Source organism: Pseudophryne corroboree, chromosome 3, assembly GCF_028390025.1.
Source record: "Pseudophryne corroboree isolate aPseCor3 chromosome 3, aPseCor3.hap2, whole genome shotgun sequence".
NCBI classification, from domain to species: Eukaryota; Metazoa; Chordata; class Amphibia; order Anura; family Myobatrachidae; genus Pseudophryne; species Pseudophryne corroboree.
The window spans coordinates 410,388,036-410,532,214 of record NC_086446.1 but is presented as its reverse complement, the minus strand read 5'-3'; positions in this window follow the sequence as shown (position 1 = coordinate 410,532,214).

The following is a 144,179-nucleotide window of genomic DNA, read 5'->3' as shown; positions in this document are numbered from 1 at the left end:
CCGCAAGAGCACGTCTGCGATGGAGCCACACTCGATGAGTGCGACTCCATCTGTACAACCCACTGTCACACTAAAAACTAGAAATGTACGGATTTGTAGTTCAGAAAACTGAAACCACCCGAATTTGCAGTCTCCGAGTAGTTATGAGCCCGGGCTCAAATTTCAGAACAAGGCAAAATGTCATCTTCCCAGTGTCGGATCTCACGTTTTTTGGATTCTATAAAAGTCCTTCCCTGTGAGTCGCTGTGTGTAAACAAAACATCTGTGTTGTTCAGGTTCAGGCATTGCGTTGTAAAATAATAACGTTCAGCAGGTGACAATGTGCCACCATTACTGGAACCGCTGTGAGTTGTAGTGTGTAATAATATATAATAATTGAAAGAATGGGTGGAATTTTATTTTGCAGTTTACAGTTGGATAATCCCTTTTCTGCAAACCGGTGAACAGAAAACTTCTATTTAGTCCAGTACACCAATTCTGGTAATCTTTCTTGTATTTTGAATCACACTATAAGTAATTTAATTTGAATGTTCTTAAAAACCAGCTTGAGGTTACAGCAACATATTTTGTGTATACATGTTACTAGTATTTAAAACCCCCCATAAATATGTATTTCTGTTACCTTACATCATGTAAACCGGTTATGAAATGACGGATTTGTTTTTGACGTTCAATTAGTAAAAATATATTAGTTTGTCGTTTTCCTTTTGATTAGCAGTAGAATGTGTTTAAACATATAGAACGCAGAAACCTAAATTGACAGAGGGTTCCACATGGGAGAGAGCTATTCCCCTCTCCTGTGATGTCAGACTGAAGAAATGAAAACTAGACACTGTTTTCCAGATGAAGAGAAAAAGTGGGCAGAAGTTGTGACTCATTTCTGCTCAGATGACAATGTCCATACCCCAGTAGCTATTTAGTGAGAATAGAAAAAATATTTCCCATCAAGAACAGTAAACTATTTTTCTAGCTTTATAATCCAGGTGTGAACCGCATTGACCAATTTGAAGTCACATATTTGCATGCAAAATAGGCTGATAGTTTCCTTTCCATGTCCTATGAGGTAATAAAACCGCAGGCAGCTAACATTCAGCGTTGGAAGACATGTTAACGTGCTATGAAAGGACAAGCATAATCCGGCAAAAATTTCCGTTTCCGATTTCCTGTTGTTAGGTATGAAAAATAGCTTCAATATGTATTTATATCTAATAAATTCTGTCTTGGTCAATTTCATGTAAATAGTTTTACATTTATTTCCTCTGGGAATGTCCCTAAGTATGGACACAAATACTTATATGTGGCATCTGTTGTAGACTGAATAAGCCTATTCTCTTAATAAAATCTCTCTCTCTCTCTCTCTCTCTCTCTCTCTCTCTCTATAGGTCCAGACTGTTCTGTACTCATCTGCAATATAAAACCAATAATGCCCTTTTGTCGTCCAAAGGGGTTGCAGATACATGTAAAGTATGACAGAGGCAGCACTCAAGTGACTTTTACCATCTTCAAAGAAATATAGTGTCTTACATTTTGGTTTATTAAACCTTTCTCAAGGACAAAGATGCAATACATACTATACTGTAAAGAAGGAAACACTCAGAGTGCAGAATGAGCATGGCCGTCTGCTTCTGGAGATCACATGTGCCAATGTCGTCATACGATCATGACTCCATCATGACGCAGCTCTCCTGGTCAGCGTGGCCATGGAAACTAAGTATAAACAAGAAGAAGAACCATACACCAGAATATAAACAGCAATGAATACACTAATATAAACAAATTGCACTAGGAGACAGCACATTAAATAGATGCATGTATAAAGGTAAAGAAGAGTAGCAGCACTAGCGCACGCAGGGGGGGTTTCTGAGTACCTAGAAACCCCCCCTGCCGCCGATTCATTTCCGAAGTTGACCGTTTTTTTTGGGGGGGTGGGAGACGGAGGAGTTATGTAAGTGAGTGCCGCTGCAACTGCCTCCTCATATACACACAGATGGCTGGGATGACAACCTGTTAACTCTAGGGGGAGCTGCAGCGGCAGCGCATAGATCCTCAAAGACAGTAACTTTTCAGAGCTGCCTGGCTGATACTCTTTCTCCGTCACGATAGCCTTCGGTAATGCACCCAGCATCAAGATGCGGGGGTAAGGGGAGCTGTACTATGTTGTGCGGGGTGGGGGAGAGGGGGGAGGGCTGTACTGTGTGTATGCGCATGTAGGGGATCTGGACTGTGTGTATGTATGCAGGGGAGCAGTGGCGGATCTAGACTTAACTTTTAGGGGGGGGGGCGGTTTAAGAATTATGACCTCCCCCTAATCATAGCCCCTCCCACTTAGTAATGCCCTTCCCGTTCGCTTCTAAAATTTCCTATTGTTGCCATTACTAATAAAATGTTGCCAGTTAGTGGAGAGAACCCTGCTAAATGGTGATACAGACTGGCGAATCGCCATTCCTTCCATTAGGGGTGGTAGAGGCTAAGACAGTAGGGCAATTTAAACATGCATGGGATAGACATAAGGATATTCTTACAAAGAAATAAGGATCAGATAAGGTTAGAGATAAAAATAATGTAAAAAAAAAAAAGGGGCAGACTAGATGGGCCAAGTGGTTCTTATCTGCCGACAAATTCTGTTTCTACAGCACACAGAATGAGCCGAAATTCACATTATAGCACACTGTATGAGCTGAAATTCACATTGTAGCACACAGTATGATCCGAAATTCACATTATAGCACACTGAATGAGCCGAAATTCACATTGTAGCACACTGATGAGCCGAAATTCACATTATAGCACACTGTATGAGCTGAAATTCACATTATAGCACACTGAATGAGCTGAAATTCACATTATAGCACACTGAATGAGCCGAAATTCACATTATAGCACGCAGAATGAGCCGAAATTCACATTATAGCACGCAGAATGAGCCAAAATTCACATTATAGCACGCAGAATGAGCCAAAATTCACGTTATAGCACGCAGAATGAGCTGAAATTCACATCATAGCACACTGAATGAGACGAAATTCACATTATAGCACACTGAATGAGCCGAAATGCACATTATAGCACGCAGAATGAGACGAAATTCACATTATAGGACGCAGAATTAGCCGAAATTCACATTATAGCACGCAGAATGAGCCAAAATTCACGTTATAGCACGCAGAATGAGCCAAAATTCACATCATAGCACACTGAATGAGCCGAAATTCACATTATAGCACGCAGAATGAGCCGAAATTCACATTATAGCACGCAGAATGAGCCGAAATTCACATTATAGCACGCAGAATGAGCCGAAATTCACATCATAGCACACTGAATGAGCCGAAATTCACATCATTGCACAATGTATGAGCCGAAATTCACATTACAGCACACAGACTGAGCCGAAATTCACATTACAGTACACTGAATGAGCCAAAATAATGCAGGGACATATACACTTTAGTTAGGAGAAGAGGGGGGAGAAATGGCACACAGGCACTTTAGCTAGGAGTGGAGGGGGGAGACATGGAACACAGAGGGCAAACACACACACACACACACACACACACTTACTTTAGCTTGGAGGGGAGGAGACATGGCATACACTGACAGTGACACCTACTCATACTTTGTCCGCAGCAGGGTGTGATGCGCTATTATGCAAATTTCTACACTGGCTCCCCATGTCCTTTAGAATACAATTAACATACAAGGCCCTCAATAACAACTGCTCTTCATACCGTTATACCCTTATCTCAAAATAAGATCGATCTCTGACATGTGTTGTGCCTTGATGTCTATAACCACCTCAGCAGCATAAGGAGTCGGATGGAAGCCGGGTCCCGCCGCGGTATTGGGAACGGGGTGGAGAGCGGTGCAGCGCGGCGGGGGATGGGGAGAAAGAGAGAGCGTCCTGACACGCGTACAGGGAGGAAGGGGCATGGTCAGAACAGAGGCCGCTGTATGCGCGTCAGGACGCTCTCTCTCTCTCCCCTTCCCCTGCCGCGCTGCACCGCTCTCCACCCCGTTCCCAACACCACGGCGGGACCCGGCCTCCATCCCGGTGCCGGTATGTGTAGGGGGGGCGTTCGCCCTAATCGCCCCCCGCTAAATCCGCCACTGCAGGGGAGAGCTGGACTGTGTGTTTGTATGCAGGGGAGAGCTGGACTGTGTGTATGCTCGGGGGAAGGGGAGTTGGACTGTGTGTATGCTCGGGGGAAGGGGAGTTGGACTGTGTGTATGCTCGGGGGAAGGGGAGTTGTACTGTGTGTATGCTCAGGGGAAGGGGAGTTTGACTGTGTGTTTGCAATTGGGGGAGCTGTACCATGTGTATGCACATGGGAGAGAGTTGTATTATGCGCAGGTGCGGAAGGAAGCTGTATTGTGTAAATTTTTTGATACCTTGGCTGTTTGAGATTTAAAGAGGCTACTTGTAGTTCTTAGGCAGGATTAAGGTGCTGGGACTATATATATGTGAGACCTCAGTCTCTGCTGGGATGCCAACCGTTAATATACCGACAGCGGCATCCTGGCCGCCAGTATGCCGGCAGGGCCGCGATCACAAAGAGTACCCTTGCAGGCTCGGTGGCTAGGTGCGCTCACCACAGGTTCTATTACCACTCTATGAGTGTCGTGGACACCCACGAATGGGAAAAGTCCTGTAGTGCCGGTATTCCGGCTTGCAGCATTGCCAGCTGTCGGGATTCAGGTGTCGCTATTCTGACCGTCAGGATCCCGACAGCCGGAAAAGTAACAATACACCTCCGCTGCACCTACCTTCCCCATCTATGCTTGTCTCCACTCCACATAGGCAAGCTCAGGGAGGACAGAAACCCCCCTTCACAAGTCCTGCGTTTGCCCCTGAGCAGGATAGAATGAGCTCAATGTAGGGCACTAAAGATAAAGAGAAATATAAAATAATTATATAGTATTCATTAATTAAAGAAAACAGCTGTAAGACAGATACTTGTTTAAACCAAATTATTGTATAGTATTTAACCTGTAAATCTATTTGTCTTCCAATTGGAGCAGCATCCTGTCTCTTTCTTCACCACAGAAAGAGACAGGCACATGGGAGATCATGAAGGGGTCTATTAATGAAGCAGTGGAAACAGTGGAGAAACAAACCAGTTAAGAAGTTGCCCATGGCAACCAATCAGCATCTCCCTTACATTTTATAGAAGGTACTTGATAAAGGCTTCCTTCAAAGCTGATTGGTTGCCATGGCCAATTTCTCCACTAGTCCTTTTCTCCACTCTTTTCACGGCTTCATGAATAGACCCCTTAGCATCTAATGGCTGACAGAATATGCTTAAGGATTCTGAAGTGACGTGCAACTGGTTGGTCATTCTCTTTGCCATCTAAAGGTTGCATGATGGCAGAGTGATGGAGTGCCATTTTTCCTTTAAATTGTATTGTGGTCTACCATACATAGTGAAGACCACTAGGACATCTAATGATCTACACCCCCAGTGGTGGCTGCTGCCCTTGGCTGCAACACAGACCGCAAATAGCATGAGGAAAGGGGAAGGGGGGGGATTTAAAACATAAGCATACCTTTAATGTTACATCTAATATGTGTGACATCTGCCTGACCCTGGAGATCGGCAGCGATGTGTGTTTTACAGTCATCGCTGCACTCGGGACACAGCAATCAACATCAGGTTCTCCTTCCTGTATAACCCCTCCCCCAAACTTCCATTGGCCAGTTACATAGGAATCTGGAGATTAGTTTAAACAGGAAGGAGAAGCTCAGTGGAGCGTGGCACGGAATAATCGTTGATGGCATGGAATAATCGTGGTGTCTTTCAACTGCTTTAAATCTGGGTATCCACTCACAGTAGACCAGTATTGTTTGTTCTTTGTAAAATGCTTCCTTGTTACATACATTTTACTCTATAAGCATTAACATGACAATGAATATGTTTAAATCTATGTAAATCCAAAAACATGTACACAATCTAGTTAAGCTTGTTTATCATATACTATATACTCAGCATAATCATCATTTATATCTCTTTGAACATTCAATAGAAACATTTCTCAGTTTAATAGGTGAATGCTGACCGCTCATTCTAAAAATCTTTACATATAGATTGAGGGGGTGTTGGCAGTGTGCGGGTGACAGCAGTGTCCTCTGTCCACGGATACTGTATATATACTGTGTGTGTGTGTGTGTGTATGTGTATATATATATATATATATATATATATATATATAATAATGAGGGGGATTCCTTTATGCGCTAAAGTTGTATACTGTGTTGAGGTCCAACCACAATAATTCATTTTCAATTATATACCAAATGCTGGTGTCTTAGGCAGCTTTCCCAAAAAGAAGGCCCCTTGCATATGGGCCTGCAGAGTTAATATAGAGATAGTTTTTTTGGGAAGCGCTCTGATTCAATAACTGTTTTTATCAATGATATGAACAGAGAATAGATTATTGTGATCCTATATACAAATTAATTTTTTATTAAAATAAGAACAAAATATACAAAAATTAATTTGCATTATCTTAATACTCCAAACAGATGAAGGTCAGTTTGGTGCCGCACAGGACTCTAGAAATTTCTTTATAATGGGCTCTTGTAAAAATTTGTCCCTTGTGAACCAACAGTGCATATGCATAAGAAATGCCTGTATCGGTATTCAAGGAGTTGCTGTTGTTGGTGGTGCACCCAGAGTCAATAGTTTATGTCAAAGTTTCAAAAGAAAAGAGAGACTCTGTGTTGGGGCCCCAACACAGAGTCTCTCTTTTCTTTTGAAACTTACTCCAAACAGATGTCAACAATTCGAGGGCTTGCAAAGCCCTATTTAACTCTCTGTTAATATATAAAATAGTGTTTCAACCAACGCGTTTCATCTATGGCAACTTCTTTTGAAAAAATTGCACCACATACAAGGGCAGGCTATTGAACTTGATATATAGAGATTGTTTCTCACATGAATTCCCAAAATCTCATCTGAGAAAATTATTCTTATCATCGAAAGATGAAAATTCAATTATCTGAGAACTAACACCCCTGAAGAAGTCACCATAGACGAAACGCGTTGGGTGAAATACTATTTTATATATTAACAGAGCGTTAAATAGGGCTTGCAAGCCCTCAAATTGTTGACATCTGTTTGAGGTATTAAGATAATGCAAGTTAATTTTTGAATTTTTTAATATTTTATTCTAATTTTAATAGAAACAGTTTTTATACATTGGGTGTATTTGTTTATAGGGTCACAATAATCTATCCTCTGTTCAAATCCTTGATAAAAACATTTATTGAATGAGAGCGCTTCCCAAAAAACTATCTCTCTCAAGAGAAGATTGTGCAATTTTACATACAGGTGTATTAAAACATGGCGGAGGCAACTAAAACAATTTGAAATCCCTAGCACCCATAGGGGGTCAGACAGCAGCACAGAGTATATCAGGAGACAGCATAACTCCAGAATTCCTGGAGCAATGTACTCGAAAATTGGTACAAATATGCCTTACAATCTGGCAACAAACACCATGGGAGGAAGATACCCCTAGCAACCTTAGGGGTGAGGCAGCAGCACTGAGTATTTCAGCAGACAGCATAACTCTGGAATGCCTGCAGCAATTTACAACCAACTTGGTACATATATGACTTACACTTTGCACTTTGGAAACAAACACTGTGGGGGTCAGATACCCCTAGCACCCCTACGGGTGGGACAGCAGCACAGAGTATGTCAGCAGGCAGCAAAACTGTGGAAGGCCTGGAGCAATTTACACCAAACTTGGAACACATCTGACTTACGATCTGGGAACTAACTCTGTGGGGGTTAGACACCCCTAGCGGTGGGACAGCAGCACAGAGTATTTCAGCAGACAGCATAACTCCCGAATGGCTAGACCAATTTACAACAAACTTGGTAAACATATGACTTACACTTGGGAAACAAACACTGTGAGGTTCAGACACCCCTAGCCCCCCTAGGGGTGGGACAGCAGCACAGAGTATTTCAGGAGACAGCATAACTGTGGAAGGCCTGGAGCAATTTACACCAAACTTGGTACACACCTGCCTTACAATCTGAGAACAAACTCTGTGGGGTCTAGACACCCCTAGCACCCCTAGGGGTAGGACAGCAGCACAGAGTATTTCAGAAGACAGCATAACTCCCGAATGGCTAGACCAATTTACAACAAACTTGGTAAACATATGACTTACACTTGGGAAACAAACACTGTGAGGTTCAGACACCCCTAGCCCCCCTAGGGGTGGGACAGCAGCACAGAGTATTTCAGGAGACAGCATAACTGTGGAAGGCCTGGAGCAATTTACACCAAACTTGGTACACACCTGACTTACAATCTGAGAACAAACTCTGTGGGGTCTAGACACCCCTAGCACCCCTAGGGGTGGGACAGCAGCACAGAGTATTTCAGAAGACAGCATAACTCCCGAATGGCTAGACCAATTTACAAATAACTTGGTACACATATGACTTACACTCGGGAAACAAACACTGTGGGGGTCAGATACCCCTAGCACCCCTAGGGGTGGACAGCAGCACAGAGTATGTCAACAGGCAGCAAAACTGTGGAAGGCCTGGAGCAATTTACACCAAACTTGGAACACATCTGACTTACGATCTGGGAACTAACTCTGTGGGGGTTAGACACCCCTAGCGGTGGGACAGCAGCACAGAGTATTTCAGCAGACAGCATAACTCCCGAATGGCTAGACCAATTTACAACAAACTTGGTAAACATATGACTTACACTTGGGAAACAAACACTGTGAGGTTCAGACACCCCTAGCCCCCCTAGGGGTGGGACAGCAGCACAGAGTATTTCAGGAGACAGCATAACTGTGGAAGGCCTGGAGCAATTTACACCAAACTTGGTACACACCTGCCTTACAATCTGAGAACAAACTCTGTGGGGTCTAGACACCCCTAGCACCCCTAGGGGTGGGACAGCAGCACAGAGTATTTCAGAAGACAGCATAACTCCCGAATGGCTAGACCAATTTACAACAAACTTGGTAAACATATGACTTACACTTGGGAAACAAACACTGTGAGGTTCAGACACCCCTAGCCCCCCTAGGGGTGGGACAGCAGCACAGAGTATTTCAGGAGACAGCATAACTGTGGAAGGCCTGGAGCAATTTACACCAAACTTGGTACACACCTGACTTACAATCTGAGAACAAACTCTGTGGGGTCTAGACACCCCTAGCACCCCTAGGGGTGGGACAGCAGCACAGAGTATTTCAGAAGACAGCATAACTCCCGAATGGCTAGACCAATTTACAAATAACTTGGTACACATATGACTTACACTCGGGAAACAAACACTGTGGGGGTCAGATACCCCTAGCACCCCTAGGGGTGGACAGCAGCACAGAGTATGTCAACAGGCAGCAAAACTGTGGAAGGCCTGGAGCAATTTACACCAAACTTGGAACATATCTGACTTACAATCTGGGAACTAACTCTGTGGGGGTTAGACACCCCTAGCGGTGGGACAGCAGCACAGAGTATTTCAGCAGACAGCATAACTCCTGAATGGCTAGACCAATTTACAACAAACTTGGTAAACATATGACTTACACTTGGGAAACAAACACTGTGAGGTTCAGACACCCCTAGCCCCCCTAGGGGTGGGACAGCAGCACAGAGTATTTCAGGAGACAGCATAACTGTGGATGGCCTGGAGCAATTTACACCAAACTTGGTACACACCTGACTTACAATCTGAGAACAAACTCTGTGGGGTCTAGACACCCCTAGCACCCCTAGGGGTGGGACAGCAGCACAGAGTATTTCAGAAGACAGCATAACTCCCGAATGGCTAGACCAATTTACAAATAACTTGGTACGCATATGACTTACACTTGGGAAACAAACACTGTGGGGGTCAGATACCCCTAGCACCCCTAGGAGTGGACAGCAGCACAGAGTATGTCAGCAGGCAGCAAAACTGTGGAAGGCCTGGAGCAATGTACACCAAACTTGGAACACATCTGACTTACAATCTGGGAACTAACTCTGTGGGGGTTAGACACCCCTAGCAGTGGGACAGCAGCACAGAGTATTACAGCAGACAGGATAACTCCCGAATGGCTAGACCAATTTACAACAAACTTGGTAAACATATGACTTACACTTGGGAAACAAACACTGTGAGGGTCAGACACCCCTAGCCCCCCTAGGGGTGGGACAGCAGCACAGAGTATTTCAGGAGACAGCATAACTGTGGAAGGCCTGGAGCAATTTACACCAAACTTGGTACACACCTGACTTACAATCTGAGAACAAACTCTGTGGGGTTAGACACCCCTAGCACCCCTAGGGGTGGGACAGCAGCACAGAGTATTTCAGAAGACAGCATAACTCCCGAATGGCTAGACCAATTTACAAATAACTTGGTACACATATGACTTACACTCGGGAAACAAACACTGTGAGGGCAGACACCCCTCACACCCCTAGGGGTGGGACAGCAGCACAGAGTATGTCAGCAGACAGCATAACTGTGGAAGGCCTGGAGCAATTTATAGCAAACTTGGTACACATCTGACTTACAATCTGGGAACAAACTCTGTGGGGGTTAGACACCCCTAGCACCCCTAGGGGGTGGGACAGCAGCACAGATTATTTCAGGAGACAGCATAACTTCAGAATGCCTAGACCAATTTACAACAAACTTGGTACACATATGACTTACAAACTGGGAACAAACACTGTGGGGGTAAGACAACCCTAGCACCCCTAGGGTTGAGGCAGCACAGAGTTTTTCAGCAGACAGCATAACTCTGGAATGCCTGGAGCAATTTACACCACCCTTGCTACACATATTACTTACACTCTGGGAACAAACACTGTGGGGGTAACACACCACTAGCACCCCTAGGAGTGGGCCAGCAGCACAGACTATGTCAGGACATGTATGATATGTCAGTGATGACAGGGCTGCGTGTGACAGGGGCAGTGACATGATGTGAGGAGGGGAATGGAGGTAGCATGAACCCACACACTGAAAGTTATATAGTGGAAGTAGCATGGACCCCCAGCAGCACAGAGTATATCAGGAGATACATAATGTGCTGTGCTATTTTTAAATTGGGTTTTCATTTTATTGATGTGTATAACATTATACATGCTTTTTTATACTATGATATTTATACTGTGTGTTTAATATTTTAATACATTTTTGTTAACAAACATTCTTAAAATCCCGGGCAATGCAGGGTACTCCAGCTAGTATATATATATATATATATATATATATTAGGGATGAGCAGGTTCAGATCTCCAAGATCTAAACAACCCCGGACTTCAGGATCTGTTCCCAGATCTCAGTCCGGCTCTGGACTTCCCACCAGACTGGGATCCCAGAATGAGGCAAAACATCATCATCCCACTGTCGGATTCTCGTGGGCTTTGGATTCCATATAAGAAGCTGCGTGTCACCGCCATTTTCACTCCGGACTTGGAGAGTGAGGGAGACAGACCTCTGTCTCTCTGTGGGTGGTGGCTTCAGGTGGGGTCAGTGTGTGCTATTTAGGGGCACTGTCCTGTGTGCATTAGGGGTGCTGTACAGGGTTGCTGTCCTGGGGTGTCCTGTGCTGTTTGGGGTGCTGTACAGCAGTGCTGTCCTGTGCTGTTAGGGGTGCTGTCCTGTGTTCTGTAAAAAAAAAGGGCACTGTACTGTGTGCTGTAAAAATAAAGGAACACTGTGTCCTGTTGGGTGCTGTAAAAATAAAGGAACACTGTGACCCTGTCCTGTATGCTGTAAAAATATAGGGGTGCTGTAAAAATAAAGGAATGCTGTGGCCCTGTCCTGTATGCTGTAAACATATAGGGGTGCTCTAAAAATAAAGGAACGCTGTAGCTCTGTCGGATGCTGGATAAAAAGGGACTCTGTCCCAGTCGAGTGCTGTAAAAATAAAGGAACGCTGTGGCCTTGTCCTGTATGCAGTAAAAATATAGGGGTACTGTAAAAATAAAGAAATGCTGTGGCCCAGTCGGGTGCTGTAAAAATAAAGGAACACTGTGGCCTTGTCCTGTATGCTATAAAAATTTAGGGGTGCTGTAAAAATAACGGAACACTGTGGCCCTGTTGGGAGCTGTAAAAAGAAAGGAATGCTGTGGCCCTGTCCTGTATGCTGTAAAAATGTAGGGGTGCTGTAAAAATAAAGGAACACTGTGGCCTTGTCCTGTATGCTGTAAAAATATAGGGGTGCTGTAAAAATGCTGTAGCATTGTCCTGTATGCTGAGAAAATATACGGGTGCTGTAAAAATAAAGGAATGCTTTGGCCCTGTCCTGTATGCTATAAAAATCTAAGAGTGCTGTAAAAATAAAGGAACACTGTGGCCCTGAAAGGTGATGTAAAAATAAAGGAACGCTGAGGCCCTGTTGGGTGCTGTAAAAATAAAGGAACGTTGTGGCCCTATCCTGTATGCTGTAACAATATAAGGGTGCTGTAAAAATAAAGAAACACTGTGGCCCTGTCCTGTATGCTGTAAAAATATAGGGGTGCTGTAAAATAAAGGAATGCTGTGGCTCTTTTGAGTGCTGTAAAAATATAGGGGTACTGTAAAAATAAAGGAACGCTGTGGCCCTGTCCTGTATGCTGTAAAATATAGGGGTGCTGTAAAATTAAAGGAATGCTGTGGCCCTGTCCTGTATGCTGTAAAAATATAGGGGTGCTGTAAAAAGAAAGGAACGCCATGGCCCTGTCTTGTATGCTGTAAAAATATATGGGTGCTGTAAAAGTAAAGGAATACTGTGGCCCTGTCCTGTATGCTGTAACAATATAGGGGTGCTGTAAAAATAAAGGAACGCTGTGTCCCTATCAGGTGCTGTAAAAATAAAGTAACACTGTGGCCCTGTCCTGTATGCTATAAATATATAGGGGTGCTGTCAAAATAAAGGAAAACTGTGGCCCTGTCCTATATGCTGTTTAAATATAGGGGTGCTTTAAAAATAGAGGAACGCTGTGGCCCTGTTAGGTGCTGTAAAAGTATAGGGGTGCTGTAGAAATAAAGGAATGCTGTGTCCCTGTCGGGTGCTATAAAAATAAAGTAACACTGTGGCCCTGTCCTGTATGCTGTAAAATATAGGGGTGCTGTAAAAATAAAGGAACGCCATGGCCCTGTCTTGTATGCTGTAAAAATATACGGGTGCTGTAAAAATAAAGGAATACTGTGGCCCTGTCCTGTATGCTGTAACAATATAGGGGTGCTGTAAAAATAAAGTAACGCTGTGGCCCTGTCCTGTATGTTGTAAATATATGGGGGTGCTGTAAAAATAAAGGAAAAATGAGGCCCTGTCCTATATGCTGTAAAAATATAGGGATGCTTTAAAAATAGAGGAACGCTGTGGCCCTGTTAGGTGCTGTAAAAATATAGGGGTGCTGTAAAAATAAAGGAATGCTGTGTACCTGTCGGGTGCTATAAAAATAAAGTAACACTGTGGCCCTGTCCTGTATGCTGTAAAAATATAGGGGTGCTGTAAAACTAAATGAATGCTGTGGCCCTGTATGTTACTGTAAACATTAAGTAATGCTGTGTCCCTGTCGGGTGCTGTAAAAATAAAGTAATGCTGTAACCCTGTCCTGTATGCTGTAAAAATATAGGGGTGCTGTAAAAATAAAGTAATGCTGTGGCCCTGTTGGTTGCTGTAAAAATAAAGGAATGCTGTGGTCTAGTCCTGTATGCTCTAAAAATATAGGGGTGCTGTAAAAATAAAGGAATGCTGTGTCCCTGTCCTGTATGCTGTAAAAATATAGGAGTGCTGTAAAAATAAATGAATACTGTGGCCCTGTTGGATGCTGTAAAAATATAGGGGTGCTGTAAAAATAAAGGAACGCTGTGGCCCTGTTGGGTGCTGTAAAAATAAAAGAATGCTGTAGCCCTGTCCTGTGTGCTGTAAAAATATAGTAGTGCTGTAAAAATAAATGAATACTGTGGCCCTGTCCTGTATGCTGTAAAAATATAGGGGTGCTGTAAAAATAAAGGAATACTGTGGCCCTGTCCTGTGTGCTGTAAAAATATATGGGTGTTGTAAAAATAAAGGAATACTGTGGCCCTGTCCTGTATGCTGTACAAATGTATGGGTGCTGTAAAAATATAGGAATGCTGTGGCCCTGTTCTGTATGCTGTAAAAATATAGAGGTGCTGTAAAAATAAAGGAACGCTGTCTCCCTGTCGGGTGCGGTAAAAATAAAGGAATGCTGTTGCCCTGTCCTGTATGCTGTAAAAATAAAAGGGTGCTGTAAAAATAAAGGAGTACTGTGGCCCTGTTGGGTGCTGAAAAAATATAGGGGTACTGTAAAAATAAAGGAATGATGTTAGAGATGAGCGGGTTCGGTTTCTCTGAATCCGAACCCGCCAGAACTTCATGTTTTTTTTCACGGGTCCGAGCGACTCGGATCTTCCCGCCTTGCTCGGTTAACCCGAGCGCGCCCGAACGTCATCATGACGCTGTCGGATTCTCGCGAGGCTCGGATTCTATCGCGAGACTCGGATTCTATATAAGGAGCCGCGCGTCGCCGCCATTTTCACACGTGCATTGAGATTGATAGGGAGAGGACGTGGCTGGCGTCCTCTCCGTTTAGAATTAGAATAGATTAGAGAGACACTTGATTTACTAATTTTGGGGAGCATTAGGAGTACTCAGTAGTGTACAGTGCAGAGTTTTGCTGATAGTGACCAGTGACACTGACCACCACTTTTATTTATAATCCGTTCTCTGCCTGAAAAAAGCGATACACAGCACACAGTGACTCAGTCACATACCATATCTGTGTGCACTGCTCAGGCTCAGGCCAGTGTGCTGCATCATCTATATATATTATATATCTGTCTGACTGCTCAGCTCACACAGCTTATAATTGTGGGGGAGACTGGGGAGCACTACTGCAGTGCCAGTTATAGGTTATAGCAGGAGCCAGGAGTACATAATATTATATTAAAATTAAACAGTGCACACTTTTGCTGCAGGAGTGCCACTGCCAGTGTGACTAGTGACCAGTGACCTGACCACCAGTATATAATATTAGTAGTATACTATCTCTTTATCAACCAGTCTATATTAGCAGCAGACACAGTACAGTGCGGTAGTTCACGGCTGTGGCTACCTCTGTGTCGGCACTCGGCAGCCCGTCCATAATTGTATATACCAGTGACCTAACCGTGGTTTTTTTTTCTTTCTTTATACATACATACTAGTTACGAGTATACTATCTCTTTATCAACCAGTCTATATATTAGCAGCAGACACAGTACAGTGCGGTAGTTCACGGCTGTGGCTACCTCTGTGTCGGCACTCGGCAGCCCGTCCATAATTGTATATACCACCTAACCGTGGTTTTTTTTTCTTTCTTTATACATACATACTAGTTACGAGTATACTATCTCTTTATCAACCAGTCTATATATTAGCAGCAGACACAGTACAGTGCGGTAGTTCACGGCTGTGGCTACCTCTGTGTCGGCACTCGGCAGCCCGTCCATAATTGTATATACCACCTAACCGTGGTTTTTTTTTCTTTCTTTATACATACATACTAGTTACGAGTATACTATCTCTTTATCAACCAGTCTATATATTAGCAGCAGACACAGTACAGTGCGGTAGTTCACGGCTGTGGCTACCTCTGTGTCGGCACTCGGCAGCCCGTCCATAATTGTATATACCACCTAACCGTGGTTTTTTTTTCTTTCTTTATACATACATACTAGTTACGAGTATACTATCTCTTTATCAACCAGTCTATATATTAGCAGCAGACACAGTACAGTGCGGTAGTTCACGGCTGTGGCTACCTCTGTGTCGGCACTCGGCAGCCCGTCCATAATTGTATATACCACCTAACCGTGGTTTTTTTTTCTTTCTTTATACATACATACTAGTTACGAGTATACTATCTCTTTATCAACCAGTCTATATATTAGCAGCAGACACAGTACAGTGCGGTAGTTCACGGCTGTGGCTACCTCTGTGTCGGCACTCGGCAGCCCGTCCATAATTGTATATACCACCTAACCGTGGTTTTTTTTTCTTTCTTTATACATACATACTAGTTACGAGTATACTATCTCTTTATCAACCAGTCTATATATTAGCAGCAGACACAGTACAGTGCGGTAGTTCACGGCTGTGGCTACCTCTGTGTCGGCACTCGGCAGCCCGTCCATAATTGTATATACCACCTAACCGTGGTTTTTTTTTCTTTCTTTATACATACATACTAGTTACGAGTATACTATCTCTTTATCAACCAGTCTATATATTAGCAGCAGACACAGTACAGTGCGGTAGTTCACGGCTGTGGCTACCTCTGTGTCAGCACTCGGCAGCCCGTCCATAATTGTATATACCACCTAACCGTGGTTTTTTTTTCTTTCTTTATACATACATACTAGTTACGAGTATACTATCTCTTTATCAACCAGTCTATATATTAGCAGCAGACACAGTACAGTGCGGTAGTTCACGGCTGTGGCTACCTCTGTGTCGGCACTCGGCAGCCCGTCCATAATTGTATATACCACCTAACCGTGGTTTTTTTTTCTTTCTTTATACATACATACTAGTTACGAGTATACTATCTCTTTATCAACCAGTCTATATATTAGCAGCAGACACAGTACAGTGCGGTAGTTCACGGCTGTGGCTACCTCTGTGTCGGCACTCGGCAGCCCGTCCATAATTGTATATACCACCTAACCGTGGTTTTTTTTTCTTTCTTTATACATACATACTAGTTACGAGTATACTATCTCTTTATCAACCAGTCTATATATTAGCAGCAGACACAGTACAGTGCGGTAGTTCATGGCTGTGGCTACCTCTGTGTCGGCACTCGGCAGCCCGTCCATAATTGTATATACCACCTAACCGTGGTTTTTTTTTCTTTCTTTATACATACATACTAGTTACGAGTATACTATCTCTTTATCAACCAGTCTATATATTAGCAGCAGACACAGTACAGTGCGGTAGTTCACGGCTGTGGCTACCTCTGTGTCGGCACTCGGCAGCCCGTCCATAATTGTATACTAGTATCCAATCCATCCATCTCCATTGTTTACCTGAGGTGCCTTTTAGTTGTGCCTATTAAAATATGGAGAACAAAAATGTTGAGGTTCCAAAATTAGGGAAAGATCAAGATCCACTTCCACCTCGTGCTGAAGCTGCTGCCACTAGTCATGGCCGAGACGATGAAATGCCAGCAACGTCGTCTGCCAAGGCCGATGCCCAATGGCATAGTACAGAGCATGTCAAAACCAAAACACCAAATATCAGTAAAAAAAGGACTCCAAAACCTAAAATAAAATTGTCGGAGGAGAAGCGTAAACTTGCCAATATGCCATTTACCACACGGAGTGGCAAGGAACGGCTGAGGCCCTGGCCTATGTTCATGGCTAGTGGTTCAGCTTCACATGAGGATGGAAGCACTCAGCCTCTCGCTAGAAAACTGAAAAGACTCAAGCTGGCAAAAGCACCGCAAAGAACTGTGCGTTCTTTGAAATCCCAAATCCACAAGGAGAGTCCAATTGTGTCGGTTGCGATGCCTGACCTTCCCAACACTGGACGTGAAGAGCATGCGCCTTCCACCATTTGCACGCCCCCTGCAAGTGCTGGAAGGAGCACCCGCAGTCCAGTTCCTGATAGTCAGATTAAAGATGTCAGTGTTGAAGTACACCAGGATGAGGAGGATATGGGTGTTGCTGGCGCTGGGGAGGAAATTGACCAGGAGGATTCTGATGGTGAGGTGGTTTGTTTAAGTCAGGCACCCGGGGAGACACCTGTTGTCCGTGGGAGGAATATGGCCGTTGACATGCCAGGTGAAAATACCAAAAAAATCAGCTCTTCGGTGTGGAGGTATTTCACCAGAAATGCGGACAACAGGTGTCAAGCCGTGTGTTCCCTTTGTCAAGCTGTAATAAGTAGGGGTAAGGACGTTAACCACCTCGGAACATCCTCCCTTATACGTCACCTGCAGCGCATTCATAATAAGTCAGTGACAAGTTCAAAAACTTTGGGTGACAGCGGAAGCAGTCCACTGACCAGTAAATCCCTTCCTCTTGTAACCAAGCTCACGCAAACCACCCCACCAACTCCCTCAGTGTCAATTTCCTCCTTCCCCAGGAATGCCAATAGTCCTGCAGGCCATGTCACTGGCAAGTCTGACGAGTCCTCTCCTGCCTGGGATTCCTCCGATGCATCCTTGCGTGTAACGCCTACTGCTGCTGGCGCTGCTGTTGTTGCCGCTGGGAGTCGATGGTCATCCCAGAGGGGAAGTCGTAAGCCCACTTGTACTACTTCCAGTAAGCAATTGACTGTTCAACAGTCCTTTGCGAGGAAGATGAAATATCACAGCAGTCATCCTACTGCAAAGCGGATAACTGAGTCCTTGACAACTATGTTGGTGTTAGACGTGCGTCCGGTATCCGCCGTTAGTTCACAGGGAACTAGACAATTTATTGAGGCAGTGTGCCCCCGTTACCAAATACCATCTAGGTTCCACTTCTCTAGGCAGGCGATACCGAGAATGTACACGGACGTCAGAAAAAGACTCACCAGTCTCCTAAAAAATGCAGTTGTACCCAATGTCCACTTAACCACGGACATGTGGACAAGTGGAGCAGGGCAGGGTCAGGACTATATGACTGTGACAGCCCACTGGGTAGATGTATGGACTCCCGCCGCAAGAACAGCAGCGGCGGCACCAGTAGCAGCATCTCGCAAACGCCAACTCTTTCCTAGGCAGGCTACGCTTTGTATCACCGCTTTCCAGAATACGCACACAGCTGAAAACCTCTTACGGCAACTGAGGAAGATCATCGCGGAATGGCTTACCCCAATTGGACTCTCCTGTGGATTTGTGGCATCGGACAACGCCAGCAATATTGTGTGTGCATTAAATATGGGCAAATTCCAGCACGTCCCATGTTTTGCACATACCTTGAATTTGGTGGTGCAGAATTTTTTTAAAAACGACAGGGGCGTGCAAGAGATGCTGTCGGTGGCCAGAAAAATTGCGGGACACTTTCGGCGTACAGGCACCACGTACAGAAGACTGGAGCACCACCAAAAACTACTGAACCTGCCCTGCCATCATCTGAAGCAAGAAGTGGTAACGAGGTGGAATTCAACCCTCTATATGCTTCAGAGGTTGGAGGAGCAGCAAAAGGCCATTCAAGCCTATACAATTGAGCACGATATAGGAGATGGAATGCACCTGTCTCAAGTGCAGTGGAGAATGATTTCAACGTTGTGCAAGGTTCTGATGCCCTTTGAACTTGCCACACGTGAAGTCAGTTCAGACACTGCCAGCCTGAGTCAGGTCATTCCCCTCATCAGGCTTTTGCAGAAGAAGCTGGAGGCATTGAAGAAGGAGCTAAAAGGGAGCGATTCCGCTAGGCATGTGGGACTTGTGGATGCAGCCCTTAATTCGCTTAACAAGGATTCACGGGTGGTCAATCTGTTGAAATCAGAGCACTACATTTTGGCCACCGTGCTCGATCCTAGATTTAAAGCCTACCTTGGATCTCTCTTTCCGGCAGACACAGGTCTGCTGGGGTTGAAAGACCTGCTGGTGACAAAATTGTCAAGTCAAGCGGAACGCGACCTGTCAACATCTCCTCCTTCACATTCTCCCGCAACTGGGGGTGCGAGGAAAAGGCTCAGAATTCCGAGCCCACCCGCTGGCGGTGATGCAGGGCAGTCTGGAGCGACTGCTGATGCTGACATCTGGTCCGGACTGAAGGACCTGACAACGATTACGGACATGTCGTCTACTGTCACTGCATATGATTCTCTCAACATTGATAGAATGGTGGAGGATTATATGAGTGACCGCATCCAAGTAGGCACGTCACACAGTCCGTACTTATACTGGCAGGAAAAAGAGGCAATTTGGAGGCCCTTGCACAAACTGGCTTTATTCTACCTAAGTTGCCCTCCCACAAGTGTGTACTCCGAAAGAGTGTTTAGTGCCGCCGCTCACCTTGTCAGCAATCGGCGTACGAGGTTACATCCAGAAAATGTGGAGAAGATGATGTTCATTAAAATGAATTATAATCAATTCCTCCGCGGAGACATTGACCAGCAGCAATTGCCTCCACAAAGTACACAGGGAGCTGAGATGGTGGATTCCAGTGGGGACGAATTGATAATCTGTGAGGAGGGGGATGTACACGGTGATATATCGGAGGGTGAAGATGAGGTGGACATCTTGCCTCTGTAGAGCCAGTTTGTGCAAGGAGAGATTAATTGCTTCTTTTTTGGGGGGGGGTCCAAACCAACCCGTCATATCAGTCACAGTCGTGTGGCAGACCCTGTCACTGAAATGATGGGTTGGTTAAAGTGTGCATGTCCTGTTTTGTTTATACAACATAAGGGTGGGTGGGAGGGCCCAAGGACAATTCCATCTTGCACCTCTTTTTTCTTTTCTTTTTCTTTGCATCATGTGCTGTTTGGGGAGGGTTTTTTGGAAGGGCCATCTTGCGTGACACTGCAGTGCCACTCCTAGATGGGCCCGGTGTTTGTGTCGGCCACTAGGGTCGCTAATCTTACTCACACATCTACCTCATTGCGCCTCTTTTTTTCTTTGCGTCATGTGCTGTTTGGGGAGGGTTTTTTGGAAGGGACATCCTGCGTGACACTGCAGTGCCACTCCTAGATGGGCCCGGTGTTTGTGTCGGCCACTAGGGTCGCTTATCTTACTCACACAGCGACCTCGGTGCAAATTTTAGGACTAAAAATAATATTGTGAGGTGTGAGGTATTCAGAATAGACTGAAAATGAGTGTAAATTATGGTTTTTGAGGTTAATAATACTTTGGGATCAAAATGACCCCCAAATTCTATGATTTAAGCTGTTTTTTAGTGTTTTTGGAAAAAAACACCCGAATCCAAAACACACCCGAATCCGACAAAAAAAATTCGGTGAGGTTTTGCCAAAACGCGTTCGAACCCAAAACACGGCCGCGGAACCGAACCCAAAACCAAAACACAAAACCCGAAAAATTTCAGGCGCTCATCTCTAAATGATGTGTCTCTGCCAGGTGCTGTAAAAATAAAGTAACGCTGTGGCCATGTCCTGTATGCTGTAAAAATGTAGGGGTGCTGTAAAAATAAATGAATGCTGTGGCCCTGTTGGTACTGTAAACATAGAGGAATGCTGTGGCCCTGTCGTGTGCTTTAAAAATAAAGGATGCTGTGACCCTGTCCTGTACGCTGTAAATATATAAAGGTGCTGTAAAAATAAAGGAATGCTGTTGCCCTGTTGGGTGCTGTAAAAATAAAGGAATGCTTTGGTCCTGTCCTATATGCTGTAAAAATATAGAGGTGCTGTAAAAAAAGGAATGCTGTGGCTCTGTCCTGTATGCTGTAAAAATATAGGGGTACTGTAAAAATAAATGAATGCTGTGGCCCTGTTGGGTGATGTAAAAATAAAAGAACGCTGTTGCTCTGTCCTGTATGCTGTAAAAATATAGGGGTGCTATAAAATAAAGGAATACTGTGATCCTGTCCTGTATGCTGTAAAAATATAAGGGTGCTGTAAAAATAATGGAACGCTGTGGCCCTGTCCTGTATGCTGTAAAACTATACGGGTGCTGTAAAAATAAAGTAACGCTGTGGCCCTGTCCTGTATGCTGTAAAAATATAGGGGTGCTGTAAAAATAAAGGAACGCTGTGGCCCTGTCCTGTATGCTATGATAAAGCTGAATATTTATCTTACTTAAAACCCTCTAAAAGGTGAAAGAACACAGTAGGCTATTGGCGTATGGTATACCGTAAGGGTACGCACGTTGCGTAACAATCGCTTAGCCGTAGTCGAGACGCTCGAGCGTCACGTTCGCTTACGGCCAAGAGATCACAGGCAGGCACGCTATAGGCTGCCGACTAACGTAATGATATGCTATTAGCGTAGCGGACGCTCGGGACCACGTGGAGATCACCAGCGGCGCAGACGCTCACAATGTTAAACCTTTATAACTATACCATAAACAATGTACTTATACTGTAAACCCTTGTGCAGTGATAAGGTGAAAATGCAACACAGTGTAAGCTTGTTTACACTAAAGCTGTTTGAGCGATAGAGACGCTCCTACTACCCACTGCAATATAATGAACACACACACAATACCGGTCTAAGGGTCTAACGCCTTTTAAGGAAATGAATGAAAGTTCAAAAAGAATAATACAATACAAGTCATACACTACCAATATAACATAGACTACCTAACCAGATAACTACACATGAAATACAATAGCAGTACAATAACACTTAAGAGAAAGAGAGAGAAAGAGGAGAAGAGAGAGAGAGAGATATATGGCTCACAATAACAAGAAAGACAATATGATTGCGGAGAAAACTTACGCTCAAGGGAAACAATCGCATGCGCCTCTGGATATCCAGCTCCCGATTATCAGCAATGAGAACCGTTGAAGAGAATAGAGAGCTGGCTCAGAGTGGCTTGTCCTTTTATACCCTACACATAATACAGTACAATGGTCCCTATATTCTTATTGTTCATTGGACACAGGAATTCGTCTTCGCATTATAACAAAAGGTCATAGGTTGATTCATACAGGTGGGCTGTGACTATTTCCAACTGCTCAGGTGGGTGGGAAACTAGGTTTCCCGCCGCATGGATAATAAAGTGCAAATAATAGTAAATGTCCATAAACTTCTTATGTCCATAACTATTCGCACGAGCGATTAATCCGCTTCAAACCAACACCGGAATATTGCTAATTAAATACTCTTCCGATGGATACTAAACACCACTGTATAACCCTTGTCTGACCCTTCGTATCAAACAAAGAGGGATCTCTTTGTCTATGAACATGCTACATTAACTAAACTTTCAGATTCTATCAAAGGGACCATAATCTACAAAATACATTATATGGTAAAAATATGTAACGATCGAGTCGCACGCTAGGCGCACAAAAACTCTACCGTAAATGCGCATACCATGCGCCTGTGGGTGCACGCAACAGCGAGTATGCGCACGCACGGGAGAGCGTACGCATGCGCAGCGGGGACACATATGAGGTGCAAATATGGCAGTGTGCATCATGATATTTTTCTGACTTTGACAGTTATAAAAATATAGGGGTGCTGTAAAAAAAAGTAACACTGTGGCCCTGTCGGGTGATGAAAAAATAAAGTAATGCTGTGGCCCTGTTGGGTGATGTAGAAAAATAAGGAATGCTGTGGCCCTGTTGGGTGATGTAAAAATAAAGGGGCACTGTTCTGTGTGCTGTAATAATAAAAGGGCGCTGTCCTGGGAAATTGAGAACAAATACTTGGAGGAAAAAACTGTGAAAGATCAGGAACCACTTCCTAGTACTAGTGCTGAAGCTGCTGCTACCAGTCATTATATTGACGATGCAATTACATCAACGTCGTCTGATAAGGCCAATACCCAATGTCATAGAGGGCATGTAAAATCCAAGAAGCAAAAATAAATGACCAAAAAAAAAAGAAACTATCTGATAAGAAATGTAAAATTGGCATTATGCCATTCATGACACGAAGTGGCAAGGAAAGGCTAAGGCCTTGGCCTATGTTCATGACTGATGGTTCAGCTTCTCATCAAGATTAAAGCCCTCCTCCCTCTCGAAAAATTAAAGAAATAAAGCTTGTTAATGCACAGGAAAAAACAACTGTGCATTCCGACTCAGAGATATCACAAATCCCCAAGGAGAGTCCAAGTGTGTCTGCGGTTGCGATGTCTAGGACTGACTTTCCCAAGACTGTATGGGAAGAGGAGGCTCCTACAACCATTTGTACACCCTCTGCAAGTGCTGGGAAGAGCAACGCCAGTCCAGTTGCTGATATTGAGATTGAGGATTTCACTGTAGAAGTACACCAAGATGAGGGAGGTACAGTATTTGTGTAGCTGGCGCTGAGGGGGAAGTTGACGATGAGGATTCTGATGGTGATGTGGTTTGTTTGAATAAGGCACCAGTGGAGACCATTGTTGTCCATGGGATGAAAAAGCCCATTGTTATGCCTGGGCAAAATACCAAAAAATCCAACCTCTTCAGTGTGGAATTATTTCTCCACAAATCCGGACAACAGGTGTCAAATCATCTGTTGCCTTTGTCAATCCATAATAAGTAGGGGTACCACCTAGGAACATCCTCCCTTATACGTCACCTGCAACACATTCATCATAAGTCATTGTCAAGTTCAGAAACTTTGGGTAAGAGCAAAAGCACTCCACTGACACCTAAATCCCTTTTTCCTGTTGTATCCAAGCTCCTGCAATCCACACCACCAACTCCCTCAACATCAATTTCCTCCTCAGTCAGGATCGGAAGTAGTCCTGCAGGCCATGTCACTGGCATGACTGACGAGTCTTCTCCTATCCAGGATTACTCCGGACGATCCTTGAGTGCTATTCCTACTGCTGCAGCTGCTGTTGTTGCTGCTGGGAGTCAATCGTCATCCCAGAGAGGAAGTGGGAAGACCACTTGTATTAATTTAACTAAGCAATTGACTATCCAACAGTTCTTTGCGAGGAAGATTAAATATTTCAGCAGTCACCCTGTTGCAAAGCGGATTACTGAGGCCACAACAACTATGCTGGTGTTAGACGTCTGTCCGGTATCTGCCATTATTGCAGTGGGATTTAGACAGTTGATAGACGTACTGTATCTCCGCTACCAAATCACATCTAGATTCCACTTCACTAGGCAATCATTTCCCGGACTGTACAGGAACATTAAGAAAAGTGTCCTCAAAAATGCTGTTGTACCCACTGTCCACTTAACCACGTACATGTGGACAACTGGACAGGTGAAGTAGGGCAAACTAAGGACTACGGCCCTCATTCCGAGTTGTTCGCTCGCTAGCTGCTTTTAGCAGCATTGCACATGCTAAGCCGCCGCCCTCTGGGAGTGTATCTTAGCATAGCAGAATTGCCAACGAAAGATTAGCAGAATTGCGAACAGAAATTTCTTAGCAGTTTCTGAGTAGCTCGAGACTTACTCCTACATTGCGATCAGTTCAGTCAGTTTCGTTCCTGGTTTGACGTCACAAACACACCCAGCGTTCGCCCAGACACTCCCCCGTTTCTTCAGACACTCCCGCGTTTTTCCCAGAAACGCCAGCGTTTTTTCGCACACTTCCAGAAAACAGCCAGTTTCCGCCCAGAAACACCCACTTCCTGTCAATCACACTACGATCACCAGAACGATGAAAAATCCTTGTTATGCCGTGAGTAAAATACCTAACTTTTGTGTAAAATAACTAAGCGCATGCGCTCTGCGTACCTTGCGCATGCGCAGTAAGCGACTAATCGCAGTATAGCGAAAATCGGCAACGAGCGAACAACTCGGAATGACCCCCTACATGACTGTGACAGCCCACTGGGTAGATGAACGACAGCAGTGGCACCAGCAGCAGCATCTCACAAATGCCAACTCGTTCCTAGGCAGGCTATGCTGTGTATCACCGGTTTCCATAAGAGGCTCACCTCTGAGAACCTCTTACAGAAACTGAGGGACATCATTGCACAATGCATTGCACTTAGACTTTCCTGGGGATTTGTGATATCTGACAACACCACCAATATTGTGCGAGCATTACATCTGGGCAAATTCCAGCACATCCCATGTTTTTCTCACACAATTAATTTGGTGGTGCAATTTTTTTTTTTTAAATGACAGGGGCATGCAGGAGATGCTGTAGGTAGCCCAAAAAATTGTGGGCCACTTTTGACATTCAGTGACTGTGTGTTGTAGACTGGAGCCTAAAAACAATATTGTGAGGTGTTCAGTGTTCAGAATAGACTGGAAATGAATGTTATTGAGGTTAATAATACTGTAGGAACAGCTGTTTTTATGATTTTGAAAAACAATGTATGTATATATAGATATAGATATATATAGATATATCTATATATCTCTAGATAGATGGATAGATAGATAGATAGATAGATAGATAGATAGATAGATAGATAGATAGATAGATAGATAGATAGATAGATAGATAGACACACACACACAGGGGTATATTTACTAAAATTCGTAATTTCCCGACTGAGGTTAAAGTTCAATCACGAATGACATCGAAAGTGTAAAGTTGCAACTTTTTGAATTTATTACGACTAATTTACTAAGCTGTCGTATTCTGCATTTTCGTATTTACCGATGTCGATGTAATTCGTTTTTTTTTGCAGTGTTTTACGTGAGTGACTTGTAAAACACTGCCGACTTTAATACAATGAATCTCGGCCGGATCTGAGAGATCTGTGCTGGGCTTCATTGTGCACCTTAATTAAAATAGAAATCATTGTTAAAATCTTTAAAAAAATTGCGTGGGGTCCCCCCTCCTAAGCCATACCAGCCTCTGGCTTTTTGAGCCGGTCCTGGTTGAAAAAATATGGGGGGGAAAATGACAGGGGTTCCCCCATATTTAAGCAACCAGCACCGGGCTCTGCGCCTGTTCCTGGTTCCAAAAATACGGGGGACAAAAAGCGTAGGGGTCCCCCGTATTTCTGAAACCAGCACCGGGCTCCACTAGCCAGATACATAATGCCACAGCCGGGGGACACTTTTATCTAGGTCCCTGCGGCCCTGGCATTACATAACCAACTAGTCACCCCTGGCGGGGTACCCTGGAGGAGTGGGGACCCCTTCAATCAAGGGGTCCCCCCCCTCCAGCCACCCAAGGGCCAGGGGTGAAGCCCGAGGCTGTCCCCCCCATCCAAGGGCTGCGGATAGGAGGCTGATAGCCTTTTTGTCAAAAATGTAATATTGTTTTTAGTAGCAGTACTACAAGTCCCAGCAAGCCTCCCCCGCAAGCTGGTACTTGGAGAACCACAAGTACCAGCATGCTGAGGAAAACTGGGCCCGCTGGTACCTGTAGTACTACTACTAAAAAAATACCCCAATAAAAACAGAAGACACACACCTTGAAAGTAAAAGTTTAATACATACATCCACACCTCCATATACACATACTTACCTATGTTCACACGAGGGTCGGTCCTCTTCTCCATGTAGAATCCATGGTGTACCTGTTGAAAAAATTATACTCACATAATCCAGTGTAGATGGCTCCTCTTCTTTCCGATTTGTAATCCTGGTACTTTGCAAAATAACAAAACGAACACCCGACCTCGCACTGAAAGGGGACCCATGTTTTCACATGGGACCCCTTTCCCCGAATGCCAGGAACCCCCCCTGACTTTTGTCTAAGAGGGTTCCATCAGCCAATCAGGGAACGCCACGTTGTGGCACCCTCCTGATTGGCTGTGTGCTCCTGTAGTGTATGACAGGCAGCACCCGGCAGTGTTACAATGTAGCGCCTATGCGCTCCATTGTAACCAATGGTGGGAACTTTGTGGTTAGCGGTGAGGTTACTTTCGGTCAACCGCTGACCACAAAGTTCCCACCATTGGTTACAATGGAGCGCATAGGCGCTACATTGTAACACTGCCGGGTGCTGCCTGTCATACACTACAGGAGCACACAGCCAATCAGGAGGGTGCCACAACGTGGCGTTCCCTGACTGGCTGATGGAACCCTCTTAGACAGAAGTCAGGGCGGGTTCCTGGCATTCGGGGAAAGGGGTCCCATGTGAAAACATGGGTCCCCTTTCAGTGCGAGGTCGGGTGTTCGTTTTGTTATTTTGCAAAGTACCTGGATTACAAATCGGAAAGAAGAGGAGCCATCTACACTGGATTATGTGAGTATAACTTTTTCAACAGGTGCCCCATGGATTCTACATGGAGAAGAGGACCGACCCTCGTGTGAACATAGGTAAGTATGTGTATATGGAGGTGTGAATGTATGTCTTAAACTTTTACTTTCAAGGTGTGTGTCCTGTTTTTATTGGGGTATTTTTTTAGTAGTAGTACTACAGGTACCAGCGGGCCCGGTTTTCCTCCGCATGCTGGTACTTGTGGTTCTCCAAGTACCAGCTTGCGGGGGAGGCTTGCTGGGACTTGTAGTACTGCTACTAAAAACAATATTACATTTTTGACAAAAAGGCTATCAGCCTCCCATCCGCAGCCCTTGGATGGGGGGGACAGCCTCGGGCTTCACTCCTGGCCCTTGGGTGGATGGAGGGGGGGACCCCTTGATTGAAGGGGTCCCCACTCCTCCAGGGTACCCCGGCCAGGGGTGACTAGTTGGTTATGTAATGCCCGGGCCACAGGGACCTAGATAAAAGTGTCCCCCGGCTGTGGCATTATGTATCTGGCTAGTGTAGCCCGGTGCTGGTTTCAGAAATACGGGGGACCCCTACACTTTTTGTCCCCCGTATTTTTGGAACCAGGACCAGGCGCAGAGCCCGGTGCTGGTTGTTTAAATATAGGGGAACCCCTGACATTTTTCCCCCCATATTTTTTCAACCAGGGCCGGCTCAAAGAGCCCGAGGCTGGTTTGGCTTAGGAGGGGGAACCCCACGCATTTTTTTTAACAAAATAAACAATCTCCCACCCCTTCCCACTGAAAAACATGCATGGATCTCATGGATCCGTGCATGCCTATCCGAACACGGTAAAAAAAAAGCAGGTCTGTTTTTTTTTTAGCACTTTTTCACGATTAGTATTTCAGCCTGGCAGTGTTTGGCTATTGTCGGCAGTGTTTGTGATTTGCACTTTTTAGTAAATGACCGATTTCTACCAAATTGCAGGCGTATTTGACCGATGGTGTATTGATTCGTAATTTTTTCCTAGGACTTCCAAAATAATACGAATGCCCTCATCACTGCCGTGATTTGAGTTTAGTAAATTCCCGAGATGACACTTTGAAGAAAAAACATCATCTCGGTCAAAATCGGGACCTTAGTAAATATACCCCACAGAGTACCATTTTTCTGGAAAATAGGTTCCGGAACTGTGGGTATGGTGGTAGTAGAGCTATTAAAATAAAATTATAGATAGATAGTAGTGATGAGCGGGTTCGGTTCCTCGAAATCCGAACCCCCCCGAACTTCACCCATTTTACACGGGTCCGAGGCAGACTCGGATCTTCCCGCCTTGCTCGGTTAACCCGAACGCGCCCGAACATCATCATCCCGTTGTCGGATTCTCGCGAGATTCGTAATCTATATAAGGAGCCGCGCGTCGCCGCCATTTTTGCATTGGAGATGATAGGGAGAGGACATGCAGCGTTCTCTCAGTTTCTGTATTCAGTGTGCTGCAAATATCTGTGCTCAGTGTGCTGCAAATATCTGTGCTCAGTGTGCTTGCAAATATCTGTGCTCAGTGTGCTGAAAATATCTACGTTCTCTGCCTGAAAAACGCTCCATATCTGTGCTGCATTGTAGTATATAGTAGGAGGACAGTGCAGAATTTTGCTGACCACCAGTATTATATAGCAGTACGGTACAGTAGTCCACTGCTCTACCTACCTCTGTGTCATCAAGTATACTATCCATCCATACCTGTGCTGCATTTTAGTTGTGCGCAGTATATATAGTTGGAGGACAGTGTCGAATTTTGCTGACCGCCAGTATATATATATAGCAGTACGGTGCAGTAGTCCACTGCTCTACCTCTGTGTCGTCAAGTCTACTATGCAGCCATACCTGTGCTGCATTTTAGTTGTGCGCAGTATACTATATAGTAGGAGGACCAGTATATATATAGCAGTATGGTACAGTAGTCCACTGCTCTACCTACCTCTGTGTCGTCAAGTATACTATCCATCCATACCTGTGCTGCATTTTAGTTGTGCGCAGTATTATATAGTAGGTGGACAGTGCAGAATTTTGCTGACCACCAGTATATATAGCAGTACGGTACAGTAGTCCACTGCTCTACCTACCTCTGTGTCGTCAAGTATACTATTCATCCATACCTGTGCTGCATTTTAGTTGTGCGCAGTATTATATAGTAGGAGGACAGTGCAGAATTTTGCTGACCACCAGTATATATATAGCAGTATGGTACAGTAGTCCACTGTTCTACCTCTGTGTCGTCAAGTCTACTATGCATCCATACCTGTGCTGCATTTTAGTTGTGCGCAGTATTATATAGTAGGAGGACAGTGCAGAATTTTGCTGACCACCAGTATATATATAGCAGTACGGTACAGTAGTCCACTGCTCTACCTACCTCTGTGTCGTCAAGTATACTATTCATCCATACCTGTGCTGCATTTTAGTTGTGCGCAGTATTATATAGTAGGAGGACAGTGCAGAATGTTGCTGACCACCAGTATATATAGCAGTACGGTACAGTAGTCCACTGCTCTACCTACCTCTGTGTCGTCAAGTATACTATCCATCCATACCTGTGCTGCATTTTAGTTGTGCGCAGTATTATATAGTAGGAGGACAGTGCAGAATTTTGCTGACCACCAGTATATATATAGCAGTACGGTACAGTAGTCCACTGCTCTACCTACCTCTGTGTCGTCAAGTATACTATTCATCCATACCTGTGCTGCATTTTAGTTGTGCGCAGTATTATATAGTAGGAGGACAGTGCAGAATTTTGCTGACCACCAGTATATATATAGCAGTATGGTACAGTAGTCCACTGTTCTACCTCTGTGTCGTCAAGTCTACTATGCATCCATACCTGTGCTGCATTTTAGTTGTGCGCAGTATACTGTATAGTAGGAGGACAGTGCAGAATTTTGCTGACTACCAGTATATATATAGCAGTATGGTACAGTAGTCCACTGCTCTACCTACCTCTGTGTCGTCAAGTATAATATCCATCCATACCTGTGCTGCATTTCAGTTGTGCGTAGTATTATATAGTAGGAGGACAGTGCAGAATTTTGCTGACCACCAGTATATATATAGCAGTACGGTACAGTAGTCCACTGCTCTACCTACCTCTGTGTCGTCAAGTATACTATCCATCCATACCTGTGCTGCATTTTAGTTGTGCGCAGTATTATATAGTAGGAGGACAGTGCAGAATTTTGCTGACCACCAGTATATATATAGCAGTACGGTACAGTAGTCCACTGCTCTACCTCTGTGTCAATAAGTGTACTATGCATCCATACCTGTGCTGCATTTTAGTTGTGCGCAGTATACTATATAGTAGGAGGACAGTGCAGAATTTTGCTGACCACCAGTATATATATAGCAGTACGGTACAGTAGTCCACTGCTCTACCTCTGTATCGTCAAGTCTACTATGCATTCATACCTGTGCTGCATTTTAGTTGTGCGCAGTATACTATATAGTAGGAGGACAGTGCAGAATTTTGCTGACCACCAGTATATATATAGCAGTACGGTACAGTAGTCCATTGCTCTACCTTTGTGTCGTCAAGTATACTACAAAAGTTCAGTAAAATGACCCAAAAATCAAAATTAAAAGCATCTGATGAGAAGCGTAAACTTGCCAATATGCCATTTACGACACGGAGTGGCAAGGAACGGCTGAGGCCCTGGCCTATGTTCATGGCTAGTGGTTCAGATTCACATGAGGATGGAAGCACTCATCCTCTCGCTAGAAAACTGCAGTGCCACTCCTAGGTGGGACAGGTGTTTGTGTCGGCCACTTGGGTCGCTTAGCTTAGCCATCCAGCGACCTTGGTGCACCTCTTTATTTCTTTGCATCATGTGCTGTTTGGTGACTATTTTTTAAATCGGCCATCCTGTCTGACACTGCAGTGCCACTCCTAGATGGGCCAGGTGTTTGTGTCAGCCACTTGGGTCGCTTAGCTTAGTCATCCAGCGACCTCGGTGCAAATTTTAGGACTAAAAATAATATTGTGAGGTGTGAGGTGTTCAGAATAGACTGGAAATGAGTGGAAATTATGGTTATTGAGGTTAATAATACTATGGGATCAAAATGACCCCCAAATTCTATGATTTATGCTGTTTTTGAGGGGATTTTGTAAAAAAAAAATGAATCCAAAACACACCCGAATCCGACAAAAAAATTTCAGGGAGGTTTTGCCAAAACGCGTCCGAATCCAAAACATGGCCGCAGAACCGAATCCAAAACCAAAACACGAAACACAAATAATTTCCGGTGCACATCACTAAGATAGACAGAGAGATACATTTGGCCAAAGACAGGTTCAGGAATTGAGTTCCTGCTCGTAACTGCTGCAAACTAACACTGGACTGTATATACCAGTGGCAAAAGCAGGATTTGAATGGGAAGGGGGTGGGGGGCTGTTTCCAAATGCAATCCATAATATCCCACTCTGCAGAACATTGGTACAAGTGCAAGAGTCTGGGGGAGCAGCAGAAGAACCAGTAGCGGATATTGCCACGGGCAAGCAGGACTTTTGCCCGGGGCGCAGCCTTCCGGAGGGCGCCGGCACCATCCGGAGGGCGCCGCACTACGGCAAGATCCGCTGCTGCTGTGCCCCCTGCTGCCGCTGCCCGCTGTCCCCGCTGTCCCGCTGTGAAGGGAAACTAGACACGTAGCGTTGTTTCCCTTCATGGAGAGGACCTTTTCTGTAATGATGTGCGGTGCACGTTGACGTCATCGCGCACCGCACAGCAAAGGTCATCTCCACTAAGGGAACTAGACGCATAGGTATTGATGCTAGGGACGAGAGTATTATACTCCCGTTATATAAATCACTAGTGAGGCCACACCTTGAATACTGTGTACAATTCTGGGCACCGTACTACAAAAAGGATATCCTGGAGCTTGAAAAGGTACAGAGGAGGGCGACCAAACTAATTAAGGGCATGGAGACGATGGAATACAAGGAAAGGCTTGAAAGACTAGGCATGTTTACATTGGAAAAGCGGAGACTAAGAGGGGATATGATCAACATCTACAAATATATAAGGGGACAATACACAGAGCTTGCGCGGGACCTGTTTTTGGTTAGATCAACACAGAGGACTCGTGGACACTCGCTCAGGTTAGAGGAGAGGAGATTCCGCACAATATGGCGTAAAGGCTTTTTCACGGTAAGAACAATACGTGTTTGGAATTCCCTGCCCGAGGGAGTTGTAATGGCGGAATCTGTCAACACCTTTAAGAATGGGTTAGATAAATTCCTAATGGATAAGGATATCCAGGGGTATGGTGCATAGTCATGCATTATAGTTACTATAAATAGGGATAAATGCAACGGCTGACAGCAGCATCAGTCAGAAATTTTTGTCAAATCATCATGCATAGGAGACCACAAATAGGTTGAACTTGATGGACAATTGTCTTTTTTCAACCTCAGATACTATGTTACTATGTTACTATGTTACTATGAACCCGACCAAGTAGCAGCTCGGCAAAGTTTCAATGCCGAGACCCCTCGGGCAGCCGCCCAAGAAGAGCCCACCTTTCTAGTAGAATGGGCCTTCACCGATTCCGGTAATGGTAATCCAGCCGTGGAATGAGCTTGCTGAATCGTGTTACAGATCCAGCGTGCAATGGTCTGTTTGGAAGCAGGACACCCAATCTTGTTGGGAGCATACAAGACAAACAAAGCTTCGGTTTTCCTAACCCGAGCCGTTCTGGCGACATAGATTTTCAGAGCTCTGACCACATCCAAAGATTTTGACTCAACGAAAGAGGCAGTAGCCACTGGCTCTACAATTAGTTGGTTCATGTGGAAAGATGAAACCACCTTCGGCAGAAATTGTTGCCGAGTCCTCAACTCTGCTCTATCTTCATGAAAGATTAAATAAGGGCTCTTGTGAAACAAGGCTGCTAACTTAGACACCCGCCTTGCGGACGCCAAAGCCAACAGGATGACCACTTTCCAAGTTAGAAACTTCAACTCCACCATCTGTAAAGGCTCAAACCAATGCAATTGAAGGGACTGCAATGCCATGTTAAGATCCCATGGCACCACAGGGGGCACAAATGGAGGTTGGATGTGCAACACACCCTTCACGAAAGTTTGAACTTCTGGAAGGGAGGCCATTTGCTTTTGAAAGAAAACCGATAAGGCTGAAATTTGAACCTTAATTGAGCCCAACTTTAGACCCGCGTCTACACCTGCTTGTAGAAAATGGAGAAAACGTCCTAGCTGAAACTCTTCCGCAGGAGCCTTCTTGGATCCACACCAAGACACATACTTCCTCCAAATGCGGTGGTAATGTTTAGACGTTACTCCCTTCCTGGCCTGAAGAAGTGTGGGAATGACTTCACTGGGAATACCCTTCCGTGCTAGGATCTGGCGTTCAATCGCCATGCCGTCAAACGTAGCCGCGGTAAGTCTTGGTATACGCACGGCCCCTGCTGTAACGTAGAGGAAGAGGCCAGGGATCTCCTATGAGTAATTCCTGAAGATCTGGATACCAAGCCCTTCTTGGCCAGTCTGGGACAATGAGGATTGCTTGAACCTTTGTTCTTCTGATGATCTTTAGAACTTTTGGAATGAGAAAAAGTTGAGGGAACACATACACCGATGGAAACACCAATGGTGTCACCAGTGCAGCCATTGCTATTGCTTGGGGGTCCCTGGACCTGGAACAATATCTCTGAAGCTTTTTGTTGAGGCGCGACGCCATTATGTCTATGTGAGGAATTCCCCAACGACTTCTCACTTCTGTGAAGACCTCTTGATGGAGGCTCCATTCTCCTGGATGGAGATCGGGTCTGCTGAGGAAGTCTGCTTCCCAGTTGTCCACTCCTGGAATGAAGATCGCTGTCAGTGCTCTTGTATGCTTCTCTGCCCAGCGGAGAACCTTTGTGACTTCTGCCATTGCCGCTTTGCTTTTTGTTCCGCACTGGCGGTTTATGTACACTACTGCTGTCACATTGTCCGATTGGATCAGCACGGGCAGATTGTGAAGAAGATGTTCCGCCTGTACAAGGCCGTTGTAAATGGCCCTTAACTCCACAATGTTTATGTGGAGACAAGTTTCCTGGCTTGACCATCTTCCTTGTAAGTTTACCCCTTGCGTGACTGCCCCCCATCTTCGGAGACTTGTATCTGTGGTTATTAGGATCCCGAACCTGTGCCCTCCAGGAGGTGAGAGCTGTGCAGCCACCACAAGAGTGATATTCTGGTCTTTGAAGAATGGGCTATCTTCCGGTGCATGTGCAGGTGGGATCCGGACCACTTGTCCAACAGGTCCCACTAAAATACTCTGGCATGGAATCTGCCAAACTGAATGGCCTCGTAGGTTGCCACCATCTTCCCCAGCAACCGAGTGCACTGATGGATTGACACTCTTGGTGGTTTCAGAATTTGTTTGACCAGGCTCTGAAGTTCCTGAGCCTTTTCCACTGGAAGAAAAATTCTCTGTAGTTCTGTGTCCAGTATCATCCCTAAAAATGACAACCTCGTTGCCGGAGTCAACTGTGATTTTGGCAAGTTCAGGAGCCAACCGTGTTGTTGAAGAACTGTCAGGGACAGGGCAACGTTTTTCACCAACTGGTCCCTGGATCTCGCCTTTATCAGGAGATAGTCCAAGTATGGGATAATTGTGACTCCTTGCTTGCGAAGGAGAACCATAATTTCCGCCATTACTTTGGTGAAAATCCTCGGAGACGTGGACAGCCCAAACGGCAACGTCTGAAATTGGTAATGACAATCCTGAATTGCAAACCGCAGGTAAGCCTGATGTGGAGGATAAATGGGAACATGTAAGTAGGCATCTTTTATGTCCACCGACACCATAAAATCCCCTTCCTCCAGACTGGAGATCACTGCTCGGAGAGACTCCATTTTGAATTTGTATCTTTTCAGGTAGAAATTGAGGGATTTCAGGTTCAGGATTGGCCTGACTGAGCCATCCGGCTTCGGAACCACAAATAGACTTGAATAAAAGCCTTCTCCCTGTTGAGACTGGGGAACCCTGATGATAACCTGATTTTGACACAACTTTTGTATGGCGTTGCAAGTTACCTCCCTGTCTGGAAGAGAAACTGGCAAGGCCGATTTGAAAAATCAGTGCAGGGGGACGTCTTGAAACTCCAGTCTGTACCCTTGGGATATTATTTGTAAAACCCATGGGTCCAGGTCCGAACGAACCCAGAACTGACTGAAGAGTTTGAGACGTGCCCCCACCAGTGCGGACTCCCGCAGAGGAGCCCAAGCATCATGCACTGGATTTGGCAGAAGTCGGGGAGGACTTCTGCTCCTGGGAACCTGCCACGGCTGGTGATCTCTTACCCTTTCCCCTTCCTCTAGCAGCAAGGAAGGAAGAACCTCGCCCTTTCTTGTATTTATTGGGCCAAAAGGACTACATTTGATAGTGGTGTGTCTTCTTTTGCTGCAAAGGCACATAAGGCAAAAATTATGACTTACCCACAGTAGCCGTAGATACCAAATCAGCGAGGCCGTCACCAAACAAGACACCACCATTGTACGGTAGGGATTCCATATTTTTCTTAGAGTCAGTATCAGCATTCCACTGATGAATCCACAAAGCTCGTCTAGCTGAGACTGCCATGGCATTGGCCTTTGATCCCAAAAGGCCAATATCCCTTGCAGCTTCCTTTAGGTAAACTGCCGCGTCCTTGATATAACCCAGCGTCAAGAGGATGTTATCCCTATCTAGGGTATCTATGTCAGATGACAAGTTATCTGCCCACTTTTCAATAGCACTACTCACCCACGCAGAGGCAGTGACTGGTCTGAGTAGTGTACCTGTAGTCGTATAAATGGATTTTAACGTAGCTTCCTGCCTACGATCTGCAGGGTCTTTAAGGGCTGCCGTGTCAGGTGACGGAAGAGCCACCTTTTTAGACAACCGTGAAAGAGCCTTGTCCACAATGGGGGGTGACTCCCACTTCTCCCTATCCCCAGTGGGAAACGGATAATTTACCGGAATCCTTTTGGGAATCTGAAATTTTCTGTCAGGACTTTCCCAGACTTTATCAAATAAAGTATTCAGTTCATGAGAGGGAGGAAACGTTATTTCAGGTTTCTTTTCCTTATACATACAGACCCTTTTATCCGGAACAGCAGGGTCCTCAATCATGTACTGAATGCTCTTTGCCAATTTTGGATCTAATCTGAAATCACTATTGATGACACTGGAATCAGTGTCTGTGTCGGTATCAGTGTCTGCCAACTGGGTCAACGTACGTTTCTGTGACCCCGAGGGGACCTGAACTTGCAATAACATATCTTCCACAGATTTTTTCCATGCTTTGGTCTGAGACTCAGACTTTTCCAACCTTTTACTAATACGAGCTACATTAGTATTCAAAGCATTCAATACATTTACCCAATCAGGGGTCGGCGGTGCCGACATGGTCACCCCTACCGCCTTTTGCGTCTCTAATACAGTCTCCTCCTGTGAAGAGCACTCAGCCTCAGACATGCCGACACACGTGTAATACACACACACAGACACACTGGGCTTATAGGGAACAGAACCACAGAGAAGCCTGTCAGAGAGACACAGAGGGAATTTGCCAGCTCACACCCCAGCGCCAAATCAATGGGTCAGAAGCGTTAACTAAAATGCCCCAGACCTGTAGCGCTTTTTAACATATATAATATTGCACCAAATAACCTGCCCCCCCCCCCCCCCCCGCCCCGTTTTGCACCCTGATACTTGTTCAGCAGTGGGAGTAGGGACCAGCGTCTCTGCATCCAGCATAGAGGAAATGGTACAGAGTGAACTGTGGGGATGAAGCTCCGCCCCCTTAATGGCGTGCTTCCGTCCCGCTCTTTTATACTGAATATACTGGCGGGGGTTAGGACAGTGTCTTACACTAATGTCCCCTTTTGCCAGACTTTTGCTGAGGTAATTTAAGCTGTCCAGGGCACCTCCCCCCTCCCCCTGTGCCCTGCACCCAGTCGTGCTGTGTGTGTGAGCGGGAACTTGGCACGCAGCGTCTGTCCGCTGCGCGGTACCTCAGAGAAATGCCGTCACTGAAGTCTTCTTTCTTCTTCTACTCACCTGTTGTCATGTCTAGCAAAGTTTGAGGATCCGGCAGCTGAGACTTGACCGAGGAGGTAGATGGCTGTGGGTGAACAAGGCGAGGGGGTTGGATATAGTTCCTTCGCATGGGACACGGAGCAATGAAGAACGTAGGAGGGGTTGAAAGTCAATAAATAGTATTTATTATGTACAGGGCTGAGGTAGAGAACTGTGGCTGGAGCACGATGGTTAAAGAATGTAGTTGCGGATAAATAACTGCCGGTTGTGGATTGAAAGACGAGGTTGTGAATAATGAACTGCGGAACTGTGGATGGTGGTTAAAAGACGTGACTGGAGGTAAAGAACTGTGGACTGTGATATGAAAGACGAGACTGTAGATGAGGAACTGTGGAACTGTGGATGGTAGCTGAAGACGTGGCTGGAGACAAGGGCCAATATTTACTAAGAATTCGAGTTTGTCCGATTTGTGTTTTTTTTTTTCTAAGTCCCAATCCGGGAATTCACTAAGCACCAATCTCGGCAGTGTTTGGACTATTCGTAATGGTTTGATTTGCAAAGTTCCGAAATACGAATGAATAGACCATCGGTCAAACATGGCTGTTATTTCATACAATACGGGCATTCACTATTCATTCGTATTTGGGTGTTAGTTTCTGAGTGCTCAAATGCGGGTCTGTTTTTTTTCGATTCATTAAAAAAAGCAGCAAAAAAAATAAACCTGCTTTTTCCAGTCGAGTTTGGATAACCATGCACGGATCAGTGAGATCCGTGCATGGTTATCTAAGGGAAAGGGTCTGTTTAGTGTAAAAACGGAGAAAAAAATTGCGTGGGGTCCCCCCTCCTAAGCATAACCAGCCTCGGGCTCTTTGAGCCGGTCCTGGTTGAAAAAATATGGGGGGGGAAATGACAGGGGTTCCCCCATATTTAATCAACCAGCACCGTGCTCTGCGCCTGGTCCTGGTTCAAAAATATGGGGGTCAAAAAGCGTAGGGGTCCCCCGTATTTTTGAAACCAGCACCGGGCTCCACTAGCCAGGTACATAATGCCACAGCCGGGGGACACTTTTATACTGGTCCCTGCGGCCCTGGCATTACATACCCAACTAGTCACCCCTGGCCGGGGTACCCTGGAGGGGTCCAGCCACCCAAGGGCCAGGGGTGAAGCCCGAGGCTGTCCCCCCCATCCAAGGGCGGCGGATGGGGGGCTTATAGCCTTGTGAAAAAATGTGAATATTGTTTTTAGTAGCAGTACTACAAGTCCCAGCAAGCCTCCCCTGCAAGCTGGTACTTGGAGAACCACAAGTACCAGCATGCGGTGGAAAACCGGGCCCGCTGGTACCTGTAGTACTACTACTAAAAAAAATACCCCCCAAAAAACAGGACACACACACCGTGAAAGTATAAGTTTATTACATACATGCACACCTCCATACATACATACTTACCTATGTTCCCACGAGGCTCGGTCCTCTTCCCCATGTAGAATCCTTGGGGTACCTGTGAAAAAAATTATACTCACAGAATCCAGTGTAGAATCAGACCTTTGTATAATCCACGTACTTGACAAAATAATAAAACGGAAACCCGACCACGCGCTGAAAGGGGTCCCATGTTTACACATGGGACCCCTTTCCCCGACTGCCAGAACACCCCCTGACTCCTGTCAAAGAGGGTCCCTTCAGCCAATCAGGGAGCGCCACGTCGTGGCACTCTCCTGATTGGCTGTGTGCTCCTGTAGTGTCTGTCAGGCAGCACACGGCACAGATACAAAGTAGCGCCTATGCGCTCCATTGTAGCCAATGGTGGGAACTTTGCGGTCAGCGGTTGACCGAAAGTAACCTCACCGCTGACCGCAAAATTCTGTGAGTATAATTTTTTTCACAGATACCCCAAGGATTCTACATGGAGAAGAGGACCGAGCCTCGTGGGAACATAGGTAAGTATGTATGTATGTATGGAGGTGTGCATGTATGTAATAAACGTAAACTTTCACGGTGTGTGTGTCCTGTTTTTTGGGGGGTATTTTTTTAGTAGTAGTACTACAGGTACCAGCGGGCCCGGTTTTCCACCGCATGCTGGTACTTGTGGTTCTCCAAGTACCAGCTTGAAGGGAGGCTTGCTGGGACTTGTAGTACTGCTACTAAAAACAATATTCACATTTTTTCACAAGGCTATCAGCCCCCCATCCGCCGCCCTTGGATGGGGGGGGACAGCCTCGGGCTTCACCCCTGGCCCTTAGGTGGCTGGAGGGGGGGCCCCCTTGATTTAAGGGGTACCCACTCCTCCAGGGTACCCCGGTCAGGGGTGATTAGTTGGGTATGTAATGCCAGGGCCGCAGGGACCAGTATAAAAGTGTCCCCCGGCTGTGGCATTATGTACCTGGCTAGTGGAGCCCGGTGCTGGTTTCAAAAATACGGGGGACCCCTACGCTTTTTGACCCCCGTATTTTTGGAACCAGGACCAGGCACAGAGCCTGGTGCTGGTTGATTAAATAAGGGGGAACCCCTGTCATTTTTCCCCCCATATTTTTTCAACCAGGACCGGCTCAAAGAGCCCGAGGCTGGTTATGCTTAGGAGGGGGGACCCCACACAATTTTTTTCTGAATTTTTAAGACTTTAATCAACTTTTTAACAATGAAGCCCTGCATGGATCTCACAGATCCGGCCGGGATTCCTTGTGTTTTGTCAGGCAGTGTTTTACTCATCACTCCCGTAAAACACTGCCTGATATTACGAATCACATTGACATCGGAAAAAACGATTGAGCAAAACTCGGCAGCTTAGTAAATGATCGTATCAGGATTCAAAAAGTTGCAGTAAAATGCAACCAATACCATTCGAACACCATTCAAAACGGCCAAAACACGAATCTTTGTAAATATACCCCAAGGACTGTGGTTTGGAGAATGAGGCTGAAGATAACAATCTGCAGGTTGTGGTCGGTGGTACAAAGACGTGGCTGGTGAAGTAGATCTGTGGAGTGTGGCTTGAAAGATGAGTCAGAAGACCCGGGGCCGACTGTGCCCAGAGAGTCTTACTGAACCGGGTTTTCCAGGAGCGCTTCCACAGGCAGTAGCAGGTTAGGAACGGCAGGACTGCAGCAGCAATAGGGAACCGACCAAGCAGGAGCAGGAGTAACCAGAATATGACAAGGATCCTGGGAGCACAGGCTAAAGCACCTACAACAGGGTTATAACTTGAAGCACTGGCTTCCCTGTCCTAAACCAGCCCCCTTTTATAGGGCGAGCTTCCCCTGGATTGGCTGGAAGAAACAGGAAACAGGAACTATGCTTAAAACTTGGTCTCCAACATGGCGGCGCCCAGTAATGCAGACCTTTCTGCAAAGCCACATTGCTCACTGCTTCTGGTCTCCTAGCAACGGCTCAGCAAGAGCGACCCGCTGTAGCTGCGTCCCGCCGCTACGAGCGGACCCCCTCTCCGCCGCCACTGCTGCCCACGGACCCGGCGCAGCAGCCCACCTCCGCCGCTGCCCGCACACCGCCAGAGAAGCCTGCCCCGCGGCCCCAACGTACCGGTAAGACTCCGGACGCTGACAGTACCCCCCTCTTTGCGGGTGGACTCCGGACACCTATATGGTTTAGTTGGGAACTTGGCATGAAATGTCCGAAGAAGTCTTGGAGCATGGACATCTTCTGCTTCTACCCAAGATCTCTCCTCTGGTCCATATCCCTTCCAATCAACAAGGTACTGGAGGCGACCATAACGTCTGCGAGAAGCGAGGATCTTGTGAATCTCAAATTCGTCTCCTTGTGCTGATTGGATCTTGGGTGATTTAGGCAAAGCAGCTCTGAATCAATTAAGTACCAAAGGTTTTAAGAGAGAAATATGAAATGCATTAGGGATTCTTAACTGCAGAGGTAATTTCACTTTATAAGCCACAGGATTAAAAACTTTTTTGATTGGGTAGGGCCCAATAAATCTGGGAGCAAACTTTTTTGTAGGAACCTTTAACCTTAGGTTACATGTGGAAACCCAAATCTGATCTCCTACCTTAAGGCTTGGTACAGCTTTTCGCTTCAGATCTGCATAAGTCTTATACCTCTTGGATGTCTTGAGCAAGGCCTTGTGAATTTGTTTCCAGGTTTCAGTAAATTGTCGAAGTGTTGACTCTGTTGCAGGAACCTCGAGCGTAGGCAGAAGTTGGAAGTCAGGAACTCTTGGATGGTAACCATAATTAATGAAGAATGGAGAAGATTTTGTGGCAGAGTGATAGAGATTGTTATGGGCAAACTCTGCGAACGGGAGGAAGTCCAGCCAGTCGTCCTGTGAGGAGGACATAAATAAATGCAGAAAAGTCTCCAGATCCTGGTTCACTCTCTCTGTTTGACCATCCATTTGGGGATGATAGCCTGAGAAGTTCAATTTCACACCAAGAGCAGAACATAGGGATCTACAAAACTTGGCCACAAACTGAGGACCTCTATTAGACACGATTTCCTGCGGTAGACCATGAAGTCAAAAGATCTCTGCTATAATTAATTTTGCCAACTGGGATTCTGATGGAAGATTAGCCAGAGGAACGAAGTGTGCCATTTTAGAGAATCGGTCAACTATGACCCATACAGTGTTCCGTCCACCAGATGTAGGCAAATCAGTAATAAAGTCCATAGAAATATGTGTCCATGGTCTTAGTGGCACAGGTAATGGATGGAGTAACCCGGCTGGAGGACCTTTGGGACTCTTATGCTGGGCACATTTTGGACAGGAAGCCACAAATTCCTGAACATCAGTCCTGAGATGAGGTCACCAGTAGGAGCGCTGAATGAATTTGAGTATTTTATGACTGCCTGCATGGCTCTTGAGGGAGGAGGAGTGAGCCCATGTAAGAAGTTTTTTGCGAAGATTTGGTGCAACGAAGATCTTTCCTGGAGGAAGAAGTGGAGAGGTATTAGGTGCTGAAAAAGAGGTGGATTCCAGGATGATTGCTCTTTTGAATGGTCAGAGGGTTCTTCAGAACTTAGGGAGCGAGATAATGCATCTGCCTTTTTGTTGAGGGAACCTGGTCGGTAGCTAAGTTTAAAGTTAAAACGGGTAAAGAAGAGTGCCCATCTTGCTTGGCGTGGGTTCAGACATCGGGCTGACTGTAGATACAGGAGGTTCTTGTGATCCGTGGTTACCGAGATTGGATGCTGAGCTCCCTCCAACAAATACCTCCACTCCTCAAAGGCCAACTTAATCGCCAGTAATTCCTGTTCCCCATTAGCGTAATTCTGTTCAGTGGGGGAAAATCTTCACGAGAAGAACGCACAAGGATGGACCTTCTTGTCCTCGAAGAGCTGGGATAATACTGCTCCTACTCCTACAGTAGAGGCATCAACCTCCACCAAGAACGGACGGCTGAGATCAGGTTGTCGAAGAACTGGAGCGGTCATGAAGGCCTCCTTTAAAGACGAAAAGGCTTCCAAAGCCTCCGGAGACCACTTGGCAGGATCGGCTCTTTTCCTAGTTAATGCGGTTATGGGAGCTATGACAGAAGAATAATTTTGAATGAATCTTCGGTAGAAGTTAGCGAAACCCAGGAAACGTTGAACTCCTTTAAGGGTAGCTGGAAGTGCCCAATCCTGAATCGCCTGGACTTTAGCAGGATCCATCTGTAACCTCTGCCCTGAAAGAATGTAACCGAGGAATGGAATTGTGGGTACTTCGAAGGTGCACTTCTCTAATTTACAGAATAATTGATTCCTTCGTAAACGAGTTAGCACTTCTCTGACTTGTTCCCGATGGGTCTTCAGATCCCTAGAAAAAATGAGGATGTCATCCAGATACACTACCAAGCAGTCATAGAGGAGGTCTCTGAAGATTTCATTAACGAACTCTTGAAAGACCGCTGGGGCGTTACATAGGCCAAAAGGCATTACCAGGTATTCGTAATGGCCGTCGCGGGTATTAAATGCCGTCTTCCATTCGTCACCTGGGCGAATACGTATAAGATTGTATGTAGGCCCCCCGTAAGTCCAGCTTAGTAAATACAGTAGCTCCTTTAACACGGTCGAACAGTTCTGGAATCAGGGGTAACGGATATCTGTTCTTAATTGTTATGGCATTGAGACATATATAGTCAATACAGGGCCGCAAACCCCCATCCTTCTTTTTGACGAAGAAAAACCGCGGCCGGAGATGTGGAAGACCTGATGAACCCTTTATCCAAGTTCTCCCGGATATATTCTGACATGGCCTGTGTCTCGGGAAGTGAGAGAGGGTAGATTCGACCTCGGGGAGGAGTCTTACCAGGTACTAGCTCAATGGGACAATCCCAAGTACGATGCGGGGGCAAAGTGTCCGCCCCATGCTTACTGAAAACATCTTGAAAGGCTTGGTATTCCACAGGAAGGCTGGAAGGACTGGAAGAACAGAGAGGTCTTACTGAAGGTAAACAGTTCTGGAAGCAGTCTTGTCCCCAAGAGAGAACATCCATAGTTTGCCAGTCTATGTGAGGATTGTGCCTGATTAACCATGAAAACCCTAGGATCAGTTCATGAGAGGCTTTAGGAATTACAAGGAAAGAGATTTTTTCTGAATGAAGAACTCCGACCTTCATCTTGAGAGGGATAGTACGAAAGGATATAATACCCTCAGGGATATAATTTCCATCCACCGCAGATACAGAATGGTATGATCCAAAGGAACCTTTTGTATTCCAGATCGTTTGACCAGAGCTGATGTAATGAAGCTTTCGGCGGCTCAGGAGTCTACTAGTGCAGGGATGAGAAGAGAAGAAGGGAGCTCCAATTGGGTTAACAACACAGACTCTTTCTTGGTATGTAATTCTGAGAATTCTCCTAGCTTGACCTCTCCAGCACAAGCTAGGAGCGGGCGTTTCCCAGACATAGATTGCAAGCTTTGACAAAGTGATCAGATGCACCAGAATACAAGCAGAGGTTCCCTTGTCGCCGTCTCTGATGTTCTTCGTTGGAGAGGCGGGAGCGATTGATCTGCAGGGGTTCTTCTGCAGTTGGTGATGATGGTGTTGGTGGAAGAACAACTCTAGGCTTAGGGCAATCTGACCACGACCTCTCCATACAGCGTTCTCTGTACCTCAGGTCTAATTTACTTCATAAAGGAATTAATTTATCCAACTTATCAGCCACTGCCGCTGCCCGCACACCACCAGAGAAGCCAGCTCCGCGACCCCAGCATACCGGTAAGACTCCGGATGCAGACACCTGTTTTCTGACTTCTGGCTCTGTGAGGGGGGTGACGGACAGCTGTGAGAGCGAGCATCTGAGCGTACCCAGCGATCAAACCCTCAGGAGCTAATGGTGTCCTGTAGCCAGAAGCAGAGCCCTTGAACTCACTAGAAGTGGGTCATACTTCTCTCCCCTCAGTCCCACGAAGCAGGGAGGTTGTTGCCAGCAGCCTCCCTGAACATAAGAAACCTAACAAAAAAGTATTTTCAGAGAAACTCAGTAGAGCTCCCCTGTAGTGCATCCAGTCTCACTGGGCACAATTATAAAACTGGAGTCTGGAGGAGGGGCATAGAGGGAGGAGCCAGTGCACACCCCTTTCAAAGTCTTAAAGTGCCCATGTCTCCAGTGGATTCCGTCTATACCCCATGGTTCTTTTGGTGTCCCCAGCATGCTCTAGGACGTATGAGAAAAAAGTTTCAGGAACTATGGGTCTGGGGGAGGAGCATTTACAAAAGGTTATAGATAGATACAGTGGTGTTTGAAAGTTTGTGGAACCTTCAGAATTTTATATTTTTCTGCTGAAATTTGCCCTAAAACTACCTCAGATTTTCACTAGGGATAAGCAGTTCGAATTCTATGGAATCTGAACTCTCCGGACACCAGCAGCTTGGGTGTTCCCACCAGACTAGGATCCCAGTACAAGGCTGAACATCATCGTCCTGGCATCGAATTCTTGTGAGACTTAGATTCTATAAAAGGTACCTGTGCCATTTACATTGTATGCTACTGTAGACTGCGCTAAACTCTGCTGATCTGTGTGTGTAATTGATAAATAATAGAATATGTACTGTATAGGGGATACACTGCATGCTGTGCTGACTCTACTAACATAACTGCTGTGTCCAGATTCTCCCAAGGGGCTGTTTTGTTATAGCCAGTGTGGAAGCACGCTGCTGTATGCTGTGCTAAACTCTGCTCATCTGTGTATATAAATAATAATAGTGTGTGCAGCTGTATAGGGAGTGCACTGCATGCTCAGGTTAGAGAACACCAACCTGTTGACACCGGTCTTGATGATGACAATAGTGCAGCATCTACTAAAGCTGGTGCTTAAGGTCTAAGTCAGGGCATCTAAAACCAAAACCAAATATACAGTGGTAAGAAAAAAAACACCACTTATGAAGGGAAGGTTTGGAGCTGAAAAACATAAAACTACCAACATGCCACTAACCACATTCAGTGGCAAGGAAAGGCTTAGGCCTTGGCATTTATTTCTGAATGGTGGTTTTGCATCTGTCAGTGAGGCATCTTCTTCTGTCTCTCATGATGCCTCAGACTCAGAATCTAGAAAAGGTGTAAAAAACTAAAAACCGCTAAGGCAGCAGAACAAACTGCAATCAGAAACAAATGTCACAAATACCTGAGAAAAGTCTAAGTGTGTCCTCGAGTGCTATGTGTGGGTCTGACCTTTCTGATACTGTACTTGCAGAGAAGCAACCTTCCAATGTATCTGCTCCCTCTGTATATTTGGGGAAGAGCAGCATACGTATTGCAGATGCACACAAAAAATTGTGGATGTCACCGAGGAATTCCAAGAGGATGAGGGGGAGTTTTGTGTAGCTTATGATGGCACTAATGAGGATGTGGATGTTGTTTGTGTTAGCCAGGCACCAGTGGAAGCATCTCTTGGCCATGATAAAAAGAAGGCCATTGTCATGCCTGGGCATATAACCAATAAATCCACCTTATGCGTAGAATTATTTTTACCCAAATCCTGACATTTGTCAAGCCATCTGTACCCTTTGTGGAACCACAGTAATGAGAGGTAGGGATGTTAAGCATCTAGGAACCTCCACCCTATTATGTCATCTGCAGCGATCTTATGACAAGTATTTGATATCATCCACAACTGGTGCTAAAAAAAATAACAGCAAGCAGTCCAGCATCAGCTAGCTCCCTTCTCTCTACTAGATCCCAGCACCTCTATTCTCTACTACCAACACCTACAGATGGAGCCATCTTTATCTTGGCCTTTACTAGGATTAATTGAGCCAGGGCAGTCAGACTTAATCCTCTGGTGTAAGGACTTAATCCCCTGATGTATTATTCTCTCTGTATTGTATTGCAACTGAGAACAATAGATTAAGGGTTTATGCTAATAAACCATGGTGTGCCTAGGTGCAGCAGAGAAGCCAAGATAAACGTGGCTCAATCTGTATATCCTCATTAATGATCAGAGATAGTCTTGCACCAATTTGTTAATGCTTGGTGACTCCTCTTCTTTCCAATATTCCTCAGAAGAATCCTTGAGTGCTAGGCCTGCTGCTGCTGGGGGTGGATCTTCAACCCAGAGGTGGACCAAGAAGACTACTAGTAATAGTAGTAGTTCCACAAAACAATTGACTGTTAAACAATGTTTTGCACGTGGAAGCAAGTATGACAGTTCTCACCCAGTCACACTGCAGATCACTGACTCCATGACTGCTATGTTAGTATTAGATCTGCGTCCAATATTTGTCATTAATGCAGTGGGTATTACAGTTAATTGAGGTCCTGTGTCCTCAGTATTAAATTCCATCTTGGTTCTATTTTACCCAAAAAGCCATTCCTCATCTGTAGAGGACATTAAAAAAAACTAATTATTGCCCTACCAAATGCCATTGTACCCACTGTCCACTTAACTACAGATACGTGGACAAGCAATAGTGGGGAGGAACAGCAAAAAGCCATCCATATCTATACAACAAGCCTTGTCTTTGGGAGAGGAGGGGAAATGTACCTTAACCCAGTGCAGTGGAGAGTACTTTCTGTCTAGTGAAAGGTGCTCAAACCCTTTGTAGTAGCCACCTCTGAAGTGAGTTCTGACACTGCTAGCCAGGTGATTCCCCTAAGTAGGCTTTTGAAAAATCAGCTGGAGAAATTGAAGGAGGAGAATAAACAAAGTGAATCTACAAGGTATGCTGGACTTTAGATCAAGTTCTTAATAAACTTCGCCAGGGTTGCCAATATCTTGAAATCAGATCGTTACATTTTGGCGAACATGCTTGATCCTAGGTTTAAGTTGTATGCTGTGTCTTTCTTTCCAACTTACCCAGATCTTAAGAGATGCAAGAAGCTCCTGGTGAGCAAGTTGGCAGCTCAAGTGACACGTGGCACTACAACATCTCCTTCAGTTTCTTTGGCAGCAGCCAGGAAAAAAAACTCACGTTTCCCAAAAGACCTTATGCAGATAAGTCAACACAACATTTTAACATCTGATCTGGTCTAAATGAATTGCCCAGCATATGTGTTACCTCTACTGTAACTCACATCTAATACGGTCAACATCCAAAGATTGGTGGATTATTTTCATGACATAAAAATAGGCATGTCACAACGTACCTTTGTGTACTGGAATGAAACAAAAGGCAACTTTGAGGCCCATGTACAAACTGGCTTTGCATTACTTAAGCTGCATGTAAGCTGGATGTAAAGAATTTAGAAATCCCATTGGGTAATGAATGGCTTCTTCACTTTCCATTACTGTGTTTACTGAGTATTAAATATGTGTTTGCCCATTGAATTTGGAGAGCACCAATTTGTTAACTTTCCTAAAGGCCAGTACTCACTGGCCGATGTCAGAGAGATGTGTGCTGAGCGAACCGCTCAGCACACATCTCTCCCGGCGCTCAGCACAGCGCGATCTGTGCTGAGCGTGCGGGGGGAGACGGGGGGGCCGCTCACTTCACCCAGCGGGTGAAGTGAGTGACCCGCTAGATTGGCCTGCATGCAGGCCAATCTAGCAGCAGCGATAGCGATGCGCGGGGCTGCGCATCGCTATCGCTGAGGGGGCTACACACGGAGCGATCGTGCTTAAAATCTAAGCAATCTAGTCAGATTGCTTAGATTTTAAGCAGCGATCGCTCCGTGAGTACCCCCCTTAACTTGTTTATTTGTAGGTGATAATATTGCTCTTTCTTTAAACCATGAAAGCAACTTGTTTAAAAGGTCATGGATTTCAGGATAAACATTACCAATCAATTCTTGAATGATGCTCACTAAAACACATAAATCATGATTGAGGTTAATTTTTCATTTATTCATCGATAATTCTCCATTCCCAACTTTAATTAACATATCAGTAGGATGAATCATAATTCATAGCAGAATTCTCTTTATCAGGCCACAAACCAGGAACGTTTGTTCTTTCACTTCAAGTAACAAGCCTCCTCTCTCTCAGATTAACATGTCTGGCCCTGTCAGCAGACAGCCTATTGTTTCGCTTAACAGAGGACTCTCTTTCTATCTGCAAATTATGGGGGTAATTCTGAGTTGATCGCAGCAGCAAGTTTTTTAGCAGTTGGGCAAAACCATGTGCACTGCAGGGGGGGCAGATATAACATGTGCAGAGAGAGTTAGATTTGGGTGTGGTGTGTTCAATCTGCAATCTAAATTGCAGTGTAAAAATAAAGCAGCCAGTATTTACCCTGCACAGAAACAAAATAACCCATCCAAATCTAACTCTCTCTGCACATGTTATATCTGCCTCCCCTGCAGTGCACATGGTTTTGCCCAACTGCTAAAAAATTTCCTGCTGCGATCAACTTGGAATTACCCCCTATATCTGTTTCGATCTGCAGATAACAATTATTTCGCTCAGCAGATGATTGTCCTTGTCTTTGTAAAGCCATTCTTTTTCGGAAATTTGACAATAGAGATTCTCTTTCTTGGTGAGTTTCATTATTATGGGATAAACAAATTCTTTTAGCACCCAATATACTATGAACCATATTTGCTCTCCATCTCGGCTTGATGGTAATACAATATTAAAATTTTAAAGAGCTCCTTAAACAGAGATGTGTTATGCGATAACAGACACATTTACTAAACATGAGTGCTGTGTATACTGTCACACCGGCCATCCATGCATGCGCACTGGGATGACCATTTATTCCTTCGCATGCTTCCTAATTACACTATAAGGAGAGATGTACTGCAAGTCACCTACAGGAATGTTAGATAGGTTCTGGTGCAATTATGCCCTCTGAGTACTTCATTACGCTTGTATCAATTTTTGTAAGACTGATATAGATCTGATAAGTTGCAGACACGCTACTAAGCACTGAATGAAGAGTAATAGTAAGCCTGGCATTATGTCCCATAGTGATAGGACATAACTATCACATGATTTCTACAGCAAATGGAAAGTTCTATTCATTCCAGTCCACAGTTTCAGATGATCACATGATTTTATGGAAATACAATCTGGTAAAAATTATAGGTAACAGATGAGTTCTAACTTCAGCTCTCTTTTGCCATAAATAAATGTTTCCTACAGCGAAACCTTCCTCAACAAATGCTCTATAGAATAGTGAATGCCGCATCAAAGTCCATCCAGTGGTTCTCGAGATTAGCCCGAACAAACAGACAGACACTACCGGCAATACCAGACTAAACTCTGTGGAGGCCCCTGGGCAGTCAAAATCTCAGGAGCCCCTCGCAAATTATCTCCTAATACGTTTTTAATGTTACCAACCAACAGTTTTCGATCTGGAAACTGTAATGTAAATCTGATGTCTATGGTTTATGTACTTTTGATTGTTAATGGGTACATTACATTAATACAGTATTTTCTCTGTAGAGGTTTTAATATAAAGTTTTCATTTCTTTGAGTCTATAAATTTTTTCTATCTTTTGGACACAATTTAAGAAAGCTTGATTGTAATTTTCTTTCAAGATCAAATCAATATTGGTAATCCGGCACTGTCTACCGGGGATTTTATACTACAGTATGTAGAGATCAGGAGAGTGAGGTGACATCAGACTGTCTTTTTTACGGGAGTCACTTGATTTTTTTGTTGCATTGATGGGAGTGTGAATCTAAACATAATTTCCCTCATAAGGTATGCATAAATTGGGTAAAAAGTATCCCATTAAAAGTATTTGCTGATGACTATGGAGCATCCTTGTACATGTAAAAATTGTCCTTTTGCAGTGAAACAAGATTCTGCTGTGCATTCTCCTTATTTAAATATCTTAGCTGCAATGATATTTTCATAACCCACACTTGAACCACACTTGAATTTGTCCCGTGTCAGCTAGTTCCTCCTATCAGAAGTTGAAAACTACATATATCTCCACTCTCTTTACTGGCTCATAACCCTCCCCTACAAAGACACACACATTGGGGGGTATCCAATTGAATCGCCAGGGGCTAACCTATCAACCTTGATGCAGCGCGCTCCTCCCCTTGATGCCGGCACTTATCGTGGATTATGCTTCTAGTGCCTCAGGAACCCAAAGCATAATCCTCGATAAGTGGGCTGCCAGAGCTGCTATAACACATGGGATGGGGGACTTATTCCCCATCCCATGTGTTAGCGCGCGATCTCAGGTCCGTTTTCGGCAGATGAAAATGACCTCTAATGGGATACTGCGATAATGACCATCAGTCGTTAATTGCGATATCTGCTTATATCGGGCAGAAAAGGGATCGGGGATAATTGGATACCTCCCATTGTGTTGTCATGACATCACAGAAGAGAGCGGCTGGGAGTACACACTTTTGGTCCTTACCTTAACATGCTTCCAGTATTAATGTTGCATAAGTACAAAAATGGACATATGTAATCATAAAGAACATTTTTGGCTACAGGAGCACATTTGTTTCATCTTTGGGAATTATGCTTAGTACTTAGAGATCTGTTATGTTTATGGACAATTTGGCAACTATACTATACAATTCTCTACAATAAAATAAATGGATGTATTATTCTTTTAGAAGTCCAAATAAATGTCATATTGCGCAAAGCAGATAGGAATTCACTGAAAGCACTAATGAAATGACAATTTCCTCAACTGAAAGAAATTGTAATCTAATTACACAGTCTTGACCCTAGGTGAATGCTTGCTTTGCTTTTAATTGCAGCAAAGTTGTATGTTAGACAGTAAAATGCCGCCCTGTATTATACATTCAACAGCCAAGTGTAATGATTTTATTTATCAAAAGTGTTGAAAATCAAGGTTAATGTAACTTGAACTTGCGAGTTGCTAGGGCAAAACAGAAGTATTCCTACTAAATAAATTGAAACCAATATGTTGCTTGTTCAATGCAGTAAAATTAGGTAAAAGATAATTATTTCAATAATAATTGAAAAGTCCAGGGGGCTATTTATCAAAGCTTGAAGAGAGATAACATTGTGAGAGATAAAGTACTAACCAATCAGCTCCTAACTTACATGTTACAGGCTGTGCTTGAAAAATGACATGAGCTGATTGGTTGGTACTTTATCTCTCATAATTTTATCTCTTACTAAGCTTTGATAAATACCCCACTAAAAGTACACAACTCATGTACTCAAACTATCCTTCATGTGTTCTTCTTTCCTTTATGTATCTTGTCGTACTGTATGTCATATTGTGTCTGGGAGCTGTGGTTATCGGAAACAAATTCCTTGTGTATTATGTTCTGACATAGGCAGAGCCAGGGGGGGCACTTGGGCCTGTGCCCCCCATGTCGTTTCTGACTTCTTCTTTTTTCAAAAGGAGAACAGCAGCAGCACTACTGCTATTTCCGTAAGTTAGATTTGATAAAAGAGCCGGCAGGCACTAGGATCTGCTGCTGCTCTAACAGCAAGTCCGTGTGCAGCTCCAGCCTCCCCCTGCTCACACTGCAACCTACCTCCCCCATTGCCAGCCAGCCAGAGTCCAGCCCAGGCGGGGAGTTCAAATGCCAGCATCGAGTAAGACTGTTACTTATGACGGCGCAGAAGGCTTCATCAGCCCTCACTGCACCGCACAGTTTCCCAGCGCTTACTCCTCCACTTCCTTTACCACCATGCTAGGTGCAGTCACACTCAGCTCAGCTTTGAGAAGGCGGCCCGTGTGATTGTGACAGGGCTGTCCTGCAGATGTCTTATGCTGCTTAAAGGAGATCTAGCTGGCTGCTTCTGCTAATCAAAGATGGGCAGTTCGTGTCCTGCAGTCTGAGTCTCACTGCAGTGCCCAAAACAAGGTATGCTGCACCTGCCACCACCAACTAAAAACTATAATAATTATAGCCTTCCAGGATCCCATAACTAATGGAACAGGTGACCAACATTTCAAGGCCCAATCAGCCTTTTCATCAGGGTGAAACATTGGCAATAAACCAGGATGCGCTCCTACAGCCAATCATTACCTGATGGCGTATTCTGTGAGGCCACACCCCCTGTGTTACCACTCCTCTTATCTGGGAGCACGCGTGCCTTAGGTGTATGTAAATATAACTATTACCGTTCCCCTATTATGGTGCCCCCCTTTCATTTTCTTCTGGATCTGCCCCTGTGTACTGATATACTTGGCAATAAACTGATTCTGATTCTGAAGACAAATCATACTTGCCTACCTGACCCTCTCCATGAGGGAGAAAATGCTTTGTTCCTGGACCTTCCTGGTAATGTATGATTGCCATCACCTGTGGTGAAACACCTTTCTTATCAATTAACTAGCTCACCACAGGTGATGGAAATCTTACATTACCAGGAAAGTCCAGGAACAGAGCATTTTCTCCCTCATGGAGAGAGTCAGGTAGCCAAGTATGAGACAAATACATAAATAGGGCAAAATTCTAACAAAATGCATAAAATTTCTCAAAACTTAGAAAATTGTGGCGGGATGTAATGGAGTCTGAGATCGCCGGAGGTGTGGGATGCTGGCTGATGTTTTTTTTAAAGTGACAAAACCATGTGATTGCCCCTTTTAAAAAAAACATCTGAGATCGTCCGGCATCCAGCACCTCTGGCGATCTTGGACTCCATTATATCTTACTGTTGGTGTCCAATCCATACTTGCCTACCTGACCCTCTCCATGAGGGAGAAAATGCTCTGTTCCTGGACTTTCCTGGTAATGTATGATTGCCATCACCTGTGGTGAGCTAGTTAATTGATAAGAAAGGTGTTTCACCACAGGTGATGGCAATCATACATTACCAGGAATGTCCGGGAACAGAGCATTTTCTCCCTCATGGAGAGGGTCAGGTAGGCAAGTATGGTCCAATCTCAGACTGGTACCAATGAAATTAATATACAATTAGTGGCATAACAAGTACACTGAGATTTTCTGTTTAGCCTTTATCAATGATACATATTAATAAAGTTTCTTTTAAGCAGTAAAAATTGAGACATCAGTCCCTCTAGTCGCCTAGAAAGCTATGACATTACAGTTTGCAAACATAGCTTGTAGAAAAATAAATAGAGAAATTTTTTTTCAAATACAATACAAATGATGCAATTACATGTCCTAACTTGCATGTAGTCATTATGCTGACATTCAGAATGTTGACACGCACCAGAATGGTGACATGGTAATGTTTCTATTCCCGCATTCACATCGCAATGCTGGGTCCCACCCGGGATTTGGAAACGGGTCCTTCCTGCGTGAGACCCGGCATACAACCCTACACACGGCCATTCTGACCCGGCTCTGTCCATCCGGGGGCAGGGACAGAGCCAGTATCAGGGGCGGGTGCGTAGGCAGTGCTAGGAGATGAAATCATCTCCGCACTGCCTCTCCCTATGCAGTGAACGCGTTCCAGGTCGCATCGACCCGGCAACCTGTTCACACTGCACCTGACCCGTTATTTAACTCGGGTATAAATCTTCTTTATTCCCGGGTTGAATTACCGGGTAAGGCGACCCGGGAATTTGTCCATGGCCCCTTTCACACCGCACAGCAACCTGCGTCGACCCGGTATATTGCCGGGTCGACGCAGGTTATTTTTGCGGTGTGAAAGGGGTATATGTCTCTACAGATAGAGCCATGCTAATCGTGGCTCTGTCTTTGCCTGGGCGTGCCTGGTCAGGCGAACCACTGTGAACAATCGGGGAGCGCGTGTATGTTCTGAATGATTCCATGGTAATGTTTCTATGTCTCTATTAGAGATGAGTGGGTTCAGTTCCCTGAGAACCGAACCCCCCCCGAACTTTGTGATCCCGGCTCAGGTTTTTCCGCCCACCTCTATGACGTCATCGAGGCAAAATGTCATCATCCCGTTGTCAGATTCTCGCTGTTTTCGGATTCTATATAAGTCCCCGGTGATCGGCGCCATCTTTACTCTGGCATTGGAGAGTGTACTGGACGGACATGTCCGTCTCAGCACTGTGTCTGCCTGGTGGGCATGGGGCGGGTGTTCTGGTGTGGCGTGGGGTGGGGGTGTTCTGTCTGCTTTATATAAAAGGGTTGCTCTCTCTGCTGTATTTGAAAGGGGTGCTCTGTCTGCCATATCAGTCCAGCGGTGCCTTGTCTGCCATCAGTCCAGGGGTGCCTTGTCTGCCATCAGTCCAGGGGTGCCCTGTCTGCCATATCAGTCCAGGGGTGCCCTGTCTGCCATATCAGTCCAGGGGTGCTGCTAAGTCTGCTGTATCAATCCGGGGGTATCCTGTCTGCTGTATAAGTCCTGGGGTGCCCTGTCTGCCATATCAGTCCACGGGTGCCCTGTTTGCCATATCAGTCCAGGGGTACCCTGTCTGCTGTATAAATCCAGGGGTGCCCTGTCTGCCATATCAGTCCAGGGGTCCCCTGTCTGTCATATCAGTCCAGGGGTGCTGCTAAGTCTGCTGTATCAGTCCAGGGGTACCCTGTCTGCTGTATCTGAAAAGGGTGATCTGTCCATCCATCCAGGGGCTCTGCCCCAGTGTAAAATTAAAATAATAAAAGCTAAAAACAAAAAGCCTAAAATGATAATTATATATTTTTGTTTGTTTGTTTGTGCTGTACCCCAGTGTACTATACAATTTTTATTTTCATATGTACTGTGACACTGCCGGTCAGACCGCAGTACAGTATTTCCTACTCATACGCTTATTGTGCGACGCTGTTGGTGAAGTCAACCGCAGTATGTAATTGTTATTATATACATTTCTGACTCATTTCTGCTACGCTGTCGGTTAAGTCAATTGCAGTGTGTGTAATTATTTATTATATATATTTCTGACTAATTTGTGCAACGCTGTCAGTGAAGGTCAACCCCACTTTGTGTTGATAATGGAGGCTACAACTAGTGCTGAAGCTCCTGCTACTAGTCATGACGATGACAATGCAAGTCCATCAATGTTATCTGCTAAGGCAGATGCCTAGGGGCATAGAGGGTTTAGGCCAGGGTATGTAAAATCATTTAATTACAGAGTGGTAAAGAAAAAAAAAAAAACGAAAGGAAAGTTAGCTGCAGAGGCAGTAAGACAAACTGCGCATTCAGAATCAGAACCATCAGACATTCTTGAGGAACATTTAGGGGTGTCCACGTCAGCTGACATCAAAGCAGGGAGACAGGGCCAAGAAGCTACTTTAATTGGAATGACAGTGGATTTACACTCTTAATACTGTTGCCCTTAGGTGGCTGAATGAACATCTTAATTGGAACGGTTTCATTTGATACATGGCTCCACATTGCACTCCTTTAATTTAGCATCTTGGCATTGTGTAATTTCAATTGCAGGCTTGTGGACAGTGTAGCCACTTGTAGAGATATTGATGCTCTGTTTAGTGATGTTTTTGACATCATCTCCTATATGCCTGTTAATGTTAGAGTTTCCTGCATAAATTCAAATTTGTTAATTTTCATTCACTCAGTCCTTTATCTGGACTTTGTTTTGAGATATTAGTTATCCCGGTTTATACTTATGCAGACTGTTGTATCATGCATCTGACCGTGTACCTATTTCCCCTGCTTGTTCTCATGGTGACGGCACTGTCTTGTTTCTGTTATGTATGTTGCTAGGAGACGGCAGGAAAGGAAGTACTGCTGGCGAGCGCACCTCGCAATCACGTGATATCACCGGCCCTGCGCCCAGCATGGAGTCTGCATCTGCACGTTCACAGGGTGTCTACTATATAGGTAAGATCATTTTTCTAGGTACTTCATTCTGACGGAAGTTTATAATTAAACTGAAACATTAACCCGTTGCATGTTGCGAGTCACCTGAATTTATTTAGCGTGTGCAAGGGATGCAGTCAATTCACCTACAATCAAAATCCCGACGGTCAAAATCCCGACAATAATTGACCACTGGTCAAAATACAGACAGGGTCAAAATACTGACATGGTCAAAATACCGACATTTAAAATGTTGACAGGTCAAAAAGTCGACATGAGTTTGTCATGATTTTTTAATTGAAACTGACTTGTTCCTACTTTACCATCCCAGTTGACATGGAGGGGGAACATAATAGTGTGCCGAGCGCAGCCAGGCCCCATGCCCGAAGCCGCGAGCCATGCAAGGAGACGCGGTACACTTATATGGTGTCCATGTTGACCTATGTTGACATATACACCAAAAAAATTATGAAAAACTCATGTCGACTTTTTGATCTGTCGACATTATATATGTTGGTATTTTGACCATGGCGGTATTTTAAATGTCGGTATTTTGACCTTGTTGGTATTTTGACCATCGGTCAATTGTTGTCGGGATTTTGATTGTAGGAATTTCATACTAAACCAGTGTGCAAGACCCCAGAGTGCCACTACACCTATGGACTGTATGGTATCTACTGCAAGGTAGATCGTTGATGGCACTGGGGCACATATTATGGAAAATCATTGAGTGCCAGTTTTCTGCAATATATAACTGATGTTTTAAGGAAAAGTTGTATCTTTTAACACAATGCCAGTGGTGGTCAGATCATAGTAACATAGTAACATAGTTACATAGTTATTGAGGTTGAAAAAAGACAAACTGTCCATTCAATCGTTTCAATAATTCAGTTCAACCGTTTTCTGTCTGGGAGGGGTGTAGCAATGTAGGTAGTTCTATTTGAAGCCTTTGTGCTATAATAGCTGTCAGTAATTTAAGATCTTGGTTTAATAGGTATATAGGGTGATATGATGTAACTAATGTGGGGTCCTTACCAGGTTTTGGTAAGATTATGATCCTGGCCTGATTGAAATCAGAAGAGGGTTTTTTTCCTGAAAGAATGGAATTAAATAAATTCAGAAGGTGGGGTATCAGGTGTGGGGATAACATTTTGTAATATTCAGCGCTCAACCCATCAGGGCCTGGGGCTTTTCCATTAGCCAATCTGCGGATAGCGGAGCTAAGTTCTTGGTCAGAGATAGGGTCTACTAAAGCTTCACCTTCGGTTTTAGTCAAAGTCTGAACTTCAGCTTTCCTAATAAAATCCATGCCTAGGGAAGAACTATCAGAGGGAGCAGTATAGAGGTGTTTGTAATAATCTAAAAAGGAACTTGCTATGTCAGAAGTTGACGTTAGCTGCCCCGTGTCAGAGATGATTTTTGGTATATGTAGCCGCGGCCGTTGGTCGCGAACTACAGATGCCAATAATTTGCCAGCTTTATTACCCCACCTAAAACAACGGTTCCTTTGATGGTCTAGAGAATACTGCGCCTTCTCAGTACATAAGGAATCATACATTGATTTCGTATCGACATATAGCTGATGATTCTCTGGGGTGTCATTGTGCAAAACATTGGAGTAAGAATTAGAAACCGCTAAACTAAGCTCTTGCAACCTTTTATTTAGAGCCTTATGTTTAGCCGCAACATATGCAATAACGTGGCCCTTAAGTACCGGTTTGGATGCCGCCCAAAACAAGTTAATATCATCTGAATGTTGGATATTATCGTTCCACATAGTTTAAGAAATGTTGTTCCAGGGACAATTTGAAGTCCAGGGAGTCTACTAGATATGAAGGGAACCTTCTCCAATTGAAAGAATGTAGTTTGGGAGAGGGAAGCTGTAATGTGAACCACGTTGGGGTGTGGCCTGAGATAGCAATATTCTAAATTTTTGAACAATGTATTCGGTTTAACAGGGAAGTAGGAATGAGCCAATAATCAATTCTAGTGAAAGTGTGATGCGGATGTGAATAAAAGGTGTATTCTCTCCCTACTGGGTGTTGAAACTGCCAGGGGTCGGAGAGATTCAATGAATTCATTAATAAGGCAAGAGCTGCCGGTGGCGTGTTACGAATGGCTTTATGTGACTTGTCTAACGACTGATTTAAGGTGATGTTGAAATCCCCTCTGATAACTACATACCCCGCAGCTAAATCTTGTAATCTAGCATAAACATCCATGAAAAAGGCACTATTCGGGCCAGTTGGGGCATACAGCGTGACAGTTGTATATACTTCCCCCTCCGTTTGTAGTTTTACAAAAATGAAGCGCCCTTTTGGATTACACAACTTATCCAGTACTGTATATCTTAAAGATTTGTTGATAATAAGGAGCACCCCGCGCCGTTTGGCGGTATAAGAGGCGGAAACATAATCAAAGAATCAAACATCTCGAAGGGTATTGGGGTCCGGTTTAAACTGTTTTAAATGTTGCAGTACTTTCTTCCGTTTTAGCAGGGTATTAAGGCCTTCTATATTCTATGTGAGAAATGTTATGTGTTCCCATTGGGTGAGCATCGCAGTTTGTGTGAGTGCCATCTTAACCGATGCCCAATCTTGGAAACACAAAATCGGGGTCATACAGAAATAAGACAATTCCCCATGTCCCAGCTTGCAGGGGAACCATCCAAAAAGAAAACACACATACCTTGAGTATAAATGGAGAAACTAAATAACAAATACATGATGCAGACCTAATATTTTTTCAATTTTAAGAAGCCAAATGGACAGCCGGAAAGGCTGAACCTGTACACCAATAGATGCACTGAATAGAAATATGGAAGGGGGAAGAAAAAGGAAAAATGAGGAAATAGTAAAGCCTTCGACAGAAGGGCAGTAGGGGGGGAAAAAGAAAACCAGTTGAACTGCAGTAAGCTAAACATGTAACAATATGGAAATAGCAAAAAACTATGATCTGTAAGGAAACAGTCATCTTTATCAATCCTATATGCATTGCAGTTCACAAAATGGAGGTTATACTTGCAAACTTTGAACTTTGTCAGTCCATATCATCGGAAGGAGTAGCCGGACTGTTTGAGAGTGAAGCAAGGAATGACTTGGTGTGTGATACAGATTCAAAGAAATAATGCTTGCCATCATGTTGAACTCTCAATTTGGCCATAGAGCGGAACGCAAAGCGAACGCCCGCTTCAAATAAGGATTTACAAACGGGGGAGAACTCTTTCCTTTTCATCGCCACCTGGTAAGAGAAGTCCTGGAACAAGAGGAGCCTATCACCTTCATAATTCAAATCACGGGATTTTCTGTAGGCTTCCAGCATGCAGACTTTATTGGTGTAATTTAAGAATTTAAAGATGACTGGTCTGGGACTGCGACGATCAGTCTGGCGATCCGGGCCAATGTGGTGCACTCTTTCAATTAGCATGTTGCCAGAGGCAGGTAAACACTTCAATTCCCTTGGCAGCCACATAGAAACTAGGTCCATCAGATTTCTCTGCTTGACCGATTCGGGAAGACCAATCAGACGGAGGTTGTTACGACGATTCCTGTTCTTGAGATCTTCCAATTTATCTTGTATCGCTACAAGAGAGGCTTCTCGGGAAGCGATGGTGGCTTTTGCTGTAATGAGGTCATCTTCAACATTGGATATGCGTTGTTCTGCCTCCTCAAAGTGGGTGCCATGTTCCTTCAGTTAGGTTACCGCCGAGTCAATGGCAGCCTTTAGGCCAGCCAGCTTCTTGTAGAGCAAGGGCGACAATATATCAGAGATCTCTTGGACTTTAGCTAAGGAAGCCGAGCTGTACACCGAAGGGTCAGGCACTCCTGGGGACACATCATCTCCAACAGGAGAGGATGGTGGACTTGTCGTCGCTGGAATAGTGGCCCTAGTTTCTCGTATTTTAGCAGCTGTCCCTCCTTTTCCTCCCCTCTGAGACTTGGCCACAAATGTATCCATGTTAATTAGAGATAGGTGAGGCGGTACGAGTGTAGGATGGCCTCTTAAAACAAATCTGCACCACAAGGAAAACAGCTATATGAAGCAGGTAGCGTAGTGACCTGACCAGCAGGAGGCAATATGCCGTTGTGGGGGAGCTAAGATCCAATAGGAGCAGGCAACAATAGATAAATGTGTATGTATATATTCACCTATAATTGGACAATGCACCGGATCCCAGTTTCTAGGGCAGCAGTGGTGCAGTGGCAATATAGAGAGGAGTAGAGGCAGTAAGATGTCAACTGCAGGATGAGGTGTAAGCAGGTCTTGTGGGGTAAGCAGGTGGGTGCCCAGGCTGCCGCTGTGAGGCACAGAGCTGTCAACACAAATGTCACTTAGAAATGAAGAAGCAGGTCTCCGTGTCCCAGCCCTTAGTACAGCAGGGGAGCAGTGGTGACAGCAAGGTGGCACCCACAAAACGAAGTGTGAGCAGTTCCAGTGGAGTGTGTGAGTGCCCAAGACTGTTTCTGGAAGGCACTGAGCTGCAGGCACAATCTTCACTTAAAAGTGAGGAGGGAGGGTGTTGTGACTCTGTATTTACAATCGCAGTGGTGCGATGATAGTATGGGGATGGTCAGGGGCTGAGAGCCGGCACCTGCAGCGTGGCTCTCAGACAAGCGCCGCGTGATCAGCGCAGAAAGAATGGTGGGAGAGCCGGAGGTGAGCGGAGATCCCGTGCAGCAATAGCAGGATGTCATGCTGCTGCGGCTCTCACCCCGGTCTGGAGGAAGGTAGGAGGCGGCTCAGCAGAGTGGAGTGATAGCGGGAGCATGGAGGGAGACTGGGCTATGAGATGGTGCCTGTCATGCGGTGTCTCTCTGGACGCCTAGTTTCCGGTGCGTATGGGGTGGTGGGGAGCCGGGAAACCGCAGCCTCTTGCCCACCTCTATCACCAGTGCCCATAGGTGGAGGATGCGGGCAGTGATCCCGGCGGTGACAGGTGTATTCACCGTTGTTGGCTTGTGGGAGCGGAGAGCTCAGCTAAAACGCGGCCATGAAGTAGGTCCGCCCACCGGAAGTGCCCAGTTCAACCTTTTTAATGATTCTTACACTAATCTGTATTTAACACTAGTTTAACTGTACTGACCCAGATGAAGTTAAGTTTTTAAGTCTAACTAACACTATAATTAATGCTTTTTCTAAAATACATTCACTTTAAATGCTATATCCTTGTATATATTTTTCAGTTAGGAATTTATCTAATCCATTTTTAAACATATTGATTGAGTCCGTCATTACTAGCTTCTAAGGCAGTGAATTCCAAATCCTTACTGCCCTTACTGTGGAGAACCCTTTTTTTTATTGGGTATGAAATTTTCTCTCCTCTAACCTCAGAGGGTATCCACATGTTCTGTGTAGAGATTTTTCAATAAACAAATCCCCTGATAGATCCTTGTATCACAGACGCACGGTCCAATGTTAGTAAGCCACCCTCCCTGGGTAGGGAGTGTATTGGAACCAAGCTAGATGGTTCAACAGAAAACGTGTGGACCATGAGGTGGGATGGAGCCTGTAGTTGAAGTCATAGATGCAGGAAGCTCTCAAAAGGTATAAGGTCTATTAGCATGGACATGGAGCATTTCACCAGTGTGTCTTCCATCATAGACAGTCAAGTCATGCACCTATTCTCTTTAATCTCTTAACTCAATGTGTCATAGCTATTTTAAATTAAGTTGCATCCATCTTACCATTACCTTTTTGTCACTTTCATTTGAACTACTGCAGAATAGAAGATTCCCACTGTAGTTTTAAAGGGTCAGATGTTGACATGTTGTATTTAATTACATTAAAAATAGAAAATGCAAGTTTCATATTATAACTAACACTGTCAAAACACTGTTCTTTCATTTTTCCGTGTCCAAACAAAATCCATTATGGAATCTTCTCGTTTTGTACAAAGGGTCAGCTTTGTTCTGAGTACTTTTATTCCTTTGCCTCCCCCAGAACCTCCCAGATTTAAGGGAGTGTGGTATAATAGATAGATAGTGTCTAGTTAGACAGTCAATAGAGAGACACCATATGTTAGACAGACATTAGGTTGACAGGGTCAAAAGGTCGACATGAAAAAGGTAGACAGTACAAAAGGTCAACAGGGTCAAAAGTTCTACAGGGTCAAAAGGTCGATATGAAAATGGTCACCACATAAAAGGTAGACACCATGTTGTTTGCATTTTTGTGGTTTGTGTGGATAGTTTTGTCATCTGGGACCCCCAGTTGTAGAAAGGCATACCCTTGCGGGTCTCGCTTCGCTTGCCACGCTTTGGGCTCGGTGGCTCGCTGCGCTCACCACAAGGTTTATAACCAACTCTATGCCGACATGGATAAAGAAGGTATGAAATATTCCAAAAACATGTTCAATGTAAAAAAAAAGTGTCTATCTTTTTTATGTCGACCATTTTCATGTTGACCTTTTGACCCTGTCAAACTTTTGACCCTGTCGACCTAATGTCTGTCTTACATATGGAGTCTCTCTATTGACTGTCTAACTAGACACTGTCTCTCTATCAACCGGATACCGATTTAAGGAGAGGTGATGCCAGGTTTGTTCAGTAAAGATTTTGCCAGATTTTACCTGCTCTCCTTCAGATATCCACTACAGGTTTATGCTTATGTGTTGTATATGTGTATTTAAACTGTATTTTATGCATATAACATAACTAAGGGGTGATGTATCAAAGCTTGGAGAGAGAAAAAGTACCACCTATTCAGCAACTAACTGTCAAAACTATGCCATGTAAGTGATTGTCCCTTTAAAAAAATGTCCCACATCGGCCAGCAACCCGCACAAGTCACGATCTCGGACTCCATTACATGCTGCCGAGGGTGGTAGATTTATTAAAGTTTCTAAAAATGAAAAGCGGTGGTGTCGCCCATGACAACCAATCAGATTCTACTCTAGATGTCATTTCTCTATTGCATTCTAGAAAATGATATATAGAATCTGATTGGTTGATATGAGCAACACAAACACTTTCATTTTTAGAAACTTTATTAAACCTACCCCATAATGTCACATTCCTGTAACAAAGCCTGCCAAATTTGGAACATGGCTAATATGTCACAAAACAGGTTTTAAATGGAGGTGCACTTTGTAGATCAATATTTTAGGCTTTGTTCAGCCTATTAATAACAGTATTAACATATCATGTAATTATGATTTGAATTATATCCATGGATTTATTTTCGATATATTGATTGCAGTGTGGTTTTAGGGCCATTAGCAGCACGGATAAAGAAGCCTTGGAAATCTGGTCTTGGCTGTAAAACGTGTGTTTTGATTAAGTATCCCTCCTACTGGCCGTGCTATGAAGGTTTGGAGTAATTCACATTACAGACGTGCTAATAAAGTAGTCACACACAGGAGGAAGGTTCGTTGCTTAAGCAAACAGACATTTGAAACAGTGCTGCTTGCTGAATTTCTTGATAAAATTAATTAGTTATTTCCTCGCTGTGCTCGCCTTCCATAGATTTGTTACAAATTTAACAGTAATTTGCACTTCGCTCACAGTTCCATCGTGAGCAGCGCGTCCAAGGCATTAACGCAAATCGCTACTTAATTGGAAGTTTTATCTGCAGTTTACTGGTGCAAGTTATTTAATGAGGAATAAACCGTGAAGAGACAAGGAGGAACTTATCCTTCAGGTCAAGAACAACGTGCCAGCCTTGAAAGGAGAATATTAACATCTTTTAGGAGGAAATTAAAGATGAAGTGTTCAAACTCCAGCAGTGAAAGGTGCATACATACAACATAATGACAAATGTGATCCCAGTAATTCACCTTCATTATTACTGTAGCTGGCCTGTCTCCTGCTAGATTCTGTACTGCGCAGCTGTGCGCTTATGAAACAGACCAGAAGAAAAAATCAAGGCCCTCATTCCGAGTTGATCGTTCGCTAGCTACTTTTTGTAGCCGTGCAAACGCATAGTTGCCGCCCACGGGGGAGTGTATTTTCACTTTGCAAATGTGCGATCGCCTGTGCAGCCGAGCACTACAAAACACATTTTGTGCAAAACAAGACCAGCCCTGAAGTTACTTATCCTGTGCGATGATCCTAGCGACTGAGGTCCCGGAATTGACGTCAGATACCCGCCCTGCAAACGCCTGGTCACGCCTGCGTTTTTCCTAAACACACCCAGAAAACGGTCAGTTGACACCCATAAACGCCCTCTTCCTGTCAATCTCCTTGCGATCGGCTGTGCGAATGGAATCGTCGCTAGAAGCATTGCACGATGCTGTTTGTACCCGTACGACGTGCGTGCGCATTGCGGTGCATACGCATGTGCAGTTTTCTTGTTTTTTTACCTGATCGCTGAGCTGCAAAAATCAGCAGCGAGCGATTAACTTGGAATGACCCCCCCAAGTGCACACAAATAAATGTACTAATTTACTCACCATAACGTTTATTATCTGGTGATCCTTCCTGCACCATAATTAATTGTGTTCTTCCCAATCAAACCAAACAACAAGAAAGTAAATTATGCTGCCATCTATGTATATCAGAAAAAAATGTTAAGAATATAAAAATAATTTAAAATAAAATTCTGCTGTCCTCATGGCAGTATACTTATACCACTTTCAGATCGCTAATGCCTGATCGCACTCGGGAATTGGAAACGAGTCCTTCCCAGGCGCGACCTGGCATTGGACCCTGAGAACTGGCTTTGCGACCCGGCATATTGCCAGGTCGGGTTGCTATCGAAGGTGGGGACCGCCGCATCATCGGGGGAAGGGGGGGGGTGGCGTTAGGAGATGAGATCATCTCTGCACCCGTTCACACTGCACCTGACCCGGTACTAGCCCAGGAATAACCCTTCTTTATTCCCGGGTTGAATTATTACTGAGTCAGGTGACCCTGGAATTCAGGACTGACCCTTTCATACCGCACTGCAACCCTGCGTTAACCTGGCAATGTACCGGGTCGATACCGGGTTATTTGTGCGGAGTGAAAGGGGTATAATGGGTATTGGTTAGCAGTTATCACTAGAGATGAGCGCCTGAAATTTTTCGGGTTTTGTGTTCGGTTCCGCGGCCGTGTTTTGGGTTCGAACGCGTTTTGGCAAAACCTCACCGAATTTTTTTTGTCGGATTCGGGTGTGTTTTGGATTCGGGTGTTTTTTTCAAAAAACACTAAAAAACAGCTTAAATCATAGAATTTGGGGGTCATTTTGATCCCAAAGTATTATTAACCTCAAAAACCATAATTTACACTCATTTTCAGTCTATTCTGAATACCTCACACCTCACAATATTATTTTTAGTCCTAAAATTTGCACCGAGGTCGCTGTGTGAGTAAGATAAGCGACCCTAGTGGCCGACACAAACACCGGGCCCATCTAGGAGTGGCACTGCAGTGTCACGCAGGATGTCCCTTCCAAAAAACCCTCCCCAAACAGCACATGACGCAAAGAAAAAAAGAGGCGCAATGAGGTAGCTGTGTGAGTAAGATTAGCGACCCTAGTGGCCGACACAAACACCGGGCCCATCTAGGAGTGGCACTGCAGTGTCACGCAGGATGTCCCTTCCAAAAAACCCTCCCCAAACAGCACATGACGCAAAGAAAAAAAGAGGCGCAATGAGGTAGCTGTGTGAGTAAGATTAGCGACCCTAGTGGCCGACACAAACACCGGGCCCATCTAGGAGTGGCACTGCAGTGTCACGCAGGATGTCCCTTCCAAAAAACCCTCCCCAAACAGCACATGACGCAAAGAAAAAAAGAGGCGCAATGAGGTAGCTGACTGTGTGAGTAAGATTAGCGACCCTAGTGGCCGACACAAACACCGGGCCCATCTAGGAGTGGCACTGCAGTGTCACGCAGGATGTCCCTTCCAAAAAACCCTCCCCAATCAGCACATGATGCAAAGAAAAAGAAAAGAAAAAAGAGGTGCAAGATGGAATTGTCCTTGGGCCCTCCCACCCACCCTTATGTTGTATAAACAAAACAGGACATGCACACTTTAACCAACCCATCATTTCAGTGACAGGGTCTGCCACACGACTGTGACTGATATGACGGGTTGGTTTGGACCCCCCCCAAAAAAGAAGCAATTAATCTCTCCTTGCACAAACTGGCTCTACAGAGGCAAGATGTCCACCTCATCTTCACCCTCCGATATATCACCGTGTACATCCCCCTCCTCACAGATTATCAATTCGTCCCCACTGGAATCCACCATCTCAGCTCCCTGTGTACTTTGTGGAGGCAATTGCTGCTGGTCAATGTCTCCGCGGAGGAATTGATTATAATTCATTTTAATGAACATCATCTTCTCCACATTTTCTGGATGTAACCTCGTACGCCGATTGCTGACAAGGTGAGCGGCGGCACTAAACACTCTTTCGGAGTACACACTTGTGGGAGGGCAACTTAGGTAGAATAAAGCCAGTTTGTGCAAGGGCCTCCAAATTGCCTCTTTTTCCTGCCAGTATAAGTACGGACTGTGTGACGTGCCTACTTGGATGCGGTCACTCATATAATCCTCCACCATTCTATCAATGTTGAGAGAATCATATGCAGTGACAGTAGACGACATGTCCGTAATCGTTGTCAGGTCCTTCAGTCCGGACCAGATGTCAGCATCAGCAGTCGCTCCAGACTGCCCTGCATCACCGCCAGCGGGTGGGCTCGGAATTCTGAGCCTTTTCCTCGCACCCCCAGTTGCGGGAGAATGTGAAGGAGGAGATGTTGACAGGTCACGTTCCGCTTGACTTGACAATTTTGTCACCAGCAGGTCTTTCAACCCCAGCAGACTTGTGTCTGCCGGAAAGAGAGATCCAAGGTAGGCTTTAAATCTAGGATCGAGCACGGTGGCCAAAATGTAGTGCTCTGATTTCAACAGATTGACCACCCGTGAATCCTTGTTAAGCGAATTAAGGGCTGCATCCACAAGTCCCACATGCCTAGCGGAATCGCTCCCTTTTAGCTCCTTCTTCAATGCCTCCAGCTTCTTCTGCAAAAGCCTGATGAGGGGAATGACCTGACTCAGGCTGGCAGTGTCTGAACTGACTTCACGTGTGGCAAGTTCAAAGGGCATCAGAACCTTGCACAACGTTGAAATCATTCTCCACTGCACTTGAGACAGGTGCATTCCACCTCCTATATCGTGCTCAATTGTATAGGCTTGAATGGCCTTTTGCTGCTCCTCCAACCTCTGAAGCATATAGAGGGTTGAATTCCACCTCGTTACCACTTCTTGCTTCAGATGATGGCAGGGCAGGTTCAGTAGTTTTTGGTGGTGCTCCAGTCTTCTGTACGTGGTGCCTGTACGCCGAAAGTGTCCCGCAATTTTTCTGGCCACCGACAGCATCTCTTGCACGCCCCTGTCGTTTTTTTTAAAAATTCTGCACCACCAAATTCAAGGTATGTGCAAAACATGGGACGTGCTGGAATTTGCCCATATTTAATGCACACACAATATTGCTGGCGTTGTCCGATGCCACAAATCCACAGGAGAGTCCAATTGGGGTAAGCCATTCCGCGATGATCTTCCTCAGTTGCCGTAAGAGGTTTTCAGCTGTGTGCGTATTCTGGAAACCGGTGATACAAAGCGTAGCCTGCCTAGGAAAGAGTTGGCGTTTGCGAGATGCTGCTACTGGTGCCGCCGCTGCTGTTCTTGCGGCGGGAGTCCATACATCTACCCAGTGGGCTGTCACAGTCATATAGTCCTGACCCTGCCCTGCTCCACTTGTCCACATGTCCGTGGTTAAGTGGACATTGGGTACAACTGCATTTTTTAGGACACTGGTGAGTCTTTTTCTGACGTCCGTGTACATTCTCGGTATCGCCTGCCTAGAGAAGTGGAACCTAGATGGTATTTGGTAACGGGGGCACACTGCCTCAATAAATTGTCTAGTTCCCTGTGAACTAACGGCGGATACCGGACGCACGTCTAACACCAACATAGTTGTCAAGGCCTCAGTTATCCGCTTTGCAGTAGGATGACTGCTGTGATATTTCATCTTCCTCGCAAAGGACTGTTGAACAGTCAATTGCTTACTGGAAGTAGTACAAGTGGGCTTACGACTTCCCCTCTGGGATGACCATCGACTCCCAGCGGCAACAACAGCAGCGCCAGCAGCAGTAGGCGTTACACGCAAGGATGCATCGGAGGAATCCCAGGCAGGAGAGGACTCGTCAGAATTGCCAGTGACATGGCCTGCAGGACTATTGGCATTCCTGGGGAAGGAGGAAATTGACACTGAGGGAGTTGGTGGGGTGGTTTGCGTGAGCTTGGTTACAAGAGGAAGGGATTTACTGGTCAGTGGACTGCTTCCGCTGTCACCCAAAGTTTTTGAACTTGTCACTGACTTATTATGAATGCGCTGCAGGTGACGTATAAGGGAGGATGTTCCGAGGTGGTTAACGTCCTTACCCCTACTTATTACAGCTTGACAAAGGGAACACACGGCTTGACACCTGTTGTCCGCATTTCTGGTGAAATACCTCCACACCGAAGAGCTGATTTTTTTGGTATTTTCACCTGGCATGTCAACGGCCATATTCCTCCCACGGACAACAGGTGTCTCCCCGGGTGCCTGACTTAAACAAACCACCTCACCATCAGAATCCTCCTGGTCAATTTCCTCCCCAGCGCCAGCAACACCCATATCCTCCTCATCCTGGTGTACTTCAACACTGACATCTTCAATCTGACTATCAGGAACTGGACTGCGGGTGCTCCTTCCAGCACTTGCAGGGGGCGTGCAAATGGTGGAAGGCGCATGCTCTTCACGTCCAGTGTTGGGAAGGTCAGGCATCGCAACCGACACAATTGGACTCTCCTTGTGGATTTGGGATTTCGAAGAATGCACAGTTCTTTGCTGTGCTGCTTTTGCCAGCTTGAGTCTTTTCATTTTTCTAGCGAGAGGCTGAGTGCTTCCATCCTCATGTGAAGCTGAACCACTAGCCATGAACATAGGCCAGGGCCTCAGCCGTTCCTTGCCACTCCGTGTGGTAAATGGCATATTGGCAAGTTTACGCTTCTCCTCCGACAATTTTATTTTAGGTTTTGGAGTCCTTTTTTTTCTGATATTTGGTGTTTTGGATTTGACATGCTCTGTACTATGACATTGGGCATCGGCCTTGGCAGACGACGTTGCTGGCATTTCATCGTCTCGGCCATGACTAGTGGCAGCAGCTTCAGCACGAGGTGGAAGTGGATCTTGATCTTTCCCTAATTTTGGAACCTCAACATTTTTGTTCTCCATATTTTAATAGGCACAACTAAAAGGCACCTCAGGTAAACAATGGAGATGGATACTAGTATACAATTATGGACTGCCTGCCGACTGCAGACACAGAGGTAGCCACAGCCGTGAACTACCGTACTGTACTGTGTCTGCAGCTAATATAGACTGGTTGATAAAGAGAAGATGTCTATGTAACTATGTATGTATAAAGAAGACTGAAAAAAATCCACGGTTAGGTGGTATACAATTATGGACGGACTGCCTGCCGAGTGCAGACACAGAGGTAGCCACAGCCGTGAACTACCGTACTGTACTGTGTCTGCAGCTAATATAGACTGGTTGATAAAGAATTGAAGCTTTTGGAAAAAGGTCTAAATTTTGCCCCTACAGCTAAGCCTAATCTCTTTACCCTCTTCGTGGACTTAAATAGATATGTGAGGACTCTAAGTAGACAGAGATACTTTGCCATGAAAAAGTTGAAAGGTAAGGGGGAGGAGGGAATACCCATCCTCCTGGATACTCAAGAAGAGTTGGCCCTTGATATTTTAGAAACTCTGGATACAGAGGTGCATACTGATAAGAAAATATACGATATTAGAGAAACTACGCCACTTGGTGGCAATACTAAGTTTAAAAATAGATCAAATTTCTACCCATTACAATATAGGGGACCCTACATAGAAAGCTTCTTTAAGGTAACAATGGATCATTTTAGAAAATTATGTAACAAAGAGGAAAAAAGTGGGATGATAAGAGATAATCTGACTAGGGAGGAAAGGTTGGCAATTAAAAATCTGTGTGCAGATCCTGATTTGATAATTAAACAGGCAGATAAAGGGGGGGGGGTTGTTCTTCTAAATACATCAGATTACCTGATAGAGGCTAACCGTCAGCTTACTAATCAGGCCTATTATAGGAAGTTGAAAGCTAACCCCACAGAGTTATTTAAGAGTGAGTTGAAATGTATGTTGGATAAGGCTGTGGAAGAGGGAGCTATTCAAAGGGAGGTGTATCATTTTCTACTTGCTCAATATCCGATAGTGCCTACATATTACTATCTGCCAAAAATCCACAAAAGCCTGGTCTCACCACCCGGAAGACCTATAATATCAGGGGTAGGCTCAATGACGAATAACTTGTCATACTATGTGGATAGCTTTTTGCAAAAACATGTTAAATTATTAAGATCATATATTAAAGATACAACAGGTTTCTTGAAACGTATTGAGCAGGTAGAATGGAAACAATCCTATTGGCTTATTACATGTGACGTTGAGTCACTGTATTCAAATATTGATCACAAGTTAGGACTACAAGCGGTGGAGCATTATTTATTATTAGATGACACTATCACTGTAGACACAATGAATTTTATTTTATCTTCTATTAATTATATATTAAGTCACAACTATTTTTTGTTTAACAAGGATTATTATTTGCAGACACGAGGTACCGCCATGGGGACCAGGTTTGCCCCAAGCTTCGCCAACCTCTTCATGGGGCGCTTTGAGGAGGAATACATCTGGGCGGGGCATGGGGCGGGCCTGGTCCTATATGGACGGTATATAGATGATTTATTTATTATTTGGGATGGGGATTTAAAATCCGTTAATGATTTTTTGGGTTCACTTAATTGTAACACTTTTGGACTTAAATTCACAAGCACAGTACACCAGTCAGAAATCACTTTTTTAGACATAGCTCTCTCTGTAGAGGATAATGTTCTAAATACGAGAACTTATATCAAAGAGGTAGATCAAAATAGATATTTGAATTTTAAAAGTGGCCATTACAGCAAGTGGAAAACAAATATCCCTAAAAGCCAGTTTATGAGGATAAAAAGGAACTGCTCTAGCCTTGATATCTTCCAAAAACAGGCAAAGTCTCTGTATGAGGCATTTCTTGAACAAGGGTACCCCAGGAAATTGTTGGATAAAACATTGGTAGAGGTAGGGACAATGGATAGGAGATCCCTTCTAGGGGATAGAAATATATCGGAAGAAAAAAAGAAAAAAGACATGAATATAGATAGGAGTGTGAACTTTGTGACACAATATAATTCAAAAGCTTGGGCTATCAAGAAGATCCTGAAAAAGAATTTCCACCTTTTGGAATTGGATGAATTCCTGAATAATGGCGGTACATTAAATGATAATATTATTTTTAGAAAATCTGGAAATCTTAAACAGAAATTGGCTCCTAGCCATTTTAGAAACAGAATAAAGAATAATACGGAAGAAAAGGGGCCTTTGGAAGTATGGCTCTCGATCAAACCACCCGGTTTCCATCGATGTGGAAAAACGGGTTGTTTTACATGTAACTGTACAGAAAGGAAGACCGTATCTTTTGTCTCCAGTGTATCTGATGAAGTATTCTCTATTAAGGATTTTATTAATTGTAGATCTGATTTTGTTATTTATTTATTAACATGTGGTTGTGGCCTTCAATACATAGGCCGTACTATTAGGCAACTACATGTTAGATTTATGGAGCATAAGAGGAATATTTTAATGAACTCCAGAACCAATTCTTTATATAGACATTTTTCAGATTGTCAGAAGGGTTCTATTAAGAACGTAAAGGTTATAGCCGTTGAACAAATAAAGACTACAGCAAGGGGGGGAGATAGGTATAACCGTCTGTGCAGACGGGAGGCTTTTTGGATTTTTAATATGAGGACTCTTACACCAGGAGGCCTGAATGATACAATCGAATTAAATAATGTTTAAACCCCCCCCCCTCCCTTTTCCTCCCCCCTCCCTCCCCCCCCCTCCCCCCCCCTAATTTTCCAACCCCCCCTTCCCCCCTCCCCCTTTCCCCCCCCCCCTGACCTGCTCTCCCCCTCCCTTCCCCCCCCCCCCTCCCCACCCCCCCCCCCTTCCCTTTCTCTTTTTTCTTACCCCCTCTTTGGTTTTTTCTGACAATATTCTGGAAGATATTATATTATATATATGTATTTTAGATGGTAGGACTAACTGGCAGACATACATCTGATTTTTATTTTATATATATTTCTATATTGTATATTTATTCTTTATATGTTGTGTGGTATTATTGTATTAGATTATGTTTTTATTCTAAGACTTTTTTATTATTATAAATGCTTTATGCAGTAATGATATGTTGGAACGCAAAATGTCCGCAGGTGGAACGCAAATTACGGAAGCCGGAAGTAGGTGCCTGTTTTAATGATTAAATTAATGAATGCACCCTTGTGTAATGAGATGGCCGGCAATGAGATATAATGAAAGGAGGATAAATAGCACCTAGCAGGACACTCATTATACACGTCTGAGGAAGCCGCCGAGTATCCGGAAACGGAGAGGCGGAGAAACGCGTCACGTGATTTGGCGTAGCAGTCTGGCAGTCTGAGAGTGCGAGTGTTCGTCTGCTGCTGTGTTAGAGCTGGGACCAGCAGTTGCACGGACATTGCAGAGGGTCGAATGCTCTCTGGCTGAGAGATCCCCTGTGTCCGGATATCCATAAGAAAAACCTCCATTCAGCAAGACATCCCCGGTAAGAAAGTTACGGGAGGGAGGAGTATTTTCTAAACACTCAGCAAGGAGTGAACAACAAAAAAGTTATAAGGAATAACAGTCCCCGTCTTTTGAAAAAGCCCCCGTTAATTGTTAAATACGGGTGGGAGGAGGACATTGAACATTGTTCTTAAAGGACACCTGCATTCTCTGGATTCACTAATTAAGATTGCCATCTGGCTATTGGAATATAAATTAGGAGTGGATGACTAACCACATAAGTGAATGAGACTGCATGCCCGTGATTTTGGAGCAACACTAATTGCTTATAATTGATTTACAATTTTAAATTATTTATTTGTTATCATTGTACTAAAGTCTTATGAATTCTTATTTTATGTCAATATATGGCCATATATGTTGTTTGTGGAATTAAATTGATTTGATTAATTGATTTGTGACTGGACAGCGCTTCCTATTGAAACCTTGGTTTCAACATTTTAGTTTGCTTGCTACAAAGGGTATTTGCAATAACCCTGATTAGGAAGCTGCAGCTCAGTCTCAGGTGTAGTTTGCCAGTGGTCTAAAGGAACAGGCGCCGAGTATATACGGTTGGTTTTTTTCTGGTTGATAAAGAGAAGATGTCTATGTAACTATGTATGTATAAAGAAGAATGAAAAAAAACCACGGTTAGGTGGTATACAAATACAATTATGGACGGACTGCCTGCCGAGTGCAGACACAGAGGTAGCCACAGCCGTGAACTACCGTACTGTACTGTGTCTGCAGCTAATATAGACTGGTTGATAAAGAGAAGATGTCTATGTAACTATGTATGTATAAAGAAGAATGAAAAAAATCCACGGTTAGGTGGTATTACAATTATGGACGGACTGCCTGCCGAGTGCAGAGACACAGAGGTAGCCACAGCCGTGAACTACCGTACTGTGTCTGCTGCGACTGGATGATAAATGATATAAAAAATATATATATATCACTACTGCAGCCGGACAGGTATATATTATATATTATATAATGACGGACCTGCTGGACACTGTCTGTCAGCAGAATGAGTTTTATTTTTATAGAATAAAAAAAAAAAAAAACACACAAGTGAAGTCACACGACGAGTGTTTAACTTTTTCAGGCAATCACAATATAAGTATACTACTAACTATACTGGTGGTCAGTGTGGTCAGGTCACTGGTCAGTCACACTGGCAGTGGCACTCCTGCAGCAAAAGTGTGCACTGTTTAATTTTAATATAATATGTACTCCTGGCTCCTGCTATAACCTATAACTGGCACTGCAGTAGTGCTCCCCAGTCTCCCCCACAATTATAAGCTGTGTGAGCTGAGCAGTCAGACAGATATATAATATATATAGATGATGCAGCACACTGGCCTGAGCCTGAGCAGTGCACACAGATATGGTATGTGACTGACTGAGTCACTGTGTGTATCGCTTTTTTCAGGCAGAGAACGGATATATTAAATAAACTGCACTGTGTGTCTGGTGGTCACTCACTATATAATATATTATGTACTCCTGGCTCCTGCTATAACCTATAACTGGCACTGCAGTAGTGCTCCCCAGTCTCCCCCACAATTATAAGCTGTGTGAGCTGAGCAGTCAGACAGATATATATAATATTATATATAGATAATAGATGATGCAGCACACTGGCCTGAGCCTGAGCAGTGCACACAGATATGGTATGTGACTGACTGAGTCACTGTGTGTATCGCTTTTTTCAGGCAGAGAACGGATATATTAAATAAACTGCACTGTGTGTCTGGTGGTCACTCACTATATAATATATTATGTACTCCTGGCTCCTGCTATAACCTATAACTGGCACTGCAGTAGTGCTCCCCAGTCTCCCCCACAATTATAAGCTGTGTGAGCTGAGCAGTCAGACAGATATATATAATATTATATATAGATAATAGATGATGCAGCACACTGGCCTGAGCCTGAGCAGTGCACACAGATATGGTATGTGACTGACTGAGTCACTGTGTGTATCGCTTTTTTCAGGCAGAGAACGGATATATTAAATAAACTGCACTGTGTGTCTGGTGGTCACTCACTATATAATATATTATGTACTCCTGGCTCCTGCTATAACCTATAACTGGCACTGCAGTAGTGCTCCCCAGTCTCCCCCACAATTATAAGCTGTGTGAGCTGAGCAGTCAGACAGATATATATAATATTATATATAGATAATAGATGATGCAGCACACTGGCCTGAGCCTGAGCAGTGCACACAGATATGGTATGTGACTGAGTCACTGTGTGCTGTGTATCGCTTTTTTCAGGCAGAGAACGGATTATAAAGTAAACTGCACTGTCCTCACTAGTAAACTCTCTCCACTCAGTCTCTACACTTCTACAGTAACAGTACTCCTCCTAGTCAGCTCCAGTAAATCTCTCTCAGTCTCTTATAATCTAAATGGAGAGGACGCCAGCCACGTCCTCTCCCTATCAATCTCAATGCACGTGTGAAAATGGCGGCGACGCGCGGCTCCTTATATAGAATCCGAGTCTCGCGATAGAATCCGAGCCTCGCGAGAATCCGACAGCGTCATGATGACGTTCGGGCGCGCTCGGGTTAACCGAGCAAGGCGGGAAGATCCGAGTCGCTCGGACCCGTGAAAAAAAACATGAAGTTCTGGCGGGTTCGGATTCAGAGAAACCGAACCCGCTCATCTCTAGTTATCACTAATGAGGGAATGAATATTCAGAGAAAAGTTGTTTGTAATTAAAACTAGTAGTTGCTTATAGAACTTCACTTAAAAGAATATTGATAGACTTGGTGCAGCGCCGGAGCTCTGTGCTGGTCTCCCATTGCTGCGGCATCTAGATGCCCAGTGGGACCTGTCGTACTGAAGTGTTCATTCTACAATCCTCCTCCTGGCCGCAGTCATCTTCCTCCAGCTGCTGCAACTCTGCCATCGACGGCTGATTTGTGGCTGCGGCTCCCAAAGGGACATGTTTGCGGCTCTGCCTTACATTTAGGGGGCCAGGCGTGCCAAACTTGTAGTTACTTTTGGTGCCAGTTTCAAACTCTCCATTCTGTAGAAGGAAGTCTCTAGGCACTAATAAGTGCCAGAGTATTAGGCTTTATTCTTAGCTCCAGCGTTTGTTCCTGTGAATTCCCTGTGCAAATTTTCTAGTTATTACTTGATCCTGACCTTGGCTATTCCATTTGACCTGAAACTACTTTATTCCTGCTACTATTCCTAGTGATTTCTGGTATTGACTTTGGCTACTCCCTGACCTGATATTGGGGGTCATTCCGAGTTGTTCGCTCGCAAGTGAATTTTAGCAGATTTGCTCATGCTAAGCCGCCGCCTACTGGGAGTGAATCTTAGCATCTTAAAATTGCGAACGATGTATTCGCAATATTGCGATTACACACCTCGTAGCAGTTTCTGAGTAGCTTCAGACTTACTCGGCATCTGCAATCATTTCAGTGCTTGTCGTTCCTGGTTTGACGTCACAAACACACCCAGCGTTCGCCCAGACACTCCCCCGTTTCTCCGGCCACTCCTGCGTTTTTTCCGGAAACGGTAGCGTTTTTTCCCACACGCCCATAAAACGGCCTGTTTCCGCCCAGTAACACCCATTTCCTGTCAATCACATTACGATCACCAGAACGATGAAAATGCCGTGAGTAAAATTCCTAAGTGCATAGCAAATTTACTTGGCGCAGTCGCAGTGCGGACATTGCGCATGCGCATCAAGCGGAAAATCGCTGCGATGCGAAGATTTTAACCGAGCGAACAACTCGGAATGACCCCCATTGGCTCTCCCCCTGGTACTGCACATGCTTCTTGATGACTATACTTCTATTTGGTCTGGCGACCAGCTTCTACCTGTCTTAGGGGTCTATTTACTAAGTCTTGGATGGAGATAAAGTAGCTGGAGATAAAGTACCAGCCAATCGGCTCCTAACTGTCATTTTTCAAACACAGCATGTGGCATTGCAGTTAGGATCTTATTGGCTGGTACTTTATCTCCAGTGACTTTATCTCCATCCAAGGCTTAGTAAATAGACCCCTAAGTTCCTTATAACACCAGCCAGTACATCGGAACCCAGACTGAGGCCCGTGACCTGTTAGGCACAGTGAAATCCAAATCCCCTTATGGGGATCCTTGGTTTAAAGCCACTGACACATTAGAATCCGTACCTCAGTTATGGGTATACACTAACTCCTAGAGTATGGTCAGCATCCACATAATCCATCCGAGAGTTGTGACAAGATCATGCGATACAGTGCCAGATATTGAGAGCAGTAGGATGGCATTATGTTCCAATGACACAAACTGTAGGCTGAGTGCTAGATATTACCAGCAGTAGGACGGCATTCAAAAGTAACAGGTGTGCAATGCTCAGCAGCTTGTGCAATGCAGGTGGCGCTACTTTAAGGCTGCCATGAATATCACATCTATAAAAACATTTGTGGTGCCTTATAGTAGCTGTACTGGAATATACCATAGACCCACCAACCCACTCTTATGTTGTAGGTAAAACAGGGCATGCATAGTATAACAACCAGGCCATGGTTTGCTGTTGTTTGTAGCTTAAGTGCTTGTCTGAGCCACAACAAAAGAAAAAGGTTTACTAGCACAGCACTACTGCCACTACAGGACCACCCCAACAACTCCACAACACACGTGGTGTATGTGTATTTGTGTATCTGGAGCAAAAAGGAGTATTATGGATTTAGGTCTATAGATAAGTGTTCAGGCTTGGAGTGGACCTATTCCTCATCTCTATCATTATTATCTTCCCCAACAACAGCAGCAGCTGTGTCAGCACTGATGTTAAGGTTACCACCCAATAGAAGTGAATGGCCATTAAAATAAGCTACTATATATTGTTTTTCAACTAGTTAGCAAAGGTATTTATTGAACATGTTGAGGTCCATTTTGAGGAAATCTATTTTTTTACTACATTTTTGTGGTAAAGACACCTGTGATGAGCACTTACAGTTTTGCCAGCTATATGAAACACTCTCTCAATGTACCCACTGGAAGGAGTGTAGGCCATAGCCAGACTTTACATAGGGATCCAAAGAGGATTCTATCTAGGAACCAAATTCAGCTGTCAGTGATGTCATCTCTGTTGTCATTAAAATAATCTTCAAGCATCTGAGCAAAAGTGTTTGAGTTTGAGACATCGTAGTGGTGTAATTTGGTAACTCCTCTAAGCCTGACCAGATGTAATAATCTTAGGCTAGTGTGTGCTGTGCTGGCTCATAATCAAAGTGATTCTAATTATAATATTTTTTTTGTATAATTAATTTTTCAAGCAGACGTAGTAACATTTTCCAAAGAAGTAGAAGAAGCAGCCGTTTCATATGGCACTTGAGCTGATCTGGATCACAATAAGCTGTTTGTGCCTCTGTCTGTTGGAAACAAATACATTACATTAATCTTAAACCTAGGATCAAGCATGGATGCCAAAAGATAAGGATCGGATTTCAATACTCTACAAACCTTTTGGTCCTGGCAAATCCAATTTAGTACATACTGTAAGTCACAAGCCACAGTTACTGTATCTAGCAAAATCACTTGTGTTTATATAGTCCTTCAGATAACTTAACTCAGATGGCAATATATGAGCCCTGCTTACTATTTGAAAAGCTTTAAGTAGGTTGCATAAAACCAAGAGGAAGTTTATATATTTTTATATTTGCATGGATGCTCCTTACATTGATATACAATGTTGACAGATCTCTATGGTTATTATTTAGTTTTCCTAATGAACCTGCTTTGGTCTACACACAAGCTACTTATATAATGACAGATTGTATTGCTTAATAGAGATTTCTTGTGGATCTTTAGTATTATGGGGCAAATTCAGGTTGAATCGCAAATCGCAATACAACTGGAATTATTGCGATCGCCCCGTGGGTGCATGCGCCTGGACTTTCTGCAGGGGGCCACAGAAAATGTGATTGCATCTGCCTGTCAATCAGGCAGAGGCGGTCGCTGGGCGGGGGGTGGGCGGAGACGGAGCGCTGCGGGAGAGGAGCCGGCCAAACTGGGGCGGTGCAGCACAAATGGGGGCGTGACGTGACTGCTGCATGACATCACATGCAGCTGCCGCAATCGGGAACATGGCGGTGGGCCTTTTGTGGGCACAGCTATGCTGCGCCAGCAGGAGGCATACCTAATTTCTGCGTTGAAACAGAAACTGCAATGCAATTGCAATTTCAGCTTCATCAAGATGGGGGGTGGGAGTGGCGGTGAACATGCTGGGTGGCCTTGCCCTGCGATGGGCGGCCCTCAGCATGCTAGCAAAAGGATTGCAAACTCTGCTAATTAGCAGAATTTGCAAACCTTACTGAATTAGGCCCAACATTTTCTATTGTAGGAAGTATTCTATATATCTTTGTTATTAATACATTTTTATTGTGTACCTATAGTTATTAATTGTTATCTAATTTTCCTAACTGATCTTTATTTATTTATTTATTTTTTATTTTTTAAAACACACCTGGCTTTACATCTAATCTTTTTGCTGCTGTACTGTATATCTTGTGACGATACAAGTAAGACTTTCACTTTGCTCAGCCTGTACCTCATGACACATTGTTAAAAGACGTGCAGTTGGCCCTACCCATGCCTCCACTAATTGATAATATGTTATTAGTTATATGCTGGCCAATATTGTACTGGATTGGGTTGTTATTATTATTATTATTATATTGTACAGTTATACTGCATCTGTTATATTTGGAATATGTAGTTAATTTGGTTATTATGGATTCAATGTGTGTAATTGTTAGTATAAATAAGTATAGGTCAGAGTGTTTTTTACTATAGTTAAAGAAAATCATTGTTCTACGGACCCTGTCTGTATAATCAGATTTAATTAGGATGAGTATGTTAAGTTGGGTAAACACTTATATAATCATTGGCCCGTTCTCCAAATATATGGTGAATGGTCATTGATTGTATAAGTGTGTATGTGACATTCCTCCGGCTCTAGTGTAACACTCAAGGTGATCCAGTGGATTAGGTAGGTTTGTATAATCAGGTTCACTGCAGCAGATGAAGTTTCTCTTTCTTTCCTGGCAGAGAGGGGAAAGTAACCGGACCATACACACAATAAAAATACAGTTTTAAATCAAATTCCGTTGTAGTAAACTGGATTGCTTCTAGTCCATATAATGGCACCTATAAATTTATGTTAGGCATACATATAAAAAAAACATAAATATGCCTAAAAGCAATTTAAGTATTAACATAAGGACAAACTTCAAGGCTGGTATGTAATGAAGTCCAAGTTTGATGGCCGTGCAAAATTGGCGGCCGAACTCTGGCTTTTTTTAAAGGGGCAGTCATTTACAAGGCTAAACCATGCCACTTTTAAAAAAAGTCAGCGTTCAGCTGGCATCCCTCACGGCCGCCAAAATTAATCCAAAATATTCCCTTTACCAAATAAAGGCCCAAATACACACATCTCTCCCCTACTCATCCCTACTTAATGATACATACACATTACATACAGTATGACAGCACCTACAGATTACATATATATAACTAGTACATAACCCTTTATAACATAATTTGTTGTTCGGCTAAACATATAGGTGCACTCACTAGGTCTCAAAACCAGGGTTTTGTTAGACTATCCTAGAAGGATATAATATACAGTAGGAAGGATGTATGCAGTTATATTGCTGTACTCCCTTCTGTAAGGGTAATCCTTCCCTTGGCAGAGTAGCTGTAAAGTCTAGGAAAATTATAGTGAATTTCCACTTAGTTGCTGTAACGGATATTATAGTTTTTGGTACAAGACTTTCCTTTATAGTATTTGATATTTCCGATATGATCTGTAAAGTTAATACTTGCTCCTCTGTTTGGGCTTGCTCTAGAATACTCGCTGGCTCGGTAACAGGACTGGCTCTGTACTATAGACTGTCTTTATGTGGACTGTCTGTACTTACTGATCCTGGCTCTGTACTATAGACTGTCTTTATGTGGACTGTCTGTACTTACTGATCCTGGCTCTGTACTATAGACTGTCTTTATGTGGACTGTCTGTACTTACTGATCCTGGCTCTGTACTATAGACTGTCTTTATGTGGACTGGCTGTACTTACTGATCCTGGCTCTGTACTATAGACTGTCTTTATGTGGACTGTCTGTACTTACTGATCCTGGCTCTGTACTATAGACTGTCTTTATGTGGACTGTCTGTACTTACTGATCCTGGCTCTGTAATATAGACTGTCTTTATGTGGACTGTCTGTACTTACTGATCCTGGCTCTGTACTATAGACTGTCTTTATGTGGACTGTCTGTACTTACTGATCCTGGCTCTGTACTATAGACTGTCTTTATGTGGACTGTCTGTACTTACTGATCCTGGCTCTGTACTATAGACTGTCTTTATGTGGACTGTCTGTACTTACTGATCCTGGCTCTGTACTATAGACTGTCTTTATGTGGACTGTCTGTACTTACTGATCCTGGCTCTGTACTATAGACTGTCTTTATGTGGACTGTCTGTACTTACTGATCCTGGCTCTGTACTATAGACTGTCTTTATGTGGACTGGCTGTACTTACTGATCCTGGCTCTGTACTATAGACTGTCTTTATGTGGACTGTCTGTACTTACTGATTCTGGCTCTGTACTATAGACTGTCTTTATGTGGACTGTCTGTACTTACTGATCCTGGCTCTGTACTATAGACTGTCTTTATGTGGACTGTCTGTACTTACTGATCCTGGCTCTGTAATATAGACTGTCTTTATGTGGACTGTCTGTACTTACTGATCCTGGCTCTGTAATATAGACTGTCTTTATGTGGACTGTCTGTACTTACTGATCCTGGCTCTGTACTATAGACTGTCTTTATGTGGACTGTCTGTACTTACTGATCCTGGCTCTGTACTATAGACTGTCTTTATGTGAACTGTCTTTACTTACTGATCCTGGCTCTGTACTATAGACTGTCTTTATGTGGACTGTCTGTACTTACTGATCCTGGCTCTGTACTATAGACTGTCTTTATGTGGACTGGCTGTACTTACTGATCCTGGCTCTCTACTATAGACTGTCTTTATGTGGACTGTCTGTACTTACTGATCCTGGCTCTGTACTATAGACTGTCTTTATGTGGACTGTCTGTACTTACTGATCCTGGCTCTGTACTATAGACTGTCTTTATGTGGACTGTCTGTACTTACTGATCCTGGCTCTGTACTATAGACTGTCTTTATGTGGACTGGCTGTACTTACTGATCCTGGCTCTGTACTATAGACTGTCTTTATGTGGACTGTCTGTACTTACTGATCCTGGCTCTGTAATATAGACTGTCTTTATGTGGACTGTCTGTACTTACTGATCCTGGCTCTGTACTATAGACTGTCTTTATGTGGACTGTCTGTACTTACTGATCCTGGCTCTGTACTATAGACTGTCTTTATGTAGACTGTCTGTACTTACTGATCCTGGCTCTGTAATATAGCTGTGTCTATGTAATGATGACAGACTATGCAGTATTGCCGCCTCTATACTACAGACTGTTTCTTTACTGATGTTTCTCTATGTATGGACCTGACTCAGGTTTCTGCTTGAACAGTGCAGCTTTAGGGATTTCACATTTTGATATATAAACCCCGAAACAGTCCATAGTTCATAAAGGATTACGTGGATTGCATTACATCTTTAAAATTAACTCTGCTCTTAAAAAGTAATAAAACTGTGGCAGTATCATCAAAGATGGCACTGATGAGCAGTTGATGCAATATGGTGTCCACACCTAGAGGCTGCTGGTGGACACAGTCAGATAGTCCAGGTTGGGGCTACCTGTTGTGACAGAGCCCAGGTGGGGCTGCAGTCAGAGCGAAATAGGCCAGGTGGCAAGGGTTCATACCTGGAAGACGCAGGGAGAAACCAAAACCTCAGACACTCTGCAGCTGTGGCAGCCAGCTAAGCCAGGCCGGAACCTATGAGACAGGACTGAGACTTTTGTGAGAAAGCTTTTGTGTTGCAGATTAGCTACCAATACAGAGAGAGGGCAAGCAATGAGATTTGTTATTTTCTTTATTTTCTGTTCATTTGCTGTATGTTAAATGCTTACAGTAAAGCACCATTTCATTTATTCTCCAGAAAAGCTGTGTTTGGAACCTGATTTAAGTACATAGACACAGCAACAATACACCCCTCTACCGACCTAATTGCCTTATACCACCACGAAACATTCACAGCTATTATCTGTTCCAACATGGTCAAAAATTATTTTTAAATGCTGTTAGACTTTCTGTTCAGTGCTTCATGTGCTGACTTTAACTTTCCTCGTGATCTGTATATTAAGAAACATTTTATTTTGTAAGTTTATGGTTTGAGTTTCGGCTGAAACTGGCCTTAGGTGAAAAAATTCCCAAATCAGAGGTTTTTGTACTTTTCTTCGGCATCACCAGTGCTTAGGACACTACACAATACCTACTGTAAGTACAGTACACTACTATGCCAGTGATTATGCATTGTCTATCAGACTATAGAGAGCCTAGTCACTCTCTAGCTCCCAGTAACCCTGTAAATGCCCATCTCTGTCTTCTGCTGTCTTTGGGTTGACAGGTCACTTTAGGAAGGACTAGAAGTACAAGAGGTGTCCATCTTTACTACATCACTATATGGGTTCATTTCAGTATAAAGGTCACATAAAAAACATACAGTACGCCTGTAAGGAAAGAAGGACTAGGTCTCACCTACATAACAATTTGTGGCATATCTAAAATAGGTGAAGTGGACCCACACCGCACACTGTGCATCCATTTCAGTTACTTACCTCATATAGACAATAAGGTTCACCTTAAATTGCTGCCAGAGAGACAAATCAAGGATTCTTTTACCACAATCCTACAAAATTACAATATTATACTAATAGACTGCTTTCCACAGGTGCTATTCAAGGTAACATAGATCACATAAATAATTATTTAGAGGTAACACCCATTAGTGAGCCATACTAAAAAAATATATATAAATGAAATAAAGGGGGTTATTCAAACCTAATCGCTCCACTGCGAATTTGCAGAGGTCTGCGATCAAATAGCCGTCGCCCAGACAGAGTGAATACCCGCCCTGTGCAAGTCTGCGTATGGCTTGCGAAAATATCTGTGGTTACCGGTCAGCTGCAAATCCGTTTATCCTGACACTCCCAGAAAATGGGCAGTTACCACCCCCAAACACCGGCTTCCTGTCAATCAGCTTACATACTGCTATCAGTAAAAAAAAGTTGCTAGAATTTTTTGCTATTTGGTCTCACGCATGCGTACTATGATGCAGACCTGATCGTAGATGTGCTAAATTTAGCACATCTACGATCAGCTTCCCTGACATGCAGGGGTCGCCCAGCACAGGGCTAGTCCACCCTGCATGTCAGGCCCTACCCCATCGTACAAGTACAAAAGCATCACACAGCGGCAATGCTTTTGTACTGTAGGAGTAGCTCCCAGCCAGCCAGCTCCTGTGCACTGGCAGGGAGCTACTTGTCACTGCCTGGGTCACAGCGGCTGAGTGTGACGTCATGCAGCCACCGCGGCCCCCCCCCAATGGTTTGGGCGCGCCTGCGTTACCCATATCGCACCCCCTAAACAGCGGACAAACGCCGCTCGACCACCCCCTTCTGCCCAGTGACTGCCTCTGCCTGTCAATCAGGCAGAGACGATCGCAGGGCTAAGACAGCAGTCAGCTGTCTGCCATGCACCGGCGCACTGCGGCGCAGGCACATGCGCACTTCAGACCTGATCGCTGCTGTGCGAACACGCACAGCAGCGATCAGATCTGAATTAGCCCCTATGATCCGCACACATGCACAGTTGATCGTTAATCATTCGGCTTGCAAATTCACACACAAGCGATCAGGTCTCAGTAACCCCCAAAATCAAGTGGTGAAGTCCACAGTCCTTATAGTGAGAAAAAACCCCTAGGGGTCAGAAATTCTGATAGGTTCAGCGCAGATGTATTAAGCCTGGAGAAGTGATAAAGCAGTGATAAGTGGAAGGTGATAACGCATCAGCCAATCAGCTTCTAACTGTCATTTTTCAAACCCGTAATGACTCGCTGGTGCGTTATCACCTTCCACTTATCACTGCTTTATCACTTCTCCAGGCTTAATACATCTGCCCCATTATCCTGGTAAACATTGTGCCAGTGCATATTTTTCTCAAGGGGGTGGGGGCCTAAGAACATTCGCACTTGTGCCCCTTATAAACCGTTAAACATCCCTAGTCCCAACACTGTATGAAAGGTTATCATTTTAATCTAATAGTAGATGGCAAGTTGTACACTAACAAAAAAGACTTGTAGCAGAATTATTGAGGGAGAACACAATAGAAGAAATATAGTTATAAAGGAAAATCTTGTTTCTTTTCCAATTGCCTCCTCAGCAGTATGATATATCCTGTGTGACGCAGTCGCTAACACATTTTGCCTGATGGTCCTCTCTCCCCACATCCTTCATCCCTGCACTTCTAACATTTTTGCAGCTTTAAACTCATAGCTAAATTACCCTTCTCTGACAGCTTAGATCTCTCCTTAGCTACAGAGTAGGGCAATGACATAGCACAAGGCTGAATACAAATTATAATATGAAACAGCTGGGAATAAAATAAAGTTAATTAATCTGTGTTAAAAGGGCCACATGGGGATGACCTGTTAATTAACAAAATACTGTTTTAAGGTGTTTTTCCTCTAAGTGTCTGTCTTGCTCACTGTGCTGTGTTGGGGATATCATTCTGCTCTGGGTGACACTTACATTCTGTCTTACAATTTCTTCCCGTGTTTGTTTTTTTTCATTAGGATTAAATATATAAAAAATGCAACATGCAGATTTCGTTTCTGTTTATTAATGACATGCTAAATTAAATAATTAGATGTTGTATCTCTTTGTGTGATGAATTTATCAGGCTAGAAAACGCACCAGGGATTTGACATTATTTACATAACAAGCCTGTATTAAAATAGACCATGCACTCTCAGCTCCACGGCATTGAAGACTATGGTTATATGGTACATAGGATAGAGGTATGCCTTAATGTAGTACATAATCAAGTTATAGGTTTAATGCCTAAGTTAAAATAATACTTAATTACACCTAGATGACATTGATATATATTTGCTATATGTAGAGATGTGCACCGAACATTTTTCGGGTTTTGTGTTTTGGCTTTGGATTCGATTCCGTGGCCGTGTGTTTTGGATTCGGACGCGTTTTGGCAAAACCTCATTGAAAAATTTTTTGTCGGATTCGGGTGTGTTTTGGATTCGGGTGTTTTTTTTTCAAAAACCCCTCAAAAACAGCTTAAATCATAGAATTTGGGGGTAATTTTGATCCCATAGTATTATTAACCTCAATAACCATAATTTCCACTCACTTCCAGTCTATTTTGAACACCTCACACCTCACAATATTATTTTTAGTCCTGGATGACTAAGCTAAGTGACCCAAGTGGGCGGCACAAACACCTGGCCCATCTAGGAGTGGCACTGCAGTGTCAGACAGGATGGCACTTCAAAAAATAGTCCCCAAACAGCACATGATGCAAAGAAAAAAAGAGGTGCACCAAGGTCGCTGGATGGCTAAGCTAAGCGACCCAAGTGGGCGGCACAAACACCTGGCCCATCTAGGAGTGGCACTGCAGTGTCAGACAGGATGGCACTTAAAAAAATAGTCCCCAAACAGCACATGATGCAAAGAAAAAAAGAGGTGCACCAAGGTCGCTGGATGGCTAAGCTAAGCGAACCAAGTGGCCGGCACAAACACCTGGCCCATCTAGGAGTGGCACTGCAGTGTCAGACAGGATGGCACTTAAAAAAATTAGCCCCACACATCACATGATGCAGAGATTAAAAAAAAAAAAGAGGTGCAAGATGGAATAGTACTTGAGCCCTCCCATCCACCCTTATGTTGTATAAACAGGACATGCACACTTTAACAAACCCATCATTTCAGTGACAGGGTCTGCCACACGACTGTGGCTGAAATGACTGGTTGGTTTGGGCCCCCACCAAAAAAGAAGCAATCAATCTCTCCTTGCACAAACTGGCTCTACAGAGGCAAGATGTCCACCTCCTCCTCATCGTCCGATTCCTCACCCCTTTCACTGTGTACATCCCCCTCCTCACAGATTATTAATTCGTCCCCACTGGAATCCACCATCTCAGGTCCCTGTGTACTTTCTGGAGGCAATTGCTGGTGAATGTCTCCACGGAGGAATTGATTATAATTCATTTTGATGAACATCATCTTCTCCACATTTTCTGGAAGTAACCTTGTACGCCGATTGCTGACAAGGTGAGCGGCTGCACTAAACACTCTTTCGGAGTACACACTGGAGGGGGGGCAACTTAGGTAAAATAAAGCCAGTTTGTTCAAGGGCCTCCAAATTGCCTCTTTTTCCTGCCAGTATACGTACGGACTGTCTGACGTGCCTACTTGGATGCGGTCACTCATATAATCCTCCACCATTTTTTCAATGGTGAGAGAATCATATGCAGTGACAGTAGACGACATGTCAGTAATCATTGGCAGGTCCTTCAGTCCGGACCAGATGTCAGCACTCGCTCCAGACTGCCCTGCATCACTGCCAGTGGGTGGGCTCGGAATTCTTAGCCTTTTCCTTGCAGCCCCAGTTGCGGGAGAATGTGAAGGAGGAGCTGTTGACGGGTCACGTTCCGCTTGACTTGACAAGTGTCTCACCAGCAGGTCTTTGCACCTCTGCAAAGAGAGATACAACGTAGGCTTTAAACCTAGGATCGAGCACGGTGGCCAAAATGTAGTGCTCTGATTTCAACAGATTGACCACCCATGAATCCTGGTTAAGCGAATTAAGGGCTCCATCCACAAGTCCCACATGCCTAGCGGAATCGCTCCGTTTTAGCTCCTCCTTCAATCTCTCCAGCTGCTTCTGCAAAAGCCTGATGAGGGGAATGACCTGACTCAGGCTGGCAGTGTCTGAACTGACTTCATGTGTGGCAAGTTCAAAGGGTTGCAGAACCTTGCACAACGTTGAAATCATTCTCCACTGCACTTGAGTTAGGTGCATTCCCCCTCCTTTGCCTATATCGTAGGCAGATGTATAGGCTTGAATGGCCTGTTGCTGCTCCTCCATCCTCTGAAGCATATAGAGGGTTTAATTCCACCTCGTTACCACCTCTTGCTTCAGATGATGGCGGGGCAGGTTCAGGAGTGTTTGCTGGTGCTCCAGTCTTCGGCACGCGGTGGCTGAATGCCGAAAGTGGCCCGCAATTCTTCTGGCCACCGACAGCATCTCTTGCACGCCCCTGTCATTTTAAAAAAAATTCTGCACCACCAAATTCAATGTATGTGCAAAACATGGGACGTGCTGGAATTTGCCCAGATGTAATGCACGCACAATATTGGTGGCGTTGTCCGATGTCACAAATCCAATTGGGGTAAGCCATTCTGCGATGATGTTCTTCAGTTTCCGTAAGAGGTTGTCAGCTGTGTGACTCTTATGGAAAGCGGTGATACAAAGCGTAGCCTGCCTAGGAATGAGTTGGCATTTGCGAGATGTTGCTACTGGTGCCGCCGCTGCTGTTCTTGCTGCGGGAATCAATACATCTACCCAGTGGGCTGTCACAGTCATATAGTCCTGAGTCTGCCCTGCTCCACTTGTCCACATGTCCGTGGTTAAGTGTACATTGGGTACAACTGCATTTTTTAGGACACTGGTGACTCTTTTTCTGACATCTGTGTACATTCTCGGTATCGCCTGCCTAGAGAAATGGAACCTAGATGGAATTTGGTACCGGGGACACAGTACCTCAATCAATTCTCTAATTCCCTGTGAATTAATGGTGGTAACCGGAACCACGTTTAACACCACCACAGCTGCCAAGACCTGAGTTATCCGCTTTGCAACAGGATGACTGCTGTGATATTTCATCTTCCTTACACAGGACTGTTGGACAGTCAATTGCTTACTGGAAGTAGTACAAGTGGTCTTCCGACTTCCCCTCTGGGATGACGATCGACTCCCAGCAGCAACAACAGCAGCGCCAGCAGCAGTAGGCGTTACACTCAAGGATCCATCGGAGGAATCCCAGTTAGGAGAGGACTCGTCAGACTTGCCAGTGACATGGCCTGCAGGACTATTGGCGTTCCTGTCTAAGGAGGAAATTAACACTGAGGGAGTTGGTGGTGTGGTTTGCAGGAGCTTGGGTACAAGAGGAAGGGATTTAGTTGTCAGTGGACTGCTTCCGCTGTCACCCAAAGTTTTTGAACTTGTCAATGACTTCTGATGAATGCGCTCCAGGTGACGTATAAGGGAGGATGTTCCTAGGTGGTTAACATCCTTACCCCTACTTATTACAGCTTGACAAAGGCAACACACGGCTTGACACCTGTTGACCGCATTTCTGTTGAAATAATTCCACACCGAAGAGGTGATTTTTTTTGTAATTTGACCAGGCATGTCAATGGCCATATTCGTCCCACGGACAACAGGTGTCTCCCCGGGTGCCTGACTTAAACAAACCACCTCACCATCAGAATCCTCCTTGTCAATTTCCTCCTCAGCGCCAGCAACACCCATATCCTCATCCTGGTGTACTTCAACAGTGACATCTTCAATTTGACTATCAGGAACTGGACTGCGGGTGCTCCTTTCAGCACTTGCAGGGGGCGTGCAAATGGTGGAAGGCGCCACCTCTTCCCGTTCAGTGTTGGGAAGGTCAGGCATCGCAACCGACACAATTGGACTCTCCTTGGGGATTTGTGATTTAGAAGAACTTACAGTTCTTTGCTGTGCTTTTGCCAGCTTAAGTCTTTTCATTCTTCTAGCGGGAGGATGAGTGCTTCCATCCTCATGTAAAGCTGAACCACTAGCCATGAACATAGGACAGGGCCTCAGCCGTTCCTTGCCACTCCGTGTCGTAAATGGCATATTGGCAAGTTTACGCTTCTCATCAGACGCTTTTAATTTTGATTTTTTGGGTCATTTTACTGAACTTTTGTTTTTTGGATTTTACATGCTCTCTACTATGACATTGGGCATTGGCCTTGGCAGATGACGTTGATGGCATTTCATCATCTCAGCCATGACTAGTGGCAGCAGCTTCAGCACGTGATGGAAGTGGATCTTGATCTTTCCCTATTTTACCCTCCACATTTTTGTTCTCCATTTTTTAATGTGTGGAATTATATGCCAGTAATATATCAATAGCAATGGCCTACTGTACTGTACTATATATGTATACTGTTGGTCACCAAAATGCTGCACTGTAATACTAGAAGCTATAGAAAAGTATATATATTATTGTATATATATATCAGTACAGAGCAGTGTAACTGTGACACATGTGTGTCCTGACAAGCAGTATAGAAGCTATAGAAAATGATTTAAAATTATTGTATATATCAGTAAAGAGTGGTGTAACTGTGACACATGTGTGTCCTGAGAAGCAGTATAGAAGCTATAGAAAATGATTTAAAATTATTGTATATATCAGTACAGAGCAGTGTAACTGTGACACATGTGTGTCCTGACAAGCAGTATAGAAGCTATAGAAAATGATTTAAAATTATTGTATATAATTCAGTACAGAGCGGTGTAACTGTGACACATGTGTGTCCTGACAAGCAGTATAGAAGCTATAGAAAATGATTTAAAATTATTGTATATATCAGTACAAAGCGCTGTAACTGTGACACATGTGTGTCCTGAAAAGCAGTATAGAAGCTATAGAAATGTATATATATTACTGTATATCAGTAGTAGTACAGAGCGGTGTAACTGTACATGTGTGTCCTGACAAGCAGTATAGAATCTATAGAAAATGATTTAAAATTATTGTATATAATTCAGTACAGAGCGATGTAACTGAGACACATGTGTGTCCTGACAAGCAGTATAGAAGCTATAGAAAATGATTTAAAATTATTGTATATAATTCAGTACAGAGCGGTATAACTGTGACACATGTGTGTCCTGACAAGCAGTATAGAAGCTATAGAAAAGTATATATATTACTGTATATCAGTAGTAGTACAGAGCGGTGTAACTGACACATGTGTGTCCTGACAAGCAGTATAGAAGCTATAGAAAATGATTTAAAATTATTGTATATATCAGTACAGAGCGGTGTAACTGTGACACATGTGTGTCCTGACAAGCAGTATAGAAGCTATAGAAAATGATTTAAAATTATTGTATATAATTCAGTACAGAGCGGTGTACCTGTGACACGTGTGTCCTGACAAGCAGTATAGAAGCTATAGAAAATGATTTAAAATTATTGTATATAATTCAGTACAGAGCGGTGTACCTGTGACACATGTGTGTCCTGACAAGCAGTGTAGAAGCTATAGAAAATGATTTAAAATTATTGTATATAATTCAGTACAGAGCGGTGTAACTGTGACACATGTGTGTCCTGACAAGCAGTATAGAAGCTATAGAAAAGTATATATATTACTGTATATCAGTAGTAGTACAGAGCGGTGTAACTGGGACACATGTGTGTCCTGACAAGCAGTATAGATGCTATAGAAAATTATTTTAAATTATTGTATATAATTCAGTACAGAGCAGTGTAACTGTAACACATGTGTGTCCTGACAAGCAGTATAGAATCTATAGAAAATGATTTAAAATTATTGTATATAATTCAGTGCAGAGCGGTGTAACTGTGACACATGTGTGTCCTGACAAGCAGTATAGAAGCTATAGAAAATTATTTAAAATGATTGTATATATTTCAGTACAGAGTGGTGTAACTGTGACACATGTGTCCTGACAAGCAGTATAGAAGCTATAGAAAATTATTTAAAATTATTGTATATAATTCAGTACAGAGTGGTGTAACTGTGACACATGTGTGTCCTGACAAGCAGTATAGAAGCTATAGAAAATGATTTCAAATTATTGTATATATCAGTACAGAGTGGTGTAACTGTGACACATGTGTGTCCTGTCAAGCAGTATAGAAGCTATAGAAAAGTATATATATTACTGTATATCAGTAGTAGTACAGAGCGGTGTAACTGTGACACATGTGTCCTGACAAGCAGTATAGAAGCTATAGAAAATGATTTAAAATTATTGTATATAATTCAGTACAGAGCAGTGTAACTGTAACACATGTGTGTCCTGACAAGCAGTATAGAAGCTATAGAAAATGATTTAAAATTATTGTATATAATTCAGTGCAGAGTGGTGTAACTGTGACACATGTGTGTCCTGACAAGCAGTATAGAAGCTATAGAAAATGATTTAAAATTATTGTTTATATTTCAGTACAGAGTGGTGTAACTGTGACACATGTGTCCTGACAAGCAGTATAGAAGCTATAGAAAATGATTTAAAATTATTGTATATAATTCCGTGCAGAGCGGTGTAACTGTGACACATGTGTTTCCTGCCAAGCAGTATAGAAACTATAGAAAATGATTTAAAATTATTGTATATATTTCAGTACAGAGTGGTGTAACTGTGACACATGTGTCCTGACAAGCAGTATAGAAGCTATAGAAAATGATTTAAAATTATTGTATATAATTCAGTACAGAGTGGTGTAACTGTGACACATGTGTGTCCTGACAAGCAGTATAGAAGCTATAGAAAATGATTTCAAATTATTGTATATATCAGTACAGAGCGGTGTAACTGTGACACATGTGTGTCCTGACAAGCAGTATAGAAGCTATAGAAAAGTATATATAGTACTGTATATATCAGTACAGAGCGGTGTAACTGTGACCATTTGTCTTGACAAGCAGTATAGAAGCTATAGAAAAGTATATATATTATATACTGTTGGTCCCCAGTCCCTACAATGCAGCACACTGATCAGATATTTGCGGCACACTGAGCACAGATATGGAGCGTTTTCAGGCAGAGAACGTAGATATTTTCATCACACTGAGCACAGATTATTTGCAGCACACTGAGCACAGATATTTTCAGCACACTGAGCACAGATTATGGAGCTTTTCAGGGAGAGAATGCTGCCACGTCCTCTCCGTTCAATCTCCAAAGCACGAGTGAAAATGGTGGCGGCGCGCGGCTCCTTATATAGAATACGAATCTCGCGTGAATCCGACAGCGGGATGATGACGTTTGGGTGCGTTCTGGTTAACCGAGCAAGGCGGGAAGATCCGAGGATGCCTCGGAACCGTGTAAAATGAGTGAAGTTCGGGGGGGTTCGGATCCCGAGGAACCAAACCCGCTCATCTCTAATTTTATGTACTTTTTTCATCTTCTTTTTTTGCAATAAAGGTTTTTATTTACATCATCAAGTCAGTGACAAACAATTTCAATATTATCAAAATGCTATGCATTATGAGACACTGCATACATAGGAAAACAAAGCAAGAGGCAACCTAAATACCAAATTACAAGGTAAGTACTGATCATAACAGAAAATAATTAGGAAAAGTAACAGTAAAGAGACTGAACAAGAATAAGGAGAGAGGAACCACCCGAGAAAATAGCAAGAGCACCAATTAACCAGTGAAGCAAGTTAATGAACCCCACCAATGTGGCTCTAATTGGAAGGAGATTCTTTAAATAGGAGACAAGTTCCCCAGATAATACTGAACTCTCTAAATTTAGTGGCTCCAGACATCATAAGATCATCCATGGTCATACAGAGCTCCAGTCTGGTGAAACATTCCGCTAACATTGAGGTAGTTAGAGATCTCTGATGGACTGGAATTACAGCCATAGTAACTCTTTATTTTTGTACAAACAGGAACACACACATACTGCAAACTTTGGGACCTATTTATCAAAGTTTTAGCTATTTAAAACTTGTTGCGCATGATAAATGGTGCTCCAGCCAACCTGCTTTTGACTGTCATGTGTTTGACAGAAGCTGATTGGCTGGAGCACTATATATCATACGCAATAAGTTTTAAATAGCTAAAACTCGTATATAAATGGGCCTCTAAAATGCTGCTTTCAGTATGGAGGTAAGGCAAGCAGTGACACCAGAGCTGTAACTAGACATTTTTGTGCCCTGTACCAGAAGGAGCACTGGTGCCCCTCATATGAATAGGGACAGTGTGCGGCGAATGCACAAAACCAAAAAATGGGCCATGGTCTTACATGGAAGGAGTACCCCCAATTAAAATTACGCAACACAGTAGTGCAACCTTATTCACATTCCACCACACAGTAGAGCCCCATGTACACATTATGCCACATATTAGTACCCTTTATACACATTGTGCTACATACTAAAGCCCCTTATTCACATTAAACCACACAGTAGTATCCTTTTTACAGATTATACTACACAGTACTGCCCCTTATATAAGTTATGCCACACAACAATGGTGAATTGGTAGGGCATGAGAGAGAGGTGGATGTAGAAGGCAGGCACAGGGCACAGTACAGCACACAGCAGGGGATGTGGAGGCAGTAGTGAAGGAAATAGCAGGGAATACAGAGGCAGTAGTGAAGGGAACAGTAGGGAACGAAAGGGGAAGCAGTGATGGGAAAAGTAGAAGATGGGAGCAGCAGTGCAGGGAATGAAGGAGGCTGTAGTGAATGAAATAGCAGGGGATGAAGGAGGCTGTATTGAATGAAATAGCAGGAGTAATAGTGCAGGGGAAGGGGGCAGTAGTGCGGGGGACAGCAGGGGATGGGGGCAGTAGTGATGGGAACAGCAGGAGGAGAGGTGGCAGTAGCAAAGGGGATAGCAGGGGATTAATGGGTTAGCAGTAAAGGGAACAAAAGGGAATGAAAGTAGGAGTAGTGCAGGGGATGGGGCAGCAGTGAAAGAGACAGCATGGAATAAGCCCCAGTTACATATGGAGAGGGAGAAGCAGAAGCCGCTGCAGACAGATGAAGAACAGCTGGGTGAGAACTAGAAGCTGTGGCCTCTTGAGGAGACTAATAATGGCGGAGATGCCTGTTTGGAGATTATAAGGGGCTGGGTAAGCAGAATCTGCCGGCGGAACAAGGAGGGAAGCAGGGGCATACACCCATCATCAGCACCTGGGGCCAGGTAGTGGGTCAGAGATCCAGGACATGAACCATACATGGCCACAGAAACTAACTTCAGCAGAGTGGCGGAGCAGTGGCAGGGGAAGGGGGGTGGTTTGAAGCAGAGTGGAACACCAGAGAAACACTTGACTGTGGACCCCTCATTACACCAGTAGGTACCAGGTGCACCACAAATAAAAATAGGTGCCTGTAAAAATAGACATTGCTGTGGCGGCTGGTTCCACCCCCTGGGTGACCTGCACTGTGTGTGAGGCATCCTAGGCGCCACCCTATTTACGGCCCTGAAGGTCATGTTATAAATTTAAACGAGGCATAGGGAGGGGTTTGGGGAGTTATTAATGGGCAGGTAAAGTTATTATAAATTTTTACCCCCCAAACCCCCCTCTATGTTCACTCTCTCTAAATTTATAATAACTTTACCTGCCCATTAATAACCCTACCAAACCCCCTCCCCATGCATCTTTAATATGCTGTTAATATAAACTGACACTCAGTGCCATTCATCCCCCCCTATCTCTGTGACTGAGGGCTGGGTGAGGGTACAGTCACCGGCTGTCTGACTGGAGTGACAGTCCACTCCACAGACACACAGCACTACTCCATGCTGGTGCCACTGCCTCCTGAGCGCACTCACTGGAAGACTGCTCACTGCTCCCGCCTAAATGCTGCGGTTCCTTGTGGCGCAGAATACTGTGGGCGTGGTCTGGGGCTGGAAGAGATGTTATCACGTTACCCAGGAGACGCTTCACCTGTGGCCAGAGACAGGGAAAGCTGGGAGCGGGCAGATCATGTGGGGGTAAGCTGCATCAATGCCCACTGTTTTCCATGTAGTGGTGTGCTCGGCAGAGGAGGAGATGTGTTTCTGGCTTTTTGGGATTTTCACCTGTCAATAAACAAATTAGCAGAAAAGGGAAATGATTTTGATGGCTGTATTTTAAACGGGAAGCACCATTCTGTTCTTTTCCCTACTAAATAGCAAAAAAAGCCCAGCTAGTGTGGTCTCAACTGAACAATACAGGGATTGTTAAATATTATCAAACTTCCAACTTCAAGGTGGCTGACTGCCCATTAACAGACAAGGAAACAAAAGCAATATGACACCTGTTAACAGCAACTCAGATCATTGGCGAAGAATTCAGCTGCTAATGTGCCCTGTAGATGCAGAAATCTGATCACACTACGCACATCAACATTTATCCATGTTTCCGCCAGCCCTACCATCTTACAACTAATGTTGGGACAGTATGACAACTGGACAGTATGACTGATATGAGGCGCAGTCTAATGGCCACGAGGGCAAGCAGTAGTCTACCTGCTCTGCACTGGTGGGAAATTAGAATGATCTCGTGAGAGGTCTTGTTACTTTACTTGAACAACCCTTGTATTATAAGCTGTGTTGTCTACTTTCCAGTGACGTTTAATACATTATATTCTTTTTTTGTGAAATTATCTTTTAAGAATCTGTTGACTGTGTGTTTTATCTTTGATATCTATGAATACTGTCACGCTTTGTCCTTTGCAGGGTCATTACTATAGAAACTTGTGTTTTGAGGCATTATAGCATTCATAGTTTTCTTTTTATGTTGTAAATTAAGGGTGATTTATCATTCCTTCTAAACAAGACAAGTGAAGGTGTTGCACATAGAGTAGCAACCAGTCAGATTTGAGGCTATAATTTATCCAGCACATTTGATTAAATAATTGGTAAAGTGTTATTGGTTGCTATGGGTAACAACTCCACTTGCCTCTTTAGAAGGTTTGCTAAAACTACCTATATTGCAGAGTGACTGCTCAAATGCCGCATTTTGTGGGTTCATTCACTAGTGAGGAGAACATTGCAATTTGTACAATATTGCACAATAACCAGGAAAAGTGAGCCATATAATTGTGGGATTCAAGACTTCACTAAGAATTCATGTGACTGCTAAACCATCCCATATCTTGCTGGAGGCGGGACTTTGTAACTGCTCTGTTCAGAGAGAGCCATGACATAGGCTCCATGTTATCCACCGGAATACCTTAATTGCGGACGACCATAAAGAGCACAGTGAGAGCTGTATCCTCAGGTGTCCATAAAGATTGTTATAGTACCTGAGCATGTTGGTGAAAAGCATTGTTTCTCATCGTTACCTCCATTGTGCTATAATTGATTTAGTGATTCAGTATAATTTACAAGTTTAAAAACAATAAGTTTGTAAATGAATTATGGCTATTATGGACATGAAACAATTCCTAGTAACATGCTTGCAAAACAGGAGACATTGGCCCTCATTCCGAGTTGATCGCTCGCTAGCTACTTTTAGCAGCCGTGCAAACGCATAGTCGCCACCCAAAGGGGAGTGTATTTTCGCTTTGCAAGTGTGCGATCGCATGTGCAGCCGAGCGGTACAAAAACATTTTGTGCAGTTTCTGAGTAGGTCTGAACTTACTCAGCCCTTGCGATCACTTCATCCTGTTCAGTCCCGGAATTGACGTCAGACACCAACCCTGCACACGCCTGGACACGCCTGCGTTTTTCCAAACACTCCCAGAAAATGGTCAGTTGACACCCATAAATGCCCACTTCCTGTCAATCTCCTTGCGATCGGCTGTGCGAATGGAATCATCGCTAGAAGCATTGCACAGTAACAATACTGTTTGTACATGTACGACGCACGTGCGCATTGCGGTGCATACGCATGCGCAGTAGTAACCTGATCGCTGCCCTGCGAAAATCGGCAGTGTGCGATCAACTCGGAATGACCCCCCATTGTTTCTATACAACATTCACAATTTGGAGATACACTGTACAGTATATGGAAATTACGACATAACACAAATGTAAAATACAATACTGGAACTAAGTAATACAAAGTCATTAAAATCCATATGAACAGATTGAGAGATGTACCTAAACACCCAAATTTAGATGGTAATTGCTGTTTCTTACATATCTATATTTATGACACAGTAATTGTGATTCACAATTTGCAGTTTTTAGTTTGTCTTTTTTCTGTATGTTATTGCTTTAAGTAAAATATTTTATATTGAGGAAAATGTAGTTCAATATAAGTTTTTTTGTTGTAAAAACACAAGAACCTCTTATCTATCTTTTTTCTATGTGAGATATTGATGGATAAAATATACAGGACATTGCTAGATATCTTATGCAATTATTACTTATGTGATCTGCTTATAATTCCTGCATGGGGTAATTTACTGGCTGCGTTGGAGGACAATGATAAGTATGTAGGGGCACGGGGTGATGTGTGGGTGCACAAGTGGTAGTTTACTGTTTGGGCTCTGGCTGGTATGTGTAGTCTCTGGTGCTAGTTTACTATGATGCTTGTATATTGAGAAGGACATTGGTGATGACCTATTTGATAAACCATCCATTTTACCCTTATTCTTTTTTGTTGGAATACTGTGCACAATATAAATATTGATGGCTCCTGACATTTGCCCATGGCTTCTAGCTGTCCAAGACATGTGTCCAGGCCTGCTGTAATGTCTTTGTAAGCCACTGTTTGTGCTTAGTTGTTAGACAATAGTTTCATACTGCATGGGCTTATCATGTCTCCTCCAAAGGACACGTGACACATTATTTAATGGACCCCAATCTTGCCTTCTCCACAGAATAACTACTTGGTGAGACACATGTTATTTCATGGGCCCCAATCTTGCCTCCTCCACAGAATGACCATTTGGTGAGACATGTTATTTCATGGGCCTTAGCCCTTCATGCTCCATTCTGACACAAGCCATGCTCCTGCAGTTGAGGACTACTACGTAATAGCTGGTCACTCCCCTTTAGTGGACCCCTCCTATTGCATTCTGCTTATGGCCCTAGCCCATCATGCCTCAGTGCTGCCGGACACCTAAATAAACCCGGACTGGTGTTAGACTCATGTTGCATTTTCCGGGTGTCCTACTTAACACAGGATCATAACCTGAGTCAGTTTCTTTGTAGATCCTAGCAAGGTCCTCCAGGGATTGACTCCAGAAACCCATATCTAACTTTCAAGAACAGATATGTACACATATGGGAGATATACAAAAAGACTTGGAGAGTGACAAAATGGAGAGAGAAAAAGTACCAGCGAATTAGCTCCTAACTTCCATGTTAGAGGCTGTGTTGGAAAAATAACAAGAGCTTATTGGTTGGTAGTTTTTCACTCTTTAAGGCTTAGTACAACTGTCCAATATTGAGGATAAGCCATTTGGCAAGTTTATTAGGATAAATGGCAGGTAATCTGTGGTCTGATATCTGATAAGTAGTGTTGTAAGCACATGGGGGTAAATTTACTAAGGTGGGAGATTTTTAGAACTGGTGATGTTGCCCATGGCAACCAATCAGATTCTACTTACCATTTATCTATCTGCTTCTAGTAGATAATAGATATAATCTGATTGGTTGCTATGGGCAACATCACCAGTTCTAAAAATCTCCCACCTTAGTAAATTTACCCCATGGTTTGTACTCTGAAAACAACAATGGAAAAAGGTATAGTGTTATAATCATAAAGTTATAATGGAAGGCTTGTCAATTGGAAACACATGCAGAAGAATATGAGTTAAATAATACAATACAATATCAGTTTCAGAAAACAATATGAGAGAATACAATATGTGACAATGATAGAAATACATACAATATTAGCAATAAGAAGAAATTAGGTCTATGGGTAAGTTGTAATTAACTCTTTAAGTGTAGTAATGCACTTGTTCGAGGAAAACAGAAGAAGCAGTCTAACAGGGGTGTAGTATGGTAGGCCGGCGGTCGGGCTCCCGGCGACCAGCATACCGACGTCGGGAGCCCGACCGTCGGCTCACCGACAGTGTGACGAGCACAAATGAGCCCCTTGCAGGCTTTCTGCGCTTGCCACGCTGCGGGCACGCTATTTTATTCTCCCTCCAGTGGGGTCATGGACCCCAACGAGGGAGAATAAGTGTCGGTATGCCAGCTGTCGGGATTCCGGCGCTGGTATACTGTGCGCCGGGATCCCGACAGCCGGCATACTGAAGACCACCCGTATCATATTACTTTGGAATTCTTGTCTAGGATTTGTATTCTCAAAGACTACAGCGCTAGTAATTTTACAATTTGCGTCAGGCTAAACTAAATATCTGTCTCAAGGATTGTGTCTGTAGAGTATAGCTAAAATGTAGATACCTATTATAATAAGCTTTATAATACCTGTATTAGGTTAATGTGTGACAGGCAGTATGCTCAATATATGGGGGAAATGGATATTCCACAGCAAGAATATACTGTCCCTTAGCAGTTGTAAATACATGTAGTGGACAGGAGCAGAGTAGTACACCTCCAAACTGTCCTAATTTTCGCAGGACAGTCCCGTTCTTTGGGCACTGTCCCGCTGTCCCACTCGCAGGCCGCAGTGTCCCGAGGTGGGGGGGAGTTGGGAGGTTCTCTGTCATTTTCTGCTGTGCTTAGCAGTAAGTGAATACAGTGCTGCTGAATGCACTGAGGTGAGAGTCTGTGACTGACATATCTCTATGTTAATGGGAATATATTACAGTGTAATTGAGTGTATTTATGTAATGTTTAAAGTAGGGACGAACGCCAGGCCGTTTTTTGGGGTTTTGTGTTTTGGTTTTGGATCTCTATCTCCTTCGTGTTTTGGATCTGAATTGGTTTTGCCATAACTGCCCTGTGGGTTTTGGTTTTGGATCTGTATTTAAAAAAAAAAAAATCATAAAAACAGTTAAAATAAAATAATTTGGGGATGTTTTTATTCCTGCAGTATTATTAACCTCAATAACATTCATTTGCACTCATTTCCAGTCAATTTTGACCACCTAGGAGCTCACAATATTGTTTTCATCCAGTTTAGGCCAAAAGGTTCTACCGAGGTAGCTGGATGACTAAGCTAAGCACAGAAGTGGGCGGCACAAATACCTGGCACATCTAGGAGTGGCACTGCAGTGGCAGACAGGATATCAGTTTTATAAACTATGCCAAAAAAATGCTCCAAAGAGCACATAATACAAAGAAAAGAGGTGCAAGATGGAATTCTCCTTGGGCCCTCCCACCCACCCTTATTTTGTATATATTAAACAGGACATGCACAGTCTAACAAACCAATCATTTCAGTGACAGGGACTGTCACTTGTGGCTGAAATCATTGGTTTGTTTGGCCCCCACAAAACAAGCTGGCAATGGGCAGTGCACAAACTGGCTTTAGTACTTTCAATAGGAGTGATGTCGTCATTAGCATCCAATTCCTCACCCTAATCAGTGTGTACATCATCTTCTTAACAGACTATTAATTCGTCCCCGCTGGAATCCACCATCACAGGTCCTTCTCTACTTTTTGGAGGTAATTGCTGGTAAAGGTCTTCCTCATGGAATTTGTAAATCATTTAATGAACATCATCTTTTCCACATTTTGGGGAAGTAACCTCCTACACCGATCACTGACAGGGTTCTTTCTGAGTACACACTGGAGTGTGGGCAACTTAAGTAAAACAAAGCCAGTTTGTGCACGGGCCCTCAAATTGCCTCTTTTTCCTGCCAGTATTGAAACGGGCTGTCTGACATGCCTATTTGGATGCTATCACTGAAATAGTCATCAACCATTCTTTCAATGGTGACAGCATCATATGCAGTGACAGTAGACATGTCAGTAATTGTAGGCAGCTCCTTCAGTCCGCACCAGATGTCAAAACTTGTTCCTGACTGAAAATGGAGGAGGAGATGTTGCCTTGTCACGTTCCATTTGAGCTGACAATTTTCTCACCAATGGCTCTTTGCTTCTCTGCAGATTTGTGCCCATTGAAAAGAAAGACACAACATATGACTTAAACCAAGGATCAAGTACGGTCGCCAAAATATAGTGATCTGATTTCAAGAGATTGATGACCCTTGAATCCTGGCAAAGTGAATGAAGGGCTTCATCTACAAGTCCGACATAATTAGCGGAACTCCATTTCAGCTCCTCCTTCACTTTCTCCAGCTACTTTTCCAAAATCCTAATGAGGGTAATGACCTGACTCAAGCTGTCATTGTCTGAACTAACTTTACATGTGGCAACTTCAAAGGGTTTAAGAACCTTGCACAATATGGAAATTATTCTCCACTGTGCTTGATTTAGGTGCATTCACGCTTCTTTCCCTATGTCACAGGTGGATGTGTAGGCTTGAATGGCCTTTTCCTGCACCTCCATCCACTGAAGCATATAAAGGGTAGAATTCCACCTCATTACTACCTCTTGCTTCAGATGATGGCAGGGCAGGTTCAAGAGTGCTTGCTGGCACTCTGGTCTTCGACATGCAGTTGCTGAATGTCAAAAATGTGCATACATTTTTTGGACCACCGACAGCATCTCCTGCATGCCCCTGTCATTTTTAATTCTTCACCACCAAATTAATTGTGTGAGCAAAACATGGGACGTGTTAGAATTGACCCAGATGTAATGCTCTCACAATATTCGTGGCATTGTCAGATATCAAAAATCGTGAGGAAAGTCCAAGTGGGGTAAGCCATTGTGCAATGATTTCCCTGAGTTTTTCTAAGAGGTTCTCAGCAGTGTGCCTCTTACTGAAACCGGTGATACACAGTGTAGCCTGCCTCTGGATGAGTTGGCATTTATGAGATGCTGCTGCTGCTGCTGTTGGTGCTGTGGAAGGCAATACATCTACCCAATGGGCTGTCACAGTCATATAGTCTTTAGTTTGCCTTGTTCCACTTGTCCACATATCCGTGGTTAAGTGGACAGTGGGTACAACGGCATTTCTGAGGACAAAAATAACACTTTTTAAATGTCATTGTACAGGCTGGGAATTGCTTATCTAGTGAAGTGGAATCTAGACGGGATTTGGTACCGGGACACAGTATGTTAATCAAGTGTCTAAATCCCACTGCACTAATGGCATATACTGGACTCATGTCTAACACCAGCATAGTTGTTATGGCCTCAGTAATCCACTTTGCAACTGGGTGACTGCTGTCATACTGTACTTCATCTTCCTTGCAAAGGATTGTTGAACAGTCAGTTGTTTTGTTAAACTACAAGTAGACTTCCTGGTCTCCTTCTGGGATGAAGATCGACTCCCAGCAGCAGCAGCAGTAGGTGTAGCACTGAAGGATCCTCCAGAGGAACTGGATACAGGATTACTTCCGATCCTGATTGAGGAGGAAATTGACAATGAGGGTGTTGGTGGTGGGAATTGCAGGCGCTTGGACCCAACAGAGAAAAGGAAGCTAGGTGTCACTGGACTGGTTACATTTTATGTAACAGTCACTTGTCAGCACTTGTGGACCTTGAGAAAGACCCTGGATGGGGTTGAAATGAGTTGGACTCAGGCAGGGATACCGGTGGCTGATAGGAGACGATATTTAGGGATGGTTATACGGGTGGACTGCGGTAGAGCATCCGGAGCCTATACTAAGCAGACGCCATTGGCACTGTTCCATGCTTCAGTACACACCGCTTTCTGGTAATTGTTGCCATTTCGGCTACTTGTGGACTATGCCTTTTCTGTGATATTAATGTACTGTATAACATGTGGTTTTAAATTGTGCTTCACCATCATACCATATGGTTTTTCTTTTCTATACCGGGACACATTCATTGTAAAGTGGATCCATGAGAATTAGTGTAGATTTGCACGAGGATTATTCTGAAGAGCGCTGATAAGTTCTGTTTTGCCATTCCTATTTGTACAGCAGACAGAGCACCTGCCCCACTACAAACTGGAAAATGATATATGCTTCACAGGGCACTACACAAGCATATATCACTTGCCAGTTTGTAGATTTGTTTAAGATGTACTGGAGAGACACTTTGTTTGGTATTTGCATTATTGGGCTGCCTGTTTTGCGCAACTGTCCACATATCACTTAAAGTTTTGCATACAAGAGCACCTGCCCCAGGCCACGCCAGTCACAGTACTGGAGACGGACACATCCATCCAGTACACTCTCCAATACCGGAGTAAAGTTGGCGCAGATCACCAGGGACTTATATAGAATCCAAATCCCGCGAGAATCTGACAGTACGATGATGACGTTTTGCCTTGTTTTAGGAGTAAGGAGGGATCTCAAAGTTCAGGGCACCAAACCCGCTCATCCCGAGCTTAAAGCTATATCATCTGAATATATGTGCCCAAAATATTTTATACTGTGTTGATTTTTAAAAAGGCTGATTATATATATATATATATATATATATATATATATATATACATATACAGCACGTCCAACAAGCAGCGGCACTCGGATACTAATTATGATTACTAGTGAGCAAAAAGTGCTTTTAATTCATCACAACAGTTCCAACGTTTCGGGGCCGTGGCGCCCCTTTGTCAAGGTGATAAACCTTGACAAAGGGGCGCCATGTTTATCACCTTGACAAAGGGGCGCCATGGCCCCGAAACGTTGGAACTGTTGTGATGAATTAAGAGTACTTTTTGCTCACTAGTAATCATAATTAGTCTCCGAGTGCCGCTGCTTGTTGGACGTGCTGTATATGAAATTTTCCAGAGGGCTCTGGAGCAATTGACTTGTATGTGAGAGTGAGTGTCCATTCGATTCGTTCTATACGTGTGTATATATATATATATATATATATATATATATATACATACATACTGTATACATATACATGCAGCAGGTTGTCCGACACTCACAGTAACAGGAACAACTTCACGGGTGCCTCACCTCCCCCAAAATTGGGGTCAGAGCCGGCGCAAGCCACTCAGCAAAGGGATGCAGTGCAGGGAGGCGCAAGGAATGGAGAGGCGTTCTCCCTGCTCTGCAGTCCTGTGCTGAGCTGATGACCCCCTGTTGCTGCTGCGGCGCCTGCAGGAACGGCTCTTGCCGCTCTGAAGGAGCGCTGCCGCTGCTCCGCTGCCTACCCTCCCGGCTCCCACATGCTGCCGTGCGGTCAGGACCGGACCGACGCGCGCGGCCACATGACGCTGCTCAGACAGTGAGAGACTGTCACTGTCCATACTGCAGGCGCCGCGGCCGCTCAGGCTGCACTTTGATAGCGCAGCTGTGCATCCTCCTGGCTCCTAGCCCTCCCGCGATGCCAGGGAAAATGGGAAGGAGACAATCTGCGTGCAGTATCAGGTGAGGATGGGGAGCTGGAGCTGCACTGTGACAGAGTTGGGAGGTATGTGTCTCTGCATGGCTGCCAGCTCTACAATGTGTGTCAGTGTGCCTATAAACAATGTTTGTAAGTGTGCCACTGGGACCTATATAGTGTGTGTCAGTGTGCCTATATACAATTTGTTAGTGTGTCAGTGTGCTCCTGGTCCCTGTGTGTGTGTCAGTGTTCCCTATACAATCTATGAATGTGTGCACTAGTGGATCCAGGGATGGGAGAGGGCACGCGAGACTGTGCTCCTCGTTGTTTCTGCCTTTTTTTAAAAAAAACAGCAGTAGTGATGGAGATAGCGCAGGTCCAACCCGACGCATATGCAGGGTACATGGCTGCCTCGAACGCAAAATGATGAGGGAACTGCCGCAATGTTAACCCGCCTCCCGCAGCCACACTGGAGGCAGCCTAGCTGTGGCTCTCCCTCCTGTCTTCTACCCGCTCTCCCGGGCCCGCTGGCGGCACCTGTGGGAATCGGAGGAGGTTCCCAGCATTCAAGCACCACCAGTTTACGAGCAGCCAGGTCCCAAGGCGACGGGTTGTGCTATTCTAGATACAGCAGTCGGAAGCTATGCCCCCCAACCATGACTCCCTCCCCATTTGAAGCACCACCATATTCTGGAGCAGAGAGAGGAGGTGTTGCATGTTTGTAGGCGTCACTGCTACAGGGGGTGTTGCATGTGTAAGCGTCACTGCTACAGGGGGTGTTACGTGTGTAAGCGTCACTGCTACAGGGGGCATTATGTGTGTAAGCGTCACTGCTACAGGGGAAGTTACGTGTGTAAGCATCACTGGTACAGGGGGGTGTTGCGTGTAGCGTCACTGGTAAAGGGGGTGTTGCGTGTGTAAGCGCCAATGCTACAGGGGGCATTACGCGTGTACACTGCATTACATGTTTAAGCGTCACTAATACGGGGGCTTTGCGTGTGTAAGCATCACTACTACAGGGGGCATTACGTGTGTAAGCATGACTGGTACAGGGGGCGTTGCGTGTGTAAGCATCACTGGTACAATGGGGCGTTACATGTGTAAGCGTCACTGGTAAAGGGGGGTTACATGTGTAAGTGTCACTGGTAAAGGGGGGTTACATGTGTAAGTGTCACTGGTACAGGGGGCGTTACGTGTGTAAGCGCCACTGGTACAGGGGGCGTTACATGTGTATGCTGTGTTACGTGTGTAAGCATAACTAATACAGGGGGCGTTACGTGTGTAAGCAACACTACTATAGGGGGCGTTATGTGTGTAAGCGTCACTGGTACAGGGGGCGTTTCGCGTGTAAGCGTCTCTGGTACAGGGGGCGTTACGTGTGTAAGCATCACTGGTACAGGGGTGTTACGTGTGTATGCATCACTGGTACAGGGTGGCGTTACATGTGTAGGCGTTACGTCATGGGTAAAGTGGGCATTACATATGTAAGCATCACTGGTACAGGGGGGCGTTATGTGTGTAAGCGTCACTGGTACAGGGGGCGTTACGTGTGTAAGCGGCACTACTACAGGGAGCATTATGTGTATATGTGTCACTGCTTTGTAAAGTATGGGAGGGCGCAAATTTATAGTTTGCAGGAGGGCGCCGAACACCCTAGCACCGGCCCTGATTGGGGTATAACATGTGTGTGCAAGTGGTTGGCACTCCGTAGAAATAAAGACAGCAATACCAAGAGGTGCAAAGCTGACGTTTCAGGGACATGGTCTTGATAAAAGGAAGCACGTCCCTGAAACATCAGATTTACACCTCTTGGTATTGCTGTCTTTATTTCTACGGAGTGCTAACCACTTACGCACACACACACAGACACATATATACTGTACATATATATATATATATATATATATATATATAAATAAAAATTTCCACAGGTCCGGCACTCCTTTAAACTTGGTTAGGTGACTCCACTAACATAGAATCTCTCATGGTACTTTGATGTGCGGCACTCCAAGCTCTTGGAAGATACATTTGAGCAGAGCCATGATTAGTCAGCGTTACAATGCTTTTTAATAAGCATTTTTATCAGGATATACAACAACATAAGTAAGCACTTACCTTGTAAACCATGTTGCGACCAGTCAATGCACACTGCGGCCTGGGACAAGAGTGCATCCTCAGGCAGCAGTGACCTCAAGTGACGTCATAACATCTGGCACAAAGGTGCTAACATGATGTGTTGGTTAAGACTTGGTTCTTTTGTGTTTCTGGCTGTTGCACTGATGGACCAGTGGTGGAAGCTTGATGGAAGAAACTAATAGGCATAAAATAGTTCCTGTATTTTTTTCTAAAGGTTATTAGTGTAAGCCACTAGTGGGCCTATCACTAAAAAAGGGACTTAGTGTGTGGCGCACTCTTTTGAAATGATTGTTCTACATTCAAATTTTAAACTTTTATTTCCATAATTAAAAATGGTCACCATAAACAGGCTTAGTATTTAATCTGATAGCCTGAAAGTGCAAAAAATAATAAAATAATAGAATTGCCTATAGGGTTAGAACATCAAAGTGATGTCAACATCCAGTAAATTTATTGTTAGGCAAAAAGGGTTTGTACAATTTAATAAGCCAAGTGAGATGTTATTAAGATTATTCAGTGCTGGTTGGATACTGTTAAGCTCCCTTTAGAGACTATGTTGTGGTAGTGATCTCTATGGTATTATTGCCTTAAAAAACCTCAGAAAGAGGGATTCATATTTCCACAGAGACCACCCATCAGTGCCTTCCAAAGATTATAATTCTAGTATTAGTACCAAGGAGTGAAAAAAGTTTTGTAACATATAGTCACCCTTTACACCAGTCTACTGTTCAAGACTGCAGTAACAGTGTTAATGTAATTTGATACAGATTTGCATCCACCATTCTGCAACAATGTGTGGCTGGCAAGACAGGCTATACTAGAGACCAGACAATAAATAAACTGTCTCGAGTATTCGTGTCAGAAGAAGTACCTGTCGGCGAGGGATATAGAGTAAATAACTATAAGCTCTTATTTCTGCAGTTCGTGTACATGCAGTTTCTAAACATATTCATCTTAATTTCTATTTTAGTGATAGGCCCACTAGTGGCTTACACTAATAACCTTTAGAAAAAAATACTCCAATCTAGCTTAGTGGTGCACCTCCAGCCTCAACTAAAAACCTTTTTTAAGGGCCTTTCTTGGTCCTGATTATATTTCTTTTCTTGAATGGTTGGTTTCATATCGATATCCTTAAATTAATTCCTTTATACCTGTGCAGTGTATTTTGGACCCTGTGTCCCCTCCTTAGAATAAAATAGTTCCTGCACAAAGAGCTAAAGAGAACCGACAAGAGATTGAGAGTTGACAAATATCCAGGACAGAGGCACAGAATTTAACACTCCAGCTGTCTTTACAGGGACCCCTGTAAGATAGTTTGGATTTGGCTGCATTTGACGTGCAGGTCGTGGCCCTCTGCCTCTCTCAGAATTAAGGCCTGATAATAACGGCGAGCGAGGCAGCAGGAACTTGGGTATTTCAGGATGGCAGACTAGACTGAAGTTGCAGGAGACATGACTGGAAACGATGGTTTGCAATATAAGTCTGGAACCAATCACTGAAGATATTGGAGAGTCTATGAATATCAGGATAGACTGATAATGCTTCTTATGTCAAACTGGGACCAGTGATGCTTCTTATATCAGGCTGAAAGTGATGATGCTTTTTATATTGGGCTAAAACTGATTATGCTTCTTACTGTATACCAGACTGGAACAAAAGATGCTTTTAATATTGGTCTGTAACCAAAGACATGACTATCGGACTGGAACCAATAATGCAACTATCAGACCGGAGACAAATTTCCTACTGCACATGCATGGCAGCCATTGTGGGAGTTATGTTTTTGCCACGGCTGCAGCTCCCACTGCGGGACTCTGGAAATATAAGTACTGTATAAAACAACATGGGTGCTGTGTAGGCCCAGGGGCCCCTGTGCACCGCACACATTGCACCCATGATAGAAACACCAATGATTTGAGTGTGGATAAAGAGTGAGAAGCTTTAGAAAAGTGTCTAGTAACAGGCTGTTCACTGGTTCCCAGTTTAAGGGCTGCTTTTATAGCTTATCTGTGTGCAGTCTAGAGATGAGCGGGTTCGGTTTCTCTGAATCCGAACCCGCCAGAACTTCATGTTTTTTCTCACGGGTCCGAGCGACTCGGATCTTCCCGCCTTGCTCGGTTAACCCGAGCGCGCCCGAACGTCATCATGACGCTGTCGGATTCTCGCGAGGCTCGGATTCTATCGCGAGACTCGGATTCTATATAAGGAGCCGCGCGTCGCCGCCATTTTCACACGTGCATTGAGATTGATAGGGAGAGGACGTGGCTGGCGTCCTCTCCGTTTAGAATAGATTAGAGAGACACTTGATTTACTAATTTTGGGGAGCATTAGGAGTACTCAGTACAGTGCAGAGTTTTGCTGATAGTGACCACCAGTTTTATTTATAATCCGTTCTCTGCCTGAAAAAAGCGATACACAGCACACAGTGACTCAGTCACATACCATATCTGTGTGCACTGCTCAGGCTCAGGCCAGTGTGCTGCATCATCTATTATCTATATATAATATTATATATATCTGTCTGACTGCTCAGCTCACACAGCTTATAATTGTGGGGGAGACTGGGGAGCACTACTGCAGTGCCAGTTATAGGTTATAGCAGGAGCCAGGAGTACATAATATATTATATAGTGAGTGACCACCAGACACACAGTGCAGTTTATTTAATATATCCGTTCTCTGCCTGAAAAAAGCGATACACACAGTGACTCAGTCAGTCACATACCATATCTGTGTGCACTGCTCAGGCTCAGGCCAGTGTGCTGCATCATCTATATATATTATATATCTGTCTGACTGCTCAGCTCACACAGCTTATAATTGTGGGGGAGACTGGGGAGCACTACTGCAGTGCCAGTTATAGGTTATAGCAGGAGCCAGGAGTACATAATATTATATTAAAATTAAACAGTGCACACTTTTGCTGCAGGAGTGCCACTGCCAGTGTGACTAGTGACCAGTGACCTGACCACCAGTATATATAATATTAGTAGTATACTATCTCTTTATCAACCAGTCTATATTAGCAGCAGACACAGTACAGTGCGGTAGTTCACGGCTGTGGCTACCTCTGTGTCGGCACTCGGCAGCCCGTCCATAATTGTATATACCACCTAACCGTGGTTTTTCTTTCTTTCTTTATACATACATACTAGTTACGAGTATACTATCTCTTTATCAACCAGTCTATATATTAGCAGCAGACACAGTACAGTGCGGTAGTTCACGGCTGTGGCTACCTCTGTGTCGGCACTCGGCAGCCCGTCCATAATTGTATATACCACCTAACCGTGGTTTTTTTTTCTTTCTTTATACATACATACTAGTTACGAGTATACTATCTCTTTATCAACCAGTCTATATATTAGCAGCAGACACAGTACAGTGCGGTAGTTCACGGCTGTGGCTACCTCTGTGTCGGCACTCGGCAGCCCGTCCATAATTGTATATACCACCTAACCGTGGTTTTTTTTTCTTTCTTTATACATACATACTAGTTACGAGTATACTATCTCTTTATCAACCAGTCTATATATTAGCAGCAGACACAGTACAGTGCGGTAGTTCACGGCTGTGGCTACCTCTGTGTCGGCACTCGGCAGCCCGTCCATAATTGTATATACCACCTAACCGTGGTTTTTTTTTCTTTCTTTATACATACATACTAGTTACGAGTATACTATCTCTTTATCAACCAGTCTATATATTAGCAGCAGACACAGTACAGTGCGGTAGTTCACGGCTGTGGCTACCTCTGTGTCGGCACTCGGCAGCCCGTCCATAATTGTCTATACCACCTAACCGTGGTTTTTTTTTCTTTCTTTATACATACATACTAGTTACGAGTATACTATCTCTTTATCAACCAGTCTATATTAGCAGCAGACACAGTACAGTGCGGTAGTTCACGGCTGTGGCTACCTCTGTGTCGGCACTCGGCAGCCCGTCCATAATTGTATATACCACCTAACCGTGGTTTTTTTTTCTTTCTTTATACATACATACTAGTTACGAGTATACTATCTCTTTATCAACCAGTCTATATATTAGCAGCAGACACAGTACAGTGCGGTAGTTCACGGCTGTGGCTACCTCTGTGTCGGCACTCGGCAGCCCGTCCATAATTGTATATACCACCTAACCGTGGTTTTTTTTTCTTTCTTTATACATACATACTAGTTACGAGTATACTATCTCTTTATCAACCAGTCTATATATTAGCAGCAGACACAGTACAGTGTGGTAGTTCACGGCTGTGGCTACCTCTGTGTCGGCACTCGGCAGCCCGTCCATAATTGTATATACCACCTAACCGTGGTTTTTTTCTCTTTCTTTATACATACATACTAGTTACGAGTATACTATCTCTTTATCAACCAGTCTATATTAGCAGCAGACACAGTACAGTGCGGTAGTTCACGGCTGTGGCTACCTCTGTGTCGGCACTCGGCAGCCCGTCCATAATTGTATATACCACCTAACCGTGGTTTTTTTTTTCTTTCTTTATACATACATACTAGTTACGAGTATACTATCTCTTTATCAACCAGTCTATATATTAGCAGCAGACACAGTACAGTGCGGTAGTTCACGGCTGTGGCTACCTCTGTGTCGGCACTCGGCAGCCCGTCCATAATTGTATATACCACCTAACCGTGGTTTTTTTTTCTTTCTTTATACATACATACTAGTTACGAGTATACTATCTCTTTATCAACCAGTCTATATATTAGCAGCAGACACAGTACAGTGCGGTAGTTCACGGCTGTGGCTACCTCTGTGTCGGCACTCGGCAGCCCGTCCATAATTGTATACTAGTATCCAATCCATCCATCTCCATTGTTTACCTGAGGTGCCTTTTAGTTGTGCCTATTAAAATATGGAGAACAAAAATGTTGAGGTTCCAAAATTAGGGAAAGATCAAGATCCACTTCCACCTCGTGCTGAAGCTGCTGCCACTAGTCATGGCCGAGACGATGAAATGCCAGCAACGTCGTCTGCCAAGGCCGATGCCCAATGTCATAGTACAGAGCATGTCAAATCCAAAACACCAAATATCAGTAAAAAAAGGACTCCAAAACCTAAAATAAAATTGTCGGAGGAGAAGCGTAAACTTGCCAATATGCCATTTACCACACGGAGTGGCAAGGAACGGCTGAGGCCCTGGCCTATGTTCATGGCTAGTGGTTCAGCTTCACATGAGGATGGAAGCACTCAGCCTCTCGCTAGAAAAATGAAAAGACTCAAGCTGGCAAAAGCAGCACAGCAAAGAACTGTGCATTCTTCGAAATCCCAAATCCACAAGGAGAGTCCAATTGTGTCGGTTGCGATGCCTGACCTTCCCAACACTGGACGTGAAGAGCATGCGCCTTCCACCATTTGCACGCCCCCTGCAAGTGCTGGAAGGAGCACCCGCAGTCCAGTTCCTGATAGTCAGATTGAAGATGTCAGTGTTGAAGTACACCAGGATGAGGAGGATATGGGTGTTGCTGGCGCTGGGGAGGAAATTGACCAGGAGGATTCTGATGGTGAGGTGGTTTGTTTAAGTCAGGCACCCGGGGAGACACCTGTTGTCCGTGGGAGGAATATGGCCGTTGACATGCCAGGTGAAAATACCAAAAAAATCAGCTCTTCGGTGTGGAGGTATTTCACCAGAAATGCGGACAACAGGTGTCAAGCCGTGTGTTCCCTTTGTCAAGCTGTAATAAGTAGGGGTAAGGACGTTAACCACCTCGGAACATCCTCCCTTATACGTCACCTGCAGCGCATTCATAATAAGTCAGTGACAAGTTCAAAAACTTTGGGTGACAGCGGAAGCAGTCCACTGACCAGTAAATCCCTTCCTCTTGTAACCAAGCTCACGCAAACCACCCCACCAACTCCCTCAGTGTCAATTTCCTCCTTCCCCAGGAATGCCAATAGTCCTGCAGGCCATGTCACTGGCAATTCTGACGAGTCCTCTCCTGCCTGGGATTCCTCCGATGCATCCTTGCGTGTAACGCCTACTGCTGCTGGCGCTGCTGTTGTTGCCGCTGGGAGTCGATGGTCATCCCAGAGGGGAAGTCGTAAGCCCACTTGTACTACTTCCAGTAAGCAATTGACTGTTCAACAGTCCTTTGCGAGGAAGATGAAATATCACAGCAGTCATCCTACTGCAAAGCGGATAACTGAGTCCTTGACAACTATGTTGGTGTTAGACGTGCGTCCGGTATCCGCCGTTAGTTCACAGGGAACTAGACAATTTATTGAGGCAGTGTGCCCCCGTTACCAAATACCATCTAGGTTCCACTTCTCTAGGCAGGCGATACCGAGAATGTACACGGACGTCAGAAAAAGACTCACCAGTGTCCTAAAAAATGCAGTTGTACCCAATGTCCACTTAACCACGGACATGTGGACAAGTGGAGCAGGGCAGGGTCAGGACTATATGACTGTGACAGCCCACTGGGTAGATGTATGGACTCCCGCCGCAAGAACAGCAGCGGCGGCACCAGTAGCAGCATCTCGCAAACGCCAACTCTTTCCTAGGCAGGCTACGCTTTGTATCACCGCTTTCCAGAATACGCACACAGCTGAAAACCTCTTACGGCAACTGAGGAAGATCATCGCGGAATGGCTTACCCCAATTGGACTCTCCTGTGGATTTGTGGCATCGGACAACGCCAGCAATATTGTGTGTGCATTAAATATGGGCAAATTCCAGCACGTCCCATGTTTTGCACATACCTTGAATTTGGTGGTGCAGAATTTTTTAAAAAACGACAGGGGCGTGCAAGAGATGCTGTCGGTGGCCAGAAAAATTGCGGGACACTTTCGGCGTACAGGCACCACGTACAGAAGACTGGAGCACCACCAAAAACTACTGAACCTGCCCTGCCATCATCTGAAGCAAGAAGTGGTAACGAGGTGGAATTCAACCCTCTATATGCTTCAGAGGTTGGAGGAGCAGCAAAAGGCCATTCAAGCCTATACAATTGAGCACGATATAGGAGGTGGAATGCACCTGTCTCAAGTGCAGTGGAGAATGATTTCAACGTTGTGCAAGGTTCTGATGCCCTTTGAACTTGCCACACGTGAAGTCAGTTCAGACACTGCCAGCCTGAGTCAGGTCATTCCCCTCATCAGGCTTTTGCAGAAGAAGCTGGAGGCATTGAAGAAGGAGCTAAAAGGGAGCGATTCCGCTAGGCATGTGGGACTTGTGGATGCAGCCCTTAATTCGCTTAACAAGGATTCACGGGTGGTCAATCTGTTGAAATCAGAGCACTACATTTTGGCCACCGTGCTCGATCCTAGATTTAAAGCCTACCTTGGATCTCTCTTTCCGGCAGACACAGGTCTGCTGGGGTTGAAAGACCTGCTGGTGACAAAATTGTCAAGTCAAGCGGAACGCGACCTGTCAACATCTCCTCCTTCACATTCTCCCGCAACTGGGGGTGCGAGGAAAAGGCTCAGAATTCCGAGCCCACCCGCTGGCGGTGATGCAGGGCAGTCTGGAGCGACTGCTGATGCTGACATCTGGTCCGGACTGAAGGACCTGACAACGATTACGGACATGTCGTCTACTGTCACTGCATATGATTCTCTCAACATTGATAGAATGGTGGAGGATTATATGAGTGACCGCATCCAAGTAGGCACGTCACACAGTCCGTACTTATACTGGCAGGAAAAAGAGGCAATTTGGAGGCCCTTGCACAAACTGGCTTTATTCTACCTAAGTTGCCCTCCCACAAGTGTGTACTCCGAAAGAGTGTTTAGTGCCGCCGCTCACCTTGTCAGCAATCGGCGTACGAGGTTACATCCAGAAAATGTGGAGAAGATGATGTTCATTAAAATGAATTATAATCAATTCCTCCGCGGAGACATTGACCAGCAGCAATTGCCTCCACAAAGTACACAGGGAGCTGAGATGGTGGATTCCAGTGGGGACGAATTGATAATCTGTGAGGAGGGGGATGTACACGGTGATATATCGGAGGGTGAAGATGAGGTGGACATCTTGCCTCTGTAGAGCCAGTTTGTGCAAGGAGAGATTAATTGCTTCTTTTTTGGGGGGGGTCCAAACCAACCCGTCATATCAGTCACAGTCGTGTGGCAGACCCTGTCACTGAAATGATGGGTTGGTTAAAGTGTGCATGTCCTGTTTTGTTTATACAACATAAGGGTGGGTGGGACTGGGAGGGCCCAAGGACAATTCCATCTTGCACCTCTTTTTTCTTTTCTTTTTCTTTGCATCATGTGCTGATTGGGGAGGGTTTTTTGGAAGGGACATCCTGCGTGACACTGCAGTGCCACTCCTAGATGGGCCCGGTGTTTGTGTCGGCCACTAGGGTAGCTAATCTTACTCACACAGTCAGCTACCTCATTGCGCCTCTTTTTTTCTTTGCGTCATGTGCTGTTTGGGGAGGGTTTTTTGGAAGGGACATCCTGCGTGACACTGCAGTGCCACTCCTAGATGGGCCCGGTGTTTGTGTCGGCCACTAGGGTCGCTAATCTTACTCACACAGCTACCTCATTGCGCCTCTTTTTTTCTTTGCGTCATGTGCTGTTTGGGGAGGGTTTTTTGGAAGGGACATCCTGCGTGACACTGCAGTGCCACTCCTAGATGGGCCCGGTGTTTGTGTCGGCCACTAGGGTCGCTTATCTTACTCACACAGCGACCTCGGTGCAAATTTTAGGACTAAAAATAATATTGTGAGGTGTGAGGTATTCAGAATAGACTGAAAATGAGTGGAAATTATGGTTTTTGAGGTTAATAATACTTTGGGATCAAAATGACCCCCAAATTCTATGATTTAAGCTGTTTTTTAGTGTTTTTTGAAAAAAACACCCGAATCCAAAACACACCCGAATCCGACAAAAATAATTCGGTGAGGTTTTGCCAAAACGCGTTCGAACCCAAAACACGGCCGCGGAACCGAACCCAAAACCAAAACACAAAACCCGAAAAATTTCAGGCGCTCATCTCTACTGCAGTCATGCGCTCTTTGAAGGTTCTGTCTGTTTTTCCTATATATAATAGCCCACACGGGTATATAATTTGATACACCACAAAACTGCTATTTCAGATAAGGGTATTTCGAATGGAAACCCTCTTTCCACTGTTGGGATGAAAAAAAATGTTTCTCCGGGGATAAGAAAACTACATGTTGTACATGTGCTTTGAAGTAGCCTAATTTGCTCTTACCACTACTTCTTTCATGGGTACGATACATATCTGCAGCTGTTATAGTGTTCTGCACTGGCAACACTTTGTATATTCTAAGTTGCACTTTATTATCATGTCTGGTGTGGAAGCGGAAGCAGAATCCATCCTCTACAAAGCAGAATTAGCTGATAAAGTGCAACGGAATTTGCTGCGCTATATAAGAAACTGTTAATAAATAATAAATAAATAAGCTAAAGCCAACTCCATCTGAGGATTTATACCTTGACCGTCTCAAACTTAATAAGTAAAAACTGGACCATTATTATTATGGCCTTACCCATAGTGAATACCACCATGCAAAGAAAATTCCTAGGGGTTTAAGAGTTAAAAACTGCCCCACCATAGGCTACATGATCCTACCTTTTGCAAACGGTGGGTAGGGATTTTAAATAAATACTCTTTTGATTTAATTTTATTAATTATTGAATAATGTACTAAAGAGCTTAATACCATCAATTATAAAATTGCCTGTTTTGAAGCAGCCCATAAAGCAGTTCTAGAATTAGAAAGTGATACCAATTAGATGGACAAGCTAAAATTATGAGATACAGATCTATAAGCGTGATCTCATTAAATCCAAGAAATAAAAACGTAATAAGGTAGACGCAGATTTCGACTCTCACACTGGGTAACAGTTGACTAATAACAACCGGAAAACAGATCAAAGGACATCTGAGAGGAAGTTCAATACTGAATCCTCCAACAAATTCTAGTCCTCAGGTAGTGAGGTACAGATGTATGACAATAGAGGCGCTAAACTTAAGTTATGCCCTTCAGGGGTTACTACCCATGATCTGAGGCGATGCAGGAAGCCCTAGTGATGACATGTATACACATTTCATTTGCCAGAGTGGGGGAGGTAAAACTCTCCCCTCCGGTGATTCCCGTCAGCCTCCTCAGTTAGTAATGACTACACCTGTGTACCTGCTAGGTGAGCTGGAAAACATGAACTGTTGGTAGCTCTCAAGGACCAGGGTTGGCTACCACCGATCTACAGTCTATGTTATCTTGCACACGCCTCCACAACATTAAATGTGTTAGAGGCAGTATAAGCTGCATGTAAGGTATAATAGTGCCACTAGACCAATAGTACCACTTGTTCATTAAATAAATCAATGGAAAACTTACATTTTCATGTTTTATAAAGACTCACTAAATTTTTATGTTTACATTTTTGGGTTTTAAGCATAACAGATGATGTTTCCAGTTAGATCAATAAAGTGTCTACTGCTTTTTGGAGAAACCAAGTATATTTATTTTTTATCTAAATACAATAAATTACCATTTAAAAAAATAACAAAAATATACTGTCTACCCAATTGTTTTGCTTGATCTGCGTTCAATTAATTTACAGTGCCTAGGCTCCCAGATTCATCACTTTCCTTATTTTTTAAGGGAAATAAAATCCTTGAGGTACCCAGTTATAAATTCTAAAGAAGTCGACATTCTAGCAGAGAAAATATTCTCTGTCTCAAAATATAAAGTGAAATTTTCATTCATTTCTGTAATTTTGTTAAAAATATCACCTATATCAAATTATAGAAAGCTTTTATAATCAAGCCAAACATTTTTCAAAAACTATTGATTTCACTGTTAGGTGTAAATAGTGTGCACATTTACTTCCCGTGGGTCATTTTCCTAGAGACTATTGACATTTGTAAGAATAGTTGAAGGATAAGAAAGCTCAGAGTCCTGATAAAAATTATACCGAAGCTATACTATACCCCCCACGTAGCTCAGGATCTAATATTACATTATCATCCTCTTCACATACATTGTAAAGTGTAACATACCTATCTTTCAAAGTTTTATTTCAGGTTAGTCACCAGTATTTGGTTGATCTCTAAAATCTGTAAATAATACAAAGAAATTATCTACGTGATTTTGAAAGTGCATAGGTATTTATTTTAATACCTGCAATCAAGATTTCATTATGCAAATAAATATAAATCCATTTCATAAGATCATAAGTTGTAAAATTTGACAAATTCTAATTGTGTCCAGGATTCATAATTATTTTAACCACAATGTGTTACATCATCATAAATCATTTTGAAAAGAAAATTGTATACATTTTTAATGTGCACACAGAAAGAAAGATATTTTTTTATTACATAGGCCAAACATGTTATAGATATTTAAAAATAACTGTAGTAAACTATTTTTTAAAATGTTATTTCCTTGGAAAAGGAAATATTTCTGAAATTATAGAGTAGATAGTCATTTATGTTATGTCTACAAATTGATTTTGTACCTTGGACATCTTGTTGATTTTCAGCTAATTGAGTATTAGTACAATTTTCTAGACTTTAGTTTTCCTCCAGAATAGAATTTCCTAACAAATATTCAAATCAAATTAATAACAAAAATAGCTAAAACAAAGTTGAATTAATAACCTAAATGCCTTCATACAGTATTTAGGTGGCTGTAACTAAACTGTTCCAGCAGAGACTGGTCTACTGTTGCTCCACATGCTTAACCTCAGTGCTAAACTGAACTACAGTAATGCACGTAACCTACTCTGAAGCTATTATTATGCTTACTGCAGCTGTTTGCGCCTACTCCATTCTCTACTGGTAACATTCATTGCACCATAATCAAGTGTTCCATCTATATTCAAATCTATAAATTGCAGCCTCTCTATTGAGCAGCTACTAACACTATTCCACAAATTACATACCCACTCTCTACTATAATATTTTGAAAATTAAAAAAAGATTAATAGAAATACCCACATCAGAAATTAGATGTATGAAATGAAGAATCACTCTAAAAGTCACCTTGTAGAAGATTCTAATCTTATCTGCTTTGCTTGTGACCTTAAAAAAAATGATTTTTTTTTTAATATAAAAAAGTTGGAAATAATGACATTAACAGTATTACAAATATAGAAAAAATTCAAAGAAAATATAGTATAATTTAAATGTAAAATCTTTGATTTTGCCATCTCTTTTGTTCATCGATATCTCTTATAAATAAAGCCTCATGTGTTGCAAATTTGTCTGTTTGAAAATGACAATATACAAATAAAAAAAAATATTTTTTTTAAACTATAATAAAAAAATACTATTAAGGTCTTGCTGCTTCCCTTGCCCAAACCTCCATTAACATCAAAGACAGCTGCTGGGGATAAAATTTCTTGTAATGAATCTCCTAATGAACATACTCGATATGCCTTCCTCCAGTACCTTGGATGTTTTGGTTTTTTTTTTTTTTTTTTTTGGGGGGGGGGGGGGGGGGTTGAGAGAATTTTTTTTATGCTACTTCTGCAGTCAGGAAACCATTTTTTGCACACATGTGCAGCTCTGGTAAAAGTTCCAAGTGTACTACCATCTTAGCTATATGTCTCCATACTGCTTCTTTGCAGTAATATGATGTATTTGGACCAATATGCTTTCCAAAAAGCTTGCTGACATTTTTGAGAACTCCTCTCAATCAGGACCAAGTTTTCCATTAAGGTGAATTTGTATGCCCTCTGCCAGTCTTCTGGGTTTTTGATATTACTTTTTTTCTGGCTCACGCTTACAACTGAAGTGAAGGTTCTTCTTTTGTAAGTGATGTTGAAGGATTCTGGGGGGCACTGAATATTTGATTTCTCCATTATTGGCATGCTATTGAAATAAAAAAAAATGTTAACCAAGTTAGCAGAACATTACAAAAACCTAACATATTTCAATTAAATTTCAATGTTGTGCTCTAAGTAAAGTTTATGGCATTATAAAGGTAGACATTATACAATGAGACTGTATGTATATGTACATTTATGTATGTCTAGAAAGTCAACATTGACTGGATACTCAAAGAATGCATCTTGTAACAAAGAAATAATGGAGGATTAAAATCAAGGTTACATAGGGAGGAAAATAATTTTTTTGCAAGCTAATATACTTGGTAAAATGTTTTATAAACTAAGAAAAAGAAACATTAAAGGATTTTTAATGAGAATATATATTAACAGTCGATTTGGGGAAGATATTGGTAAAATTGCCCAATTTTGGCACCAATAGCGATACTCCACCATGTAATATTGTGCCAGATTGTTCAAAATGAAAGAAACAATATGAGCATCTATTTTTATTGGGTGTGGTTCATCAAATTGACAGTATCTAGGTCGACAATGTTTAGGTCGACCACTATAGGTCGACAGTCACTAGGTCGACATGGATGGAAGGTCGACAGGGTTACTAGGTCGACATGTGCTAGGTCAACAGGTCTAAAGGTTGACATGAGGTTTAATATTTTTTTTGGTGTCGTTTTCTTCGTAGAGTGACCAGGATCCCCAATTAGTGCACCGCGTCCCCTCGCATGGCTCGCTTCGCTCGCCATGCTTCGGGCATGGTGCCTTCGCTCCGCTGCCGCTTCGCTCGGCACAGATTACCGTTCCAATCATAGTCCACGTGGATCGTTAAGTATGAAAAAATTCAAAAAAAGAAAAAAAAATTGAAAAACTCATGTCGACCTTTAGACCAGTCGACCTAGCACATGTCAACCTAGAAACCCTGTTGACCTTCCATCCATGTTGACCTAGTGACTGTCGACCTATAGTGGTCAACCTAAACATTGTCGACCTAGACAGTGTCGACCTTCAGACAGGATCCCATTTTTATTTGCACATTTAACTTTAGTTAGTGTAGCAAATTGCAGGACAAAGTATTAACGGTCAGTGGCACGGACCTTTTCGGTACCAGCATGCTGTTGATTTTCAAATCTGCATGTGTTATTGTCCCAATCATCAGCCAATATCGCCAGTTTACTGCTGCTGTCAGCTCCAGAGAGCACAGGATAATTTGCATGAATATCAAGATCTTACTCAAGTCAAAGTGAGCTGGACTGGAAAATAAATATAGCACATCAGCACTAGGCTGATGCACTGCGGAGGAATTACTATGGTCATAGGCCAGGAGGAGTTTTCTCTACTTCAATTCGCCAAATGAGATGTTCAAACATCAAATCAATACTTCATTCAATCGCATAGGTAAGATGCGAAGCATGAAGATAAATAGCCGTGCTGAAAATTTGTGCACCTGTACGTTCCCATTTGTATGTAAATATCACAAATGATGTACATTAAAAAAAGTAATTTATTCAAAATATATTCAAAAACTATGGATATGCAAAAACCACACACAAAAACTTACAAAGAAGTAATTTTAACAAAATACTTTTTAATTAATAGTGTGGGATGTCTTTTCTAATAACATGCGGACTAACAGATTAAAATCCAAAAACAGAAAAAAGTGTAATTAATTAGGATAAAATACAATAGTGGAGAAAAGAAAACATACTTATTGTAATAATTTCCATATGTCTTTTTTTCAAGCTTTTTAAATTTGTGGGGGGGGGGGGAATAATGGATGAACAAACATCTTTACACAGACGGATACAAATGAAATAATAACATTGAATGTTGAGGTTCAATAAAAAAGTATATCGACTAAGCATTCAAAGATAAACGCACTCTTAATAGCTTGTTTGACTGAAGTCTTGGTAATTTACCCTGTAATATCAAATAAACCCGAAAATGCGGACAACTACTGTACTTTCACTTACATTACTACCATATTAAGTGGGACTAACCTTTAACAGATTATGGGGGTAATTCAGACCTGATCGCTCGCTAGCTGTTTTTTGCAGTCCTGCGCTCTCATAGTCGCCACCCACCGGGGGAGTGTATTTTAGCTGTGCAAGTGTGCGATCGCATGTGCAGCCAAGCGGCAAAAAAAACTTTGTGCAGTTTCTGAGTTGCCCAGGACTTACTCAGTTGCTGCAATCACTTCAGCCTGTCCGGGGCCGGAACTGACGTTAGACACCTGCCCTGCAAACGCTTGGAGACGCCTGCATTTTTCCAACCAAGCCCTGAAAACGATCAGTTGCCACCCACAAACGCCTTCTTCATGTCAATTACCTTGCGATCAGCTGTGCTAATGGATTGTTCGTAAAACCCATCGCACAGCAACGATCCACTTTGTACCCGTGCAACGTGCCTGCATATTGCCGTGCATACGCATGCGCAGTTCTGACCCGATCGCAGTGCTGCAAAAAACGCTTGCGAGCGATCAGGTCTGAATTACCCCCTATATCCAAATCTAAAGTCAAATACAGTATCAAGAGCACAGATAATAGAGGAATCACTATCTGAAACATAACATAATAACAGATACAACTTAAAACTGTACCGCTAATAAAAACATTGTCACACACTGTCATGAACTTCTTGGCTAGTGTCCTCACTAGTATTATGATTAAATTACAAATTTGAGAACCATCTCAAAAAATCAAACAAATAATAATTCAACATGTAATTTTATGCAAATAAACTCTGTAAGGCCAAGGGTTGACAGTGAAAATCGGGATGTAGTTACAACGGTGCCTGATGCCGGAATCCCGGCTGGAGACATTATGCCACCATCAAATTACAGATGGAGCTCAGGATCCCGGCATCAAAATACCGACAGTTAGAATCCCAATCGTTCTTCCAGCGGGATGTGCGTGTTTGGTTTAGGCAATCGAAGGGGGCTTAGGGTACAGGGACAGGAAATGTATGGTTAGGTACCAGGGAGGGAGGGGTAGGTTTAGGCACTTAAAAGCGGAGTTTAGGGTAAGCCACTAATTGGGGAGGGTTAGGTTTTGGCAGCAGGGAAGGGTTAGGCACCATCCGAGAGGTTTAGGGTTAGGCACCACCGGGGAGGGTAAGATTTAGGTACCCACAAGGGAGGGTTAGGATAGGGGGCAGGGGAGGGTTAGTGTACTTTCCAGGGTTTTGACATCGGTAATGATGTCATTGTGTCAAACCCCTTTTCATCCCCTTAGTGAAGGTTTATTAAAATTCTGATTACTAAGTGTTCCTGTTTCCCACCTGAAGAATATCTATGTTAAATTTCATCTTCCAAACATATCCGAAAGTAAGAGAATTAGTGGTGAATCAGTCAGTCAGTGCGCGAGTGAGTGAGGGCTTTCGCATTTATATATAAAGATGACACAATCAGATACACGGTTCTTGTTTTGCCGTGTGACTGATTGCCGCTTTAATAATGCTTGAAAACTCAGGCGAAGTCCCACACTTGCTACATTTCTAAAAGATAATTGTATGCATGTGTTTAGGTGACTTCAAAGCTTTAGGGATCATCCTTCTAAGATTGCAAAATGCATACAGTGCCGATAAAAGACACAAAGCTAGGCATGCAGACCTCATTTTCTTGTGATCATTTCTGTGCCACATATTTCACTGCTGCTATGCTGGACAGATAACTAGCTGGCAGTACACTCATATTGCCTTCAATTTGGGTACATTCATTGCAAATCTGTCATATTATATTATAAGCATGGGTGTAATTGTTAAGCAGTAGAAGTGGTTTCTAAAAATTCTGGCCAAACCAGAACCATAAAAGGCAGCTACACATATCAGATAAAAACATAGAAATGAATTTCATCACAACATCCCACTTTTATGTTTTCACATCCTTAGGAAAAAAAATATTCTCATGCAGTAACAATGGAAATTTATCCTAAATCAATGTTTTACAAATGAGGCAGGGGCTGCACATGGGATCTTGCGATAATAGCAAAATCTCGCACATGCCCAGAGGAGCCGGCCCCGGGAGAGAGACAGTGCATCAGCCCCAAGCTCTAGCAGGGATCACCACTCCCGCTCTGGCTGAAAATATGTCAATACATCTTGTTGGTGTAGCTTCCTGCTTCACCTCGGTACAGAGGGAAAGCAGGAAGCATTATACCCTCACGATATGTGCAAGTATAATACATCTACCCTAGTGTGACATTGGGGAGAAGCAGATGATTGAAAAAAAGGGTGTGACGCTAGGGAAACACCTTTTGGAAGGTGACACTAGAGAGGTGTAGAGGGTGAAAAAATGAAGGAGACTCTAGGGGCACACAGTGGGGCAGGGAAAGAAAAGGGTGGCCTACAGTGACATTGGTAGGACGTACAAGGTGAAAAGAGGAGTGGGAATCTAGGGACATCTAGTTGATGAAAGTGTGACACAGGACGGAAGGATGAGGGTGACAAACAGGATGACATTGGGGAGACGGAGATGGTGACAAAAGGTGAGAGATGCTAGGAGCACACATTGGGTGTCAGGGTGATGCTGGGTGACAGACAGGGTAACACAGGGAATACAAAGAGTGAGACAAAAGCAGAAAGACACAATTAACACGAAGTGGGTGTCGGGGTGATGCTGGAGGAGTGGGGGGGATGGTGACAGACAGGGTCACACTGAGGACACATAGAGGGTGAGAAAGGTGGAAGATGCTAGGGACTCAAAGTGGGTGATGCTGGTGGCAATAGATGGATGACACACAAAGGTGACACTGAGGAAAAGTTGAGGATGACATGCAGCAGGATCACAGCAATTTTGGTTCAGTGAGAAGAGAGTGGGGTATGCAGAGAATGTGTGTGTGGAGATTAAGATAGTGATAAAATTGATTTAATACAAAGGTGCCCCTAGTCAAAGTTTCAATAAATACATGGATGAGTTGAAAGTTAAAATGGCTAACAAATAAGATGCGGACTAACAGAGGATCGACACACCAAAAACACCAGCATATTAGACAAGTGACTACTTACAGAGTGACCAGCAGGCCCCTTGGGCATTATGGGCATCACTTGTCTACAACAGAGCTTTGGCGTCCTGCAAATCAAACCACACATGTACTTGTCAGGGATGCGCAGGGGCCACTGAGAGAAAGAGAGTCGGTACATGCGCAGTGAGGTCAACAGTGCCGATATGGAACGCCGTAAGTGGGAGAGCGCACATCACAGGGAGGATGATTTAACGCTCTCCCACATTAACATGATTAAGAGCAATACATTACATTGTTGTGTGGACCCGCTTCTCCGAGATACGTAGGTGAAGCAGGTCCACACGCATAAGGGATGATACAAAAGCAATCATACGTTTTTAGACATGCTTTTTAATACAAGGCACAGCAGGACACTGATATCATCTTCTGTCTGCTCACAGCTCAGATGGTAGAAATTGGTGGTTATAGCAATCTGCTTTTACTGTTTAGGAATGCTTTTTGATACAAGGCTCAGCTTATCTTTCTGTAACAAAGTAGAGAAAGTAAAGATGCTGTCAGCAGCATGAAAATGATTGTGTATTGTCACAATATTATTTAATATCCTGATACAGGTTCCTTCCAAATGGTAAATAGCATTTAATAGTTGCGCTGTGTGCTATATATAAGCCAGTTCTAGTAAGCACACCAATGTGTGTATGTGCCACCTGTGAGGAATTTAACGGGCTCACCACAATAAGAAGAATAAGTCTGGCAGCTTCTGCAATGGAGGGTCAATAATGTTAGATTGTGAAGGAGCGAGCTGGGAGGTGCCGGACGTCTCCGTCCTCCACAGTCTGTGTGGTGCTGTACTTTCCAACAACTGCCCAGTGAAGTGTTGCCGGTAAGTAGTGGTGAGCTGATGACCGTATTTGAACCGTCCTCAATGGTGGTATCCTTCGTCACCTATACCCTCTGATGCGTTTCGCTCGTGCTGAAGCTTTATCGAAGAGTAATAAATTTGAGTAGATACACATAATGCCCCCAGTAGTGCTGTTCACCACCACCACTGCTGGGCTTTTCTGGGCTCTTCTGCTGTTGCTACTGCTGGGCTCTGCTACTGCTGGGCACTGATGCTGCTAGGCTCTGTGTCCGAGGGGAGGAGAGCACAGTGCACACCTCTCCTGCACCTCAGTCTGGTCTCCAGCAGTGGCCATCTCAAAGATGGAGCTGGTTTGTGAGCACTTCAAAAGGTTGCGGTCTGGCAGCCAATCAGGAGCTGCCATCACCAGTCCATGAGCTCTGATTGGCTAACGGCCAGCACCACATTAGAAATGGCCAGCCACCCTTACAAACTCAGCACCCTGCGCAGCCATTCCAGTCGAACGTGCATTGAACTGGCGCTGCCAAATGGCTATACACTCTTAAATCTTTAAAACCATATGGACTTAATATCAATATTGAATTAAATGTATTTTTGTAAGCAAATAGAACTTATACTGTACATTTTAGAAGGCACTGAACTAAGGAGAAATGCAAGTCTACTACAAACTCACCTACAGTATATAGTAGTCTGCATGATCTACATGACTGCTCTCTAGGCTGCATGGCTTCTGTCTTTGGCAGCCCCATAGTATCACTGTTGCTGCTGGTCCAGAGGAAACCCTTGAGAGCAGGGCCATCTAACTAGTAGTGTAGGCTCCAGTGCAAAGCAGTGTACAGGGGCCCCTACCCATCCGCTAGCAGTGGGGTTGGGGTACTATTGGCAGTGGTTCTTATTTCCCACAGAGCAGTAGGGGATGTTCTATCTTCTGCTCTGCATGCAGGACCTGGGGCAGTAATTTCTGCTAACTACTCATTTACTGTTCGGATGGGTGGGGGGGGGGGGTTTAGTGAGATGGGGAGGGAGGGAGAACACTAAACTGTAGAAGGTTGTCAAAGTCAAAAAATATTGCAGTACATAAATTACGTACAAACTACACACAGATGGCCTCCGTGCGCGTACTTGCTCTGCCGTGCGTGCGCATAGTCGCAATTTGCGTATGGTCGCTCCCGCGGACCTGCATATTAGCGCATGGTATGAGTATTTATGGTAGAGTTTGTGACCGCATGGAAAAGCCATCAAAACACATTACATATTTAATCCAAATAGTGCACATTTTACACATAGCCTCCCTGCACCACAGCAGCAAGTTACAGCAGTTTAAATGGTTTCAGAACAAAGGGATCCACCTTTACAGGATAGGAGGGGACAGAACAAGGTTATAAGGTGGTGTTTGGTATCCAGCTGTAGGGTATTTTAAGGGTAATATTCCGGTGTTGGTTTGAGGAAGATAGCATGTTCCTGCGGATAGTTATGTGCAGGAGCAGAATATAGATATAAACTGTATTTACTGTACATTATGTATGCGGCGGGAATCCAGAGGAGACCACCCACAAGAACAGTTGGAACAGACATCGCCCACCTATTCAAACTGACCTATGACCTCTCCTATACTGTAAATGACCATCCCTGTGTCCAATGGACAAAGAGATTACAGTATCCATTGTGTTAAGTTTTGGAAGAATTGTATAAAGAGAGCCTTCTGCAGGCCTGGTCTGATACAAGACTCACAAAGTTATGTATCAGATGACCGAGGACCAGATCTGGGTAGCATGGCGAATCCACTCACGTATGTACCATTGATTGTAGCCATTATTCTGTTGTATTGTAACCCCCTTCCAGCAATATTACACTGTGGTGTCGGAACCCAGTGGTTTAACTACAGACTGGTGTCGTGTCTTCCTTTCCCTGCTAAGGTTTAAAGTGTATTAGTATTGCATTGCATTATAAGGTTTAAAGTGTATTCATTGGGTGTGTACGTGCTGTGTGTACTTTGTACCATCAGCGCGGCGTTTGTACGCAAAGTCCGTACACGGTACAGGACTCTGTACGCTAACAGCGTAAAAGGTGCGTAGAGTGTGTATTAAGTTTAGCGGCTGCAGCGGCTCCATGGTAAAGTGTATTTAAAGTGTGTATAAGGTATAGCTTTTCATTCCTGTTGATAAATCAGCATTATCAATTGGGGGCATCGTCCGGTTTTCCACATACCCACAGCCTAACAGGTCACAGCAGACTTAATCTATCAGCAAAAGGGCTGGCAGAAAGTATCCTACGTAACCTTTTCTTGGTCGGTGGATGCACTGAAAACCCTACTTGTTTGCTGATTAGATGACGTCTGCTCTGTATGGTTTATAGGGATGCTGGTAGAACCCGTGAAGTAAACAGGAAAAAAGTTATTTAAAAGCCTGTGAATTTTTTTTCTGGCACCAAAAGCGTACATAACAAAGGCACCCATACTCTGTGTACACCCTCTCACATTGTTGCCATAACACTCAGATTGCTAGATTCATTTAGATCTGTGTGAAACCGAATACATTTGTTGCTATATAGTTAAAACTAAATATAAATGTTTAAGGAAGTGTAAGACACAAACGCAGTCTGGCCTAGTTGTAAAGGTTTATACAGAAAGAAACTGTGTGTTGTGTTTAGTGAGCGATTATAGTTAATATTGCTCACATTTATAGAAGTTGTGGGATTTGTGCTATTGCGGACGTACGGTTTTTTATACGTGTCTCGGACAAAGTACAGGACTGCGCACGCAGCGTAAGAGACAAGCACAGTCGCGTGTTTACGCAAAGTGCGTAAGAATACGGGCGCTAAGTACAAATTACACAATAGTGTCGTTTAGTTTAAAGGTGGGACAGTAGCCAAACTACAATAGCACAAAACTGCTCGGTTTCCAAAGATTAATATAAAACTTCTTGTTCAAACTGTATTGCCTCTGGGGAAAACGCTACTTATCTGAATGAATCATAATTTTCTGTACAGAAAAGACAAAGTGTACTTGAGTGAGCGAATGTAGGAGTGAGTGAAATTCGAACCCCGGAATTCAGGGATCCCGTCGTTTGGTACATCAAGTGAGTGGAGGCTTGGTGGCATGAGAAGGCTGACTCACGTTAGTATAAGGTTTAATACGCAAATCGTGATTTGTAGAGGAGCGTGATAGTGCATTGTATTGCGAAGTATAGAAGTAAAAAGGTTTTTTTTGGTATTACGCTCCAGACTGAGGGTCCCAGTTTGTACAACGACCCGTGGTCGTACGGCAGATAAGTAACAAGTACCTATACGCTGTGCGATTGGACCGCGCGTTTGTGGGTGCGATACATAGCGCAACGTGATATCCTTTTACGAGCTTTTGCGTAAAATCGCTGTATCATTAGCGCTATATAGAGCATACGCAAGCATGATTTGTGTATAATAAAGTGCATAGGGAGTTTTCACTGGTCTCTCTCAGGAAAATATCCGACGACCGATACTTTACTGGAAAGGGTAAGTTATTCCTAAAATCTTCCAGTAAATATAGGTCAGATAGGGCCCTAGGTTGGGTACATTGCCTTCGCTATCGACAGTGTATGGTAGTACTGGCCAACGTGGGCGTGAGTGGGTGAAAGCGCTCTGAGAACTTTCACCGTCTATTCGTATTCTGCATTGGGGATTGCGTAAAAGGAAAAAGTCCGTGATGGGATCCAATTGTACAAGCGGTGGACGTTTTGTAACCAGGGTTCAGGTTGAAGAGCCGCGGCCCAAGGGGTCAGCGAGGTTTGTTATGTGTGGAAAATATGGTTCACACACGGAAGACTTTTTGTCTGAATGGGTACGTATGACTGACAAAGATAGGGTACCATTCCCTAAAGTGGGCAGCTTTGAACCAGAGGTATTGCAGAACTTAAGGATAAGGATATGTCTAATAAAATCCAGAAAACAAAGGATTATACATACAGATTGTTTAAATTTATGGCAACAGGAGGGGGATATACAAAGGGAATTAGCTCGCGCAGCAGGTTCCAAACCTAGCGGGAAAATAATGGCGACCGCACCACCACCACCACCGTATATTGTGGGGGAGAAAGTGGCTACAGACAATGGCACATTGGTACAAGATAGGGGAGTAACTGATAAATGTACTAACGCTAACCCTTGCTAGTTGTATCCTGTTTTAAATTTTCCCCAGGACTGCGAGCAGGAAGATGAGCCAGCACGATATCGGCACTCTCTCTAGCAGCCACCATACAAGACACTCAGGTGGGCACGGCTCAACCAACAAGAGCAGTAGCAAAACCCCTTAGCGGAGGGAAAAGTGAGGTCGTATCCACAGGTAAGTATGGTACAATACATTATGCAGAGACAATAGCACCTCACATTATAGAATCAAATCAAAATGATGTAATTGATTTAAATCCTGTCAGGGTGATTGCAGTCCCCAATGGGAGGACTGACGCTCAGGGAGTAACTCCCATCAGGAACATTGCCATGCATTGTCCTTGGTCCAGGGCAGAGTTAAGGTCAATTATGTCAGAATTTCCCGATCCCAGAAAAGATCTAGTCGCATACCAGAGGTTCATTAAAGAGTTAGGTAACGCCAACGAACCCACAAACAAAGATTGGCGAACAGTGCTACGGGTATGTTTACCCTCAAATATTGACCCGCGAAATTCATAACTGATTGTAAGTTAGACGCAGAAGTACCTCTCACTGATGAATACACTCAGGAGAATGTACGGCAAATCAATCTGCAATTAGGAGTATATTTCCCTACTGTTGTCAAATGGAATAAAATCTTTTCAATAAGACAAAAGGAAGGTGAAACGGCATCCAAATATTTCCATCGAGCACTGCAGGAAATGGCTAGATACACTGGGTTCGAGGACATTAAGGACAATGTACATCACAGGGAGGTATCTGTTTCTGTATTAATGGACGGGTTGAAGGAGGCACTGAGAACAAGGGTACAGACCTCTCTACCGAACCGGAGAGGTATCTCGGTGGCTGCATTGAGAGAGTCCGCGGTCGAGCATGATAGGAACATCATTAAGCACAGGGAGTTACAAGGGGAAAGGCTGATGACAGTAAGCATAGACGCACTTACAACAAAGCCCCATCAGCCAAAACCCCAGACCCCTGATGGTAAGTCATGTGTAGTAACATGCTATAAATGTCAAAAGGTAGGACATTACTCGAGGGAATGTAGGAATAAAGGTACACATAATGTATACCGACCCCCTAGACCAGGATATGAACCTCACGACAATGCACATACTTGGGATCAGGGACTGCGTAGGAGGAATTACGAGCCAGACGCAGGGGAAACAAGGAGGTATCCACCAAGGAGGGACTGGCAGGCCTCCGAAAACTCACAGCTACCCCCCTCACATATCATAGCTGCCAATGCGCTGCGGGAGGGTCTCCCCACACAATAGGGGTTGGGCCACACCTGTAGTCTGCAGCCAGTGAAGTTGATTGCTAGCCTTGGTAGTGAACCTGAGGTCACGGTTGATGTAGCTGGTGTACCATTACCTTTTCTTGTAGATACAGGGGCGGCCAGGTCAGTGTTAAATTCGACAGTAGGTATAAAAACCACGGGTAAAACAATTTTGGCACTGGGAGTAACAGGAACAGTGCAACAATACCCTTTGAGTAGACCGGCAGAGGTTACGATAGGGCCCTTGCAGACCAAACATTCTTTTCTGTTGGCTGCATCGGCTCCAACTACTCTACTCGGCAGAGATTTATTGTGTAAAATGCGGTGTGTCATATATTGTACTCCTGAAGGTGTCTTCTTGGATATACTGAGAACCACGTTCAAGAAGTGCAAGATATATTAGACACCCCTCAAAGGCTAATATTGCATTCTACTGTTATAGACAAGTGTCCATCAAAGGTAGAGGAAATGATCTCACAAATACCGGGTTCCCTTTGGACCAAAGATGGACAAGACACTGGATTGATGGCGAATGTAACTCCAGTAGTAGTACAAATAAAAGATGGTAGGATAGCTCCAAAAATCCCTCAGTATCCTCTGAAGCCAGAGGTAGAATTAGGAGTGTACCCCTGTACTCGTATCCCCCAAGGTTTCATTGACAGCCCGAGTATCTTCTCCCAGGCCTTGCATGACTGTTTACAATCCTTTCAACCTCAGAGTGGATCAGTGCTAATACAGTATGTCGCTGACTTGTTGTTGTGTTCAGACTCACTCGAATCGTCCTTGAAAGACACGAAACAGCTTCTGTTTCATCTTTCCCAAATGGGACACAAGGTTTCAAAGGATAAGTTGCAGTTGTGCCAGACCAGGGTAAAATATTTGGGACATTGCTTGACTCAAGGACCAAGACACCTCACCGCTGATAGAATACAGGCGATTCGCGACATGACTCTGCCACAAACTCAGCAACAGATCCGCACTTTCCTTGGAATGTGTGGGTACTGCCGAAACTGGATCCCAAGGTTCTCTATACTGGCTTTACCTTTGCAAGAAATGGTCTCTTCGAACAAACCAGAACGGATCTCGCACACAGATGAGTCCGAACTGGCATTTGAGAGACTCAAACAGTGCCTATCATAGCCACCTGCATTAGGCATGCCAGATTATGAGAAGCCCTTCGAATTGTAAGGCATGGAAAGTGCTGGGTGTGTGACAGGTGTCTTAACATAGAGACATGGTGATGCCAGCAGACCGGTAGCATACTACAGTGCACAGTTGGACACCGTAGCGCGGTCTCTCCCCACATGCTTGCGAAGTGTTGCAGCGATAGCTTTCTTAGTAAGTAAAAGCGAGGACGTAGTGTTAGGACACAACCTGACCATCCATACACCTCATGCAGTATCAGCCTTACTAAACTCCGCCCAAACCAGACATGTCTCATTCGCTCATTTTATAAAGTGGGAATTATCACTGATGGCCCCAGTAAACATCACCATTAAGAGATGCAGCTCACTAAATCCTGCAACTTACTTTCCAAGTGTGCCTGGACAGGCACAAAGGGTGGAGGATGAGAATGATGGTGAAGGAGGATTTAGTGCAGACACTGATACGCATGATTGTATGGAATACCTGAATCAGACTTTCACTGTGAGACCTGACATCAGTGACAACCCACTGGAAGAAGTAGACTTTACCTTCTACACTGATGGTAGTTGCCACAGACAGACAGAATCGGGAGACTTGTGTACTGGATATGCAGTTGTAGACGACAGAGGTATCATAGAAGCTGAACCCCTGGGCCCACCGCACTCAGCACAAGTTGCTGAGTTGGTCGCCCTAACCACAGCGTGTGAATTGGCCAAGGGTAAGTCAGCTAGTATATACACAGATTCTAGGTATGCCTTTGGAGTGGTGCATGATTTCGGGGCCCTGTGGCACCTCAGAAATTTCATGACAGCAGCTGGCACACCTGTAGCGCATGCATCCCACATAAAAAGGCTTCTAACAGCGATACAGGAACCAGACAGAGTGGCTGTTATCAAGTGTAAAGCACATACTTACAACCAAGACCCAATTTCAATTGGTAACAGCCGGGCAGATGAAGCTGCTAAATCAGCAGCCAGCACCCTCATACAAATGAACATCACATCACTGATGACATTTAACACGATCAACACACAACAATTAATCGAAATGCAAAATTTGTGTTCCCTACAGGAAAAGGCGGTCTGGAGGTCAAAGGGGTATGTCCTGGAGTCCTCAGGACTTTGGACAGGTGGACACGGTAAGCCAGTGGCCCCCAGAGCATATCTTCCAAGTCTAGCTGAGGCTGCACACGGTCTGACTCATCTGGGCAAAGAGGGTATGTGTAAGCTGGTGAGAGCCTACTGGTGTGCGCCAGGATTTTCTTCGCATGCAGGTAAAAGAGCAATGATATGTTTTACTTGCTTGAGAAAGAATATTGGTAAGTCAATACCAACAGAGCCATCCCATATCCCCCCGACAGATGGACCTTTTCAGGTAATACAAATCAATTTCATGCAGTTACCACCCTGTAGAAATGTAAAATATGTGTTACTTTGTATTGACGTATTTTCCAATTGGGTAGAAGCGTTCCCTGCTGCCACAAATACTGCTACGTTCACTGCAAAGAAAATTGTGCAGGAATTTGTGTGTAGATATGGTATCCCTAGAATAATTGAAAGCGATAGGGGTACCCATTTTACAGGTGAAGTCTTTCAGGTCATGTGCAAACTGATGGGAATTAATAGCAAGCTGCATACTCCGTACTGACCACAGGCAAGTGCGAAGGTGGAGAGAATGAACAGCACTATTAAGAACAAGCTGAGCAAAGTGATGGCTGAAACTGGATTGTTGTGGCCAGAAGCTTTGCCACTAGTGTTGTACAGTATCAGAACCACCCCCAGGTCTCCCCTTAACCTATCACCTTTTGAAATTCTTTTTGGTCGACAACCTCATGTAATGATAGACCCCCCCAGGATGATTTGAAATGTAATAACGAAGTGACTGTGAGATATTTGGTTGGGATGAGCCAGCAGCTGAGAAATCAACAAAGAAATTTAAAGATGGTGATTCCTGACCTACCGAACAGTAATTGTCATGACATTGAACCTGGGGATTATGTAATGATTCGAAATTTCTTACGCTCAGGTTGCCTCATAGACAGGTGGGAAGGACCATACCAAGACTTGCTAACCAGCACGACAGCATTGAAGGTCGCCAAGAGAGAGAATTGGGTCCACTCGTCCCACTACAAGAAGGTCGCTGACCCGGAGAGAACTCGTGACAAAGAGCAGAGTGTAGAGAACCTCGTATCACTGGAGTGTCTGTTCCGGGAAGGTTGAGAGGCAGGACTGTTGAAGGGCATCCGAGCACAGATCTAGAATGGTTGTTGTATCATTTTCTTTTTTTTCACCTCCCCCTGCATTTTCCTTTCTTTTCTCCTTCTTACTTTCCTCCTTTCCCCAAACGAAATGGATCGATCACAAGAGACTGCGTTTCGGGTTCTGTTAGTAATTCTGGTTTTAATCAGGACAGTTTGTTTTGGTGAGGGCCCCAGAGAGGTCGAGCAGATATCTAGAATGGTTTCTGATGACGAGTATGAATTTGTAGGATCTCAGGAGCGGCACATCGCTCAAGTAAAGGCTAGCATCAGTAAGCGCTCTGGTAGTCAGGGAGCTCGGAGGCACTGTGAGGGGTTATTGTCTGAGGAAAATTGTATCTGCAGGAATTGTGAAAATATAGTCGAGGATGGGTGCATCAAGAGATGTCAGTCCAACCTTAATATCGACATGGACCATCATCCGTTGAGTGATTACCACTCACTAGTGGGTAAGGTCTTAAACCAGACAGAATGCTGGGTGTGCTCACAAGTACCTCAAGGTCAGAGCAAGTCAGGATTGGTACCATACCCTTTAGCAATAGAGGAGGTACTTGAATTACGAGGTGGGAGACCGGTGGACAAGAAATTCAATATTTCTAGGCCCCTTAGTTTGAAGCTCCACCAGTATCATGTAGACAGTTCCTTATTGTGCTTTAATATTTCCAATTACCTAAAACCAGGAAATTGGGAAGTGACATGAAACAACCAGACAATGACCTTTTCATACAGAGCTGATAGGATACCCATAGACTCTGAACTTGTACGCCAAATAGCCAAAGGTGGGAGGTATTATCGGTATAGGTATACTCGTGGAAGCAAGATCATGTGGGTTGGAAAAGTATTGCCAGGGTATTGTGCCCATATCATCCAGCCTGATACTTGTACTGAGCAGATGGGAGAACTAGGGATTGGTTTCTTTACTTGGAAAGTTTGTAATATGGTGATGTCATACTTTGTCCCCTATGTTCTCCCAGATGATGCCTATTTCATATGTGGGAGGAAGGCGTACAAGTGGCTTGCCCCGAGCTCAGAGGGATTGTGTTATATTGGGAGAGTACTGCCAGAGGTCATGACCATAACCCATGATAAGATGAAAGACGTTCACCGCAGTACTCAGGCTCTTATACTCATACTCACTATGAACACATCATCAAGAGACACCTCATAGATAGGACAGAGCACGCAGCCTCTGATTTGATCCACGAATCCACTGGGATTCAGTTCCTTCTCGCATTAGACATCACCCGTACAGCCAGAGGTATATCCATGCGCTAGCAAACTTGATAGATAATATCACTGAGATGTATGACGACACATTCAGGTATACGGGAAGGGAGTTACAAGCCTACAAGAAGGAACTGATCCAGCACAGGATGGTCCTTAATTATGTCACAGCCGTGACAGGTGGGTACTGTGTTACTCTGGCAACTCAATATGGTGTGAAGTGCTGTACATATATCACGAACAGCACTGACGACCCCCCAGAGATCATTGATCAAAAGATGGATGATATCTTGCAGTTGAAGTGGGAGTTCAGGAGGAAACACAACCTTACCTTAGCGATTGTGAGTAATGAACTGACCGGCTGGGTCTCATGGTTGAACCCACGCAATTGGTTCTCAGGTTTAGGAGAGTGGGCTCAAAATGTCATCATGAGTGTAGGGAAGTTTCTCCTTTGTATCCTGGGAGTCATCATAATTATTGGTTTGATATTTAGGTGTGTTCGAATTCTGACGCGGCGCAAGCACGGCACAAAATTGATGAGTCTAAGGTCAAGGGTACTGTTATAGCAGCAGATTTAATTTACGACCCATCCATAGAGAAAGTGATATGATAAGGATTGCAAATGAATTTCATGGCCTGTTTCATTCACCTGTTTTTCTTTTGTCTCCCCCTCTGCCCAGATACATCCATCCGGAAAAAGACATCAGCATTATCCAAAATGTTTATGTAAATGTATTTTTATATATGTGTCTTATCTTCATCTCTGCAACCTTCAGTTAATGGCACACAGTCGACAGGTGATATCCACATGTACTAGCACTCACATATGTTTCCCCCTTCATGTATCATCAACTAAATGTGCACCCCATTTGTTGGAACAAGAAGCCGAAAAGAGCTTGGTAGTGTTTGTTGGCCCACTTACAGACCCTTAATACGGGATAAGAAGGATTTAATGTATACTTCGCAATACCTCAAAGCTTATTTAGAACATATACGGCACGATGATACATGCCCCTCAGGCATGGATTCATACATAATTTTTTTTACTATCCCACTAGGTCATACATTTCCCACCTACAACTCTCCCCGATCATCAAAGCTTCTGTAGATATTGTATAGATATTTTTCTGTTTAGTGATTAGAGAGTGGCAGTTATTGGTGACTGCTAAAGGGTGGACTGTCAAAGTCGAAAAATATTGCAGTACATACATTACGTACAAACTACACACAGATAGCCTCTGTGCGCGTACTTGCTCTGCCGTGCGTGCGCATATTCGCAATTTGCGTATGGTCGCTCCCGCGGACCTGCGTATTAGCGCGTGGTATGAGTATTTACGATAGAGTTTGTGACCGCATGGAAAAGCCATCAAAACACATTACATATTTAAACCAATCCTGGTTGACAGTCTGCAATTTTTTCCTCTTAAACGTCACCAGTTGATCTCTGAAAATATCCAACTGGGATTGCAATTTGTCACACCAGGTATCAGACTTGTCAGTTTTCAGGGTCTGTTGGGGATTTTTATCAAATTTCTCAATTTCTTCCCGAATTTTGACCAATTCTATCCCTACCTACTCTATCACCAATAGAATAAGGTCAAGCGAACATTTATTTAACACTCCACACCATTTGCTATAGAACTTACACTTCACGGCCAATTCCTTTCGGAATACCACCGGTCCAAACGGATACCACGTGGATTTCGGGTGAATAACACTCCCACCATTGGCAGAACGAATGCAGCATTCTGTAGCAAATGGTGTGGAGTGTTAAATAAATGTTCGCTTGACCTTATTCTATTGGTGATAGAGGAGGTAGGGATAGAATTGGTCAAAATTCGGGAAGAAATTGAGAAATTTGTTAAAAATCACCAACAGACCCTGAAAACTGACAAGTCTGATACCTGGTGTGACAAATTGCAATCCCAGTTGGATATTTTCAGAGATCAACTGGTGACGTTTAAGAGGAAAAAATTGCAGACTGTCAACCAGGATTACACCACCCACCAAGTGTATAGATGGCTAACTGGTGGACCAGGCGGCACTAGACGCTTTAGACAAAATAGACCCCGCCCATTTAGAACCCAGCAGACTAGTGACTCCTCGACCTCGCATTCAGCTTCAGATTCTGAATCCAGGGGAGCCCGACCACCTAGTGGTTTTTTAGGGAGGGGTACACGAACACCCCCTATAAGAGACCCGGAAGATCTAGAAGACCCCACCCCAGGAGAGGCAGTTTCAAAAAGAAGAGCGAGAAGGAAGAAGGATTAGATACTATATTCAATCTATCTGATTATGTCTTGAATAAAGGGGAGATGTCACTATTGTCTCTAGGCTTATCCTTTGTACCGACCTCCAGACATGATGATTTTAACCTAGCGGTTGACCATTATAAGTTTGGACGGAAATTGAGACTACGTGAGTTCTTTGGGGATAAAAGTACACAAGAGGTGGGAGAAACAGTTGATCAACAGATACTCAAAAAACCGTGTCTGTTTGACCCCCCTTCCTCTAGTCCCAGCATCCGCACGTTTTTAAGGATGACGGAAAATGATTTCAAAATGAATACCTCTAAAGGATTCGCTAATTTGACGCCTGACCAACGCGCAGCCTTAACATCATTGAGAAACAATGACAAAATAGTCATTCGGCCCACCGATAAAGGCGGAGCCGTGGTCATTCAGAACTTTGTGGATTATGACGCTGAGGTCAGACGCCAACTTGCGGATCCTAAGACTTACTCTAAATGTGGATGTAACCCCATGCCTCTTGTAAAAAGAAGGGTTGATTTGTTGATTGATCGATCAGTGAATGTGGGCTGGCTAAATGAGCAGATCGCATCCTTCCTGAAAGTTGACTTTCCAATCTGCCCTATGCTCTACACTCTCCCTAAGGTCCATAAGTCGATGATCAATCCTCCTGGTAGGCCTATTATTTTGGCTAAGGGGTCTCTTCTACAACCCCTTGCCATGCTTGTTGATGGTTTTTTACAAGAACTAATACCATTTATACCGAGTTATCTTAAAGACACAGGTGATTTTTTGACCAGGATTATGGACCTTGGGGAGATTAAGGGAGACGTGTTACTTGCAACACTTGATGTATCATCGTTGTATACTATCATTCCCCACAGTAAGGGTCTTGAGGCTGTGAAGAATCTATTAGTCTCATCCGATATAACCACTGTCCCCATAGACTGTATTTTGGAATTCCTAGAGATTATTTTGACAAATAATCATTTTATGTACCAAGGGGAGTACTACATGCAGTGTTCGGGGACAGCTATGGGCTCGAATGTGGCCCCTATGTATGCAGGTATATTTATGCATGAGTATGAGACTACTAACATCATGCCGAGCTATGGGAATAAAATTATATACTATAGACGTTTCATAGATGATGTTTTTTTGTTGTGGGACGGTACCGAATTAGAATTTAATGATATGCTAGAACATCTAAATAATCTGGATTCCACTGTACGATTTACGGGACATTCAGACTCCAATTCCATTATTTTTTTGGACTTGACCATCTTTAGGAATGGTACTCACCTGGGTACGACTCTATATAGAAAAGAAACAGATCGCAACACGATCCTGCATGCTACGAGCAATCATCCACCATCCTTAAGAGCTAGTCTGCCGATCTCGCAATTTATGCGGGTCCTGAGAAACAATACTGATCCAATGATTGCAGAGGAACAGATCATGGAAATGAAAACTCGCTTCATTCAGAGGGGGTATAGTATGAGCACCATCAACAGGTGTCTGGATAAGGCTCGATCAAGAATGGTGATGGCCAAACCGACCAAGGAGCCGCGGATGATATATGTCACACAGTTTGATGCAAAATCGCCTGCTGTCAGAGCATCAATAAGGAAGCATTGGCCTATATTGAACTCAGATCCAAAGTCCAAAAATTCCCTTGCACATCCACCCATGCTGGCCTATAGGCGTGGGCGTAATTTGAAGCAACTATTGATGCATCCAGCTAGACAAATGTCTGGCCCTGAGGACAACTGGCTGAATAGGAACAGAAAAGGTTGCTTCAAATGCCTGGGCTGTGTGACATGCCGTTCAATGCTGGTCGGTGAGAAATTTCCACACCCACTAAGTGGACAATCAATTACTATTCGGCACCGATTGCATTGTCGGATGGACCATGTTATCTACATGCTATTGTGCCCGTGTGGGCTTCCATATGTGGGGATGACCACTTGTACATTCAGAGAGCGGATGGCCAACCATCGCAGTTCAATCCATCAAGCGTTGCAAACAGACCATACGGATAAACCGGTGGCTCAGCACTTTTTAAATGAGGGACACCAAGTGGCATCACTTAAGTGCAGGATCATTGATTGGGTTCCGGTGCCCAAGAGAGGGGGTGATCGATCCCTCCTCCTAAAAAAATTGGAAGCAAGGTGGATATATAGATTGGGTTCAGTGACCCCAAATGGACTGAATGAGTCAAACCCATTAAACGTTTTTTTTTTACGATGAGAGAGTCTTTGGAGATCCAGTAGGTGTTTTTTTGCCCGATGCATTCCACATGTATCTTTGTTTGTTTATTGCATGTTTTTGCTTGTTAGGGGTTCATTTATATGTTATTTGAGCCATGTTTGGCTCATTTTAATTGTGTGGTTTTGATCCTCTGGGTGCAGTGGAGGAGAGACGGAAAGGCCGTACTAAGTTATAACTAATTATGCTCTGATTGGGTTATTTATCTGGGTTGGGTCGCTGTCGCTCTTCCAGTGCATCTTGTTGATCTACCACTATATATTATGTATAGAGTTGTTGGTTATTTGTGGGGAATGTTTTTAACTGCACTGCCTGGCTCTTTTACCCTCGTTTAATATAATAGATATATACATGACCATAAACGCATTGATATGCTTATATACTTGTTATTGATGGATGGGGAAGATCAATTTGCTGTATGGATCTGGTAACCTGCTTTTTAATAATGAGTTACACTAGTTCTGTTTAGCTCACGCTCCGTCCGTAGGACTGAGCGCCTCATTTCCTGTTTGCGTTCCATTCGGCATGCGGATACTTCCGGCCGGATGACGTTTGCGTTCCATACACCGGAAGTGCTCGGTGTTGGGACGCGATTGACTTTAGAGTCTTGCTAACATATTTTTGGCGCATTCAATTTGTTTAAACAGATAGGCGGACTTGCTGATCGGGATTATGGCAACAATATATGACCCCCTGAGAGTTGCTAATCAATTATTATATTATTATATAATTAATGTCCCACCTTGATGACATCATAGCTTTTTTTGGCGCCTTTTTGAGCCATGAGGGTATTTAGAGCCAGTCAGGCAGGACCAGCATGACTGCTGGATGCTTGGAGTTTTGTTCCTTTCTTATTGGAAGTTGCTATTTGATGTGCAGTGCCTCCTGAGGAAGGCCCGTGGAGGGCCGAAAGCGCTTGAGGAAAAACCTTGCTGTCACGCTGAAATATGTAACGTATACTACAAATAAAATGAATTGATATATTTACAAAAAATCTGGAGAGTGCCCCCTCTGAATTCTCTCTCTCTATATATATATATATATACACGCACATATATATATATATATATATATATATAATATACTAGTTACCGGCCCGTCAAAATGACGGAACATCGTAACAGTAATGTCAGTGCTGGTGACTGTGTGCGCCCAAATGGAGCAACACTTGAACTACTCGATCGGGCACCATATAGTCACTGCCAGCACACAAAACACTTGAATTCCCCCCATACAGATGAGGAGCAGCATTAGTCTTTAATTACATAGTGGGTGTATATATATATATATATATATATATATATATATATATATAGTGGTCGAAGTTGCTGGTATGCGGCGGCATGGCATACCGGCATTCTCCACAGACCCGGAAGTTGTTTTTTTTTTTTTTTTAAATGGCTGAGCGTGCTCATGTTCCCCCCACCGCTGCTCCCAGTCACGGCGGTCGGTGCCGGAGCTCTGAACCACACTACTCCCCAGCAGTTATGGCGGACACACACTCCCCCTTCCCTCCTCCAGCAGCCGACCATGCACAGTGCCAAGATTCCTCCAATTATTCAACCGGGCAGCCATGTCACCATGGGTCTGCATAGACGCTGGCGCTCGAATCCTCCTGCTGCCGGCCTCCTCTTCGGGCTCTGCCTGGGTCCGCGCTGCGGGACTCCCTTGTTGACAGTGACAGCCCGCAGCTCAAGCTAAGGTTGACTGGACATGGCGGCGGTGAGTGACTGATGGAGAGCCCTGTGCCCTCCTACCCCCCCATTCCCCATGTGTGTGGACCCTCCCTCTGTGTGCGTGACACCTTGTGCCCCCCTGTCCGTCCCCCCACTGCCTTTGTGTGTATATCACCCAGTGCTCCCCTACCCTTGTTGCCCTGTGTGATGACCCTCCTGCACATGTATGGTGCTCTGTACACCCCCTGCATGTGAAACCCCGTCCCCCATGTTTCAGCTCATACCATATAATGTCAATTTTGGCTCATTCCGTGTACTATAATGTGAATTTCGGCTCATTTCGTGTACTATAATGTGAATTTCGGCTCATTCCGTGTACTATAATGTGAATTTCGGCACATTCCATGTACTATAATGTGAATTTCGGCACATTCTGTGTGGTATAATGTGAATTTCGGCTCATACTGTGTGCTATAATGTGAATTTCGGCTCATACCGTGTGCTATAATGTGAATTTCGGCTCATACTGTGTGCTATAATGTGAATTTCGGCTCATTCAGTGTGCTACAATGTGAATTTTGGCTCATTCAGTGTGCTACAATGTGAATTTCGGCTCTTACTGTGTGCTATAATGTGAATTTCGGCTCATACCATGTGCTACAATGTGAATTTCGGCTCATATTGTGTGCTATAATGTGAATTTCGGCTCATACCGTGTGCTACAATGTGAATTTCGGCTCATACTGTGTGCTATAATTTGAATTTCAGCTCATACCGTGTGCTATAATGTGGATTTTGTCTCATACTGTGTGGTATAATGTGAAAGGAGCACCAGTACTAGATAGTATAAGGGGTACTACACTGAAGGACACGCCCCCTTTTGAGTGGCCACTCCCCCTTGTGTGAGCATAATTCCAACCTTTGCTTTTCCATACACCCACTTCAAAATTTGCACTTCGACCACTGTATAGATATACTGTATATAGGCTGCCTGAAGGCTTAATCCAGCCCTGGTCTAGTAGTTCTCGTGCACCCTGGGTAGAACGCCTACAGCATTACAGCAGCAATCTGTCCTGAAGTTCCCACTAAGAGTCAGCTGGATGGGATGTATTAACATTAAAATGCGATTAAAAAAACCTGTTTTCTGGGTTTTACCACATTTCCTGTATGTATTAAGACATGGTGTGTGGTTTTGGGGGGGGGGGGGGGGGGGGGGGTTGCAGGCTGAAATTTTGCCTAGGTTGTTGAGAAGCCTTGCACCGGCCCTGCTTAGGAGAGACACCAAAAATGCCTCAGTGACAAGAGCCAGGTGCTGGAATGTAACATTATGTGCAGCATTTGGCTCCTGCCACAGTGTAGGAGGCGGCACAGCAGCTATATTAGTTTCCGACGGGCAGCCCAGTATCTCCAGGAATGCTAGGCACGCTCCTGGAGTGATGAAAATGGTGGTCATGCCCCTTTACACAAGATCACGCCCCTTTTAGGGGGCAAGCAGTGGCTTTTCTATTGCAGAGGGCGTCACTGACCATAGTGACTCCTCTGCACCCATTATACCAATATGAATACTATTTATGTGCTTTAATTAATAGACAAGAAGGATAATGTTAGAAAAATCAGAGATGAGAAAACATGCAACCAAAAACATATAAGCACAGAAATAATAGAATACTAGCTGATGTGCGCAGTTTCAACTGGGCAAAGGTTTGCTGGGAGGAACATTTTACCCCTTTTCACCTCAATAGGAATAGAATATCAACACATCCCTGAATAGTGGGTGGCT